This window comes from Lonchura striata, chromosome 5 (assembly GCF_046129695.1).
Source record: "Lonchura striata isolate bLonStr1 chromosome 5, bLonStr1.mat, whole genome shotgun sequence".
NCBI classification, from domain to species: domain Eukaryota; kingdom Metazoa; phylum Chordata; class Aves; order Passeriformes; family Estrildidae; genus Lonchura; species Lonchura striata.
Window position 1 is genome coordinate 31692045 of NC_134607.1, and position 121896 is coordinate 31813940.

At 38.9% G+C, this 121896-nt stretch overlaps 2 protein-coding genes, 1 long non-coding RNA gene and 1 pseudogene across 4 annotated transcripts; 1 reads left to right on the plus strand and 3 right to left on the minus strand.

Annotated features, from left to right (window-relative positions):
- Positions 1 to 6493: 6493 nt before the first annotated feature.
- On the minus strand, positions 6494 to 8336 carry LOC110483514 (hyaluronidase-4-like; annotated as a pseudogene).
- Positions 8337 to 20482: 12146 nt separating this feature from the next.
- Positions 20483 to 28146, minus strand: LOC110483505 (hyaluronidase-1). Its single transcript, XM_021553470.2, has 3 exons — positions 27229 to 28146; positions 22065 to 22154; positions 20483 to 20911 (listed from the first exon to the last, which is right to left on the minus strand). The coding sequence occupies exons 1-3, from the start codon at positions 28144 to 28146 to the stop codon at positions 20483 to 20485; spliced, it is 1437 nt and encodes a 478-aa protein (XP_021409145.2).
- Positions 28147 to 56249: 28103 nt separating this feature from the next.
- LOC110483500 (uncharacterized) lies at positions 56250 to 59736 on the minus strand. The gene is made up of 2 exons (XR_002467584.3): positions 59651 to 59736; positions 56250 to 59394 (listed from the first exon to the last, which is right to left on the minus strand). It is a non-coding gene; the product is annotated as an uncharacterized LOC110483500 (long non-coding RNA).
- Positions 59737 to 60093: 357 nt separating this feature from the next.
- On the plus strand, positions 60094 to 109855 carry WASL (WASP like actin nucleation promoting factor). Of its 2 annotated transcripts, XM_021553500.2 has the most exons (12): positions 60094 to 60285; positions 85435 to 85569; positions 86645 to 86731; positions 87231 to 87327; positions 92135 to 92158; positions 96996 to 97164; positions 100374 to 100416; positions 100797 to 100950; positions 101731 to 101748; positions 103951 to 104471; positions 105558 to 105666; positions 107080 to 109855. In XM_021553500.2, the coding sequence occupies exons 1-12, from the start codon at positions 60172 to 60174 to the stop codon at positions 107139 to 107141; spliced, it is 1533 nt and encodes a 510-aa protein (XP_021409175.1). In that variant the 5' UTR covers positions 60094 to 60171; the 3' UTR covers positions 107142 to 109855. The 2 variants fall into 2 exon arrangements, with proteins under 2 accessions (XP_021409175.1, XP_021409176.1); XM_021553501.2 differs by lacking the exon at positions 101731 to 101748 and having other exon boundaries at positions 60096 to 60285.
- Positions 109856 to 121896: the final 12041 nt, after the last annotated feature.

Consider the following 121896-nt stretch of genomic DNA (forward strand, 5'->3'; position numbering starts at 1 on the left):
CAGTGCCAGAGAATTACTAAAAATGAATGTTCCAAATAACCTGAAATTCAGAATTAGTATCATATTTCTCATTTCAGAGTGACTCATAGAAAAGCGTGGAAGGGTGATCAGCAGGTAATTATGTCAGAGCAGCTTTCCTTCTCATTGCCATCTACAAAATCATTTCAATAACCTTGGTTGCCTCGGCCAAAAGATTCATTGTGCTGAAAAGTGTACATGGTTTTAATTATTAGTGAGATACTAGCATATTTGTATCTGTTTGTTAGGTTTTTTTGGGAGGCACCCCAGCTTGATTCTGGGCCTACTGAAACCAAGGGAGCTTACTATTGACTTCCTATAGCTTTGGGTCAGAGCATCAAAAGCACTAAGAGGGCCCTGTGCTTATCACCTGCCCTCTATTATTTTAATTTAATTATTTTCATGCATTATTTCCACATGATATTGCTAAGAATTGCTAAGTCTCACAAACATGAAAGAAAGAATCACAGTTTATACTATAATAGGAAAAAGTATATTTACTATATTTAAGAGCACCCATTCTTGTGGATGTAGAGAGATTGCTTAATTTTATCACGACCACTCAGTAGGTATAATAGCACAAATTTAACTTCAATCCACTGTAGGAAAAAAGTGTACATCTAGAATAATTTTTTTCCACTGTCAATTTTATTACAACACATTGTAATAAAAATGTGGGATTTTCCACATCCCACATTGCAACAGTTTTAACCATGCAGCTGCTGAGAGCTCAGGTGCAGATTTTCAGGCCTGCTTAGGTATCTACCTCGTACTATAAAATAATTTAGTCACTGTAATGGTAATGTTTTTGTATGTCTAAATCTTAAAGACATAGGCACCAAGAGAAACTCATGATGTGAAGTTTAATGAACCTAATTCTTCACAGGATGCTCCATGATGGTTAGATCCCAGGAGAGAAATGTGCAAATGACAGAACATTGGTTAAAGACAGCAAAATGTAGCCAACAGGAAACACAAAGAGAGGAAAGCAGAAGTCCAAAAATTGTAAAATTAGAAATCAGAAGTGCTGTTCACAGGAGAACAGAAGTGAGAGGATTTGATTTTAGAAGTGCAGCTGGCACAAATGTATGCAAACATATCTCCCATAGCCTGTGCTGGGCCTCAAAAGGAGAAGGCTGCTAGCAGAGGAGTCAGAAGGACACCTGGGTCAGCTTTGCCCATGAGAACAGACCATGTCTGTGGGGTTTGGGCAGCATCTCTTCACTGTGCCATCCTGCCCATCCTCTCACACTATAAATCCCAGCTACCTGAGCCTCACAAAATCATCTGCCCTGCCAAGACTGCTGGGATATAAACCAGCTAAAGCCCACTGGTACCTAAAAGTTGCACTTCTAGTTTAGTTGACCCACTTCAGTGGATATATTCAGTGGGGGAAATCTGGGATTGCATACCTGGATAGACATTTATACAAGATGCACCAATGTATTAGAGACAATTGCAAATTTAACATATTCACAGAAGATTTTACAAAATTCTGTGTCACTACGCTGTTGTTCAGTTACTGTGTGACTATCTTTCTGTAAGATGTGACCTTAATGAAGACAGCAAGAAGAGTCAATCTAACATCTAATTCAATGCCACTCAGAAAACATTGAAACATTTTGTTTCCTACTAACATGTTCTTCAGTCCTACAGCAAAAGCAAAATGTCAAATGAATCATTTTTACACCCTTCCTTTGAAAAATCCACCACAATCATACTCAGATTTTTTTAAAATTTCATTTCTCTGAGAAAGCCATTCCATAAAAAAATAAAAAAAAAGTGTCTAGTTTTCTTCACTATAAAGATATGCTTCAGAGAAATTTTGGCAGATATCCTTAATTTATTTTTTGAAAATAAATAGCCTGAATTAAGTTTAAATTGTTTTCTTTTAAAGAATGATCATTGTAAAGTTGATTAATTTCTTATTGGCTATAATTTTGTCACAGTCTAAATGGAATCTAAAATATTTCTTTCAACAATGGAATCCCGTTAAAAAAAATAATGGAGGTTCTTCTCACTTGCCTTCAAGAGCTCTATTAACATAATGTTTGTTCAATGCAAAATTGCTTTTCTAACATAGTTATTACGGCAATAACTCACTGAGGATATATGAGGATAATAGCCTATGTTTAAAGAAGGCAAAGCTGCTAAGAGGTGCAAATTCACAAAGGTCAAAACCTGATGGGATCTTTAAGGTTCTGAAATAAAAATAAATAATAGGAGCAGGTGGGAGTTGGATTTTATGTTGCAAATGTTTGCCTGGATCAAACAGAAGAAAAAGCAGGGACCTCAGCACAAGTATCACTGATCCCTGTTTTTCCTATATCTATTTGTGTATTTTTTATCCAGCTACACATATTATAATACAAAGTCATATATAATACTCCTGCTTCTGGCACTACTTAATAATTTTATTTTAAATAGTCATGGCTTAAAAAAAACACAGTGAGGCAATTTGTTTTGACTAGGATATTTGTATACTTCTCTCAGTATATATACTAATACATTTTCTTCTCAGCTCCTGACTGTTTAATTCCTCTTTATCTTGTGGAAGGCTCAAAGCATGAACACCTTTATCACATTGACCATGAAAGAGGAAAACATGAACTTGAATTCACTCAAATGGAAAAGAAACTAGGAATGTCCCTTCATCATTCATTTTCTGGGAGGATGGTCTATCCAGTATGACCTCCAGTATGATATGGGTAGACTCTTCCTTTCTTTACAAAGGAGAAAAGTGACCTTATGCTGTTTTATTCAGAAGCAGCAATTTTCTTCTGCCCTGGTGGTACCTGTCAGCTGAGCAGAAACCAGGCTTCTAGACTGCTAAACAGCCTAATCTCAGAAAACAGGATCGAGGGCCAGACATGTTCTTGAGATCTGTGCATTTTTGACTCAGTCTCCAATGGGCTCCACTCTCTCTCTTTGCTTTATGGGCATTAAATCTCAGGGCACAGCTGCAGGGTTTGGATTTTGTGTGGAACAATGACACATTCAGCCCCCAGCTGCAGAGCCTGTGAAACTAAGCAGTACTTAGAGAAGATAACTGCAAATCTGGGGAAGACAAAATCTGCAGAGCTCCCTGGATGGTCCTCAACAACTTTAACTTCATCACAGACAGTTCCTTCATAGCCCTGGCCACAGTGGCAGACAAGGTCTCTGCCCTTATTTCCAGATCTTCATTTGATGTTTCTCCTCTCACAAGAAATCCTTGGTTCTCCAAGAAGAAGGAAGGTCTTAAAGGAAGATCTTAAAATTTAGGTGTAGATATGTTGAGGCTCTCCAGGTTCTTTGCACACATGATATATTGTCCTGACAAGGATGCCTCCTTCACACCTCAGCTACTGCTGTGACATTGATAATGCAGGGCTCAAATTCAGAATCAATGATTTTTTGCACTTCTCTGCAGTTGCTCTGTAAATGGTAGAAATTCTAGCTAATATCAGACTACCTATTTAATTTTTTCCTTTTGCATTCTTAAATATATCCAATATGTAAGGAGCCTGCATTAATTAATTCATCCAAATAACATAAATTTCACTAATTTATAGGATTATTCTGAATGTTTATACAGGAAATATAATCCTATTGAGGAGCAAATTACTTCAGCAACTTGCATTCTCCAGGAAACACCAATGTGTAGATCTTTCAAGAAGCCATGATATATACTAGAAAAGCAGGTGATGTCAGCATGGCTGTGTGGCAAAACTGTATGTGTCTGGAGCTGATGGAGAAGCTCCAGAAGGTTGCCTTTGTCACTTGACTAGGGTGGAAGGAAATTCACTCTCCTATTCATATTGATTCTGACCGAGACCACATCCAAATGTTTAAAAAATTGGCTGAAGTAATTGAATTTGCTGAGGCCAACCAAACACTTATTTTCAGCCATTCATTCTCATGCTGACTGGGTTTTCTATACTATCTGCCAGGAGAAAAACAGCCCAGAACACCCATTTCACATAGCTTTAAGGAAAAAGTCTTTTTTCACGACAAAGCTTTCTGAAAACTCCAGGACATGGCAGAGTCTCAAAAATCAATCTTTGATTTTATGTAGCTAGGTCTGATATGTATACAAAACCTCTCCATCTGATTTTAACAGCCTGCTTTATTTTTCTTGCCCACAGACAAGGGCAGTTCTCATAACCTGACAAATTGCTGAGCACCACCACTAGACCTTGTCTGGTGTACTAATCATGCTCTAGATAATGTCCTAGTGTTTTATCCAGCTGGAAGGGGATTTGACAAGGATGATAACTACTGAGGAACAGTCTTCCAGAATACCTGGTATTAGCCATTGGCTTCCTACTACTGGTTGCCTATGAGCCTAACAAGAGGCTTGTTAGGCCAGGAAGAGCTGACCACATTCCATGTTGTCCTGACTGGAGATCAGCAAAGGCTGGTTAAGCACTCAACTCTGCTGGTGCCAAGTACTCAGGACTGGTGCAGTCAGATACTCCTATAAACAGGGTAAAATGAGCATCTTACACAATGCATTTAAGTCAGGCTAAGGTTTACCTCTAAAGAAGTTAAATCCATATCTCACCAAATAACACCTGTAGCTCCCAGGGTATTCTCTCCAACAGTGTTAAAAAGATCTTGCTACAGTGAAAAGAGTAAAGGTGCCATTGTCAGGTTAATTCAGCATCTCACAGCCATTCTAAAGTAATCCTGTAGTATGTTATGAAGATGTCTCCCAGGCTAAGGCTTCATTCTGGTCCCTATGAGCTATATTTTATTCTGGCTAAAGGTTTGCTGTCTAGACTACAATGAGTATTAAACTGAAGTTGGAAACTCAGGTAATACCGGATATGTTGGTAATAAGGAAGTGAATAAATTGGGAGGGAAAAAAAGGCATTTTAATCCACTTTGATGCAAAAAATTATTCACAGTTATTTGACAACTCATCAATTACTAGAAGCAACTTAAATCCTTTCATTGATGTGAGATTTTTTGTACAAGAATTTCTCAAAACATTTTCTCAGTTCTCTTTTTGTTTATAAAGGGGAAGGAGAGAGCCATTTTGCCATGTCAATCAGTTGTTTTCCAGTCCCTCTCCAATGTGAAAGCTGTGATTTCAAAGGCATGCATTTTTCTTGCTGCTTTCTCTGGGAGCTCACTCAAATTCTTATAAAAACCTAGAAAAAGCAACTGTAAATAGGCCCACACTATAGGAGGGAAATAGCAGCATTGTGCTACCTTAAATAAAAGAGAAAATGCAACACTTGGCACATTTTAAGAATTTGAGTTACAATATTCTTTCAAGTTTGCATTCTTTCTCATTTTGTTGCTAGGATATGTCTTGCACTGTCCTGCTCATAGAGCAGGCTGTAAGAAGAAGGTATTTCATGCTTGGATATTTATCCTTAATTTGAAACATGACTAAGGATCAGCAAGTGAATTACCATGCCATAAGCACAGAATTTGAAAGACTGTTGATAAGCGAGTACCTAGACAACATCACTGATTTAGAGAAGTTTGAGGGCCACAGTACATCAAGAAATGACTTGATGTGAATGTTGCCTGAAGGAAAAAAGAAGCAGGAATTGAACATAAAATGGCAAAGAGGGTGCAGCAGTTATTGATGTCTGTCTATCCTCTCCTTGCAAAGATAAGGAAGGGTAAAACCACCAAGGCAGGCGTCTCCATCTCCTTTAATGTCTTCAAGACCAAGAGAAGTGAAGCCCCTTGCTGGGAAGTGCAGTGGGTGAGCAATGGCAGTGATACAGGAGTAGTGAGATCTAACAGAAGAGGGAGTTAATGCTCCTTCTCAGACAGGGTGCCAACTTCAGATTCAGTACCTGGGATGAAAATTCAAACATAGCCTTCAAAAGCAAATACAACTCATGTGCTAAACTCTGAAACAGAGGAACTGGGGTCTGCTGGTAGTGCAGTCACTCTTTACAGGTGAGAACAGAATCAAAGCAGTGACAGATAAATCATTCTGCTTTTTCACAGGAATTCTACTGCCCTCATCCAGGTTCTGGGAGGATGTCCAGAATCACATTAGAAAAGGATAATGGACTTTTCTCAAAAATACTGTAATGTGTACATTTCAGCTGATGTGAGCAGTACTCCTCTGTTCTGGGGACTGGACCAACATAGGTATTATGGGACTTAATTATATGGCTTTGAGGTGAAGACATGCAGAAAGACTGTTGGTTCCAATTTTCCATTCTTATGTGCACAGAACAAGTTGCTAACATCTCTGTCTCAGTTTCCCTTCTAAAAAAAAGGCAGGTGTCTGGGGATTAGTGATTGCATAGTTGAACAGAAGAAAGTACATGAGGGAGGATTAATGTATTAACAGCCTCCTAAGTACAACATCAAATTTCTGAACTCCTTTTAATCCATTCAAATGATTGAGTACAGCCTTGCTTGAGTACAGCCTAGTTAGGAATTAAAGAAAAAAAAAAAAAAAAAAAAAAAAAAAATATATTCAAGGCTGTGTTTTTTCTTCAGAACATTGTGCTCTTTAAAGCATGTGGATAATTAGCATGAACCAGTAGAGCTGGCCCAAGTAGGAGGTTTTCCATCCTGATGCACCATCTGCAAGAATGGTTAAAGGACAAATGCAGCCTACATTGTTCCAGCAAAAACTTCCAAAAGAGAGAACTAATACAGGCTCCTCTCGACAGCCTAGTCAGGTATACACAAATACTGGCAAAGCATAGTCTTGGGATGCCATGGAGGAAGTCCCTATGGATTCATTCAACCTAAACTGAGAGAAGTACAAAATATTTTTGACTGTTTCCAAGGGGTCTCTATATGTCAGTGGAAAGATACAGGGCTGCAAAGCTATCTCAGAGACAGGAAAATTCATTGTTCCTCAAAACTTCACTCTTTGGGCAAGAACCAGTATAATTCTAATAATGGAAACTGTAATTATGGCAATCAGGGTATAAGTAGCATTCCCACAGGCCCTTTGGTTTGCTTTCCATTCCTAAAGCAATTGTTTCCTTCATAAAAGGTTTTGCACTTTCTTCAAAAGAAACATATAACATTCAACATCATTTTCTGAAATATGAGTTTCCTGCACTTTCCTCTGTAGATATCTTTTGCACCACACACAGTTGCAGGCCCACTGAGGTCTCCAGTGTGCACAATCTCTGACAGCTACCCTGGTGAAGACCTCAGCTGGGACTTAATAGTTAATTCCATGCCTTTTTTTTTTCTGAATGGGTTTGAAAACTGAAGTCTTAGGGTATGCCACCATTAATATGGATTTCCTGTGATGTGCCTGCCCTCTTGTTTTAGCTAGGGGACTTCAAACCATATAGAACATTTTCAGGTTCAGTACATTGTACCTCAGGAAGCACAGTTCTGTCAGGCATTCCAGGAGTCTTGAAAGACTTTCTCTCCCAAACTGGTGATCAGGCTGATTTCAAATCAAGAGAAGTCCAGATGAGTGGTATGTGCAGCCATGCCAGGGCTGAAAGGTGACCAATGCATTTGGTGTTCCATTTTCAGGAAGTACAACTTAAGAGATGACATTGGGCAGATCTCCCAGTTTTGTCTCTAGAACATAACAAAAGAGTTATTAGTATTTATTCCATATATAAATATATTAATTGGTCAGTTCTAAGGCACCTACCATGAACACCTAACACTGAAGAAACAAGGTGAGTACAATCTAACCCAAAAATAGGGGGAAATTCCCAGCCAAAGTAAATTGGTGCAAGTCCAGAAGACATCCTACTGCAGTTATTTTCTCATCAATTCACCAAGGGTGTTGCCATCACTTCAGTGGGCCCCAGGGTATCTTAGTGGCTGTGGCTGTTGCAGTGGAAAGCCTGATGAAGACATGGCTTCCTTATCATTCATGCTTTCTCAACAACAACCAGAGTAACTCTGAAATCAAACCTTGGCTTTATCACTATCACCACAATTTCATGAGCATCCCTGGCCTGTCTATGCAATGCCAGCCAGAGATACTCCAAATAGCTTTAAACAAGCACACATATTTCATTGTCATTGTGCAGTACCATAAAGGGATCCAAGTTCAAACCCTTGATAGTAATAAAGCAGATATAAGAACACTTGTCCTGAGCTATTTATTAGCCTGCCTACACTATCACATGCAGCTAGTGGCTTCCAGACCATGCCTGATATCTCTGCACAGCACTGCAGTGTACAATGTGGACTTTGTAGCTAAGGTCTGTGCCACTACTATGGGCAACATCATTAATCACAAGGTCCCTACAGCAAAATCAATATATTTATATGTAAGAGAGAGAGAGTGGTATCATTTTCCAGCTTCAAGATCTCCCCTGCATTCAAAACTCTGGGAAAATCCCACACACCTGTAAAATCAACATCATGGATTTGTATTTGAGCTCTATTGTTCTTCTTTCTTAGTCCTAGCCTACTTTTTTATCTCTCCTGGGATTGTGACCTACTGGAGGTGAGGATCATGGGTGTCATATGTGCAGCCAGGCTGTTACATATATGCTGCTGGGAATACTGTAGTTATGCTATCCTTCCTTTCTATCAAAACAGAAAAACAGTGAGGAATATCTATGCACCTGAGGTACTTTTATGGGCCTCCCCAGTCCCGCATTTTTCTGTTATTTTAGGGTAAGCCTAGCATAACTTAATTTCATCAAAATCATCATCATCCAAGGTAACCAACCTAGGTATTTTTAATAAGCCTTTGATGCATTTAAGATATAATCTTCTGACAGTCTGAGGCACCAGATTGTTTTGCAGCACACAAGTGTGCCTGTTCCTCCTGCTGACCAGGCAGGCCATACACAGGACCAATGCAAAATGGAGCAGATGCTGCAGAACTCAACATTTTGTCAGAGGTGTACTAGTACTCACAGTTGGCAAAGCCACTAAGGGCTTGTCAGCATTAGGGAGGCCAAACTGAATTTCTCACCACAAGGCTGCACAGTCAAAACTGGAAGATTATGAGTTTGGTCTTTTGAGGAGACAGCCAACAAAAAGACCACCTTTAGAAAATCAGGCTGAGAGATGGAGAAAAGGGACAGTGACCTCCTGCCAGCCCAGCACCCTCCTCCTTACACCAGACCATGCTTGGGATTATCATGTACTTCTGGCTTTCCAGGAGGGTTCCATGGAGGCTGCAGCACTGCTGATGAGCAGCTTTGGCAAAAAAAAAAAAAAAAAAAAAAAAAAAAAAAAAAAAAAGCAGATAATGCAGACCTTGCTGTGCTGGGGCTCTATTGCTGAGCACTGCTCTTGCAGTTCACAGAAAATCTGAGCTGTAAAAAAATTCTGCCAGAGGGCAGCAAATCCCTACAATTGCTTGCTTTTCCACACTGTGATTCTAAACTGCAGCGAGTTTCCCTGCAATACCACCCTCTGCTTCCACATTTGTTACAGACTGTGCTGAGCACATCCTCAGGTGAGTGACATGTGGTTCCAGGGAGCACCTCTGTCACTTGGCACAAGCACACCAGTGGTGTGCACTGGCAGCACCCGTGCCCAGGCCACCTCATGGCATCTCACCAAAATCTATGAGGCTCACCAGAGGCTGCATTTCCTGGGATCTGCCTACCAGTGGGAAGCAGGGAGGCTCAGCTCTCCCACACTGTGGGTCCACACATCTCCCCTCGGGCAGGACTGGAGTGCAATTAGCCCTAGGCTCTATTTCCTGCTGAATATACTGATTTGCTGCTCCAAAGTTCTCTGAGCTGGCACATGGCAAAGTATCAGCACACTGAAGAAAATAATAATAATAAAAATAACAGCAGCAGCAGCAACAACATAACAACCACAATATCATTATAGGTTACTGAAGACTGCAAAGTGGCAGACCACCTTGACCCCTGAGGGAAACCTTTTCTGGGTAGCTTAGCACAGAAAGATATTTGCAGGAGCTCTATTGTTAAGGAGGAAATGGTTGCTCTTTTTAATTCAGTGTCATGGCAAATCTTTGACTTCTGACTTCCAATTTTATGCCATTTGATACACTTAGCCACAACACACACACGCACCATCTAAGAACAGTCTTGTTTGCAACGTGCAGAAAGGATGTGCCCAAGCTCTGCTCAATATTTTTCCCTTTCCCTTGTCTGTTCAAAGTTTCATCCAGTTGTGCAGGATTGCTAAAAATTATCCTTCTCTTTTTGCTTGGTATTTCTTTCACTTCTATCATCATAGTGGATATACCCATCCTGCTAACTAGATTCTCCTTTGGCAAAGGGAACACAGTGGCAGCCCATCTTGGCATCCAGCTGACAGTGTAAATGAAGAATGGACAGCAATTTCCAATGCAGAAAAAGTAGAAAATGTGTGTCTTTACCAAGTAACAAACAGCTCTAGCTAAGACTAAGCAAAATCGGCTTTAAAAAGGCAGTTCTGAAATGCAGACACATAGAGAGAAGTACATGAACCAAAACAAAAGATACTGCTGAAAAAATATAGCTGGCAAAATGATAAGAAAATTACTAATCATTCAGCAGTTGATATAAACCCAGCAGTTGATATAAACTCTCTCCCTAAATTAATCTAGAACATAACAATTCATTTTCAAGTTTTTTCATCTATCTTGTAACAGAAAACCTACTCCAGTGATGTTACACTATTCATATCCAGCGATTAGAAAAGTTAAGAATAAAGACGATGATATGTTCTCCTTTCTACAACAATATGGCATTGAAACAGCACAACCTTGATGGGCTTAAACCAGGCTGCCTCAACAGGCAAGCCAGTTGCCAAATACTCATCAAAGACAGGAATGTTTTTTGAAAGAAGAATTTTCACACCCACAGAGATCCAATAAAATCCCTGGACTCTTACAAAATAATCCTTTTGTTGACTTTTTATCAGCAAAGCTAAAGCTGATACACTCAAAAGTATGATAATGGAATGAGTTTTTTTCCAGTGGAAGTCATGCTGTCAGCAGTGAATTTTTCTGTTGGTGCTGGACCCAGATTTGATGGCAATGTGCCTGGGGGTGGTGGCAAAGGAAATGACCTCAAGAGCCATCGAGCCTGCAGCAGCCTCAGGCAGGGGGATGGCAGGATGCTTTGCTGCTGTCTCTACCTTTCCTCCTATGGATGGGGGCTTATTAGAGAATTTGCCTCACTGATATTCTGCAGAGTATCTCTGACACGTTAGTAAATGCAGGGGATGGAATATGTAGCAAAATGGATAATGAACATTGAGAAAATAAGAAGAAGAAGAAGAATGGACCTCATCACACAATTATCTGCCTGGGCCCGTGACACTGGTGGCTGATTATAGCCAAGACTCAAACTCTTTTAGTACAGTCCTTTACTGATCCTGATAAAGCTGCTAGAAAACCTGAGCAGCATTAACTGCTGAGGGACATTTCAAAATTAGGGTATGGCCTCCTCAAAATGCTATAAATTAAAGTATGAATCTGATACAATAGAGCTATTTTCCTAGTATTGTAAGGAATTAGTTGAAAAATTAATCAAAAGTTAAAATGCTGAATTATTGGAAAGCAATTTTGTAGAGAGAGAGATATCACATTTTAGCAGACAAGCTACAACTGTGTGTTGGGCTCATCAGGACAATCATTTGGCCTCTATCATCTCAGCTCCTTTTGCTACTATAGTGATTTTTATTATTATTTGCATGAGAATACATGCATTCTGGTGGCCTCATAGATATCTGGACTTCTGAATCTAAAAATGTCCCCCAGTTCTTGCTGCATAAATGTCTCTCATCTGCAGACAATTACACCTGACAGTGGTCCAGCCTGGGAGATTAGATTCATGCTTAGTCCTAGCAAAAGGCAGATGGTTTGATGGATTGATTTAATGGCCCACTGAAACATAAAAGCAGTCCTTCTGCTTAGCTTGTACTTTCCTCATGCTCTTGATGCCAGTGACTGGGTCATTTTCTGGCATATACTGACATACTCACAAAGCCTCTTTGGCCCATGTCCAGCCTGACAGGATTCTCAGTAGTCAACACCACAATTTTACACCTGTCAAGCCCAAAGGTTTTCCAGAACCTGCCTTTTTCAAAGATGGTAGCCTTTATATTTGGGGCTATATTTTGCATGCTTACACTATAGAGTCAGCACAGTGGCCTGAGTTCTAAAACAGCCTGAGTGGGCTGCATTGCTACTCAATTGTCCTCAGGAGGTATAGCATATTCAAAATTTTATGGATTATATCATGTGCACAGCAAGAAGTTTCACATTCTTTGAGAGTATATCAGCCTCAAGACATAAAAACCGTGCTCAGGAGTGGGCTTCAGCTGGCTGCCAGGATGCCCGGGTTTCCTGCCACACTGCTCATTCACCTGTAGTTCAAAATACCCACACTGCAAAGAGTGGGAGATGGGGCATGTGCTCAGAGGAGCACAGTGCAGCATAGCCAGCCACCTGGCTCCAGGCTGCATTAGGAAAAATGTAAAAGCCCATTTAAAAGCATCAGAACTGCTTGGGCTTTCCCTCTGCCTCTCTTACAGCTCACAGCATTTTTAATTGTGCTGAATTGGTTCTTTTGAGAAGCAGCTTTCCTCTCTGCCCACTTTCCTGATGCAATTGTAAGGAAAATCCTAAATGAAAACTAAACCAGTGCTGCTTAATGTTTCAAGCATGTTGTTCTCATAGAAATTAAACAGAAGGTTAGCCCTGTGCAACAGAAAGGAGCTGACTCTCCTCCCACCACCCTTCCTGGGTCCAGCAGAGTTACTGTGCATTTGAAGCAGGGTAAGATCAGCCCCCAAACTGAGGAGAACAAGCACCCACACGCACAGTGGAGTGATTATAGCTTGCACCCAGCACCAGCAGATATGGATGACATTCCTCTCTTCCTACTCCCTCAGCATAGCTGTAACACAAATAACAACAAAAAGTTTGATTTTTTCATCTCCACCAGCTGAGCATCAGATTAGAGCTAAACATTAGTGTCGCAGAAAATGCAAAAATTCAGTTTTGTCAGTATAAGGGATTATTGCAATTATTTTAAGCCAGGGTTTGTGTCAATCTGGGTAAACCTCAGGTATGGATGGAGATTTTGAACAAACTTAGTGACTGTCTCTCAGTAGCCTTGTCCCTGTAGTGCCTTTTCATCTAGCTCTCATCAGCTGTCACAGGACCTGCTGCCTCACTGCAAGGAGCACAGAGGGGATTTTTCAAAGAACTGCTACTTGCAGTCCTTATAGCAGCTGGTGAGTGCTGGGAACTAATGGACTAACACCTGTCTAAAAGGGAAATTCCAAGGGTGAACAAAGCAAACACGACTATTTCATGCCTGCTTTTCAGCTACTCCAAATTTATGAGGATAAACCGTCTTACAGCAGATGAGGTTATGCCCCTTTAAGGGTGGAGAAAACAAAACAAAATTAAAATAGAAGGTTGTTTTCTGGTGAGGTTAATGTGAAAAGTGAAGTAGCTCTACCACCAAATTAGCATCTTCAGTGAAATCAGGTTGGCTTATTATTGATTTTTAATCCAAGTATGCTCTGACCTGTGAATGGCTGCTGAGATATGAATACAATAGTGGTGCTTACACATCATTACCCCTTCTAAATCAAAGTGTATTGGTACCTGAATTACTATGGAGGCCCAGGGAGAATTTGTCTCATGCCTCCCTAGTTCTAGATTTAAAAAAGTGCCCAAATTCCACACTATGGAGTTTGATGGTGACACTTAAGAAAAGAATACTTGTGCAAGGAGCAGTCCAAAGCTTCCTAAGGATTTCAGTGCATGCTTGCATTAATTAATCCCATGCAAAGAGCATCACTGTCCATTGTAGGTACTCGAGGTCTCTGGGATCTTTGAGCCTGACTCAGTTTTACGCAGCTCAAGGAAACGCCTTTGATAGAACAGCGAGCAGCCTGCACGGGCCCTGCCTCTGTCTGTCCCTACCAAAGCCAACTTGCATCTTGCCTGGTAAAAGTGTTCCCTCATCCCTGGGTCCCACTGCAGGAAGATCAGAATCATCACCAGGGCCTGTGGTCTCCCTGTAGGGAAATCCTGTATCAAACTGCCCTGCCAGTGCTTTGGGTGTCTTAGCTCAGTGCCTCGGAGCTAGGACAGCCCAGCAAGGGAGAGGCAATACCTGGAATGAGTCTTTTTACCACCCCCATGAGGAATCACGTGCAGAAATGGAGAGGCAAATTCCCTGGGCATTAAAATGCTCACTTCTCCTCATGATGGGGACAGGCAAGTACAGCCACACATGGAGGGCAAGGATAGCAATACAAGGTGAATGCAAGTGTCAGCTAAAATATCCAGCTGTCCTCTGTGTACACGAGCCACTGACCAGATTCTGTCCAGGAGGGAGGTGTCAGCCCTGCAGGGTTTCCACAGTGCACAGGTCAAATGGACACAAAGCCAAGGTAAGGAGCACCTTCAGCAGAGGGAAAAACTAGATGCTTTTACTTCTACCATGCAAACTCAGCATTGGAAGGAGCAATGTAATAAATGCTCTTAATAATCTGCTGTCTAATTGACTGAGAAGGTTATTACTACCGTGAAAACAAACATAATTTTTCCAAAAATTGCCCACAAATGTGAGACTTCTTGACTGTTTGAGGAAAAAAAGCAGGACTGATGCTCTAGGCTGCTTTGTTTTTATAGACATTGGAGAGAACCTTAAATAAAAGCCAGGGAAGTTCTTACTGTAATGGGAAAATGACAAAGGAACTCTGATTTTCTCTGAGAAAACAGGCTGCCAGTGTGTTAAAATATCACACTAGTCAAAAATTCAATAAAATTTTTGAAGAGGCCAAATTTAATGTTGAAACAGAAGCAGCCACATAAGTGAAGTTTAAAATACTGTTGCTTGAAATTATAGAAGTCTGCTTATTTTTAGCTTGTTAGATGCTGTTAGTTTCCTGTGTAAAGGGGGTTACATAATAGACATAATAGACATAATCCGTGCAGCAGCGCAGGCCATGCATGCCAGGGTATAAGGTTATGCAACTGCTCCAAGCTCGCTCCTGCTGGGCAGAAAAGAGTCTCACACCCCTCAGAACTGTTCTGCTGCTTCTCAGTCAAACTCACAGACACATGTAGTACAGGATGCATAGTCTCATTTACATGTGCATGTGGATATATATGGATATGAACACATATATTCACATTTCCCCTTGTTTTCTTATTACAGCTTAAACAAGGTATTCCTCGAATCAGAAAAATGCCTCCATGGATTTACTCTGTTGAAATTCAACAGGGGATAATCTGATATGTGATAGCTATTAAAAGCAGAAAAGTTAACTCTCAAAGTTAAATCAAACTTAATTTGGAAATCCATCGATGGAATTCTCCCCTTTTTCCTAATGGGACCTCTAGCTGCCCCTTACTGCCTCATGCTATGGTATTTGGAAGGCACTAGGTGCTTTGGCTGAGTGAGAACATCTCAGGGGCTTTAAATTCATTAAGCAATATGCCACAGCATTGTTTTTCCTTAGGCTTTTAGAAGAATAGAACTTTTGTATCTGAGAAGCTGCACTGCTGCACTGTTCCCAGTAGTATGGTTCTTCAAAGTGTATAATTTCCAAATTTTTTTAGAGTAATCCATGTTTGTACACACCCCCACCTTCTGAGTCTATCACAGATTGACAGGAAATTTATTTTCCTGAAAGGTAAAGAAAAAAGAAGTTGTGTCTTCCACAGCATTTTAAGCATCACATTTTCTTTGGCAAAAAAACTTTCATATGGACCCTTATTGTGCATGATATGCAAATTTAATTCACTATCTACAACAAATGGTTTCAGTACAAAACTGATATAATTTTTAATTTAAACAACATCTTTTTAATCTTAGCAAGGAATTTTAAAAGAAGATTTGTATACAAAAAAGTATTTACATGCAGCATTACAAATCCCAACAGGTCTGAGATTTCATTCTGTTGGTTTTGTTGGTGAGGGCTGTTAGCTCCTTCTGAACAATCCTATCATTCTCATTTTTACAAAGGCACTGACCCTAGCCAAGAGCACTGCATTTGGAAAAAGTTGATGAGACACAAAAAAAAGCTACATTATTATGTTCAGCCAGGAAGCCTTTGTCACCTTTTTTCAACCTTAAGACTCAGTGGCTAAAGGGTACTTCAGAAAACACATTAAGTATCCATGTTCCTGAGCTGGGCCATGCCAGGAGAGTTTTACTTATCCTGACTTTGGCATCCTGTGAGGCACCAAGGTCTGGGCTGATCACTGCAAGGAGCCCTGAGTTTTGGGGGAGTCCAGCAGTGCCCTGACACAGCAGTGTCCCCATCCTTGGACAGATGTGCTGCCTGCTGTCCCCACGGAGGCAGGGAGGAGGGCAGAGGCTGCCAGGCACACACAGCTGCAGCTGAGCTGCGGAGCTGTGACCGATGCTGCCAGCTGCACACCACGGCTGCTTACTCACACTTTATTGTCTTGGGTGACAATACTCAGCTTCTGGCCTTGTTACCACTTCCTTGTGGGCTTTGTCCGCTTCCTCAGCCCTGGCTCAACATTATGGGCAGAACTATGTGAGTCAGAGGAATTCATGTGACTTTCAGGAAAAAAAAAAGTATTGCGGGAAAGCACCTGTATTTTAACAAGGGAACATTTGACCTGGAGTGTTTCTCAATCCAGATCAGGTCAAGGGTCCCTGAGCAGCTGTGCCATCACAAGCAGGGAACAGCACACCATCATGCATGGATGGACAGACGGACGGACGGACGGACAGATGGATGGATGGATGGATGGATGGATGGATGGATGGATGGATGGATGGATGGATGGATGGATGGGAGAGGAAAGTTTGTGAGTGGAAAGAAGATGCTAGTGGCACCTAAAACTGGTCAAGTTGAAACCACAATCCCACACATTTACCAGTCAGACGGAAGTGGAAGAAAATTAGTCCAATGCTTTCTATTTTTTATGAGTTACTCAAAATATAAATTTTATTAAGGGCAACACCCAGCTGTGGTGAGAGAGAAATAGAAAATGAGCATGTTTCCCCAGATTTCAAAGTTTTTGCTAAGATTGCTAAATCAGAAAACTTGATAAAAGCTGAAATCCTGTCAGTGTGTTGGTATTGCTTATCCTCAGCTAATTAGAGGAGTCTACAGCTCAGCATTTGGGAAGAACTGGGGTCTGAGTCTATTATCATCTTGAAGCAGAAGTGGTTCAGATAAATCAAATTCCTATTTCTGTTGGCTCTGGAAATCAATATCTATTTCTCAGGATCCACTATGGTTTAAGAACTGGTTCCAGCTAAGAACATCATGGTGAGTGTTCTCTGCTGCTTCAAACTCTCCCTTCTCCAATAGTTGTACTACAGATACAAGCTGGATCATGTCTCTCCAAAGACTGAGCCATACAACCTGTATTAAATGAACCAATTAGCTCATAATTTAATTGTAAGAGTAGTATTAATTTATGGGTAACTGAGGGGAAAAAAAATTACTTGTTACCAAGGTTTTGACTATATTTGATGTTTCTCTATATGGTGCATGGTCTGTGGTCCTGCCTAGCATCAGTCTCCAGCCAACCTGGCATGAGCACACCCTTGATTCTCCCTGGTAAAGGGCACTAATGCAGCATCACAGAGTGACCCTGTCCTGGAAGGTGACCCATTTGTGGAGCTAAGGAATCAAATTCAAATACATGCAAACTTTGGTACTGGCTGGTGTAGTTGGTGGTCCACATGGGAGCAGTCAAGACATGAGATACCTTACACTCAGATGTGCAACTTCTACCTGTCCTCAGTTCAGCAGCAGAACTACTTCCAACTCCACCTCTTCCAGGGACGTTGTATGGAAAAAGTTTTTTCTTCACAAAAGAAAGAGCTCTAACTAGGTGAAATATAAAAGAAATAGTAAAATTACATTCACTTACATACTTGATTCCTTTAATAATTATTAAGAAGCCTAGACAAAATTCTGATTTTGGTCTTCTACCTAAGACAACCACGTGATGCAGATGCAGAACTAGGCTCACAGTTATTTACAGAAATATATGACCTAAATTCAAAAGCCTTTGTATCCAGATAAATGTACTACCACAGACACTCACACAGGGTGAAATTGTTCCCTAGGCTAAAGAAGAACCACTGGGCAAATGCAGACCTGACATAAACTGACAGAGCCTTATGTACTTGTACAGGTCTCAACCAGCACTTCCTCATACAGGATATACACCACAGACAGAATCATGAACATGGACATTTTACCCACAGCATTTGCTTAGTTTGCATAAATTTCCCACAAATTACCAGAACTTTAGCTGATGAAGACTTTATATCAGTTTAATTGAATTTATGCTACCCAAATAAATTGTCTATTTAAGTCGGAACATCATTTATTCTTATAAGCATAAAGAAATAATGAAAACACATTATGAAGTGACACAGAACATTTTATAAAGACATTTCACTGACACGGTGCATAAGCATTACAACATTTTCACTTCAGCTCTACAGGACAGCATTAGATAAACCAGGAGCATCCAGTTTAATACAGACCTGGTGACAGGTATTTAGCAAAACTAGCTAACAGTTTCTATGCTTTCAAGATACTAAAGTAGGTGTAAGTTTCCTTGAAGTTTAACAAAATCTGAACTGAATAAAGACGCTAAAGCAGAATATATCTATAAATATAGATATAAATAATTTATAAGGTAAACACAATAACTTCAATTTAAAGGCTTAGCTCTTAATAGCTGCTAGTTTTTCTAAACTTCAATTTTAATCCTTCCTCTCCACCACTAAAACAATGAAGTTTTTTACCTTACTTTTGCTGTCATCCATTGCTGTTACACATTACAAAGCAAAAGGTCTATGGCAAAGCTCTGCTGGAGCTTCTCAGCACATGACATTACAATGACTCACTAGAGGCCCCAAATCACTCAGTCTCAACCGAAGTCTGTTCAATTCCAGTGTCTAGGTTTAAAGGCAGCCTTAACATCCACGACAGGTCTGTAGTGAGCTGGATCCTTGGTTCAAGTGAATCTGAACATCACCTTTCACACCAGCTGTGAATCAGGTCTGGGCAAAGCAAAGACAGATTTTGCTATGTAGGGTTACCATGAAGAAATGTTCAGAGATAAGGAGATTACAGAGAACACAGCAGACAATTCATAGAGACATGATTCAGACTTCCATAGACAGCTGAGTATCTTCTCCATATAGCCTTGCTGATTTTAATCAAACTGCTACAGGAATAGGGTACTGTATAATGTGAGCAATGTAGTCAGGCCACAGATGATCAATACAGACACTTGTAAGGGCAAAAAAGAAGTCTTAGACCCACATACGGGTTTCTTATTAATGGTTTTGTCCATGATCTGGAACAATAGTCCATCCAACACATCATACAAAAATCTAAAATTAAATTATTTTAGTAAGTCAGAGTGGTGTAGGAAATTTCTTGGTCTTGTCTTCAATTCAGTGAAGGTATCCACTGTTTTTTACATTGAAAGGCTACATGGAAGACAGATAGGTCTTTGATGGAATACGTTTGTTCACACATGAACATGAATCAATGAATAACTGTAAATGGAATAGCACAGCCCATCAGAACAGCGTGTTATGGATGCTAAATTAACCAGTAGTCAGTAGTTCATTAAGCTATACCACCTTCAGAGAGGTTCCCATCTGAAGCCAAAGGCTGCTAGCCAAAATATTTTAATGAATAGAGTTCTTAATTTTCTCTTGACCTGCATACTGACAGTAGGATCTGTCAGCCTGTTCTCACTTCCCACTCACTGACCAGCCAGCAGAAAGCAAAGACCTGCAGCAGCTCCGAAGGCAGCAAGGGGTTGGGGTGAAAACACAAAGAAGTGCTTCCCTACTTCCTGCCCAGGCAGAAACACTGCTGGGTGCCAGCTGCCAGCGCTGCTCTCAGAGCTCAGAATCCCCTCACCTAAAAGTAATTGCAGAGATGTTCAGTCAGACAGTATCTTTGAAACTGATGACAGAACACTAGTACTGGAAATACCAATATCTCTGGAAGTAACATTAATCAAATTAGGCCTCAGAATACAGAAGTATAAATTTTTAAAAATGTGTGCTGATGTCTAACTCTATACTCTTCACATTGCTTATACAGAATGATATAGTAGGATCAATGGATTTGGCTCTGGGCATAGTGCAGGTGCTCACACAATGTACCACTTGATTTCAGCAAGAGCTGCAGAGAACAGTTCCTAATCCCTGATACACAACACTCTCCTCTTCACTATGTTAAATCACCCACTCCCAAAACAAAGAGGTTCTGTGTTATTCTTTTTGAATTTCTACATGATTGAATCATTCTATAACTTCATTCAATCTTTTTCCTCAGGTAAAACTTCCACTGCAACAACAGAATCTTTATGTGTTGAACACATGAGTGAAACACAGAGTAGGAGTAAAGGAGCTGGTAAAAAAGTGCTTTCAAAATTTTTAATGTCTTAGAAAGTTCCAGGAGTGGAAAATTACTAAAATAGAATAAAATAATGTAATCAAGAATGCCTTTTCCCTCTACAATATATTTTTTTAAGAAACATAACTCTTAGAGGCACCATTTTTATTCCCCTGCACTGCCTTAGAAGACCTTAATGTGTAGAACAAAGCAGAAGAAGCTGCATGGCTCCTAGGAGGAAGATAAAAAGGCTTTGTTTTCTTGATCTACTAAACACTACATGAACCCAGTGTTCCAATAGCTTTTGGTCAGGCAATTCACAAAATATTCCTGTCCAGCCCTGGTAACACTGACAAATAAACCTTTGCTTCATGGCTTCAATACTCTCCAGGCTGGGTTTACCAGTCACCTGGAACCTGGGGCCCCTCTCTGAGTGACTGTCGTGGATCTTAAAATCACTGGGGGACAAGTGGAGATAAGCAGAAGAGTCGCTGTTTTTGCGGATGCATCTTCCATTCTTCTTGCACAGGACTTTGCTGCAGAGCTTTGCTGCTGAGGTCACGTTAATGACATAGTGTCCCAAAGGCCCATCGACGTACTGCTTCACTGTTAAGCAGCTCTCCTGCGAAAATTAAAATACCACAACACATTTCTCAGTATCTAGCATTATGTTCAAGTTTGTTATGTCTAAAAAGATGCTATTACTAAATTGTTCTTGCCCAAAGTAATCCATTGAGATAAATCTTGTTTGCTTACATACTTGAGGGATCTATTTAGTTTGGTTTAAATGAGTTTATTTCCATGTGTAAGATTAGAAAAGTATTGACATCTGCTATAGTTTCTATTTGAATGCCTGGTAGGAACACATAGTGTGAGACTAGGAAGGATTCCCAGGAAGAAAAAAGAGGGTTAATATGGTTCATATCTGGGACTAAGTGGTCCCTTAAGTAGAGATTTCTGGTAACTGCTGACTAGGAGAAATGTATGGGACTAACAGGTTTTAAAGCACAAATCAAGTCACCACTCTGGCCCTGATCACTCCAATACTTTCAGTTTACCAGGAGCCACATAATATTCATAAACCAGCACAGGAGTTGCTGCAATTGCAACTCGAAAGTTCCAGTTCAGATTTCCTGGTTCCTCTGACCAAGTCAGTGATGCTTTGCCAGAGACTTCAGGAGTTGGACAGCAGACTGCATGAAAAGCAGAGGGGGCACCAAAGCCCAGGTTTAGGAATGGGGGCTATCCTGCTGTGCCTCCTGAGGAACTCCAGTTCTACCTCCCACCTCCTCAAGAAGGTTTATTTCTGAAAGTCTGAAGAACCCAGGAGAAATAACTAGGGCTTGTCTTGTGACATTATTTTCCATGTAACATTTCAACATTAGCAACTGGAGAAAATACCTCGCCTCCAGGATCCATTCCCTCCCAGTCGATCTGGACAACTGCAGTAGTTACAAAGCAGAACACTGTATAACTAGTTGTGCTTATATTTGCATGGCATTGTTTTGAAATATGTCTTTCTCCTCACCTGGACATTATTCCACTGAGCTACAAATGACATGCCCAAAGCAATGTGCTCTGGAGCACCAGGACTTTTCAGCCTAACAGAATTAATGACACCTGAAATTATTACTGAACCACCATCCTCAGTCGTTGGCTGATCTGATAGATCTGATGTTGGCACTGATAAAGATAGATAGGTGCTATGGAGGGTGTGGTGCCAGACAAGAGATATTGAGGTGATTCCTAAGAACTGGCAAACTGATCTGACCAACCTTTGAGCTGGCGTACTGCATACTGCCCCAGAGAACAACTCCAGCTGCTCCCAAAGCTGCGCTTTCCCCAATGGTATTGACCAGATCTCTCTGAAAAAGAAAGCCAAATCCACACATGAGAAAAACAAATAAAAGTAAAAGTAAAAAAAGACAAAAGTAAAAGTAAAAAAAGCAGTGGGATATGGGCATCACTTCTTTTTAAAGGATAGTGGTGTGGACTGAATGTGTTATTTTCAAGAGGGTTGAGGAGGATTAGGGTATTTCCAATGGGACTTAATTAATTAATTGGTTTAAAAAAAAAGGAGTTTGTTAATTAAAGATCAAAATATCAAATGTTAAAAGAATGTGAAATTCAGTGTCATGTGTTAGTAATGAGGATTCCCAAGTCTTTGTCATCTGCAAAACATTTTATGGTTTACCCAGATGCAAAGACTGGATGTGATTCTACATTACTCACATAACGGTTGAATGATTTTGCACTAACACATTTCAGATCTCATTAAAAATGAATTAAAACTTATCAGACCTCCAGAATAAATAATCAATAAATATTGAGGATTGCTGGATGAACTAGGACCTGAGAAAACCCTGAAATACATTTTTTGTAAGTAATATGCTTTGGGAATTACACTGCTTGACCAGAAGTCAGTAAATCTAGTTTTTACAACCCCATATTCCACATCTTTCTTCTGTTAGTTTTATCAGATCCACAAAAATATTACAGCACTTCATATCCAATTAATATGGATATAAAACTGACAAAACAAATCCTTAAAGTTCATCCAGGCCTCTAGATGTGTGAAGTCCGATGGCACTGATAATTTCACACCTAAGTCCCTGAGGCACCCACTCTTCCACTTTCCTGCAGTCTAGTATTACCACCTTCACAACGCTGAAAAATTCAGCATTTATCTTTGGCTAAGGCCAAAATTTGGCATTTTTTTGGAAGGTATGTTCTCACATGGATTCTTAAAGGACTCTTAAATACCTGCACATGTGCTAGATTCTGGTGAAAACAGCAGTTCACCACAAAAATATTGTATAGGACTTCATTTAAATGCTTTCATTACACCTTATATTTCCTGGTTTTGATTTTTTTGGAACAAATATCAAGTGCTAAGAGTCCTTCCCAGAAGGAGGGAAATAGTAAGAGCTGGTCAGATATATAATATCCAGATAATCATTCAGAGAGGGTCACCTTCATCGTGAGGTTTCAGATAACATCTCTGTCTGATGCCATTTTGCTTTCTACCAACTCAATGAACATTCAAAGGAGAGAAAGAGAAATAAGTGGGAACCCAACTACAGCTTATAATAAATTTGCATTAATAATTAGGTAGCCTGCCCACAAGGAAAGACATAAGGTTTCTGATGTCAATTCTAGGCATAGTTATGTCTTTTACTGAATCAATGTGTCAGGTTCAGTACCTCAAAACCCATCAGTACAGAAGAGTTCTTCCTCAAATGACCTATGGAGGAGGTTGCACCCTCCAGGGTGCTGGATTCATCCTGAGCAGGTTGGGAAGACAACAGAACCAAGAGGTTTTGCACCAGAGGCAGGGACTCTGACCACTGGATGGTCATGCAAATAAGGAGGCACCACCCCCTACTTCCTCCTCTTCTGCCACAGACAGGGTTAGAAAATAAAGGTTTCACTCTTCATTTGGGTATTTTGAGAAAGGGAAAGATACGTGCTACTCCTAATAGCCGAGAATGACAAATTTGGGCCAGAGATAAATAGAACCCTCCATGAAGAACTGAGTGAGGCATATGAACTCCACCAGCAGCCTCTGATGGAGTTCATGACACAGCAGTCCTGATTTTGGGACTGAACCATGTGCCCCTTCTCACACAGCACAGCTTGGCATTGGTGGGGGCTCACTGGAATGGCTCTTCTTTGAGAGTGTAACAAAAGCCTCATATGGAAGAAAGCATGCAATTTTCAAAAAATAGATATTTTAAATATTAATATCTTATAATTTGTCTAGCTGGGAATCCTAATTTGTTTCTTGTATCAGACTTTGGCAAATGGTGTTTGTTCAAATGATTAGCGAGTCAACAAGCCTCTTCCCTCGTGATGCTCATTTTTGTTCAAGCTTTTGGGGGCAACATGCAACTACCTAAGGTCCTCAAGACTAGGCTGGGCTCTCCCCAAATAGACACCTGATTTAGCAGGGAGGAGGAGGCTTTATTGTCTGTCAATGCTTCTTTGTATTTTGATCACTCAAGTCACTGCACTGGACCTTAAAAGAATAGAAGGTGAACTAAACCATTAGTTGTGGAGCTCAAAATGAAACAAGACAGTCAGTTCTAGTTACATGTTGAGGAAAGAAAAATATGCATATCTGTAATCTTGAAGAGCCTTAAGTTACAGACAAGAGTTTTCTGTATTCAGCAATAGTCATTCAAGCCTGGCATGGTTGCAGGGGTTGTTGTCTATACACATGCACACCTGGTCATGAGAGAAGATTATCTGTAGGGAAACAACAGGATTACTATCCATTATTAATCATTTGCCAGTTGCCATCCTGCTTTATTAATTATTTCAGCCATTTAGTCAGGAAGAACAGATGCTACTGTGCAACTTCCCTTCCCCACATACTTAGTAGTGAATTGTCTAATCAGAAAGTTTCTAAATACTCTACAGATGGCAAACTGCTTATACACATTTCTAGCAAATACAAAAGCCTTTCATAATGATTTGGATCCCAATCCAGAATTTATAAATTTCTTCCAGGATAAAAAGCAGGATTAATTTCTCAGACATCTTATGCACAACTCACCTTACTTCCAGATGCAGTTGGGGTGAAAGGTACAGCATACACAGCTACAGCATCTGTCTGGGATCTAGGCCTTTCAACTTTCTGAAGGTTTGATAGACCTGTGTCTCTCCCTCAGTGACTGACTCACAACCATTTTTTCTGACTGTACTGTGCAATTTCACAGAAGCCCTTTGTACAGAAGAGCTTGCACACAATCTTGGATATCAATACTGTTTCTGTTGGAACAGAAAGCACAGCTCTTGCACAGCTCAATGGAGCAAGGCTGTAGTTTTCCTGGCCCAGTCCCTGCCAGAATTCAGGAAACTATCCCATCTGCCCACTGCCCTGATTTTTCTGTGGCTATTTAGCCTGGATGTCATTGTCCTGGGACCTTTCCTCGTCACCTTCATCACATTGTTTCTGGAGCTCAGAGGTTTCATGCCTTGTTTGAAATTTTGTGAGCATCACTTAGGGGCTTGGCATGCGTCAAATGAGAAGCTCCAACCTGGTCTCCTAGTCTAAAATCTGAACATACAAAACCTCATTTAAATTATCCCAGTGGCTCCAGGGCTATGAAAAAAACAAGACCATTATTTTCTGGATAATTTCTATGTTTTTAAATACAACCCTGTAAGTTTCTGTCAGACCCCAAGCTGTTCCCACAGATGATGTGTGTAGTCTGTCCAGGTTAAGCCTCTCCCATGTTGAGTACCCTGTCCATGCTGTTCTTATTAGAAAATACATAGTGGAGCATAATGGAAATATGTTTTGCTGACTATGTAAAGATCTTTGTAAAGTTGTAAAGCAGTTTTTCAAGCATCCAGTAGTAAATGGCTATATGCAACAGGGAAACAGGTGGGTGAGTTAAAGAATGCAATGTCAGAGAAGCACCACTCCAAATTACTACTGTAACTGTTCAGAAAATATCTTAAGGTGAAATGATAACTGTGTACCACCACAGATTTTGAACTGGTAGCAGCATGCTAGTTTTCATAGCTTTCAGTAACATGATATTTTTATACTGATCAAAGAACTAATTAATTTTATAAAAATGTATTATTACAGACTACACTTCAAGAATTCTTATGTATTTCCTAGCCTGAGTTCTTCAGTGAAGGTGTTCTGGGTGACATCCTGCCTTTACTCACTTCAGTGACTCCTTGCCTTCAGGACTAGACTGGCCTATCTGCCCATAATTTCCACAGAGAAAACAGCTCCAGAGTGTTCCTGGTTGCTAAAAATGAACCAGACTAAATTCCAAATTACTTCTATGTACAATTTGCTTCTCAAGGGCAGCCTGAATGTATCATTTGCTTCTTGGGGTCAGCTTGACACATTTCTCAGATGCTCTCTGCTGCACCTCCTCAGCTCCAGCTGAAGGCTGAAGCCTCACACAGCTTGTGATTTACTGGACTGAACTTTGCCTTTTCCCTTGCCACTTCTTGCCCTTTTTCTGTTCTGGTTTGAGTCAGGAACTTGTCTCTGGCAGCATTAGAAGGAATCTCCCAAGCAGCTCTCCATCAAATAAATGGAGGCAGAACCCCCAGATACCTTTGTTATCAAGGGGTAATTTCCATGAGTCCCCGTCCCAGATTTTCTCCTTTCTCATGGAATTGATAGAAACCAAAGAAAAGTTTTTGGCACTTCAAGTAACTATTAGAGAAATGAATAAGTGACTGTGAGTCTCTATTATGGGCATAAACAATCATCATTACCTATCCAGAAAGTCTGAGATTTTCACATCTATAATTTACCATCAGTGTTGTGGCCACTACATATTTATTACACTTGATCACTGCTTGATGGGACATTGCATGACTCAAAAACTGGGTTTCTTTGATAAAAAGACTCCACAATTTAGCACTAAATGTTAGACATGAAGATGTGATACTTCTGAAAATTGAGATATATGGCCAATGCTCATCATGCAGGAGTTAGAAACTCCAGGGCAGACTACTTTACTTGACTAGTTTATTTCTATATTGAATTAATTTACTTTTGCATAAAGAAACAACAAAGTCCTGAGGATATTTTCTCATGGAAGTTTATCTATGCATTGCACTAATTAATTTTAAGCTTCACAATATCTGCCCAGCTCATTTCACAAGCTGCCCTGAAAAATAAAAATATCACAATGAATTACTTCCTTAAGGAATATAATTCTTCGTACTTTCTTGCTAAATTACCTTCATTAAAAATATACAATGTTATCTCACAGAGGTAGAAAAAACCACTGCAATATTAACTCTTGAAAGGCATAGAGTCTTGTACTGTGACTACAGTACTACCTCTCAGGGGGCTGCCTTAAATATGAAAAACAAATGTGTAAGTGCTTTTAGAACATATTTTTTCTAAGAGGCTATTTCTAATTTCTACATTTTGAAAGAAGTCTCTCTGCTTACCTCTGTTAAAACATGAAAAGTATAGGCATAAAATGGTCTGGAGTAAACAAATACAGGCAAAATGTAGTCTTTTCTAGCAATTGAGGCAACACGTATTGCCTCTTTAACCCGATAGTGAACAAATTTTAGTGCATTTGGACTTGACTTCAGTATATAATCCAGGTATATGGAAGGGTAGAGAGCAGTGCTTTCCTTCCACAACCAAAGCAGGAGGTCATTGCGGAAAGACTCAATGGGTGGGCATTTCCCTGTGTATGTTTGGGGGTGTTCTTTGTAATCATAATTGTAGCAGTCTGGGTAAAGATAGTAACCCCACAAACCATTTGGTCTCATATGCTCAGCCAGAAGGATGGTGTTATTCATGAAACTCCTACCAGCATTTTCAAATTCCTCTTTAGCCACTTTCCTAATTTTGTCCTCTGGCCACCGAGGATGCCGTCTCCTAACAATCTCGAGAGATTTATTTCTATAAATGCTTTTATTGCCCCAGTTCCTATCCCACTGGGGCCTCCAGTTTTCCCAGTCAATGACTGCAAGTCCCTGAAATTTCTTCATGGGTATGCAATAGTCAATGTCAGACTTTGCTTTGCTAAGGTGTTTGATAAGACTTTCGTTCTGGGGCACCCCTCCATTAACGGGATCTCCATTATCTGAGTAGTAGGGATAGTATCCCAAATGGGTGTGATAGAAGATGGTCACATTGGATCCACTCAGAGTCTCATTGATGTTGGATGCAATGTCAAAAACACTGAGGTCCAGGTCCACCTTGTAGCGCAGCCTGCACTGCTCGGTCGGCGCGTTCCAAACAACCATGAAAGGCTTGTGCAGAACCGGAGGGGCCCGTGCCGGCTTCGGCAGCTGAGCATCAGCCAGAGTCAGCAGTGCCACTGCTGCCAGCACTGTGACCCCAACATCCATGGCTTGGGCTTTTTCTGCTATGGTGTGTCCTTGAAAACAAAACCAAGATAAGATGTCAGAAGGGCAGCATGGAGGCAAATTTGATGGTAAGGGAATGTCTTTTGGCTTGATTTGCGTTTGATAACATTAACCTCAAGAGAGAAAAGTGCAAAACTGATCTTGTAAAAGTTGACACTAATTTCAAATGCTCTGAAAAACATTTTGATGGACTACACTGCCTGGAAACTTCACTTTCATTTCACCTAGACTCCTCACACAATTGTTTCAGACCTTTCCATAAAATTTATTTGTTCTCTCATGTCTACAAAACATTTGAAATTTCAGCTTCAAAACAAGCTCTACTATGGTCAGTCTGACTTGCCTAGAAGATCATTACAGCAGGGCTACAGTCTTCACTATCTGTATTTTCAAAGGGTCACAATAGGAAAGATAATTTCAACAAAAGGCAGACACTTCTACCTCAGATTAATGAAGACGACTCAGAAACTGCAATTTTCAGGATAGGATAAAATATGTTAATTGGATCTGAACTAGCTGAAAGAACATGCTGTATCTTTGAAAATGGAGCTAGATTTTAGAAATTCATCTTAATTTTTCCTTTCAGGGTCTGATGTTTTCTCTGATAGTCACACTGGCTTGGGGCTGCAGTACTCTGGGAACTGCCAGAGCTGCAAGGCTGCTGGTACCCCAGACACACTCCTGCTTTGTACCCCATGTCCACAAGTCCCCATGTCCCCCAGAATCTGCCTCTACTCCAAGACCTGTCTCTGCTCCAGTCTCATCACAAACAATACAACTCAGGTCTGTCTTGGGTTTGTTTTTCAGGTTTCTTTGCTGATCTTTTTATGCTACAGAGATCATTAAAGAGGTTTTTCTATGAATATATATAATACAACATAGTTTATCTTCTCAGCTGTTATTTTATCTCATTCACCATTTTAGATACATGTTAAATCACTGCAATCACTGTGTACATTGCAGGTTCAATACATGCACCAGATGTGAATTTTAAATGTCCTAAAAGTGGATGTTTTCCTATTTTTGCATCCATTTTAATGATTTATTTCCTTGCCGCTAAAGTCTAGCTTTCCTTGTCCTTGGTACTTCCTCAGTTAACATCAGTTAATCATTGACTTCATTGACTAGAAGAGCTTTCTCCTGTTTGAAAATATGTTTGCTATAATAAGTTATATAATCCAGGATTTCTTTCTCTGTCATTTGTCCTTCCATGTCATTCTTCCATCCTCTGGGTTTGATGGATCTTTTCCTGTCTGACACTGCTCTCCTACTTTTCTGCCTTTCCCTTAAATTCCATTTTATCCTTATGCCTCCTACAGCACAGCCCTTCTCTATCCTCAGCTTTGTGTTTTTCCATCCTCAGTCCCAGAAAAGCATTGAGTTCCCTCACCTGTGGTCTGATATGAGGGCACCTTTCCAAGATGAGAAGGAAGCAATTTGCATGGAACTGTGGCTGGGATAGGGAGTGAAGGACAGGACTGCAAGAAGCCAAAAGGCAGGATTTCCCAGCAGCAAGCCCTCACTACCAAGCTAAAGAGTTATGCTCTGTTGTTCCCTCACCCATTCTCTGAATGCTTGTTCTGTAGACCTAAATATAGATTTAGCACCCAGGTTTTAAAATGTTGTTCATAATCCCCTAGATCCTATGAAGGACAACATCCTTTAGTGAAATGGGCCATTGCCACCAAGACACTACTTAAAAGCTCTGCCTGCTCCAAAAGGACAGAAGGTTATTTTCACTGAACTGATTTGTTGGAAGGAAGTTTTAAGTTTGCAACTGGCATATTTTTCTCCATTTCCCTGCAGTCTTGCATAATCATCTAAGTAATGCCATGGCCTGAGAAAAACAAACAAACAAACAAACAAACAAAAAAGCCACAAAAACCGCCTTTCCCTTCCTGTTTTATACAAACTGAGGAACACACCACAGTACTCTGCAATTCTTCTTTGATGTAGCAAATGATCTTACTACATTGGTAAGTGATTTTTCATTATTTGGACTGGATTGCTTTGCAGTACATGTGAATAAATCTATAAGATAAACACCAATTTTCTTTAAAAGTGATAGCTCAGATAAAATGGGAAGAGCATCAGGAAAAAGGAAAAGACCTTTAGTGAATTTATGTGTAAGAAAAGATCTGGGAAAACATCCCAGCTTCCTGTTCCCACAATCCAAACACTGGATGGTTCAGCCTTGTGTTATTGTGTACATATAATTAGATCAGTTTTTTAGATATTCATGGCTAACACAGTACAGTTCTTGTCTAGATCTGAGAGGCCTAGACATTAGAATATTGCAGATAATAAATCATAACAGGGTTAGGTCATGAGATAATATTGCAGGGTATTTTTAGTATGTATTTTTAATTATTGGGCAATCCCTGTTGCCTGACAAGATTTTAAAGCCCCTGACAATACTTTAAGTAACAGAATAGTTGAAGCTGGAAGGGATCTCTGGATGTCACCTGGCTCACCCAGGTCACTCAGGACAAAACATCACAAGTGACAAAATTAAAACATGTATCTCAGTAAATGTCAAATAATTCTCAAGATTTGGATTGACGAAATCTTTGAAATTGTGAAGGCTGGACATGTTGCTCAACTCTAGACATGCAGATTTCTACACCTACAAGCTGAATCCCACCAAAAAAAAAAAAAAAAAAAAAAAAAAAAAAAAAATTGGAAATCTGTCTAATCCTGCTCAAGCTGTTTAGAAGTTAGGATCTGATCAAGGGCAGTCATTCAGGATCCTCTAGTGAATACTTGATACCTCAGAAAGTTGCTGTAAATTCCTTCTTTAAAGCTACATGGAATTAGCTACTCAGCAATCTCTATTAATCTAAATAAGATGGTAAGTGCATAGATAACATGCCTACCTTTTAGATGCCTAAAGAATCTCACTGCAATTAAAGCACTGCATTTCATTGCAAAACATCTCACTTTTCATGCTACTTTTTATTCCACACAGGAGACATTACCATATACACAGTTCCTTAAAGGGGAGATAATTAGAAGAAAAAAAAATCATAATTTGAAAAAGTTCCAATATAGTTGCAATAGTTGCATTAATCTGCAATTAATTCTGATGTTATTTGCAGATGGGAATTTAATTACAGATATTTTTTTCTTTAAAAATTCTCCTGAAGGCAAGGGAAACAAGTTTTCAAAGAAGCAGACAAGCCTACAGTTCTGAATGATGAGAAAATAAATTACCTGTTGTTTCACAAATGCATGAAGGAAAAAAGAACAAAACATCTTTTATTACAATTTCCATTGCTCTGTTTTTGGACTTCATTCTTTTTACTCTCATGCATGGCCACTAATTGGACTGCTTTAATCCCTGTTTTTAATGAGCAGAGACACTAACAATTCCACTCTGAAGCTCATTATCAACTTTGGGTCATTTTTTTTTTTTTATTCAATGACACATTATCACGGTCAGTTTAACTTCTCAAACATGCAGATAGCTTTCTGTGGCACTATAGCGTTTTCAGAGCAGAATATGCACTCAGAGTTTCTGCTCTATATTCTAAAAACAAAAATGAGTTTATAAGTGAATGAAATGGGGTCTGATCACAAATCTCACAAAGCTGATGAGATTTTTTTTATTGTATTCAGGAAATTCTGAATCATGTTTTCACTGCAAAAAAAAATGTAGTTTTCTATTTGTCTCAGTTTCTGTTATGCAGTCTAGGATGAAGCAGGTTATGGCTGGACTTCAATATATCATTTAGTAAGTTTGAATTTTGCCATTTCTTGAATTTCTTGAAAGATCAGCTCATTTCTGCATATTCCTTTCATAATTTTTATAAATATTGCAAACCTTTACTTTTCTCAAGCAACTGCTTAGTCCAACCTGTATTCAACTGTGTTTATTAGTCAGAATTCCACTGTATTTTGATTTCTAAGTAGTTGAAAACAACTGAACTAGATATCTTAATTGCACACTTTGATTCCAAAATATACCACTTAAAATTCATAAAAATATAGACTCTCATGCTATTTGCACACTGTGTGTTCCAATACACATCAATGGTGTTCTCTAGATGGACAGTTCTTCTCTAATGGTTTTTATTGATTATCCCAGCATTTTTTGTACTGCAACACATGACATTACAGCTGCTGCTTATTATGATTTTTATGTTGGTCATATAACCAGACAACACAACTTCGTAACAGCCACCAGTCATCCTCTCATTTTATACTCATTTATGTGCTGACTTGAAGTATAGTCCATGCAATTAGCTATAACACAATTGGTTTAATCTGTGAAGTATGCATTATACTGCACATCTGTCATTGAACTCAATAATTACTCCAAAATTCAGATACAAACGTAAAAAAAAAAAAAAAAAAAACACTGTAGTTCCTATGGTAACAGCCACTTATGATTCCCTCATAAGCAGTATCTGATTAACATAATTTAAAATCCAGAATAGGAAAGAATACAGTTAACTCAGAGAGGAAAAATGACTTTTCCAACAAAAGAGTCATGTTTTGTGATCTAAACCAGATTTACAACATTTCTCTCATATGTGCTACTGACTCCTGTCTTGCAAATGCTGAGCGTGCTTCACACTTTGTTTAGTGGCAAGCATATTCATTTTAACTAGTGTTTCTCATATTCATAGGAAATTATTTTTCTAGGAAATGAAGTAAAATCTGCTGACAAAAAGGGAGAAAATGAAACTGAATTGTTTGAATTCCTCTGAGGAATGTATAAAATTGGCAGCTAGAAGTAGCCTTTTTTTGAATGTAGGCTGACCTCATTTGGTGTAGAAGTTATTAGTATGGCTAAGAAATACAGACATTTCTACTGTATTTTAGGGGTTTTTTTTTTGCCACACAATGACATTTCAAAATTGCTTGCAAATAATTTAAAAAATCTTGTGCATTAATACATGATTCCCTATGAGGTATAATTTATATGCACATCATATATATTTACAATGTGTTTATCTACACATTTGTATATTTCTCTGTCTTCTTAGGAAATACAGGAATTACCAAATCTGTCCAGTCTGCCTCTGTCTTAGTCTTACCCTGTAGTTTTTCTTCAGTTTGAAAATTATGCAAAAATTCTTGTTTTTCCTGTTTTTATTGCATAATGGCTTTCATGAGTAAGCTGGAAAAATGGACAGAGAATATTGTCTTAACAGAGTATTCTATCTTGAAACATTCTGGTGTCCAAAATGTAAAACTGCATTAGAGACAGATTAAGTATTCACTGTACCCTCACAATTACCAGTTTTCAGTCTCTCAACTCACATATCTTTGTCATTCTCCAGTTATATTTCTCATATTAGATCCTAAGTTAAAAATGGACAGAAGGACAACAACATCCTGAGGAGAAGGACTTGGGGTGTTTGTTGATGAGAAGGTCAACATGACCGAGCATCCTGTGTTTGCAGGCCAGAAAGTCAACCACACCCAGGGCTGCATGAAGAGAATAATGACCAGCACTCTGCATCTCTACTCTGCCCCGTGAGAACCCACCTGGAATGCTGCACCCAGCTCCAGGATCTCCAGTATAAGAAGGACATGGATTTGTTCCAGTGTATCCAGAAGGGGTTATGAAGATGCTCAGATGCTCAGAGTGCCTCTCCCATAAAGACAAGCTGAGAGAGTTGGGGTTGATCAGCCTGGAGAACAGAAGGCTCTGGGGAGACCTGAGAGCAGCCTTCTGGTACCTAATGGGGCCTACAAGAGAGATGGAGAAGGACTCTTTGCAAGGGCATGTAGTGAAAGGACAAGGGGGAATGGCTTCAAACTGAAAGAGGGTAAGTTTAGATTAGATGCAGGGAACAAATTCTTCAATATGAGGGTAGTGAGGTTGCCAAGCATGGAGTAGCATCTCTTTATTTTCATGCAAAATATACAAAAAGAAATTCAAAGACCAAGGAGATGGGGATTCAGGCATATGATATCATTGCTGATGTTTTTGTGAACTGTGGATTATTCATGTAAAAGCAAATGGAAAATGCCAGAGGACATTCTTTGGTGCGTATCAAAGATTTACAGTAAATAATTTCTGGGGCAGAGGTTTGCTGAGGCAACTCCTGTTTAGCTTTATTTCTGTTATGTGCAGCTTGTGTCATGCCTTAAACTGAGAGAAAAGCAAGGAAACATGGAAATGAAAGGGAAAAAAGCTGGTATTGACAAGACATTGTTCCCATGGAGCCTGAAATTATTCTATTAAAAATAACCATTGTAGTTACAAAAAAAACCTTCCTATGTCCTGGTCTATCCTCCTCTACCTGTAGTACCTTTGTCTCTAGTTATTAGAGGCCAGACTGATACATGTTCACACACATTGTTTCTTATGCCAAGTCATTTCACTAGCACCAGCAAGATTGAGGGCTACTCAGCACAATGACAGGGAAAATAAAGACACAGATCATGAGTCCCAGTATTACACTAGTTAAAAGATTGTACTGTCATTTTAAATCACTGGAGATTATTGATGACATTTTGAATACCAGGGGAAGATAAAGTAATATGGTTTAAATCTGTCTGTGCAGTAGAGGGAGATTGAATATATATGTGCCACAAACAATTTTTCAATTACTGAAGGATTGAGCAAAAGAAGTATTTTGTGTGTGGAAGAAACATCTGGAGTATTATACCATTTTAGATATCAAATACATTAATTTAGCTTGCATCTAATAATTAATCACTAATGTAATCTTTCATGCAAAAGCCTGATGCATTGTTATTTTCAATTCCAGTCCATCTGCTCTATTGCATTATAAACTGAAGACAAAGGTATTCTAGGAAAAAATATTCCAACATTTAAAGATGCAAAATTTATGTCAAAAGTTCAGACTTTTATATATATTTCTTCTCTATATGCAAAGACTAAAGGAGAGAAATAAATTGGTAGGTTATACCTTTCAGCTCTTAAAGCCTTAATTCCCTGAATAATTAAGACTAATATCTTCAGCATTGTTCAGTACCCTCTTCTGGCTCTGACCTTCAATGGGTAAAAATTAAAGTGCCAACCACCAGCATTCCATCAAGTTTTCACTTTTTTATAGATTTTCCTTCTAATTTTATCACTAAATATTCCTAACTGAAGACCATGAACATTAATTGACACTAATAGAATACATCCTACCTTCTGGCATGGAATTTTAATAGCTTATATGAATGTATGAATTGGTAATACTGTACAATAAATAATACATGAGTTTACATTGTTGCAAAGCATTTAAAATAGTTTAGCTTCTTTCACACCATCTGCTAAATTCACACATTCATTTTCTGAAAGGTTTTTTGTTATTGGAGACACTTATAAAAGAGAAAATTAAGTCAAATTGATAACAGAGAGAATGCCTACAATCAGGCCTTGGTTTATTCCTGAGAAAATGCTCTAAGCTAAATTAACTTTAGCTCACACAAAGATAAATTATGCTTTCAGATAGTGTAATTCAAGAAAATTCAATTGAAATTAATTGAGGGGTATAAATCTGGAAATATTCCAGCTGAATTCATGGAGGTATTAAGCATTTTTGATTTTGTGAGAGGAAAAATATATCCTTTAGTCAACTAAAAAATCCTAATATGTTGGCAAACTCTTAAAACATTTGTGTATATTTCCACTGTAATTCTGTGCTTGCAGTAAATAATTACTATTCTTTGGATAGTACAAAAAGGAATATCACACTTTGACATCAGAAACTCAAAACAAATTGGAAAATACATGTAAAGCATTTGAGGTGAAATTAATGTTACATTTTATTTGCATGCCAATACACAGCTTAGTTTGTTGTCTACATTGTTTCAAATAAATGAATTTAAAATACCTCTAGTTCTACAAAAACCCAGCACAGTACATTGACACCAATCATTAATGAATGGAACTCATTTTCAAACAATGAACTGCATCTTCTTTTGGGCTTCTCTTGAGATTGTTTTAAAATGCACTGTTTGTAGGTGCAACTGCTATTTGGAAAAATAATCCCCTGAATATTCTGCTTCTAATGAAAGAAGTATTTTTTATTATTAATATGGGATTAAATACCCAAATAGCATGCAATTAGCTGCCTTCTGGGTGAGCAGCATTGATTGCACAGCCCAGTGTGTTTAAATACTAAATTAATAAATCAAATTCTGAAATAACCTTTAAGTCAAAACATTACTCTTCTATTTGAAATGTGAATTTTATTCACAAACAGCATGTCAGTATCAATTTTCTAAACTAAAATTGCTGTTACATGTTGGAGTGTTATGTACCAAATAGATATTTGACAGAAAAAAATACAAACCAAGAAATAAAATATAGTCCAGAATTGACACGGTACAGAAAACAACAGAGAAATCCTTCGTAACTGCTAGACTACAAGCAGAAGTGAAAACTTTGTCTTTATGATTGTTAACTGAGTAAATAACATGGCACTTACCTCGATAAAATCAATGAATGGCAGAAAACTTTGCTGAAACTATTTACAACAGCTAATGTGTTTGTCCCCGGAATGTGCTCCTCCTAATGAGTGGGCTTTTAACTAATGAGAAACTGAGGGCATTTGAAGATGAGAGCAGAATTTCACCTAAACACTCATCATGTCATTGTAAAATAAGTAGGTGAATTAATTTAAAGGTAGATGTATTACTTGTAAGCATCTCGGCTCTTTCTGTAATCATTTTGTATCGCCTGCTTTATGACCTGATATGGGATCAACCAGACTGGTGTTTGAGGGGAATTGTGTTTTGAGAGTTACACACTCTGGACTCAGCAGTGACAGGCATTAGCAGGAGGGACATCTAGGTCATTGCAGCACGAGGAGAAGCAGGGATGCTGGCAAAACCAAGCTTACAAAGTAGTTCAGGAAGAGTTATTTTAAAAGTTGGCTAGGTGGCTGAGTCCAAAGATTTGTGGTGAATGGACTCAAATCTAGTTGTGTACTGGCAGCTAGTGACTACTGGTGTTCCCAGGGATGATCCTTTCCAGACTCATTCCATGATTCTATCATTTGCTCATAATCCTCCCTAAAACTAAATATTAAGTGCTCAGTCTTTGCTATTCCTTGAACATGACACATGGAAGTGGACCCCAGGGACCACCACCAACTGATTCAGTGTCTTCATGTCATGGGTTGTGACAGTGACCAAAGAAGGGCAGAAGGGAACAGAAATGTCACAGTTCCATAAAGAGGCTTTTAAAGTGTGTCAGCATGACACCTTCAACAGCTACATGGCACCTCCATGACCAGTCAAAACCCCATCAGACATATAGGGATGGATAGAAAGAGTCCCTGTGTACAGAGCTATGATGATCAAGGGCATTTGTGTATCCTAACAATGCAGACTAACAGGTCCAAAATGTCCATATCCCCATGAGGGAATTGTGAAGTGTAAAAGAAGGAGACCTTGGGTTTCCTCATCCAGTCAAGCATGACTGTTGCCATTTAAGTATTAAATTTGAAACAAATGCAGGAAACAAGTACAAAGAATTATTGGAACAACTACAGACATTTTTGTTATTGTTCTTGCCACATTTGTCTCCGAAGCTGCAAAGCTTGCATAGGAAACAAGTAGCTCCCTGAACCTTGGAAATAATAAAGGCAAGTTTCCTATGGTCCTATGTCTCATCCTTGACTGTGCTCCAAACTAAGGTTTCCCAAGGCTGAGGCATGTACAGAAGATCTCTCTGGCACTGGTTCTCCAGATTGCAGCATGACTCCCTTTTTTTGCCTTTTACTCAGCAGGTTGTTTCCACCAATGAGTTGGTTTCTGAGATGGTATCTGATACCTGAGCCTCTCCAGTGTCTGGCTGATACTTGCTGTCAGGGAGGGACATGCACTTACATGGACAAACACATAGGTGTTTGCTCATATCTGTAGGGTCAGAGAGGGCTTGAAGATCACTCCTACAATGGGAAATGCTGAAATAACTTCTGATTACTGACTGTTACCCAACACCACCAGTAGTTCTGCTGGAAGGTGTGTTTAGCAGCTGTCCCAGGCATGCCCCAGTGCAGCCCTGCAGCGCTGCTGAGGGAGGTGCCCCGGCCGTGCTCAGGGTCCCGCAAAGAGCACAGCCAGCAGCGTCAGCCAGCAGGCACTGCTCTTCCTGAGCACCTGCCAGACCTCAGCAGCACCTCATCCAAAACAATATTTGCCTAAAATAGATTATAAGACAAAGGGTGAAATGAAACAGACAGCTATTCATGTTTGGCCTTACATCCATCTCTTTTTTAAGCCAGATTATCTCAGCCTGTAGGCTCAGGAATGGAGGCCAATCTGACACGTTTGAAATGTCTCTCCATGTGTTTCTAGATTAATTTCTCCTTTGGAAGGGGGCTGCTATTGTAGGTACTGCCCACCTCCTCCTGGATACACAATTACCCTTTTTACAAGGGTTAGCATCCACTTGGCCCATAAGCTCTGTGCAGCTCAGCCTTGACAGATCTGCAGTCATATACCCTCTCCTTCACTTTTATTCTTCTTCTAGGTCTCATTTCATGTCACTTAAACATTTCTTTTTTTCTTATCTGCACTCAGAATATGAAGCAAACATATTCTTTTTGCTCAAAAGAATATGAGCAACTTTGTGAGGAATTTTTTCCCATTAATCTCTTTGTTCTCTCTGTTCAAAAATACCATGCAAAGAGTAACTTCCCAATTAAATATTAATAAAATATGACTATGTAAGAGTAAAATATGCACACACTGTTCACATGTATTTGGGTTATATACATTTGTAGGTAAAATCTTTGCTGTGGTCAAAAAATAGATCTGAACACATTAAAATAAAGTGGAAAAGTGGAAGAAACAACATAGATAAACCTGCAGAAAACACTGCATTTCCCCAACTAAAGTGATAAAGAACAATAAATTTGAAATATTGTAGTTTCACTTGATATTTGGGAAATGGAGATCATGGGAGAGATGCAACAATTGCCATGAGTCAGCAGCTATTGATTCCCACCATTTGACAAAGGATGTCTGTGTGTATATATATAATTCTGACGGAGAGGAGAATGACACCAGGATTTGCAGTCTAGCTCCTGCCAACCTCCTCCTGTGCTATACAAAACTTCTGCTAAAAATAAAAGCCCAGAGCAGCCTTGCTCTGTCACCCTGAACTCAGTGTGGGTGTCTACATCAGGTGTCTTCCCAGGTCCTGCTCCTTCTTGGCAGCGGTGCAGAAAATGTTCTGGAGGACAGAAGGAATGATGGGCTGAATCAGACGAGGGGGAACTATAAGGAGACACATTTGGACACATAATTCAGAGGGACACTTATGCTTTGGTTTTATTTGAATTAGAAATTAAACCAAGTTCTTTGTAGTGGAAGGAATTTGAGAGAGAGTGCTATATTTTATGTAAAGCAGCATTTGTTTAGAGGTGGAGAGAAAGCTCAGTTGTCTCCAGCTTTTTTTATGTGTCTAAGAATAATAGTTTTATTTAAAATTTTATTCCTGATAAATGTAATTCAGCTTTCAATGCATCAAGAAAGAAATGCCTCAGGAAATCCCAGTATGTATGTGGGTTGCCACTTGAATAAAATATCATATGTTTTCAAATACAGAACTGATCTGATTTGGTTTCTTTTTTTTTCAAACTACTGACAAAACAATTAGAATACATATTTTCTAATTAATTATCAAGCAGTTATTAACACTGGTGTTTAAATACTTAAAAAAAAAGACCAAGGTCTTTGTGCCATGTCACAAATGAATTTGGAAGAATAAAGCCTTCTAAAAAACTCACATGTAATTTAACATCTGGTGTAGCATAAAAACCCAGAATATGCATTTAATAGCAAAATTACTTTAAAGAGTTTTAGAAAAAACAATTCAACACTGTTTACAGAAAAACATCTTTTGCTTCATAGCTAAGAAAAAAGGGTGAGAAGGAGTATGGCAATAATTTAGTATCAGTCTGATTTTAATAACCATTTTAAAAATATATGTTTTCAGGTCAATTAGACCAATGGACTGTGGGTTTCATTTCAAACTCATACATGTATCTAGAACTGAATTTTGCTCCTAAATCCACTTTAGTTAACGTTCATGTGAAGTAAGAGGGCTTATCAGATTTCCAAGTCAAATCATTGCCTAAAAATGTGAACAGCACTCACTGATGCTGTTAAAAGCATTTGAACTGATTGGGCCTCATAGGACTAAGGGTCTGTATCTGTAAAAATATTCAAATATTTAATTCTTATTTACTGGAAATTTCAGTGCAGTGAGACATCTAGTTATCATTGGGCATAATGGCACTGAACCAGGTTAGCTACTTTGGAAAGTATTAGATAGTTAACTGCACTTTAAGCCCTCATGTACTTCTATAAATCTATCCCTTCAAGGGTTAAAGGATTAGGTCCCTCTCTTGCCTTTCTGAACACAATCATAAATAATAGAAGTTTGATTTAATGGTTCAACAAACTACGACTAAAACACACCCTGAACCTATCTAGCTAACCATGAGACAGAATAAACTCCCTCTCCCAGTTTTCTGTTTGGACAGGGACAAGTTTGGGTGCTGGTACCAATTCTTAGCCACCTTTTTGTCAACACTTATCACCAACACCTTGTTGGGGAACCTGTTGTGACAGGCTTTTGGTGAAGTCTGGCTGAAGCTAAGGATGCTCAGGTCACCTCTGCCAGAAAAGTTCTTGGTCCCTATTGCCAGTACCCAGCCTCATATCCAGAGTCATATCCACCTCCCTCAACCTGTAGAACCAAATCCAACACACCCCACGTATTTTGTTTGGAGGCAACTGTCAACACAACCCCCAGATGCCAAAGCACACATGCATACAAATATATATATATATATATGTGTGTGTATATATACACACACACACAAACTCTTTCACATAGGAGTGTCTCTGAAAAACATATGTACAACCTACTTGTGATTGACACTTCTGCTACACAGGAAAGGACAGTGGGCGTGCACACCTTTAGAGTGAAAAAAGGTCAGACCTGTGTATACCAGGGATTTTCAAATCAGTCAACACCAGTGTGAAGTTTGGGCTAGCAATCCAACTTCATCAGGAGAAAGATAAGGGGTTTAATAGTGTTACATGGAAATTTTGCTATATGGTTAGAGGTTCTGCCCAAGGAACATCTGATGCTTACTCTTAGTCAAACACTAATCATGAGAAATTCAAGACAACCCCCCTTCACTATCCTTATGTTTTCTAAAGAACCAAAAAATTAATTTAAGACTGAACCTCTTATATCAATGCCTCTGCATTTCCACAAATGTTTAATTCTATAGGTAAATGTAAAAAGCCTACCCTTCAGTAACATTCTCTGGATCTACCCAGTGGTTTGGCCAATCTTCGTTTTTAGGTATTCTTGCAAGGAGCTCCTGAGAACATATGTGGCATGATGGGCCTTTGCACTCAGGAATCTTATTCTGTTGATGGTCATTTACAATAAAAAGATAGATGTGTTTAAACTTAAAAACCTGCAAATACTTATAAGCTTATCGCTCTCAGAACACAGTTTTTGAGAAATTAATGCATTATTAACAACTCTCACAAAATCAGATGTATGGTGTCCCTGCTCTTTGGACATCTCTCAAACAGAAATGTGAGGTCTGAAGGTAAAAGTTACCAGGTCTGAGACACTGATGTCTGAAGAGACACTTTACTCAAAGAACTTCTCCTATTTTTTTTTTTTCTGTGATATTGACATTATTTGGGCACTGGTTTAGAAAAAGATGCATAGCTTCACTTTTTTTATGAATGCAGATTAATTCTCCTTGTCACACCAAAGGGAATTGGTAACCCAATCGCACAGGAAGAGAATAAATAACAGACCTCACCCCAGCAGAACAGAGGAACGAAGCTATATTTAAAGTGTAAGGAGGAAGAAATGGAATTTATTGTTCAGCTTCATGCAGAGAGGTGGCTGACTCATAGGCCTGTGCAACTGACGATACTTTCAGGCAACAGCAGGAGATAAATTAATAAGGAGAAAAAAAAGTCAATTTCTATTGACTAAAGAGGAAGCTAAAGAACAGCCATGACTCCCCACATACTTCTGCATGGCAGCTTTCTTCTGTTTCTATTGTATAGCCAGAACACAGAAGCTGAGGCCTGTGGCTAAGTCACATCTCATCAATTTTCATGTATTTTCTCACATGACAAGGAAGCAAGTAGGATCATTTATAAAACCTCAAGAGATCAAGTTATTTCTTCATATTGAAATAGAAGATTTTTATCTGCAACAATAAGTGTTTTTGAACGCTAATAGAAAATAATAAGCCAGCAGTTGAGAAAAACAGTTTTGTGAAGAATAATTTTGCTTGTGTGTGTGTGTGTGTTTGTGTGTGTGTTTGTGTGACAGTCAGAAATGCACTGTGCACAAAACACACCTCACACTTCCAACTCATTTTCTAAAGTCTGTGCTTTTAACCAAAACTTGAGTAAGTAGGGAGGGAAACAGTAAGCTACTGATAAAATCGAGAATTTTGGGTTTTTGAAACTATTCCATCCTTTATTGAACATTCGTGTTCATGAAATCTTGTCCGAAACTTGTTTGTCAGCTAGTAGAAATACCTTAAATATAGATATTTGCAGAAGTGTTCACTTTGGTCTTGCCCCCTGACCTTTCAAAAGCTTCTGGGTAGGAGAACTGAAAGAGGAAGGATTCTAGAAAGTGCTGAAGATGAAACAGGGATGGAGGAGCAGAGAACCAGCGCCCAGGCCCCACTGGCACTGCACACCTTCGTTCCACCACCCTATAACAGGGAGCACACAGGTGATGCTCCTGGCAGCTTGGGTTGCTGTCTGTGCAGGGTGCAGGGCTCTGCAGCCCTTTGCTCCAAAGAGGCAGCAGCAATCTGTGGTGGGGGCAATGCCACTTCAAGCCTCTGACACAAGCCTTTCTAATAACCATCCTTCTAATGTATGAACTTCCTTTCCAGCTTCTTTTCCTTCTTTGCAGTATTTTTTTCCGATCCTTTCTGCTTTCTGTCTGACTGAAATTACATCTTCACCAAGTAGATCACCTTAACCCTGCTACCTTTAGCTTAGTGAAGCAAGATAAAAACTTGTCCCAAATAATCAGATCTAGATTACAGAGGGAAAAAAAAACAAGTTTTCCATGAACTTTAGAGAGGAAAGCAAGAGTAAAAATACAAATGTGTTTCCTGGTTTGAAGATCACAGTTTGGATCATGTGCTCTTAAAGCTATCCAGATACAGAAGCTATATTTTCTTGACTTTGCTATGCCTTCCTCCTTTCCCTTCCTAACAGAGGGGTTTATTTTGATTTATAAGGAAGTATGATTCAATTTTAACTGTGAAATACAAAAGAAAATGTCTCAAACTAATATACTTTTTTTCACAGAAGAAGCATAAATTATGACATTAAATAATACCAAGAGAAGTTATTTCCTCTGAAATATGGTATTATATTAAAATATGAGATTAAAAAATTGAACTATTTAGAAATATGGTGTACTGAGGTTTTTAATAAGCTTTAACTCAAATTAAACTCAATTAAATTTCCCTTTAAAAAATCTTGATTTCAAAGCTTTTTCTGTTTTCTTTCTCCCTTTCCTCTATTTACCTTCCCTTTGTTGCCACTTTAGTAAAAAGGAATTACCAGCTTACTTCTTACATAACTAGTAAAATCCAAAGGTCTTGCAACATAAGATCAACTCCAGATTTCAAGGAAGTAGTACAGTCATTTTCCATAAAATGTCATGTCTCATCTCTAATATAATGTTTGGTTTTCAAGCATAGGCAGCATATGTGTGTGGGGAACTCCCCTAAGGAACAGGAGAAACAACCTGCATGACACAGGCTGGAGCCCATCCTTGGGCTCGCAGCTTGCCTCAACACACGAGGTATGGAGTCATCAGCTGCCGTGAGTCACGCAGAATCCCACACATGCAATTTGAATTGCAGGAGCTCTTCTGACACCCACCGGGATGGTGACATGGCCCAGGTGGTGCGTGACTCGCGAGAAGGTGGGGTTACCACAGGGTGACACTGCGCCGCCCGAGCTGGGCGAGAGCGCGGAACCGCCTTGGGACAATGACTCGCTTCCTGGCTCCGAGGTGGCTTCATGCTTTATCACCAGGCTGCCTGCTCTAGGGTTTCTACATTTCAGGAGAGTTTGTTGGGCAGTAAAAATGCTTGAAAGCATTTCAGCTATTCACACTGCTTTTCCTATCCGTCTGAAAGGAAGCAGTTTTGGTTTACACTCTCAAATAAGCCTCACCAGTCTGCCTGAGGGATGTAGGAGGCTACATGTTTTGACTTTCAGTAGGAATCACTCACACAATTCATTTGAATGAAAGGTTGATTTTTCCACCTTAAACACAGACTAGGATTTCCATGATAAAATACGTTACACCTCTATTCTTAGTAAAGTAAAACATAGTCTCATGAGTTGTACTAGTAATGATGCGCATGGTCAAGTTTGTCCGACATTTTTGCATCATTACACCCTATTTTTGGGGTACTTGAGCCCCAAGTAAAAGCAGGGAGACACTCCATGCTCTTTTGCTCTCCTGTACTTTTTTGGGGTGACCACAGAGAAAGCAGCTACCAAATGAGTGTGAGGGGAAGCAGGCACAGCAAACACCCAGCGAAGCAGGGAGGAGCTTCCTGGAGAAGGTCGGGGCAAAGGCCAGGGCCTCCAGAGGGACCAGGGCGATGAGCAAAGTGGAGCCAAGCATGGGGACAGAGAGCTGCCAAGGGACTGCCTCTTTTGCCATCTCCTACTCTTTCACTATCTGACTTCAAGATAATTTTATAGTGCTGCACAAACCACAGGTTTTTTGTTTTTTCTTGCTCTTTCGGGTTTTCACCCACATAAGCTGAAAAGAATAATAGATCATGGCTAGAATTCCAAAAGATCTTCTGAAATGGCTCTAAAAATAATATTGTAAATGTGTCAGATGGGTTTTCAGCCACACACTGGCAACACCACTCTTCTTAAATTTCAATTGTGTCTGTGCAGGTCACCAATCTTCTGTACACTTCCTCAGATATAAAGCTTTAAAATTTGCTAAATAATTGTTTTTGTGGTAGATAGCAAGAAACAGAAATCCCCTCAGATAGAATACCATGATTTGCTGAAGAGTTGGAAGTGACCATATGCACTAAAAGGCTATTTCTGTCACACAAATTAGCAAATATGTCCCTGAATTCAGGCAGGATGTATCCTTGTCTTCTGCAGACAGCCAGCACAAGAACCATATGTCATTTAAATGCCATTTAAATGCTATTTTAAAGGCACTAATAGAAGTCCTCTGCTCCTTCACTCTTTCCATGGGGATTAATTTGGTAAATGTCATTTTTACACCGATTTCAAAGGCATATTGTACTTTAAATTGAGGAAGCGGCACCATCTTGTGGCTAAAAACGAAAGTGTATTTTCTTTAGGAAATTAAGCTGGTTTTCACTTTTCTTTCATTTCCCCCCTCTTTTTTTTTTTTTTTTTTAGGTTTTCATAATTCTACAGAACAGCCCTTTGAGTCTAAAAACTATTCATTGTTTCAGAAGACTTTTGCATAAAGCTGAGATCTATTATGCAAAAAATGCACAAAATTATGAATACCTACCCCTACCTTGCCACACAGATTTCTGACACATTGGCTAATGTCATAGAAAGATTTTTGAAAAATTCTTTTGAGGTCAGCTTCATAAAATTAGAAAAAAGGTTACTAAAATATGTTCATGAAGAAAAGGATGCCTGCAGTGGCAACGTCATACTCCAAGAAGCGAGTCAAAATTCTCCAAGTCCAAATGCAAAAGATTTGTTTATAAATTTAAGCATATAAATTAAGCCTCAGTTAAATTATCCTAACTAGATTTAAGCATAATGTGTGGTTTTGCCTTTACTCATGAGTTTTCAGGACCATTAGTAAAGTTCCTGCAAGTTTAAAGCTAATGATATAGCTATGTAGCAATTTACTTAAAACTGATACCCCTGCCTTCACTCTTAGAACTTACAAGTTGTAGATTTTTTTTTTAATACTTGAATTTCTTCTCTTAAAGGACTAGTCAGAATTTTCACCAATCAACTGTAAAGACAGAAAAAAAGAGGATATTGTGGAAGCTGAGAACTACTAAATTTCTTAATATGCAAACAGCTGTAGAGCTAAGAGTAAATGTGTAGAACTCAAGCTTGTTCAAAGGCCTGCTCATAATTGCTGGCAGGCACTTCAGCGAGATTCACCTCTCTTAGATATTACCAATAAAAATGTCTATACCAGAACTGGTCACCAAAGCTTGTTTTGAAGTCTCTAGGGAGTAAGAACTGCTTTTCAGGAGCAGTTCATCTCATCCTATACCAGATATCAGATCAGCTGACTCATTTCTGTTCTTTGGTTATAAAAGGAAAATTATGTGATTAGCATAGGTGCAGATCACTCCTGCAGTGATCTGCACACAGTCAAAAGAATCCTACCCCTTGTGCCTCATAGAAATAACATTATCAAGATTTTTTTGAGCCCTGTTGATGACATTTAATTCAGAACTCCAAGTGACTTTAAACAGAGAATCTTAAATACATATTTCAAGAACAACCTCTAAAAATAAAAACAAACTAAGAGCCATTAAAATACCTTAATATATGACTACACTTGCTGTGTCAGGAGGTTGGCATTATCCTTTGTGGTGAACCTACAAGGGGAACTATATATTATAGCAGCAGTTGCTTTACATTTAGAGGCATTTTCTGTTCATTTAGCCATTGCTAAATATGTAGAAAGTGGCATTGACAAAGATTAATGTGTGAAGTAACAATAAATGCTCTTTTTAATCACTGAAATACAATGGCACCACTTAAAAATTAGGTAGGAAAAGAATATAAAGACACATACATATAGATATACAGACATAAATATATATATATGTGTATCAAGTTGTGAAGGCAAATCATAAGAAAATACTTCCACAAAAACTTATTTAGCAGGACCATAATTACCTAGAAAGTAGGTAACACAGATTAAAAGTACATATTGCAAACCAGCCCAATTATTCGACCGATGAGAAAAGATACCAGAACTGTACAATAAACATAATTTGGGAAGCTAAACTGTGTAATCACATGTTCAATGTTTAAGGCAATGACAATTCCTAGCCCAGCACAAAGCCCTCTAAGAATTAAGAAATTTGCCTAGGCTCCCTCACTCCACATTTGTATGGAAGCAATTGCACAGACCAAAAGCATTATGGAAATACTGCCTTAGGCAAGGCAAGAATCTGGTTGACCCTTTGGCCAATTATTGAACTGAAACTCTTTTGATGTTAGAAGCAGTCTGGCTTAGCTAAATGCCAGCCACTCCACCCACCTTTTTTATCTCCTGCTGTGCTTCTTCAGTAGAAAATGTCACCAAGATTAGAAACTGTTCCTGCACTATCCTGGGCCAGACAGCGTGATGCCTTTCCTCAAATCTCTGCTCCTGCCAGTGGTATCCCATCCTCACAGAATTAAGACAAGAGCGTAAGCTCAGTGAAAAATTCTCTGAACATTAAACTTCGCCTCATCAATTTGAACGGAATTTTGAGAAAGCCTGAGAGAACCCGGAGCCAGGTTTGTAACTGCAAAAAGCATTGGTATACTGTAACAGCAAAAAACAATTGGTATACTGACTGCCATGCTAATTGTCATGTTCTTTGCACTCCCTTGATGTGCCTGTACTAGAATGAGCAACACTTATTATAGTTTCTCTTTTTCAGTATTTTTGGTGGGGTAAAGTGAGAGATCACTAGAAACAGTGGAAACAAACATATTATTGTGAAAAACAAGCCATCAGAATATTTATCCAGATTTATCTTTATCAATATTTATCAATTGAGAAAGATTTTGTTAACATTCTGAAAAAAATATGGCACAAACAAAGCAGAATAATTTGAAATTTCTTCATTTAATAATCACATATTTAAAAAAAATCTTAATACCGATAATCAAGTCTCTGTACATTGTCTGTATTTAAATTTGAGAGGCATATGTCTTCTTTCTAACAAACTAAAAATATATTTCATAGACTAATTTGGAATCAGCAGTGGCTGAAAAGAGAATACAAAAGAGTTGCATACTGAGCTATGGCTGTTTTCAGGTCTGGAAAAATTCCCACACCTTTTCTTAGTAAAAATATCATCTACCTCACTTCAGGTAGGACTACACACTGGAGAACCAGTCATGTTTGCAATGCCTTTGAAGTCTGATATATCTATTGAACTCAACATGCACCCCACTACAGATCTCTTTGATTCATTGTAAATGTTTACCATAGGAAGAGATTTACATTTATAGGGCAACTGCTTACAAAACTCACAAATATATCAGGATTTTGAGAGTGAGAGGTTTTCCACATGACTTTGGATCCAAATTATCATGCATGACCAGCAGTGATTTCAAAATATATGTGAAGAAGCAAAGCTATTCAAAGCTTCCTAATAAAATGCATCTTGGAAATTCTGCCTGTCCTGAGGGCCCAGGCTATAAAACCTCATCCAAACAGGAAAGTCACATTAAAAGTCCAGTTACAGGCTTTGCTGCTGCAGAAGTTCCAGTATAAAATGCATTGGAAAGGCCAAAGACAAGTGATGCTCTACAAGATTGTTGAAAGTAGAGGGTTCCTCTCTCATCAGAGTTGACCTTTACCCAAGTGGACAGGATGCATCCTTGTTGGAATAGAAGTGCAGGACAAAAAAACCCTCTGTGATTACATATGTACAAATAATACATACATAGATACATAAAATATATACATACATACACGAATGCTCCCATCTCTGCAATACAAGGCAGTTTTAATGAAACCGGCTGTAACTGGCTGTGCTGCTCTTGGGATTGTGGGCTGGCATGAGCCATGGAGTGATACAGACCTGTAAAGTGACTGTTTTGCTGGAGGGAGAGAGGTTATGGCTGGTGGGAAATTACTGCCAATCTTAGGGAGTATATTATGGCTGACTAATTTTATGGACTACATTGGTTAATGGATTGTTTTGTTTCCAAATACTTTAAATCTCTGATTACTGGCTCAGAAGAATGTGTAGAAACACAACTCACTTGTGTTGATTCTTTCATTTGCTTGTTCAAACGCTTGGCATAACTTTAGCTATTCTGTTTTACCAAGAGAAAAACATATGTACAGCAAAACACAAACTTTGATGTTTTATTAGTAGCTGGGAAGAAAAAATTAGAGCAGCTGATCACTAGCAGTAAACAATAATTTGCTTTAAGAAACAAGAAGTATCATGTAGAAGTGTATGTTGACAAAAATTATTGCTACAAGACAGAAAATGTTAATAGTAGCACTCTTGAACAGTGGCAGGGCCTCACTGCATTTCTCTTTTGGCACTCCTGCACCCTGAGAAGCACAGTCCCGAGCTGCATGGGGTTTGTGTCAACTTTGTAATCACCTTGCAATGCCCTTTCCCAGGAAGCTACTACCAGTGCAGATCTTAAGCAGTCTAGAGGTGGTGATAGCAGAAGGGTGAAAACAAGAAATAACCTGCACAGCACCATGTGCCTGACCTGATGTCAGAAGGGATTATATTAGGAGTGGTGGTTTTTAAGCTCAGGTAGCTGTGTAGACTTTGAGAACTGCTCTGAGAATTGCCACCACTAAGAAGCATCTATGTCCAAAAACTTCACCCTGACCCCAGCCCAGCAACCAGGGACAGCTTCACAAAATTGTGGCCACACGCTGGCATTTATGAGTGTTCAGATTTAATCAGAACAGGGTTGTTACACATTCCCAAAATAGCTGCTGGTGGTGCTTTCTCTGTTGTTCCAGAAAGCTGTCCAACATCTTCACATATCCTCTTTGCAGCATTCTTCCTGTACATCATTACAATATCATCTGGGATCTCTCCAAATTTCTTCTTCATGCATATGCTCAGCATCCAAAGTGGGTTGACTGGCATTACATTTGCCAATTGTTTTAAATATGGGAAACTGTAATTTCCCCTCTGCTTTTTTTTTTTTTTTTTTTTTTTTTTTTGGTGACAGGAGTGGTATTTGAAATTTTTTCATAATTTTGCACACATTTACATTTTTCATTTATAGGTAACCCACAGTTTACAGGGGAAAACTCAAAATTAAGCCAAACTGATAGTTATGGGAGACAAAGTTGATGAAAACACAAAATAAGTTTAGAGGACATATTTTTTTCCTAGATTTTGTACATTCAAAACACAGGCCAGGAAGCATTGTGATAGTTATTTTCATTTTAGTTGTTTCAAGTGATATTTGCAAGAGCAATATCCAGTTCTAATGTGATATTTAACAAAATCTAACAATTTTTTATTTATGTGGCTGTTGCTTTATTCCTGTGGGCAAGCACCATTTAGATACTTGCTGCTGGCTGATGGGCTCTGTACCATTAGATATCCCGTCCTCCTGATAGTTATTCCAGCCAGGCAGATCCCAACCCTATGGCTTCTCATAGCTACATAAACTCTCTGCAGGTCATTCTCTCAAATACTGCATCTTAGTGCCTCTGCTCCCAGTGAAAGGAATTTATCCCTCAGCTTTCATAGAAGTGTATTGTTTAATAGGGTTGCATTTAAATTTCTATAAAGGTTGTCAATCCAATGTTTATGACTCACAATGGAAAATTCCTCCCAGAGAGACTTTATTTAACCACTGACTTCTAGATTCAGAGAATGAGCAGTATACTGCAAAGAGAGGTAATAAACTTTCCTTTCCTTTAAATTAACCAGCAATCAGTTATGGCTTCAGAAGTTTTATTACTTTTTATTAAATGCAGTGGAGATTTTATGTTATTGGAAAATGTGAAATAGAATAAAAAAAGCTTTTTGACAAGACCCATTACACATATTTTATCATGTATTTTCTATTCAAAGCAATTTCACTGCTGTAGACTAAACAGAGACTTAAATTAATATTTGACAGATTTGTTTGGAAGCTACTGTTCTTCAAAAGACACTGAAATCATTATTAGTTTTAGACAACTTCAGAGAGAAGGATTTTAAATTCCTTCCATAGCAGTGACTGGGTTTATTATTACTCTTTAGATAGCAAGATACCTAAAAGACAAAGATAAATAGAAAAACTAAAGGGATTTTCTGAATTGAGTCCTGTCCTTTGTTGTTAAGAGCAACACTGTATAGAATCACTTTAGCTAGAGCTCCAGCTTTAAAGCAGTAAAATCTTTTTGTCCCCACTTAATTATGTTGGAAGCACATTACAGACTGTCCTGAGAATTAGGAATATGTACATATTCCTCTAGAAATGTATCTGTTATTAATTTCTAAACAGTTTTTGGGAACTAACATCATATTTTCTTTTAAAAAATATATATTTCCTCCCTGTTGCTCATGAAGTCCCTCACCACCTGAAAAATGACACTGTTGATTGTTAAGAAATTACATGTAGGAACAGAAATTGTATCAAGTCAACAGAAATTATACCTATTAATTGATAAGGAAGTATATATATGTATTATATATTTTCTTTGATCTTCTGTCATTTTCTTTTGCCATGATACCTTATCTCCTCTTTCCTATTTTCCCAGACATGCTATCTGTCCTCTGAACCTGTTCCAATGTAAATTCACTTCTGGAAAATGGACAGAGAGAATCATACACATTATTCCTGATAAGGTACTTAGGGCCTTGCACAATGGCACTAATGCCTCCCTGGCTTTAGTGGGAATGTCTTACCAGAAGCCCCAGGGACCTGCATTCATCTTTCTAAGGCCACATTGCCAGGGCAACTCCCAACCACACCTGGATCTCCCCTTCAGTCATTCTCAATCCAGGCACTTAAGCACTGCTTTTTACTACTCAGTTTCATCTCATTTCTACAACTCATGCGCAAAGCCACTGTGCTATTTCTGTCTAATAGTCTGATCCTCCTCTTATGTGAGCACAATAAATAATGGATAAAGACAGCTCATACTGCAAAACTAAGCAGAATGCAGGTTACAGGTTGCATCATATTTGAAATAAACCACACATGGTTATAGACTTTGGCAAATATCCTGTATATTCAAGAACAATATTAAGAACTGAGTGAGTTATTATTTCATTTTTTAAAAAAAACCAACAGTATAAATATTGATTTTTGTCTTTTCTTTTGAACATGTAGAGTTGGTGCATTTATTTCAGTCCATCTGCTTTTTACCATTCCTTAGGCAAACACTGGGTTACCTCAGTGTGAAGGAAGTCTCTGCATGACACAGGCCTGGGGAATATTCTCTTTTCAGCTTTGACCTTGCCCATGGAGACAGCCAGAGAAAAGAGAAGCACAGATTCAGTGTAGCAGTGGAATACCCTTAAACCTGCTTTGGAGATTGAAACTATGATTAAGTTATACTTGAACAGAGATTCTAGGTTACAGAACACCATAAAACTTAGAAGACCATTCATATTCCCACAGACTTACATAACAACTGACAGAACAAGAGGACACAGGCTTAAGCTGTGCCAAGGGAACTACAGGTTGGATATTAGGAAGACGTTTTTTACAGAAAGGGTGATAAAGTGCTAGAATAGTCTGCCCAGGGAGATGGTGGAGTCACCATCCCTGGATGTGTTTAAAAAAAGACCAGATGTGGCACTGGATGCCATGGTCTAGTTGAGGTGTTAGGGTTGGGTTGGACTCAATGATCTTGAAGGTCTCTTCCAACCTTATGATTCTGTGATTTATAACAATAAGCAGCCTAGAAATGCAAGGTAATTTATTTCCTATTACATGTTTTCAATCTAGATGACATTCAGAAGCAGGAGAACATAATAACCAAAGGCTACCTCTTCTGTCACTAAATGTTTCTCATGTTTTCTTGTTCTGATCACTCTAACTAGTAGAAATAAAACCACCTATCAAAAATAACTGTCATAATGTGTCTTCATGGGAATAACCTTATATTGCCTATACATTAAGTATACCTCAGCCTACTGCAATGTGTAGGCAGAGTAAAATAGCATAAAAATCTTATGGAACCTTATTCCACTTGAATTGAACAAATTACTTTCTACCACAGTTAAAAATGGCTTAGCTTTTAGGAAGTTTAGTGAAAAATTAAACCCCCCCACCTTAAGCAAACACTGCAGGCTATGCTTATGGAAAATTATCCTCATGTTAATCAGCTGTACATGCTGACAAACTTGTTCTTTTCTGGTTGCCTAGCTGTCTACCAACCTCCTCTGGCTCCCCGCCACGACCTCTGTGAAAGAGCTGCTATAGCAGTAGCAAGTGTGTTCTCAGAAACCCTTATTAGCTGTGCTGTAGGTTTCTAGTTATTGAACAGCAACTCGTTGTACTTTTATTATTGTGACAGTACATTAAATAAAAATGCTGGGTTTCATTTTTTAAATAGACACAAGAAAATTCAAGGTCAAGAAAGCTAACCTGACAAAACAGGTCAGCATTACATGTTATGCTGTTGCAGCAAACACTACAAAACAAAATCTACATTTCAAAATGGTAGGTCTAAAGCTATCATACATACATACATACATACATACATATATATATATATATATATATATATAATTTTAACCCTTCTAATGATAGGCTTGAAGAACTATAAAATCTACACATAAAGAAGTTACACATCTTCCAAAATTTGTCACAAAGTATAGAAACTGAACTAAATTTCATTACTTCAGTCTGTAGTGTACAGAATCAGTATTTATTAAAGGCTGGTTCATTTTAGGAGGGGGACTGATGTGAATGTTCTCCAAGTTTGTTTCTCCCCAGATCAGCCACTGGGTTCTCATATGTGCTTAAAAGGCAGTTGGGCACCAAAAATATACAGGGTTTCAAGCAATGCTATGCTACACATATACCAGCATTTTAGTTATAAAGTCAGGTAGGTATGTTCTTAATGGACAACTCCTCCTTCAGGTAGAGTTGGTGAGCATGAGCAAAGTAGATATCCATATAAAGCACTGACATAATTTGTATATGCCATCCTAACATACCATGGGAAGAGTCCTTAATTGAAAATCATAATAGAGTAGCCAGGAATGTACCAATTAAAATAACTTGTCTGTCTGTGCTAAATTCCAGATATTCCTAAGGTCTTAAGGAAATTTAACTATTTTTATTTACTAGAATACAATCAAAAACAAAGAAGTACTTTTAGACTTAGTTATCTCAGAGGTGAGGCAACTGCACAGACTAAAGATTTTCTTATTTATGGGTCATATGCACTAAGCAACATAATTGTTTTGAAAAAAAAATTTAAATTAACACTTTTCATCCATCTTCTCAAGTCAATTTGAAGCATGTTCAATTTTGTTTTGTTTATATATGTTAAAACTCCTACAGCATATATTTGTTAAGCTTTTAGATTTATAAACTATATTCTCTTTTGCTTATAGAAACAGTATCATTCACTGTACCAGTTGCTCTAGTTGGCCTGCAGCTTTTATATAAGTGACCTCCCCAAACACAAAAATCAGGCTGAGCAAGATATGCATGATTTCAATCTTGCTTTATGAGGTGGAGCCATACACCTGCAAGAACACTGGTGCATAAAGACTGCTCAGTCTTTTCCTCCTCCCTCCTAAATATTTGCATCAGCTGGCAAAACCCATACAGAAGGAAAACAGTTAAAGAAGTGATGCAACAGAGAAGCCCCAGGTCTGGACCCCAATCTACCCTTTGACAGGGTCTCAGTCTTTGGCCTCCTGGAGAGCAGCAGCAGAGCTGGACTGCCAGGACATGGCCAGCCCTGACACCACAGGGCTGCAATAAAGGTCTGCTGGTGTGAGACCAGCACAGCCTCAATGAAGAATAAAGGTGTAGCTCATGCCAATCTGTTAAGGTTAATTTGTGCCAGATAGAGAATTAAAGAAAAAAAAATTAAAAAAAAAAAAAAGAAATAAACACTATGTAAAAGTTATTAATTCATCCATCAAAAGGATCCAAAAGGCAATTGTTGCTAATTTGCATTACATATTTGCCAGTTGCTCATTGACCTGTTGGGAGGAAACTATGGACCTCAAGGCAGATTTTAGAGGGCAAGTATGTACTTTGTTCTTAGCACTTACTGTAAAAAGGGTGTATTTTGAATGCACTTGACTGTGCTTCCCTCCTCTCAGTAAAGATGAGGCTTCCTGGTCAGAACCATGCTGATCAGGGTGGGAGGTCAGTCACGCTGCAAATAAGAACTGACGTTTCAAAGCCAGAGCAAGATTTTTGTTGTTAAGGAAATGTGCTCTAACAACAGATTTGCAGATCACAGTAAGGAAAGAACATGTTTCTCTTTTGCTTCTTTTAACTGGTGAAGTTCTTGAGCTCCATGGTGGCTGACTAATGGCTGAAGGGGGATTTTATTCATTGAATTCAAAAATTGTCAGGAAGCTTACAGGAAGGAATAAATATTCCCTTTAATACCTGCAAATAAAACAAGAGTAACTTATTTACTCCACTCATGGTTATTGCTGAGTGTAAAATTCAAGAAGTCATACCTTTACTGAGTTATAAACCAAGAAAAGAGAATAAAGAGTGTTTTAAAAAACTGTGCCATACAGTTTTGAAGATGAGCTCTAATGCAAGGTTAGATGCTACCTGAGCTGGGGAAAAAAAATGTTTTCCTCTAATTTGCAGAGCAGCTATAGAAGTGTTGCATAGTTGCTGCAGGCAATGATCAATAAGTAAGAGGAGAGGGAGACATCTCAAATTCCAGTATGTTTTTGGTCCATCTTCCTCACAGTTTTGAAAAAGAGAGCAATATAATCTGATGTTTCAGGCCACAAAGGAATTGCTGAGGAGCTCCTGAAAAGAGCTAGATATCCTCATAATTCGAAAGTACAATTCTATGTCCAAAGCAAAACCAATCTTATCCTTTATTGAGTAAACTGGAAGGGCACAAATTACTTTTATTTAAGTAAGTAGTCTGATGTCAAAAATGAGGGCAAGAAAAAAAACAAATGACATACACAATGGGCACTACAGGAAAAGTTCTAGCTGGCACCTAAGGCAGAATTCGTGCAAGAAATGAAAGAACTTATTGTACCACAGCACTGGTTCTCAGGCTGCAGCCTGCTCACTCTTGCGGCAAGGACACTCTGCTGCACAGCCTGCCCACCAAGGGGGAAGCTGCTTCCTACTGACACACTTCCACATCCACATGGAATCAGCAGAGGCTTTACTGACCAATTAATAAAACTTAACCATCATCTTTGGCAACTTTTATTGCTAAATTGTCGTTCTGTTATTGACATCTACAGCATACAAATTCAATATAGAGAAAATAAAACACCATAGGAGTTCCAGACTATTCCTCATCTGAAACAGATAATGCAAAATTTTTGAGAAAGGAAATACAGTGACTGAATTTGAAATGAACCCTAACTTAATAGATGATTCAGTTACCTGTAGGGGGTACTTCCCAGGGCTGCAATTCCTCAACTTCAAAGGCTCAGAACACAAAGAGCAGAAATGAATGAGGCCATTATCAGTAAAATAACTAATATGTTATTTGACATTTATTTAACAACAGTGCAAACCCAATCCTCTTCAATGGGGTCTACGTTAAGAAAAATATTATTTACCCGAAGAAGAGAACTCGTGTCTTCACAGCTGCAAACGCACTTCCAATCACAAAGACAGTTCCTCATTTTCAGTTACCAGAAGCTGTTTTGCAGTGAGGAGACTGGTGTTTTCTACAGGCCCAACCAAAAAGGGTATTGAGGGAAAGGCAGCTTGCTTCACTTTTGTCCATTCCCAGGCTACCCTATTGACATACCCCTCCTGCATGGTCACAGTAATCCTATGTTCTCACTCCTGATCTCCCCCAGCCCTGCTCTTGTGGTTGCTGCAGCAAGGTTTGCACTTTTCCCAGACCATCCTACTTGTCACTGCAAATAACATGAGATGGAAGAGATGGCAGGAATTTTTTTTTTTTTCCCATGGAAAGGCATATTCTCTGTTACCCTTGCTTGTTCTTTGGTGTAATTAACTGTCTCTTTATTTTATGGAAAACCAGAAAACCAAACCATGACCTAAAACCATTACTGTGACAAGATCAAGACTTGGGAAATGCAGTGATTCTACTAAAAAATAAATACTTGGAAAACAATTTTTTTTTCACTTATATAGTTCAGTCATTAATAAAATCTTCAATGTATGATTCATAGTACTAGAAAAATTAACTTTAGGTAGCAAGTTTTCCTCACATTCTTACTCCATCTTAAATTGTAGAATGTTACTTCTGAAATCGTGTGAATATTTAAACTGTGAAACTCAAAGTATGAACTATTACAGTAGAGGTTCACATTTAAAGACAAAATTCAATTTTCTGTCAAAGGTAACTCTGACAAGGATAATAAAATCTATTTATTAAATAACATATTTATAATACAGATCTTTGAAATCAAGACACTTATATTGACACACATTATGCAATTTCAAATGGATTTCAGTACCTTGGTGCTATGAACTGGTATCCTGAAATGAAAAAATATGAAAGAAGAGAAGCTTCCCAAGAAGCTCATAGACATCAGCAATAGGTAACACAATTTGGACCCTAAGTAGCACAGTGAAAAATCCAGAGGATAGCCTCCAATAAACAGCAATTGCCCTAAGTCAGCACGAGCACTCCTACATCTTCAAAACACAGACAGGTAACCCTATTCGGTGGCTTTCTTTGAGAGAACTTTGCTTCAAATTGGATATTTTATGCAGAAATAGCAGTTTTTTGCTGTAATTACTGCAAACATATATATTAAAGGTAAAAATCTATTTTTCAGTGAATCCTATGGATGTATCGACAGATATTGGTATTTCCCCTTCCCTTCAGGACTCGCTGCTTAGCTATGATATGAAAACAGAAACAGCTTTTGAATAATTAATGAAACACAGGGACTGAAAATAGACCTATTTTCTTCCCTTTCCTGCCTCCCCTTATTAAAAAAACAAACAAAATCCTAACAATAAAGCCTGAAGGTTAAAAGGCCCTTAAGAATAACTACCAGCCAGCTGGTCTCAAAAGAACAGTATGAAGCAAAATGCATCAGTTGTAACACCCAGGCAGTATGGCAAGATCTACACAGGAACATCCAAAGTTTTTAGAGAGAAAAAAATAATCAAGGAATACAAGTGATTAGAAGATAAGGACAATACCAGCATATACCCATTGACAGTGTACTATATTTGTTATTTACACCACAAGCAAGGAAGGCATGTAAATTTCCCAAAAATGGCTTCAGCTAGACAATAATTATTTAGTTTATGAAATAAAAGAAACAAACAAAAAAACCTCAGAAAAATAAAACCCACAAAAAAACCCACAAAACACTGTCTTGTAAAATGCTTTCAAGTGTTTTACCTTTTTACATACATTTGCAATGAAAGAAACACTGCCAATATTTTATAGCTTAAGCATTTCCCACTAAAATACATACAGACTTACACAGAAAGTGTGTACTTTACAGAAAGTATGTAAAACTGAAGAATCTAGGATTGCTGATAAATGCTTTAGAAGCACTTGGTTCCTACTGGTCTTCCTTTACAGTAAGACTAGAGTCACTTTTGAGAGGCCTGCAGATTGAGGAGTCCTGTATATGCACACATTTCAAACTATTTTATGGTGTAAAATCAGGATTTTCTTCCATATTCTCCCTTCCTTACACTTTTAGACACAGTTACAAGCTCTTAAGTACAGACAAAAGGGCCTGTAAGTAGAGCAGAAGGGGCTGCCATCTTCTCCCTGCCTGATCTTTAGGAAGATACGAAGTCACCACAGCATCATATAAAAACTTGTGTTCCCAGCTTTTTCTCCTCTCTTCCCTGGTTTGTTTCCTCTTGTACTTCTTCAGTTCTTCTGTACAATGTATAGCAATTACAGTGGGGGACCTTCCCCCTTTCACCTAGCACCTCCCACACAATTAATTGATCAGAGAATGAGACACACTCTTCACCTAAAACCACAGAAAACTAGCAAGGTGCTGCTCACTTTGATATCTGTTTTCCACCTTTGCACATGAGAAACGAGAACATTACTTTTGTTCAGCTGAAAGCTGAGTATAAGCAGCACTGCTTTGGGTCTTTGGGTTTTGAAATGTCTTCAACCTTCACCGCAGCTGGTTACCGCTGCCACATGGAGAGAAGCAGGGGGAAGAGAAACGTGGCTGACAAAGGCTGTTGATTGTAGACATGATTTCTCCTCACGGCTGGCCCCTGGAGAGCGCGAAGTGCCTACTGTTCGCCCCAGCCTGCGGCGGGCAGCTTGGCCGGCGGGGTGACAGCCGCGCCCGCCTCCCCAATGGCTGCGCACAGCCACACCCGGCCGGGCAACCTGCGCGGGCAGCAGCGTCCTTTCTGCCAAAAAACCAGAAAAGACTTTGGGTTACAAATTACACCAGGCTCCACTAACAGCTGAAGGGCTTCCAGCACACGCCGGTTCCCGCATCCCCGCGGGCAGGAGATATTGTGGGGCCCCTTCAGCTCGGGGCGATTCTCCCATGGACCCGAGCTCCCCACGAGCCCAGCCCGGAGCCCCGAGCGGCACTGCCCTCCACGGCGCCCCGGCGGTTCCCACGGCCCCGGGACAGCGACCGCGCCTCCTTTCCGTCACCTTCTCGTCGTTCTTTCTCCCGGCTCCCATCACGCCTCTCCTCCCGCCCCCGCCGGCACCGCCCGCCCGGCAGGTACCGAGGGGGCGGGCGCGGAAGGCGACGCCTTCCCCCCCCCCCTCCCCCCGCACGGCGCATGGTCGCGGCGGCCGCGCGCCGGGCTCCCCCTTGGCTGCCGCGCGCCGTGGTCTCGCCCGCCCCCGCTGCCATGTTGGATCGCGCGGCCGCCGGGGCCGGGCCGGAGTTGGAAGTTTAGGGGCGGGAGCGATCGGGAGCGGCCCCGGCGCGGAGCGGCTCCGGCGCGGCGCTACCGCCGCCCGGCACCCCTTTCCCGACCGCCCCCCTCCCCGCACCCTCCCCGCCGCCCCTCTTCTCCTCCCTCCTTCCCCGGCCCCGCGAGGGAGGCTCCGCGATGCGGCTGCTGTGAGGCCCCGGCGGCGGCGGCGGAGGAGGAAGGGGAGGAAGGGGCCGCGGGCGCCATCGGTCGCAGGGCGGCGAGGGCAGCGCCGGGCCGGCCCCGGCCATGAGCGGCGCCCCGCAGCAGCAGCCCCAGCGGCGGGTCACTAACGTGGGCTCGCTGCTGCTCACCCCGCAGGAGAACGAGAGCCTCTTCGGCTTCCTCGGCAAGAAATGCGTGGTAAGTCCGGCCGGGGGGAGAGGGGACTGGGGCACCCTCGGCCGCCCCACCGGGGCGCGGCGGGCCGGGGCCCGGGGCGGGCGGGGGCGTGTGAGGACAGCCCGGCCGGGCGCTGGGAAGTTGCGGCTGCGGAAGTTTGATCCTGCTCCCCTGCTCCGTCCCGGCGTCGGGAGGGGGGCGGCCCTCGCAGGCCTGGCTGCCCGCTCGGCTGGCCCGCAGCGCCGGGCGGGGAGCGATGAACGGCGGCGGCCCCTCGGCCGGCCCGCTCCGGCGGGGCTGCCGGCCCTGAGCGCCGGGCCCGGCCTCCCTTCCAAGGCAGGCGGCTCCGAGACCGCCTCGGGCGGCGGTGTGAGCGCGTCCTTCCGCGCCTCGCTGTCCACCGGCGAATGGAGCTGCCGGGGCCGGCGGGACTCCCGCTGCCCTGCAGCCGACCCAGCGCTGCAGGGGAAGCCCGCCGCAAAGGAACGGCCGCCGGGTCGGGGGCGTAAAAGTTCCATTGCTCGACGAGGCTGGGACGGACCTCAGGTGCTCCACCGGTGCAACAAAGCAGTGTTGGACGAAGTTGTAGGAAGACTCGTATCGGTGCTAGGCCTACTTTGGATTTAGTCTGTACTTTTCTTAGCCTAAACAAGAAGTCCGTGTACTCAAATCCCGCATATTTTCCCATTTCTCTATCAGTAAGTTTTGCTTTAGAATACCTTCTTGCATGTAGTGTAAAACTGTACTAAAACTACTTTTCTGTATTAAAGAGCTATTTGAAAACTTCAAAAGATAACTACTTTCACTGGAAAAGAAGCTCCTTTTTTAAAAAAATCGTATTTTTCAAAGCAATTACTATTCTGGTGCATTTTGTCCAGTATTTAAAATACTGTTGGGCACTTGCTGTAAAGCTATGGTGGGTGTTTAATGAACTTAAAACTGACTTAAAGCAGGATATCCGTGCAGTCGTACTGATTCCACGTAACTCTGGACTTTGAAATAGTATTGTTGATCATACTGCTGCGAGGAAAACATAAGATGCAGCAACGGAACAGGAAGTAGAGAATATTTACATTGGGGTGGGTTAGATAAGATGCTGTCACAGTAATTTGAGTTATGTGTCAGAAGGTATGACCGTAAAGTATATGTTTTGAAAAGTAGAGAATTGTGGAAATGTCTCAGTTAATTTCAGGAAACATTCCATATCTTCAGCTTGTTTGCTAAGAAAGAAAAAAAAACAGTATCAACTTCTCTCTAAATATAAAAAAAATAGTGCATTAATTTGTGTGTAAATTGATTTTCAGTTTGCTTTGCTATAACTTGATTTTTTTCTTGTCAGGTGAACACTGACAAGTGTTATACTCAGCTGTAAAACTCACCTAGTTAAGCTCCCAACTTTTCTGCATAAATAGTATGTTGAAAGCAGGCTAGAGGTAAATATCTTCACAGGATCTGGGTGTCATGGGATTTACAGCTTGCTTGAAGTTACACATTCTTCTGATCTACACTGAATATTGGATGACTTTCCAGTTGAGGTTCTTAAAATTGTGGTCTGTTGTTTCCTCTTGTCCCCAGCCCATTGTGCTCTCTGAGTTAATAATAGGCTTATTTTAGTACAGTTGAGGTTCTCCGCTCAATCTTGAGGACTTGAGCATTTAAGATCTAAAGGTATTTAACCAGGCTTTTTTGGCTTACTGTGTGGCATGAGCCAGAAATTCAGAAACAAGTGAACAGATTGAATATGCTGCCCCTTGGAGGGCATTGTCTTAAGCAAAGCAGGAATGAGAACCTGGAGATGGTAACAGCCTCGGCTGTCTAACTTGAAACCACAGTATCTCTTGGAGCCCAAGAGGACTCATGGTATTCTTGACCTTCCAGCTTGACTCAACATGCTGTGCTGATAAATGCCTTTTTGCTGTAATGTTCATGATATTTGATCTCATAACACCCATGTTTGAATTACTAATTAGTAAAGTGTCAGACTGTAAGTGCTGTTTTTTAAGAAAGGAAAATTTAAGTTCTGTAGAATGCTAAATGCTTGCTCTTGCAATCACCCTAAATATCTGGGCTGCCTTGATGCTGCAGATGGAGTTTCTGTCACTGTGGGGCATAGAGAATCTACTGGATGTAATGTGTATCAGCCACGTTGACATAATTTTAGGTTTTGTTTGATTAAACCTCTCGTTTAGATTACTACTGCAATGAACACTAGCGAAAGTTGAGGCATGAAATTCTGCTTTTAAGATACTCTTTGTAGTAATAATTTATAGAGCTCTTAATGAGCACCATAGTGCTGCTATCAGGCCTGAAGGGCTTAGTTAAGAAAGCATGTGGTGCTCTGAATCTGATTTATTTCAGTCTTTCCTTTGTTTCTGACTGGTAACAAGGCAGCTATTTTGAAATAACATTGAGGATTCAACTATATGATTTTTGTTCTATGGAAGAGCAAAGGAATTTATCAAGTAGTATAACTTCAATTGAGTACTCACAGTCTGCGAACTTGGAAATGGACATAGTTCCAATGGCATCTTAAGTAATGATACCTGATAGAAAAATTTCCTGTGAGTGGGGGAAATGGTGAAGAGCTGTCGCTCTGTGTTGCTGAGGTTGATACCATTCTGCAGACTACTGCTGGTACTTTGAGAAACTCACTAGTAGGCAAGTGTACATACAGAGGGTAATTGATTTTTTTTCTCTACTCTTTTGTTTTTCCCTCCACTTGCTGAGCTGTAAAATGTTTATCTGAATCTATAAGCAATTAAAATACCTTTGCCCATGACAGATCAGGATTTCAAAACCAAGCCACTGGCTAATAGTCAAAACTGTAGCTATAGTTAATTTGGCTGAAGTATGAATCCAGATATAGAACTATTTACAGAATGTATCTACCATAAAGCCCTTTAGGACTCCCATTTTTTAGGCATGTAACTAATTTTCGTTCAGGTGTGTGACCTTTGTTATCTAGGTAAAGTGTAAAATTTGCCACCTGTAAAAAGTTTTCAATAACTTTTTAATAATAATGTGGAAATAAAATTTTATGTATACTTATACTAAGTGGAGCTATGAGATTAGTTCTGTGCATATTAATGATTTTTGTGGTCATGCCCAACTTAAAAGTTTTGCAGAAGTTCTGGTTAGTTACTAATCATTACTTTAAATAATTATGTGTTTTGTAAGAAAAAGTAAATGCTAGGTGTCCATTTTATAATCTGTAGTAAAGAAGTAACTTTTATAATTTGCATGATTAATATTGGTCAGAGATGTCAATAATGAAAAACTAGTTTATTCTGTAGAAATAATTTTTGAGAGGCCTTAGGAAACAAAGTGTGAGAAGCATGTACTTGGTAGCATTAGAAGCAGGTCAAATGGAGTATGGATATTTTATGCTGCTTAGAAGTGCGACTCAACGCTTGGATAAGGTGTAATGAATAAGGCTAGAAATATGTTGTTTTTTGTAAGATCTTGCCGTAGTTCATATGGTAAACAGGAACTGGTAAAGGATGCAGAAAGAGAAGAGACACAGCAGTAAGCTAAAAAGACAGTTTTGGCTGCTTTTAAAAGTGCATGTGACTAGAATAAATTTGTATATCAGAGCCAAAGAACAAATTGCAGTAATAGTTGAGATAAAACAAAAGCTTGAATGGCAGTTATAGCTCTTAATTGATAAGAATTAAATGTTTTATCAGGAAAGGACTTGTAAGATTACTTGTGCTTATGAAAACAGCAAGAGCTAGGACTTGAAGGTAGACTACAGGTCTAAGTAATGGGCAACTTCATGTGTCTGTGAAGTGTTGGGACTCCTCAGTTTGAGTTTAGGCTGCAGTCTGTACATCCAAAAACCATTGATCTTGCAGTTTTAAAAAGACTTATCCTCTGTACAAGTAGGGAGAACTTAGTCATTAATTCAGTGGTGATTATCTCATCTTTCCATTTGTTTTTAAATGAGATGTGGAGGGAGAAGATAAAGTGTAAAGAATGAGGTCTTATGGAACAGGAGAGTATTGAGCATTACTCCTGGGTTTCTTTTGAGATTTGCCCTGTTCTACAAGAGGCATGTAGACAGCATCTTTAGACACCTCACTAGTATCCACTGGAGTGAGTTCCCTGAACAGCTTATCAGTGTTAATCTTCCATTCTAGAGAGAATGACAGTAGAGTTTTAACAGTTCCTTTGAAGCAAACCTGTGCCTACAAAACTGATTTTCACAGTAATGGATGATATCAGACTCTGTAGAGCAAGTGGTACAACCATTGTCCTTATCATAGTGTGTTTCTCATGCTCATTTTCCTCACAGCTTGCTAGTTATGTCTTTACAGCACAGTTCATGGCCTTAGCTTATTTACCCATGGATGAGAAATGTTTTGAGGCTGCTTGGGAGCAGTCTGGAAGGCACAGCATCTTGTAGCTGTATGTATTTGGGACAAAGCATCAATTCAGAAAGTGTGGGGTATGGTAAAGGAGAAAAAGACAGACGTTTAGTTGTTAAAATCCCATAATTGTCAATAAACCTCCAAAATCTCTTACTCAACTGACTTTAAGATAGAAACTCAGCTAACAGAAGTTTTTATCTTCATTGCCTGTAGTGGTTATATCTCTCCTGGCTGTTCTTGTACCTCATGTGCTAGACAAATTGTCTTGATAAGAGCAGTGAGTCCTGCTACAAGTTTCAGTCACTATGTGTCTGTTGTGAAGCATTATGTATTGCTGAATGAAGGGTGATCTACTTTGACACACCTGGAACCTGTACCTCACTCTGTTAAGGCTTCAGCATTAAGCTCTTCTGAGCATCTTTGCAGATATATTTTATCTGTATTGGAGGCAGGCAAGTGCCAAAAGTCTCTCAGCATCTCTGTGGTTAATCAGATGGTCAAGTATGCCACTCATGCTCCTGATAAGTGCGCTGGAATCCTATGGTATACATACACAACAGGATGAAAACAATTTGTAGTCACAAGCTGTGGTGTTGTAACTTACTGTTTTTTCACAGCTAAGAATCATATTAAGGAATTTAGAAGAGGGCGAAGTTTTAATGTAGGATTCAGATGAAGAGTCAAATTTTGTCTGCAAGTTTTTCACAAAGATGTCCAGATAGCCCTTGCTTAGGAGAACACCCAAGGAAGAGGTAGGTTCTTGTTAGAAGACAGGGATTGAGTTTGCTATTTCATGAATATTTTTAAATGTAAAGACTACTTTGTTCTTCCTTTAATGGAAAATTGACGTGATTTCTTGGCATTATCAACTTGTAAATACTGCTTTGAAATTTTTATCACTAGAATGTTTTTCTCTGCTTGTTTCTTCTGGGGTTCTGAAAGATTTAGTACTAGCTGAATTTGTCTCAAGTGAAGAGTGCAAGATCCATCTTGTAAGAACATGCAGTTTCGGGCAAAAACATGAAAATGGGGAATCCTCTAGTTTTAGATCTTGAATTTCTTTTTTTAAAAGAGTTCTGGTACTTCTGCCTGAAAAAACTTACCTGTTTTTTCTTTAGAACTTCCTATTACTCTTATTGCCCTACTTTGTGCCAGTATTAAGAACTCACCTACTGCTTTCATTGATAGTGGCTGCAGGTGCCAGCAGTTGCAGCAATTGCCCCTGGCAATTGCTAGCTTAATGCTGGAACGGATGGAGTGAAGGAAACATTGAACATATTTGTATGTGATGAGTGAGTGCCACCTGGGAACTTTGCACTAGTTCATCAACCAACATGAAAAAAGGCCCAATCCCATCACTGACTTTTTATAGGCAGAACTGTCTGTGCATGGAGTTTGTAGAGCTCTAAATGCTCAATTTGCTGTTGGCTTGAAGCTGTGTGGTAAGATTTATAGTGTCCTCTCCTCCAGTGAGTGTGTTTCAAAGGCTTGTCTCTTGAGGAATCTTTGTAGTACAGAAATAAAACTTAGTATACAGGAGACTTACAGTTTCATTACCTAATACCTAGATAATAAAATACAGGAAGTAATGAAAATGTGTCACAGGCACTAGACAGAGCTGTTTATTGGTAGGTTAGGGTACAGTTTCTTAAGGAAAGGCTGACATTGTGTTACTTAGCACAGAGGGATTTTTTTTATTGGCTAGTTTGTTTTCCTTGTAACAGTAAATCTTGCAGAGTGGATTTAGCAGAACTAGAAGTGTACCTTCATGGGTGGTTTTAAACAGCCCACTCTACTGGGATATGACTCAGGTGCTGTACAAGATAGTTTAGTTTCTCAGGGTATTTGCTTGGGTACACTGCCATGCTATTTTTTGTGGTTTCCAGACATGTTGTTGATGCTTGGATATCCAACAAAATGGGAACAGTTGGTGTACAGTTACCTTCAAATTTGAAGATCCTGAAGTGTACTGTGATTATCACATGACAGGAGCAGTGTTCTCAAAGATCCAAATAGAAAAAGAAAAGATGCAGTTCAAACAATCATAGGGACACTTTCTTAGAAAGCTGCTCAGTTGCTTAATTGCTAAAATTTAGTAGTGTTTTCTCAGACACTTTTGACTTAAAGGTAGACGGTTTTGCTGACACCTCTTTGTGCAGTAAATGACACTTTAGATATCACAAATTAGAATGTCTGTGTTAAGAATATATGATTCTGGAATAAGTTCATTAAATGAATTACTCAATTCCTGTAGACATAATGTTCCATGGAGATGATCATTGTTGGCAGAGAAACTGTTGCTGCAGAGCTCCACAACACATTTGCAGATTGCTTCTCACTTCAGGCACTTGCTTTCATACATGCATCCCCACCTTGGTGAGGCTGTTTTCCTTCTACTGTTTATTTAGCTGTCCTTAAAACCCTCACTCTTAAGGCAGCATTTTCTTTTTAGGTTTTTCTGAGAAACAATGTTAATATGTTTTTCAGTTCTCCAGTGTGTCTAGTTTAAAGCTGAAAGATCACACTAAGGTTGTGTTTCCATTTCTGTAAGTTCCATATATCATTTTCCCCTGCAGAACTTTGTGTAATTCAGAATTTCCCTGCATTCGTCTCCTTTACCTTCAATGCAAATGTGTTCTTTTGCCTTTATCTCCCTTTGTTCATTAGCCACTATGCATCAGGGTGGTGTATTTAGTAAGCACAGATATGCTCCCATATAAGCATATTTTGTATATGAAGGTACTGCAATTTGAGAAACACCAACCTAGCAAAAGAAAGTGTGATTTTTGCCTTTTTGAACAGCTTAGAAAATGGTTTTTCATTATTTGAACTCTCAATTATACAAAGATAACTCTTGCCTCTAGGATTGCAAATACTTTAAAAAAATGCATTTACTTCAAGTATTACTGATGATAATGGCTTTCCCAAAAGTTAGCCAACACTTGCTGAGATTAAGTAATGAGCCATAGTACTTGTCTTGCTGTCTAGGCTGAAGAACAAGAATATTTGGAAGTGGAAATTTGGCAGTAAATTTTAAATGTTTTCTCCCCTTTCAAGGTGACAGCCAATTTCCCTGTGTGTGATTTGTGGATAAGAAATTAGTATTAATTTCTTGTATCAATACTTTTCTGTGTTGTGGATAAAGAAAAGTAAGAAATTTTTTTACAACCTCCCTAGTACATTTTGTAACAGAAGCAGTAATTTGTTGACTTTAAAATAATTTTCTATTTTAGGAATTAATTTAACCACTATTTCTTTTGTAAGCCCCATCCTGCTGATGTACCTTTAAGTCCTACATAGTGACCTCTGCCCTCCAAATCTCGTGTCTCTGCTTTCATCATGTTCTCCTTGTCCTCTTAACAGACATGCTCTTTTTATGTTTTTGATAAGTTTTCTGTCCTGTCGCAGTAACAGAGTTTCCTCCTTTCCTGTTTTCCTCTTGCACCTCAAGTGCTTCCAGGATTTTCCTTTTTTCCTTCAGCTCCTGCATCCATAATCTGTGCAAAGATCTCCAGGTGGGACTGACTCTCTTCCCCACCATTCTCCCCTCCACTCCCTTATTCCCCCTCCTCAGTTGCTCGACACCTTTGTTCTTAAGGATGATCAAGGAGGGATCTGATTTGTTTCATCAGATGTATAGTCCTACCCATATGCAGTGCTGGGATACACATAGCATCGTTGTAGTTCAGCAGAGCACTGCACAAGGAAAGTCATGAGCAGGGGAGGCAGTGGCTATGCCAGGCAGCTTTTGCTGCTGCAGACAAGGAGTGCACTTGAGCCTGAGACCTGGCCATTACACATTTCTCACATATATTTGTCTTCATTGGCCAAAACAGTTGTTAATGTTGTTGTAGGGAAGAGAACTTCTAATGTAGATGAGAAGGGTGCACAAAAACAGGAGTATGGTATTCCTCAGACTTTTTGCACTGCTCCACCCTTCACTGCTGGTTCTCCAGGCAGGACCGGACTCTCCAGTTTTTAAGCTGCTAGATTGAGAAGCTGTATACAGCAGCTCTACAGGCTCAGATTTGAAACCACAGAATTGCTTAGTCCTGCTTTAACTGAACTGTAAGTTATTTCCTGCTCCTCTAACCATGTGACAGCCCTCTCTGAGCACAGCTAAGATGTGGTCATTCTTTCTAAGTAGACATTTTTTCCCTTTACTCCCCCTCAGTCAGCCAAAGCAAACAGAAACATCACTTGGCTTACAACACTAAATATACACAAAGGCATCCAAATAAGCTCCTCTCTGTAAAACTGTGCTTGATTTTTGTGGTTAACTGAAAAGAGGAAGAAAACTATGAACATCCTGTAGTGGTGTGTGTTCTGTGCAATGCCACAGGCAAAAGCTTCCCCATGCATTTGCAGAGAAGGAAGCATTAGTTTCTAACAAATTAAATGCAGGGCTATTTTTTTCTTTATTTGCTTTAGGTTTTAGTTAAGAGTCTCAGGTATGAAATTCATTTTCATAACTGGATATGCATTTATTAGCATTTATATTTTTATCAACCTGATAATAGCTTTTAAAAATTCAGGGTTTTGGCTCAATTTTGTGCGATGTTATGTGAACCAATATTTTTTAGCCATACAATAGTGTTGTAATTTTGACCCTTCTTAAACAATGTTGCCCTCCTTGTGTAACACTGTACTGTTAGCACTGTGCTCTGTTTGTGTAGCTGGAACTTTAAAACCTTGTATAGCTTTGAATTTAAAGTGTGATTGCAACAGAAAGTGCTGGTTGTGCTTGATGTCTAGAACTCAGTAGTGATTCAATACATCATTTCTTTGTTTTAAAATATAGTTTTGTCCGTAAGAGATTTGTCCATATCATATTCAGGTGCCAGTATTTCTATACCTGAGACGCTGAAATACAGCTGTTGTCTCTGCTAAGGTCATGACCTTCCTTGTCTTAGTACAAGCATCTGGATGCAATATACCTATAGTTGTGTTACAGTTCTGTTTGCTTAGGATACATGGAGATGGATTTGGTGCTAAATGTTTTGCTGGGATATGTAGATCTTACTTGATGTCATGGTTTTAACTTCCTCTTTTTGTGTCATTTAGAAGGTTTTGCTTTGAATGCTTCAGTTTGTCATTGAGGCTTTTCCTTAACAGCCTCGTTGAACACCTCCAGTCTTTTCTGCCTGTAAATGACAGAAAAAAATCCTGTTTGTTTCTCTGTCCTCTTTTCATATTGCTTATGGAAATTGGTTTATCAAAGAAGTGTTCATGCTGCTGCTCCAGGCTTCACACTGTGTTACCAAGGAGTCCATCTCTCACACTGACCATACCTGGCTGGACCATATCTTTATGTTGCTGATAACATTTAAGCTTGGTGGCAGAAGGATGCATCTTGTCCTTTTTCTCACCTGTGGTCTGTCAGCCAGCCGTGCTAATAAACTTAAGTGGCACAGTAGCATGAACTCAGGCACTGTTCTGTGACCGTCCATGGTGTTCAGTTTGTTGGCACGCTTCCTGGCACAGTTTTGAGTGCTAGCCTAGTAATTGCTCAAATTAGAATGAGTGTATTTTTGAGATTAGAGTGGTGTAAACAGCTCCTGGTACATCATCTGAGGTAGGGCCATCATTACCTAATTTGTGTTGTGTTGGGAAGAGAGTTTGTTTCTCTATGTATATGTACATTCTTCACTATTTCCCATCATATCCAGAAAGCAGCCCAAGTCTTAGTAACTCATATCTGCACAAACAGGGAAATCTGCTAGGAGACAAAAGTAGTTCTGGGGACGAAGAGATGTGAACTGTCTGTTCTAGCATTGTCAGTAGCATGTAGATCACAGAATAAGTGTCAGCTCTGCTGCTGTGCACATAACTGTCTGCTTTGACATGAAGTTCAAGTCAAATCTGTTTTTCCTGCCAGCAACAAAATTCAATATTGTCTTTCTGCTCCTAGAAATTGCTTTTGGAAACCTGAGAAAATGTAGAAGTTTACAGCAGACGAAAGTGTGACTGTACACATAATCACCTGCTCCAGTGGACAAATTATCAAGTCTATTTGATACTGATACTGTGAACACAAGCTCATAAGGTTTCTGATCTCTGATCCCAGGAGGAAAAAAAAAGATTTTGCCTTCTGGCAAGGAGATGTAGCTGACTTGTGCTTGTACAGAAGCAAGGATGACCTTAAAAGATGCTGCATTTCTTTCACTTCTTGTTTGCAGAGCAATGGCCTAAGAAAATTTATCCTGTCTGAAGGTTTCTTTTCTGATGAGTAGTTTGTAAGTAAATTAAGAAAAGTTCTGTGTATCTTCAGAGCCTCCAAAGATGTGCTTAGTTCTCTTAGAATCTTAACTGCATTTTGGAGTGTTGTAGCAGTTTCCCATCAGCTCAGATGCAGTAATTTGTTTCCTGATTGAGCTCCAGAGACTGTTCTAGGGTGTCAAGTAGTGTAATTAGTGATATTTTAATCATCACATACTCTGTTCCAGTGTCTCACCTTAATCATTGGTTCTGTCTGGCGTATAAAGGTGTGAGTTTGGGAAGCTTTTCAGTTTGTTTTGTCTTCTGAGTCCACAAGATCTGCTAGATAGTGTTTGCATGCCTCAGTTCTCTAAACTCTTGTCTCTAGTTTTTATTTTATCATTTTCCCCCCTTGAGTGTCTGGTCATTCCCTATTTTTCCTTCAGGCCGTATTTTTTTTTCCTAATGTCACTTCTATAAGTTAGCACTGGCAGGAACTGATCCCCTGGTGAGGTTTGGTGCTGTACAAGTACTTTTCTCCTACAACAGGTAGCATTCGGTTCAGAGCAGTTGAGTGTTTTTAGGCATATTTTGGGATGGTAGCTTGCATGTCAATTCTGGCTGCGATAATTGTTTTAGCAATGAAATGATGCAGTACCAATATACATTTGACTGGAAATAACTTCTCCAAGGACACCACATACAAAAAATATTGCTATGATGTAAGTCTGAATTAGCAAAGGGTGTTACGTAGTTGGCTTATTCCAGATAAACAAATCAGCCTTAAATACTGATGTCTGCCATGCATCATGAAGGCTGTTTTTCAGTTCAGGTGCTCTGGGCACTTTTAAATGCAGCATAGTGCCTGGTTTGTGAGAGTAACCTAGTCCTGGAATGAGCTGACTGACATGTTACTTCTTGGAGTCTGGAATCTGCAGAGGACTGTTGCATTTGTTGCAGAACCAAAGCTTTTATGTAGGGATTGTCAGATTTAGAGATGTTAGTTCCACATAATATAGTAAAAAACTATCATATTGCACCTGGTGGATGGCAGTGGCATTCTGGAGGATGCACTTTTGAGTAACAGATGTTCAATGGGACACTTACATTGGTGAAGCTGACTAGCTTTCAATTTATTCTGTAAATATGCTCTGTGTGCCCAGGAATGGATACTAGACTATCAGGAAATCAAGATTTTTTTTTTTAATTTACCTCAAACCACTCATCCCTTTGTAAGGCTTTCTCAAGATCCAGGTGTGTTACTGGCACTCTCCATCACCATCTTCTGATAGGAAGTGTTTGTACCACAGTCTTAAAGCTTCTGGCAGTTTATCCTCCTAGGTCTTCTGAGAACCCAGTTATACAGTCTTTAATCTGATACATATTAACCATACTGAACTTCTAGCAATGTATTGCTATTATGTGGGTCCCACACCTGTAATAATTTAATGCAGGAGACTGGGAGATGTATCCTATTTCTATATTCATGTAAAGTCTCTTGAGGAGGGTGTAATTTTTCTTGAATTCTGTCTTAGTGAGGTTACCAACTTGTTTTTTGTCTAAACTGTATACTCATGGGAGTGGTGTTACCTTTCATACACTCAACATCAAGAGTTTTCTGTTTCTCTACTAACAGATTGAGGCTGTTCAGGTGCTCAGAGCAACTGAAGTGGTTAGTTGATCACAAAGGAAGGGAATATCCACATCCAAAGTCTGATTTGACAAGGGGTGACTTCTTTCAGCCATTGGGATTTAAGGTGCATCAGTGCCCTTACAGAGGAATATCTTGTTTCCAGAAGTGTTACGCATCTGAAAAGAGTAATCATTATGTCACAAATAACTTTTATCTGTTCGGTGATTGTAACTAGCATAACATTTATTATGTACATTTTCATGTTAGTATGGTGTAACAATTTACCTGCTGATTTTATACTGTCATAAAAGCACTGTAGTTTATTGCATAGGTGGAGGTTTTCAGAATAGTGACAAACACTTGACCTTACAAGAAAGCAGTTGCCAGTTCTCCCAAGCAGTAGAAACCAGTAATGCTGTGCATGTTACGTATCCTCTTTCAGCTCCAGAACAGACTTGGAGAAAGGTAGTTTAGAAATTGAAGCATGTAATGCTTCAAATCTGATGTTTGATTAGGATAATAATACTGATTAATTGGACTGCAGTGCAATACAGATTGGTAGTGTTACAACTTCACTGTGATCACAAGCAAAGCTATCTTAAGATCTTTTTAATTTAATTTAATATTTGGCTCAACTTGCTGTATTTTATTAATTCAGACAATACTCACCAAAAAGCTTAAAGGTCAGTTTCAGACCAGATGTTTCTTTTAGCTGTTCTTTGAAACAAATGTTTTCTGTCCTAAGAATTGATAAAGAGTTGTCATTACCGTGTCCATGTTAATTATATTGGCGTGACTTTGTGGATTCTAAAATCTTATACTGGTCTAATAAATCTTGATTTTTCTTTATTGTAAGCTTTGTTTCTCACATGAGTGTAGTACTATAGTACTGTTGTAAGTAGAGTGAAATATTTTTTATATGACTTGTAAATTCAGGTGGGTACACGTAACTTTTCATGTAGCATATATGTTACTGCTGTTGAACGATGTTCACAAGTTACGAACAGGAGCACAGCAGTTATGGGGAGTTAATTATCTTCAAATGAAGATGAGGGTGATTTTGTTCTGATCATCCAGACATTAATATTTAAGATTTTAGACTGAGAACAGTATCACTGTATCTGTTCCTCCCTTTGGCTATGTGAACTTGTACTACCAGCTCTGCACTGAAAGAAAAAATAAGTATTGCATGATATTTTAATTTTTTTCTTAAACTGGAAACTGGTGACTGGATATGGACAGTGAAGTGTTAAGTGCAGTGGAAAAATAACATCCTGCTGCCCACTTTCTACAACATTTTACTTTTATAAATAAACACTTTTTCATTAAGTTTTAATAGTGGATTCTTTACAGTTTTTGCTCTTCTAGGTGTGTTCAGTAAAGTAGGCAGCTTCATTATAAGAAATATTCTGGCACCATAAGGAATTACAGTAGAATTTTAGCTTCAGGGAAGGAGCTTTCTGATTCAGCAGCCCTCTGCATTTATTTTCAGATAGTGGGTAGTAAGTTCAGAAAGGAAATTGTCAACTCCATTATTAATATCTGAATTTCAGAATAATTCTGAAGTTTTTATTAAGTCCCAGTTTGGCAGAGGTCAGCTGTATTTATTTTTTCACCCTGGAGGTTGAATATTGCAAAGTCAGCAATTCTTTCCTTAAGGTTTGGTATTTTTTTCCCTTCAATAAACTAAACTAAATTACCTTTGTACTACTCATTTAGACAGTCAAGGGGGAGAGTGTAACAAAAACACAAATTATTTTTTGGTGAGGGCTTTTCTTTAGTAGTAGAAATTGGAGGTTTATAATATCTGACCTGAGAGTTTAAACACGAATCTTGAGCTGCAAAGGCCATGCTACAGTGGAGTTTTCAGTTCCTAGGGGAGTTTAGGGGACCAAGTAGCAATGCCAAAACCTGAAATAAACTCTCCCTAGCATTTTTCAGTGTAGCCTGAATCCTTTGTAAAGGAGCCTAGATATATGGGGATGATGAGATTGCCCTTATTGAAGGGTTGTGTCAGAACTAGACTAGTTTTCAAAACTTTTTTTTTTTGGTGCATTGTCTAATTTTTTTTTCAGTGCCTACATACTGGGACTTCACAGATTATTATTGCTCAGGGGTTTTCATGGAATAGACCACTGAGACATTCCAGGTATAGGGAAGTTCTAAGTCATTTGCTTTGTGGTCTTTAGTCTTCTGTCTTAAGAATCATGAGTTAAATGTACTGTGTGTGATGTATTGTGTAAAAATAAGTGTGATGGTGACTTAGAAAAAGAATTGGTAAATTTGTTACAAAGAATTTGTAGCCATGGTTGGTCTAGAATAGAAATAGGTGATTTAAATTGTAAGCCTGAGGTCTATGTACATTCAGCCATCTAAGACCACCATTCTGTCACTGCTTCCAAACGAAAGTTTGTTTGCTGGCAGGTGAATTTAAGTGGCTTTTGGCCTCTGCAGCATGTTGGTAAATGCAGTGCTGGTACCTGCAAAGAAGGAGCCCCTTTGGGCAGTGATAATTGAAACTGTTAGCTGTAATAAATGTCACTAGACTCAAGGGGCAGCCCCACCATGGTGAAAGAATATCTCCATTTCCTTACCAAAACAGATGTGGAAATTAACCTGTCTTAACCAGACGATCATGTTGACACATATCTCACACCTTCCAAAAATAAAATCCCAATGTCTGTGAGAGCATAATACTTCTTCATCAGTAATTCTCAAAGCACTCTACAGTGATAGAGGTCAGTGTCTCCCTTGCATGTTACAGATGAGGAAACTGAGGCACAGGGAACAAACAAACACTAGCATGCAACTTCTTACTGCCAGAATGAAATTAAAACCAGCAATCTCCTGGACGTTCAGCTTGGGTCTAATGTTTTATCCTGCAGTAAGCTTTGAATATGGCAAAGGATCATAGATCTCGCACATCTTCATGCCTTTTTTTTTCCCCCATAGTATATCAACCTTTTAAAACTTGTCACTGGAAATAACTATTCATAGCAAATTCAGCTAGTATATATTAAAAAAAAAATCTTAACGTGAAGTTATGTTTTCTTGTATCTGACTTGAATTGTCATAACTATTCTGTTTAAATGTGAACTCCTCAAGGACTAATTAATACATGTTGAATTGTGGCATGGTGAAAGTGTGTGTGTGGGGGCTGTATCTCTAAGTACCTTTATGTAAGTGGATTGAGTCTGCTTTACAGGACTGGATCCAAGTTGTATACACAATTGCAAGACCAGTTGCTGGCTATTATTCAAAGAGGTTTTATGTTTAATAGCCTTTTCTCATATTTCTTAATATTTTGAAGGGAGTTCTTTGTTTTATGTTGGCATGTAATTAATGCGCTCTTATAAAAGAATTCTTTTAAAACAATTGAAGTATTTCAATCTTCCCTAAGTATCAAAAGCCAAAGTTCCATATAATTTCCTGTCTTCAAGTGTGAAGAACATAAGTGAAGTTCACCTATACATCATGTCTGCAAAGCAAATACTCATTTTTTTAAATCTGGGCCTGGGAGTACCAAGTGGATGCTGAATAGCATTTTCAAGGGCTCATTAGTGAGTTGGGCTAATTCATGAATTCCTGAGGTTTATGCTTCACATCCTTTCCTTACTCAATTTACTGTTGTTCTGCAGATTTTTACTTGCAAACTTAATGATACCTATATCACTGAGTGGTATCATGTGATACCACCGAGTGCTATCATGTGAATGGTTCATAAGGAGCTGTATAGATCTAACTTTAAAAAATGGGCCTGAATTCTGATGTTTTTTTCTCAAAGCACTCTCATATCTTCAAAGTGCATAGAGGATCTGCTTATAAGAATCTGCATTTAGTATGCAACTAGTATGGAGCATCCACAAAAATATTACTGTGCAGAGAATGGAATGGTTGAAGGCTGAAGGAAGAGGACCTTAGCGCATGAAGGCAGTGAGTAGCTGTAGAAAAGAAGAGAATGTTGAGGGGAAGAGGCTGGGTTTTCTTATAGCTGGATGGGCAGTGGAACAGGACAAAACAGAGCAGAACTCAAATTTTATCCTGTGCATTGCATGAAACTTGTGATTCTTGACTTGAATATGCAATTTCTGTGTATGACCATGAAACATAGTTTTGAAAACTGGTTAATCTATGTATCTGTACAATCTCTTACATGGTTATATAATGTTCATCCTAGTCTTGGGAGTCTTGATAAATTTAAAATTGATCAAAATTGAAAGGTAGACTTCAGCATTTCATCTAAAAATTCACTGAGCTTTGGCAAGAGCAGTCTTACATGCTTTGAATCTGAGTGTTTCTTGAGAGGCTGGAGAGGGAGTGGAACTGCAAGACAAAATGTCTTTTTTAGTGAGAATTTCTGTTCCATGGCAGTAGACAGTGACAAATTTATGGAAAGCCTGTATGCAGCATATTATCTGTTTCTGAAAGTAACTGTATGAATTACTGCAACTCCAGAACACAGGTAACTGTTTTGCTTTGTGTGCTGTTGAGTGGCCAGCCAAGGTTTCAACAGCATTAAGCAGTGAGGCGCAGCTCAGTGAGTGATGCTGTGCAGGTAAACAGGAAGTGACGGTGTTCAATTGGCTCATCAGTGGAAACCCAAGGTTGTGTATGTCAGCTGGTAAACGATCTGCTAGACTGAGATAGCTTGATACATTATAATCTGTAGCATGCTTGTGGTTATGGTTATGTCATATCTCAGGAAGGCTGAAGTTTTCCATGTGCTGTCCTGAATGGAGGTTTTAGGATTTAAAAATAACTTCATGCTGTGTCTGGTAAAAGAATGTCTCTCTTAATCATGTGTTGTTTGATTAGGCTTTATATGGTATGCTGTTTGCCCACACCTTAATTGTTGGTTTCTGTGATCCACCGTTGAGCAATGTTTTGAAAAGTAGTTGGCCAGCTGTAACTGAACTGGGGGGTTGTGGGAGGTACTGGAAGGGCAAATGAATTTTTATCTGAGCTGTCTTTAACTGGCTGACTGAGGATTAGGAGTGAAGGATCTCTTTACTGGACAACAGTAGACTTAAGTTCATACAAGCACTTTCATAGCTTAGATTTGTCAATCAGCGGTCCCTTGTTTCATCCCTTTTTTGTTGTAACACCACTTAATGATCACTGGTACCTTCTTCACATCAATAAAATATCTTCATTGAGGATATTGCAGCTGACTTGTCTGGGCACAGGGCACTTGTCTGTGCACTTACTAGGGCACAGGCAAGACAGGGAATCTGTTCTTAAGTGTTACATTTATGGTCTCTTAATTCCTTAAATGTTTCCACATTACACTATGTGTTGTGTGGAGTTATCTTCTCATGTTTCAGAAGTGATAGCAAATACCTGAAGTGGCTTTGTTGTTTCTGAAAAAAATTTCTCTCTTCCTTCTGCCTTCAAATAAGAAAAAGCAGCATCTCTTACGCAGTAGCTTTATTTCTGATAGCCTAACTTTGTGTATAGGTGGAAAAAAAAATACTATTTTCTTGGCGTCTATATATGTGGCATTTTTAAATCAGTGGGTAATCATGGGAAATTAATTAAAAGCAAACTTTAAGCTTAAAATTGAATGCTTGGCAATTGTAGCAAATAATTTCAGAAGCAGAAGAACTGGTGAGGCCTCGGTGTTTTCAGCTGAGTAATTTCTCAATTTGCACAAAATAAAGTTTTACACATGTGATTGGATATTTACAAAAGGCTTTCTTTTGTCAGTTCTGTCAAATATTGCAAAGGCTTGCTTTAGTGTTCCTGTCTTTGGAGCAATCAGTTGGTCTTTGGAAAACAATGTCCTGTAAATGGCATAAAAATTAGAGTATTGTTTCTAGCTGCTTAACTTGCTGAAATCTGCCAGCAAACTTCTGAAGTTACGTATGTTTTCTTTCTATGAGAAACTAGTTTAAAATCATGTCGGTAACATCTGAAGCTAGCTTTTTTGCAATACACAATTGTCTTTAAAGACGAGATTCTTAGGAAATTGCTAAATATATCTTCAGAAGCTGTAATAGCTTTAAAAATTGAAGTAATCACAGTTTGTCCAAATTTAAAATAAACTGGTAGTCAAACCCCCACTGAATAAATGCTGTCACATTTAAACTCAGTTGTGAAGATTCTGGAGGCAACCTGGTGTGAAAACAAATTATAAGCCAGTTTGAGAGTTGCAAAATCTGACTGAAGAAAATCTCATTTTGTAGTAAAAATATTGTGGAGTCTTTGAAGAATATTTTTAGCGCACGCGTGTGTGTGGATGCTATCAAGACAGTATCATTACACTTCTTGTACAAGAGGCAGTAACCATAAATAGCCTGATACACTGTTTCTAGAGGGGAAAAGCCTAAGACGACAGATGCAGCTATTGTACTTATTCTGTCTGGGGCCCTCATCTTTGCAGTCCTTCAGATAAAGGTGTCAGCAGTAAGTAAGAGTAGTCTGCCCTCAGCATCACCAGTCCTTTCACTCTCCAATTTCTTCCCATCTCAATCATTTCCCATCTCTAACTGAAAAGCAATTACAAGTTGACGATTGTGAATGCTTCCTGAGCTTTTTAAAATTTGGTGATGTTAATTTATGTTCATATTTCTCACTTTTAGGCCTGAATTGCACCTATACCATCATACTAGACACACATGTTTAAGAAGGTTGGCTTACCTACTCTTCAGGGCTTATAAATATTCCAGGATTCTGAACCTAATTAAACTCTTCTAAGTTTCTGTGAAAGTGCTAGGAAGTCTTTTTGTCTACTCTAGCAAATGCCTCTGCTACATGAAATGTTGTATTTGTTAGGGAAGCATACTTGCATGTTTTTCATGTGTCTTAATAACTTAGGGGTCGTTTCAATAGTAGCAGGCTTAGTCAATCTGTTTAAAATTACTACTGGGAGAGGTTGCAGTGCCTGTCTTCTGTAGGAGTGCATGGTGGAGAGAACGTTTCCTCTGGAAGTGGGTTATCAGCCCTTCCTAGCAGGAAGGGAACATACTGTTCCCACATGACAGGAGACTCCACAATGCCAAGGAGAAAAAGCTACATTTTTTTTAAATTGAAACAGGACTACTGTGCAGAAGGAAAATTAAACTGCCAGAAAGAGCAAGTAGAGCTTCCTTGTGTAGGGCACCGAAATCTTCCCTTGAGAAAGGGATGGAAGTTCTGGTGCCTTGTCCCTACAGCAGGTTTTATGTTTCTGTATTGAGTGATGAGATAAAATGCATAGCTGTATTGAGCACTACAGAAACATTTTTGGAAGCTCCGTGTATTTATGACACTGAAGATAAGGCAATTGCAAAACAACAGGGAGTTATTATCATTGTCTAATTACAATTGCATCGAATTACTTAATTAAAGTACCAACATTTAAAAGTGTAATTGCTAAAACCTAAGCTTATTTTAGAACACCACCTAAAATTTCAAGTTCTGTCTCTGCTTGATTAGTCAGTGCTGTATTTTGGTTGTTTTTTTCCTTCAGAGTATTTGTTATCTGAAGAAAAAAATGTCAGTCACTGAATTCTATCCAATTGCCTAATTTTCTGTGACTGAAGGTCAATTTTCTATAGAGCACAGTCTCACTTCTGCTTCTTATCTTTTTCATTCACAAGTCTTAATGATATTGTTTCTGTCTGTTCTTTCTTGACTCAGCTAATGCTAGGCTATTAGAGATTGCTTTGGTACTGAAGCTTTCTGCTGTTCTGGTCAAGATTAAAGTTAGGCCTTACTAAGCATTTCTACAGTGAAATGGTACTTGATAGCAGGTCTGTGTTTCTGAAGCCTGCTCTCTGAACAAAACTTACAGCTGTTGTAGTGTCAAAGAATAGCAGCAGCTCTTTTCGTTAACAGTCACCCTAGAAGCAAGCTGTGGGCTGGTATCAAGCCCTGGTCTTGTATCGAAGAAGAAATGTGTTAGCCAGGAGCGCCCAGCATCATCTGGTCAGGCTGCAACATTTTGGCTTAGCTATAATGAAGATTTGCCCATAGCATGTCTTAAAAATATCTGCCATGGGTAGGTATCTCCCAGCTCTGTTATTGATTAGGACAGCATTTCCAGATATCTGTTTAATGGAAAAGAGAAGAAAAATACTGATTTCTATTCTTACAGGGTTTGGATTGCACACAGCTATTCACCATAGCTTGCTGTTTTCCCCCAGAAATGTAAAAGTAGCTAATTGAGCTGGAAGTCCTTAGACTGACTTGATGAAGAACCTACAGCCATTGTATAAGCATGGATTATTTCAAGAGGTTACTGTGCTTGAAAGCAACTGCTACTACTTGCATTCTTGTTTTACAGGACAAAGTAATATCTTTTGGGGTTTTTTTTTAATAGTTTTTCCTGGTTTTATTTGTAAGACACTTTCAGGAGTTGGGAAAGATAACTTGAGAAAAGCAAGCTTGTCATGTGATTAACTTCTGTGTGTATGCATGGTTCTGCCCCTTTATGGGAAAAAACCCATCACTCTGAAAATTAGGAAAAGGTTGAAAGTTAATGCTAGTGTGTTTTCAGTAGTACTGTCAACATGTAACACATAAGAATGCTGAACCATTAGAGAAATACATGAAACCTAGATGCATTTGTGCATGCACCAAAATGGGAGTTATTAAATACAGAGGTGATTTTGTAACCCTTAAACTTACCTGGACAGAACCATGAGCAAATAAATTCTAGGCTCTTAATTACCCTTTTTGTGAGCAAGAGCTTGGCCTGGAAGACTTAGAGAAGTCGTATCTGGCCAAAGTAATTTTATGAGCCTTCAATCTTTGCATCACAACCTCTTGTCAGCTGTATGTAAACACTGGAAAAAACCATTCGAATGGGTCTTACTTTCTGTTCTGCTGTATACTTAGGTGGCTGAATGTCTTGTAGCTTTAATTTTGCTGCCACTCGTCGTCGTGACTTTTGGCCCACTATGTTTTAATGTCTGTCAGCCATAAGCCGTGTATTGTAATGATTCTTTTTTGTAATGAGATGTGCCACCGTCTGAGTTGGCTTGCTTCACTGTTTTTTGAGAAACAGTTGAATTACAGCAAGTCATTAACTTGACAGGCCACTGCAGCAAATGTTCACACCAGAAGCTGATCAAAGTACACATCTATCTGCTGCCCAGTCAGAAACTGTCAGTGGCTGTTGTGATCACATTCTGCAAATGTGTGATGACTGGTTGTGGCTAAATTTTACAGGCAGAAGTTGTTTTCGTGAGCTTTTTGTTGATACCACATATCCTGCAGTATGGGTCAAAGGTAGGACCAGCTCTTCCTGTGAGACAGCCAGCGTACAGCTGACAACACAGACTTGCTGCTTCTTAGCTCATCAGCTTGACAGGTGTGACAGGTTCCTGGAACCAGTGGTATGTCCTCTGGCTGGAGGTTGGCTGTGGAAAAAATAGAGGGAGCAGGTTTGGTTTTCACCTCCACGGCCCATCAGTTTTTGGTGGACTACCTTTTTTCTTTCCCCTACGCCTCTTTTCTAGATATACAGCTGTATAAAAAGGACAAGGTCCTTGCCAAAGCTCTTAAAAAAAGCAGCAGTGACAACTTCAGAATCCTCCTCTTGAAAATACAGTAGTAACAAAGTAACCTAATACATGTCAGAAAAAATTACAATTATTATGTTGAATCAATGGTCTGACTTTGAAGAAATATTTACATATAAAAGAACCTATACTTTCAAATTCAACATTTTCTTCAAGAATGCTGTGAGAAACTGAAACAATTAACTACATTAATTGGCTTCAAAATGCTCAGTAAATGCAGTGGAAAATTCAAATATGATATTTGTGTAAATGTTCTCAGATGCTGCAATTATGCAATTAAATTTGAACTTTTAAAATTGAATTTATTTTCTCAAGTTTTAAATTTCACCATAGTCTGTGTAAATTTCCAAGTGGTGTGGATCATTACTTTTTCCATCTTTGTTCCAGAAGCTGAATAGCAGAAAGCTTGGCACCACTGCTCTACATAATGTAAATGAACAGGGGATGAAGTAAAAGGAGTTGGATTTGATTGTCCTCTTCCCTGTGTCCCCCAAAATATACTTTGTATTTTTTTCCTTTTTTGCCCTTTTAATAAGAAAATCTGAGTGGTATGACAGCAGAACTTGTAACTTTATATTGTAATATGAAAAAGCTTCATTGCAGCTTGTCAGCACTAGGAATTTGTACAATGCTAATGAGTAAGTTGAAATGCAGTTGAACTCTAAACTTGGTAGCCCTCAAAACAAAACCTACTTCAGTGAAATTGTTTTCTATCTTCTAAATCAAGCTCTACTCACAGGGTAACCAAGTATATATTAAATATACTATTATTATTATTATGCAGAATAAGGACACACTCTGTGTAATAATCTTCTTTGTACTCATGAGGTAGGTGTTGGTTCAAGGTTTTACAAGCAGTTGTCAAGTTACGACAGTTACTGGTTTACCCAGATACTCCACTTGGTGCTTTTGCTGTTAGATATGATATTAAGCAATGCTTAGGGAGCCATGTCTTGACACTGGTCACTGTCTCCTGTGCCTTGAATTTAAGCTGTATAATTCATGCCAAGACCACCCATTTCTGTGAGAAGTCCTGTTGGGTAGAGGTCAGTGAAAATGGACTTGTCTTGGAGTATTGAGAAGATTTCTTGCAGGGGTGGAGAGATAGTTGCTGAGCTTAAATGTGAACTGTATAATGGCCCGGTTTGCTCCAGTGTGTAGTCTTGTGTCTATAAGGTTATCGGTTTAACAGGTAGAGAATATTGGAGAAATGAGTGGGAGAGACTGTTAGAGAAGCAAAGGTTTTGAACAAAATCTGCCTGGCTGTGTCCAAAATCAGGTCATTGCCTGTTTGCAACATAGAGGGATAAATAGCATCTCTTAGATGACATTAAGTTGCAGATATAACTGTTTTGTTGTGGTAGTATGGGTAATTCTTAGGTTCCTTTTTACTTACCTGACAAATGCAGTTAGGGTTAAATTACTCATATTGTTCTGTGGATTATAGGGAGAGTTTTACACTTAGTTGTAGAGCATTGGAGGAAGCAACTACAAAGCACTCTTTTCATCAGACAATCATGCTTTAACTTCTTCAGTAGGTTACCAGCAAGATTGGTAGTCAGTCTGACAACTCCTGACGACGTAGCTGCAAAGAGAAACAGAAATGTATCTTGGCTTGTGAAAGCATCACAGTGCTTGGGCAAAGGTTATATAGCTTCCCTAAGGTGTAGCTGTCAGTCTGACTATATTATGTTGACTCTATTTTAACAAAACTTAAGTTTTTTGATAAAAAAAAGTCCAGTGAAATTTAGGCTATTCTTTTGAGCTTTTAAACCATTTGAAAAGTATGGCCATGGTGACAGTGATATTTAGTAGATAATCTTAAAATGCAAGAAGATGTGCCTACAGTCTAGATGTCTGCTGTTTCAGCAGGTAGTCAGTGTTGATGAAGGCAAACTTGTGGAGCAGGTGGGGAAAACCTAATACGGAGCCCATTACTCAGATTAGGTATAAGTAATTCAGAAAGGTCTTGGAACTATAACAGATCTAAAATAACATGTCCCTAATATTTCATAGCAATAAAAGAAATGCAGCTTTTTGACTGATCGTGAAATAAGTAGAGAACACAGCAGAAAACTATTCTTGCAACTCTATGTTCAAAGGGCTAACAAACTGGATTCATACAGCATAAGTCTTATCCCTCTGCAAAGAATGACATAGTTGGACTAGTTAATATCCAGGTAAACATGACAAGGATAATGTGTAGTATGTTTTTTTTTTATTGGTACAAGAATGACATAAAACTAGTGTAGCTCCCTGAACTTCCTAAAGAGAGCGTATAGGCTAGTGAAGCAAATATCTATAAAAGGATGTGCAGCATAAAGGAACAATTATGAAGGCATCAACGCCATCTCTTAGCATAAGAGTAAGGAGGGACAATCAACTAAAACTAGCAGGTGGCTAGATAAAAGAAGCTAATTATTCATGCAGTGCATAAGAAAACTGTGAAACACAATCCTGTCCACTGTTATCATGTTCTGCATTTCACACAGGTCTGAAGAGGGAATAGACAAATTCACCAAGGAAAAATGCAGTATGTGCTGCTGGTTTGGGGAGTTTTGAGTTCCAACCTGGCAGTTCCTGGGGATATGCTTCCATAGTTGTAATGGTATATTCTTGTATTCTTACCTTCTTTTGGCATCTGGTGCTGCTGAAGCATAGATCTTATTCTAGATAGTCTCGGGTCTGGCCCATTACAGATCATTTAAGCTTTATGCCCTTATGACTTGGCTGCTAAATAAATATTCTTTGAGGGCTTCCATTTTCCTTTCCTTATGGGACTCTTAAGGTGAGACATATATATACTTAGAAAATATGCTCAGTAATGTTCTAGTGACTGAAGCACACTGGTGTGGAATAATCCTAATCTCTTACTAAAATCCCTCAGTTTGAAAACAGAACAATTTCTGTTTGCCAGCTGGGAATGAGCCTAACTCATGTGAATTCTCAAGCCATGCCCAGGAATTTTTGGAGTTCAGTAGTTGGCATAGGTTAAAATTGTGCCAGAGACCACTTAAACAATTAAGCAACGTCTTCCAGTTGCATTCCAGTACCCAGGAGTGTGTCTAGGCACTGTGCAATTTACAGTTTCATCTTGAGTATTGTGTTTGTATTCAGTTTGAAGTACTAAACAGACATTTCCTTGCACAGTAGGACTACTCTGTGTGACCACCACGGTTACTGATTTGCTTCTTACAGGCAAAATTTCTTTACTGTTTTTCATGAAAAACAATGAAAAGTTCATTTGGGTTCTTAAGGTGTCTAAATCTTGCATTGAAGTGAAAATCTAAAGCACAGGAGGGATTTGGGGTAATTTGAACCTTATGGTGTTAACTACCTAGGAAATCGGCAACATTGCTGCCTAGAACAAGGAACAAAACTAAGAGATGCTTTGGGAAAGGATCAATTACAGAATTTATCGTATTTTTTTTCCTTAACAGTAATAGCTATCTTTTCTTTTTAGACGATGTCTTCAGCAGTTGTTCAGATATATGCAGCAGATCGCAATGCCATGTGGTCAAAGAAGTGCTGTGGTGTAGCTTGCCTTGTAAAGGACAATCCACAGAGGTCATATTTTATCAGAATATTTGACATTAAGGTAAGCATCTTTTTTGTTTTTCAGAGCCTTTAAGTTTGGTTGTATTCATTCTCCATTTTGAATTCAATGAGTATAGGTTGTAGTTGTGCATTCATAGAAATTCTCGGAGTTGTGTTTTAAGCTGTTCAGTTGCAGTTGTTATCAATAGGTAATTATAACCTTTTCAGGTACTCCAAATTTAAACAATTTCATACATGTCATCTTTAATTGATGAAATAAATATCAATTATTTTTACAGCTCTCAGAAGCTGTCCTCTACAGATCTGATTAGTCACATTATTGGAAATTATTAGTGTCACTGATATGGATAGCTATCAAAATTCTAGCAGGTGTCACTACTTTGGATGGTTTAAAGAAATATATGCTGTCTTATGTATGGGTGGAAACAATCATGTGAAAACTGCAGGGTAAACAAGTTGTGTGTTCTGACTTTCTGGGGGGGTGGGATGGGTGGCTTTTTCTTTCATGCCCCCTCCACAAAAAATAGACTTATACTGAAGATCTTTGTCCTCTTATAATATTGGAATCAAGTGAGTGGGAAACAAGAGACAAAGTGTCCAAGATGTGTTTTCATAACAAAAATGATGGTGAGAAACCTAAGTCCTACTGACTGTGCTGAGACTTTGGAAAGTTTCCCATTATCTCTGCAGCCAGGAAACAGTTCCTTATCTGTCAGCATTCAGTGCTTCAAGTCTCTCAGATTTGTTTAGGATTGCCAGTTGGCACTTGAATTTGACTTTGTGATTTGGTCACTTGATTGTTAAGACTCTGTCAGAAACTTCTTCCTTGGGTGCTGAACTATAATGTCATTTAAATATATGATACTTTCTAAAAAGATGAGATTTATGTTCTCTTTAGTTAACTGTTTTCAAGTCAAGCCTGAGATAAGAACAGGAGACTGGAAGTACTGGTGTACTTTGATTTTGATTGAGCTTATCCATTGGGTTAATAGCAAGGCAGATGTTTAATGCTATTCTGTGTCCAATTCTTAATAGATTCTATTGTAAAAAGTTAAATTCTGCCATTTCATCTGAAGTTTTATAGTCTTCTTTTTTTTTTGTTTTCTTCTTTTCAGGATGGGAAATTATTGTGGGAGCAGGAGCTGTACAATAACTTTGTATATAATAGTCCTAGAGGATATTTTCATACCTTTGCTGGAGATGTGAGTCCCAATCTCTTTGAATACCTGTTTTAAAATGCCTTTGGTTTGAACAGTATTTTCTTTTAATGTAACTGAGGTTATTAATTAATTCTATGCATTATTGTAAAAGCTTATTTATTAAAGGAATTTTTGTGGTATTATATAGTACAGAAGCATAAAATGTGGTTCTTTATTTTAAACTTTCTTTAATGAAATTACATTTTGACTTGCAGTTTCATTAAAATGTATGACATATCATGTATTCTTAAAGCACAAATTTTCCTTTCCCCTCCCCTCTTTGATTTGAAGCTACAATATTTTGCTTATATCTGTAAGCCATGATCTTTAGACACTTGATTAGTAGACAGACATTCCTAAGATACAGTGTTTCACCAAGACTTGGTTCCTAATTTGCAGTGATCTTTTTCTTTTTACACCTTTAGAAAGGTGTAAGACAATATTTAAGAAAGTCTTTAAAACATTTTCTTAGTCATGGAGGGGAAATATTAATGTTTTTCAGACATGTCAAGTTGGTCTTAATTTTGCTAATGAAGAAGAAGCTAAACTATTCCGCAAAACAGTAACAGATTTACTTGGACGACGGCAGAGAAGATCTGGTAAATATTCAAATTAATCTTAAATTCAGGCTTGTTTATGTTATTCTGGGGGGGAGGCAGGAAATTACTGCTCTGTCTGAAAGCCACTGGAGGCATTGCTACCATATTTATATTTTTAAATAATTGTGCTTCTTTCTCTAGTGTGCAGAACTTAGTACTTTCCTGAAACAACTCACCTTGGTGTCCTGTTCTGTGAGTGTAAGCTGAGACCCCAAGGTTGTGGTTTGAAAATACAGGTTAAGGGAAACAAAAATTGTAAGCTGACATTAGGAAAACTAGAAATCTTCTAAGTTATTTTCATATTTGAATAAACCCTCTTTTAGCCCTGGGCTGTTTATAACTGATTTGTTAAATTCTGCTCAAGTGGGTTGTAACAAAAATTTTGCCATCTGGTATGTTCAGTAGTTCATGAATTTTTGGCATTGATCCAGCAGTTAATAGAGAAATATCTTTTATTCAGAACTAGTGATCTTAGCTCAGGCCAAGAACAGAAGACATAATGTGCCTATACTATCCTTAGGAGCACAGGACAGCCAGTGAAGCACAGCATGCTTTTTACCAGCTGCAGGATGCCTTGGGAATGTGGTTAGTGCTTTAAAAGCAGCTCAGGCTTCCTGCAGATCTCGTCTTGGTCAATTTCCAGGGAGCCCATAAAAAACTTCCCTGTCTTGACAGCCATATGTCCGTGAAGGATAAAGTGATACAGAATACAGGCTTGGAACAAGTAGATGTGTTCAGGCTTGCTGTAAGATGTAGGGTGGACTTGTGTGTGAGCTACAGGATGCGTTTTTGTAGTCCGTTCTGGAATCGCACTAGCAGTGCAGTGTAGGCTTCTGTAGAAGGAGGAAGCCTTCATCCTGGAGAGCTGCCCTTGCAAGTGCTCTTGCAAATGTGCATTATTATCTGTATGTATTCACTTGGATTTCACCAAGGCATGGTGGCTCAGAAGCAGAACACTTATTCTGGGAGCTTAAATTACTTTTATAAGATTCCCTCAGCTCAGAATAAGTTCATAAGGTTTCATGAGAAGTGTAATCATTAAGAAGTGGCAATTGTAAAGTTTCTCATGCTCACATTGCAAAAATAATTTTGCATTTACTGTTCCTGAAGTTTTCTCTGTTACATCTGAAGCGCAATGCTACAATGTACAATGATGTGGGGAGAAGCATTATTGGCCATAGCAAACTTTGAAAATAGTGGTTCAGTCAAACCTTTTGTTCACAGAGTTTTGCTTCCACATAGTGATTTTTTTTTTCCATAGGACCAGATTGTTTTTCCTGTTTACTCTCTGAACTAATACCTTTGTTTTTGTGCTAAAGCTCATGTTACTTTGTATATTGTTTTAACAAACAACTCCACCTCCCCAAACACTTGCAACTTCAAGACAGATCTTATTTAAAAAAGAAAATTAAATGAAAAACAAAAAATAACCCTCAAAACAAAACACTTCAGGTTTTTACTTAAGAGCTGCAAACCAAGAATTTAAAACAGTAACTAGATTCCTTAGTCAAGCCACCAGATGGAGTTCTGTGTTTGTCCTTGTGACTATTTAATCGTGCTTCTAAAATAACAAGCTTTGCACTGTTCAGATCAAAACTGATTTTCTGTTGGTGTTTGTTTTTATTTATTTATAAATGTTTATATGAAACATATTAATCTACATATATATTTTTATATATACACACAAATGATATGAGTTGTATATAATCTATAATATTTATACATCTTAATTTCTCGATCACAGAGGTAATAGTCTGGTAATTTTAATGCTTTTCTATTTTAACGTGATTTTTACTTTCATACCTTCCAAACTATGTTTCATTTCATAGCAGTGCCACTTGACATGCTTTAAGCTCAACTAAATACTCCATGTGATCATTTAGGTGCCTGTTATGCCATTCAGGGCTTGCTAGACTTCTCCAGGAGTCTTATGGAAAACTAATGCTGTTGAAAGGTAGCACTAACAGTAGTTGTAGCTCACAATGCTATGGCTTGGTGCTGAGGTTAGTACACAAAACACTGTCTGACAGCTAAGAGAAGACACAACAGTGTTCTGCTTTTCCTCACTCAGCATGAAATGCACTCCAATATACAGACAACCCCTGAGTAAGTGCATCTGGAGTTCCAGAGAGGTGAAAGCTTGACTCCAAACAGAATGTACAAAAACTTGCAAATGTACAAAATATCAAGTAGAGAATAGAATGAGGGACAAAAGTAGAGAAAGAGTTCTTGATCTGTTGTCTTAATCTTTGTAATAGTGCAGGGTTTCATCTAACTAAACTGTTTTGGGTTGGCCTTTTTGCTTTGGGGGTTTCGGATTTTGGTTTTGGGTTGTTTGTTTTTTAGTCAATTAAATTCTTAACCTTAGATTATAAAGAAATTGCCATAATTCATTAATTTGTCTGTAGATTTACTTAAATAATCTCTTCATTTAATTCTTAAACCAATCCAAATAGTTCCCCCAGTAAACAGGGTGAACACTGTGTCTCTTCGCAGTGCTTGTCACTGTAGTACACTCACTTCGGGCACATAGGTGCTATTAATTTTTTATTTTTATTATCTTGCCTCACAAATGTTAATGTGTGGCATTACACACAAGTGCCTTCTCCACATGCTGAGCACTCATCCCTAAAAGGGAAACAGACACTTGTTCTTAGCTGCAAGTGCTTCTTTCTGAAGTAGAAGGCTTCTTGACTAATTTTTATGTACTTCTTGTAGCTCATGGGTGGGAGTTCTGTTAACCTTCCATGAAAGTGCTTTTTTCCTTCACAAGCTTTTACCTCCTTAGCACCTTCGTAATGGACTTCATAAGTTTCAAGGTAGATACATCATATAGAGAAGGATTCTTTAATTTGCTTTGGTTTTTTTTCTTTCATCTGTGGTCACAGCTTTTGTTTTTGCTGCCTGGGTGACAAGGGCATCTCTAACCTGCTCGCTTGCCCTGGATTCAAGTCTTGGCAGAGATTTTCATTTCCAGGAATACTCATTGAAGGGAGATGTATTTTTTGTACATATGCAGCTGCTGATACTCATCTGTTTTAGATCAGCAGACATGTTCATCTTCAAAAACTGGAAAATCTGCCACTCTCGTCAGATCATCTGTACTTCAAGAGCAAAAGTTCATACTTTCTTGTCAGCAGTGGTAACTACAGAAAAACAGAGCTAGTCTCTATGGGCCACAAATTAATCTAGCCAGTAAAAATTACAGGTTTGGGTTGTTTCCCACTATTTTTTCCTCTTGAACTATTTATTATAATGAAATTTGTAGAGGACTCTCATGATTTGACTCAAGGCCACCTAACGCTTCCTATGAATGCTTCTTGCTTTTGCCATCTTCCCATCCTGTGGCAGATGACTTGCAGCAGTCCTGCAATCTCCCTTGCTGTCTCTGAGTTGATGGCTAGAACTGTGATTATGGTCCAAAGATTGAGTCGAGGGTTGATTTTTATTTTTTCTAAATTTATTTCTAGGGGACAGTACAAGATGTGGTTTCTTAAGCTGAATCTTGTAGGAAGAGAAAGCACGGTACTTAGTCAAAGAGCCATTTTTCTCACCTCAGACCTGGTACCTTATGCTGATGCACCCTTGCAGAGGTTCTCCACCTCTGTGCCTAAAACTAACTTGCTATGACCTAAAAATCAATTGTCTTTGAATGATTGTAGATGAAAAGGTGACTCTCAATGGGCTTTGGTCACCTTCCAATGTAGGTTTGATGATCTTGACATATTCCTTTATTCCTACCTGAAAATCAGCAGCCTTGCATACTTAGGATTGTATGTTTTGGGGGTTTTAAGTATCCGTATGATAAGGTCAACTCCATCTGTGGAGGTACCTTCTCCCTTCTTATCTTTCTGAGTCTGGAAAAATACAAGTTACCAGTTTTTCTGGGGCTTGCTGGAAAGTAAAATGCCTAATACAAATTCTTATTATACAACTCTTGGGAGTCCCTGTTAGACTACAGATACTCCAGATCCTTACAGAGCTGTGGCTTTTGTTGTAGTGAGATGATAAACCGTTTGCCTTTATGGGTACTGCTAAATCCAAATTTCTTAAGAGTGTGTGTATAGATACATAAATAGTGTAAATATGAACTGGGGGGTGGATAGGAATTAATACTAAGTGAGGGAAATCGCCTTTAAAGGGGAACTTATTATTACAGGCTGAGAATATTGAGATGTAAAACTTTACATTTTAAATCATCAAGCTTGATTCTTCATAGTCTCTGAAACACTTTGCTGCTGTGAATAGAATATCATATTAGTATCAAGGAGATTCTAGTTCTTTCCATATTGTTCTGTTACCTGTTGGATAAGACAGGTGAAGTGTCTTACCCTTGTGTGTCCTATTATATAGGCATAAAGCAAAAATTATTTAAATTTTAGGTTCTGTGAGGGAACAATACTCTATAAAAATGCTAATTACATTTCAGATAAAAATGAAAGAAGAGTTTCATTCAGTGGACATCAGAAAGCATAATTTTTAAAAAATCTTACTTAGGTTGTATTTAAAACAGATACTTTTTGAAAATTTCACTCCACTTTATAGTTGAAATGCCTGAAACCAAGTCAGTAGCTATTGCCTTATGCTCCTGCTCAGTTTGTACACTTGAAATCAGTGCTTATTATCTAAGATTGGAGGTTTTTTGTTCTGTAATAGTTTTTTTCAACTGAACAAGTAGACTTTAAGGATATTAATAGATTCCTAAGTTTAAGGTCAAGGTCATTGAAAACTTCATTAGACACTAAAATTTAGAATTAATTTTTCCTGTGATACCTATGATTAAATGGCTCTTTTTCTTTTTCAACAGAAAAAAGACGAGACCCACCAAATGGTAAGCTTTTTGCGTGAATCACTGCGTTTTATTTTTTCCTTCTGCTGTCATTTACTGTTTATGTATAGCTTTGTTTCAGATTTCTTCAGGATAGTCATGTAGTGACAACCAGTACACTGGAGGTTACAGTATTCTTTTTGTTTCTATTCTTTGGTATTTGTTGTGGCTTGAAAACTTTGTGCCTTAGCTGGCATTTGCAAAGAATGTTTCTGGAGCAGCATGTTTTGTTGCAAATAGGAGAGAGGGCCCTTCAGCTTAAACTGAGCAAACTTTGTAGTATGCACTTGTTGCTTGATCTTCAGAATATGCATGTATAGGATCACAGTACAAAGTTAGTCCATTTGTCTTAATGACAGGCATAATATTGATGGATTTAATAGAATATAATATTTTTATTTTGGTGTATCTGGCTAACGATGTAACATAGTCTTTTGTGTTTATGTCATATGTTTGTCGATATTAAACTCCTTTTGAATGAAGAATTATTTGTATCTCCTTGCCTCTCAGGAACATGTCTCACTAGCATGAAGGTACAGGTTCCTCAGGAGACCTTCATATTAAATTGATGGAAAGACTCAAACTATGTATCAGTCTGATACAGAACTTTTTTACCATCCATTCTAACATCATGAAAAAGCCACATCAATGAATATCAAGTTTGGTGGTTTTGATTTCTGAATTCACATTGAAGTTAAAAGGGGATTTCTCCTGTCGTATTTCTGTCAGTGATCCAGATCATATAGGTACATAGCATGTATCTGTGATTTTGATGCTTAAGCAAGGGTAGAGTCAATTGCTCTTCTGAAATCTGCTCATGGTTTGTGGTGGTAGCCTTAAAATTTGTTCTAGCCAAGTCATTCAAGCATTTCTCTGTAGGTCACCAAAATAGTTTATTCGTAACTAAGCCTGAATCATGGGAACAAATGATTCTTTTTATATACCCAGATAAAACCTCCCTCATATGGAATACTTCTCAAAAAATTGTATTTTTTCATGAACTTTAAGTTTTGAGGAAGTTCAGGCAATTACCAGTTTAGGTCAGGCATTTTTAGTATAGTTTAAACTTTGACTGGGCTGTTAAGTTTTGAAACACTCACAGTAATACCATGTGTCTTGCCAGCTTTTCTGAGCTTTCAAAAGGTTTTAACTGCTCTGCTTACCTAAACAGCACATCCCTGATAGCAATGCCTGCAGAGCAGATGGGAATTACAGCAGCAGTAGTGATCATGTAGTAACACTTCCCACAAAAAAAAATTAGCCTTTGTCTCTGTGATAACACAAACAATGTATTGGTCTAGTTTACTATCCTTGAATAGAGTAAGATTTAAGAAAACTAAGCCTGTGAAAACTTTTGTGCTTAAAATACTCTCCATAACTCATGCTGTAAGACCTTGGGAACAATATTTTTCTGAGAAAAATTCTCTCATGCTAAACTTGCAGTCACTATCCCTATGCTGAATTTATCTTGAGTGTTCTGTGGAAGACATAGCATTTATGCTCAGTGTTTCAGAGTTACAATCACTTCAGGTTATATAGAGGTTTCAGCATCTGTTGTTTAATAAACTGTTTCCTTGGGACACCCACATACTATTTCAAAACCTGTCAAAACCTTTTCTTTTCCTGATTTTATCAAATACTGTAATGCCTAGCTTCTCTGCTGGTGAGAAGTTTTCTGGCCATGTTCTCAGTAGTCACAGATAAAATGTGGTCAAGGCATGGATTATAGCCTCAGGGTGTTATACCCTACACAGACTTCACATTTCAGTATTTGGAATTAAGACTAGAACAGATACATACTATCAGCATGTAACTGGATGAAAAAAAAAAAAACATACCTATTGTAATAACTACTAGTTTTTATTTTACTCTTTATATACAGTTTCGTTTCAGAAATTCTGTTGGGGAGAAAAGATGAAACACCTGCTTTTTTTGTGCTTGGTATTAATGCATTATTAGCTCTAAAACCGAAAAATGAGAACAGTCACATTTCTGTACTCACATGACCCATAGCTGAAATACTGAGAGGAATTTTGTTTTACTGGGGCCTGTTAGTCTGGATTTTGTGCATACATTGAAGCTGCATGGAAAAAGCACTTGGTATTTTGTATGACATTTTCAATGATAGGGATTTAAGGTATTTTCTTTTTTAGAATTGCAGGATTAAACTCAAATTGGCATTTACAGTTATGTAAAATGTATTAGTCTGTAATTTCCTGGGATTTGTGTTCTGCTCATTTGTAATTGCTAGGTCTCTTTATGCAAATAAAGAAGAGTTATTGTGGTTGAACTGACCTCGCAGTTAAGTACTGGACGAAATGAGGATTTGTCAGAGCATTAGATTTTGCGGGGATCTTGAGGAACCATGTGGCAGAATTTTGTTTCGGCTGTTAGCTAGAACAGTTTGCATTTCTTGTAGGGCTGTCTGTAGTCTGGGACAGGTACCTAGAGAGGCTCTAAATAAAATACAGACTGGAATTAACATTTCAAAATGTTCTGTACAACTTTTTCTGGAGCCCCTTCTGAAGATGTCACAGATATTGATAACAGTGGATGTTTGAGGCCACTGTACTGTCAAGTGCTTCCTAACGATGAGCTCTATATGCCACTCTCATCTTCATTTATTGAGCTGTCTACACCTGCTGGGGAAAGTGCATGTGTAATGATGGGAAAAATTTTACTGGATATAAATATGGCAGTTCTAGAAGAGTACAATTCTTTCCAAGGTTCTTTTATCCCTCGTGGACATCTAAGGTCTAAACTAGACGGTAAGAAAAATTTTCATCCTTAATTAATTTTACTCTGACCTCTTGTATGAATATTATTGTCAAGGAATCAGGATATCAGTCGTTGATTTTAGCTCAGCTGAATTAAACTTCCGTTTGCAAATTGCTGCTGCTTTACATGCAACTGACCATGTTTGGTTAGTTCAGGATTTTATATACAGAAAGATGAACTTCAAAGACTACTAGAAATTGAGAGAAGAGTATCACCAACTCACTAGCATTGTAGAGGTAGCTGTTTCTTTTTTGAATGTCAATACAGCTATTGAAAAATATCAATATAATAGGTGAAAAACAGGCAGAATATAACAAAAAATGTAATAGGTCATTAAAGTGAAGATTAACTCATAGTGTTTTTTGTTTTGTACCAAGGAAATTATGACTAATTTTCAATTCATTCTGAGGATTTCACTGAACTTACTGTTAAGTTTAGAGTTGATAATATTTGATGATTAGTCAATTCAGTGCTAGTTTTAAGTTAAATTCTTTAACAATGCAAATTGTTTTGTGTAGTCTTAAGTGGTCAGTTTATGTTTTGTATTCTCAATGGACAGATGTCTAGGTCAAAACATTTCTAGATAAAAGCATTTCTGCTTAGCAGAAAACATTTCAGAATTTTTTTCATGCAATTTCACTGCAGTTTTTAATCTAAAAGACTCCTACAGGAGTGTTGGAGTTGCCGTATGTTTTAGATGAGTTTTGTCTAGCCCTGTGTCACATTTCTGGTTTTGTTTTTTGTCCTGGGCAGTACTAGCTGCCTCCCACTGAAGTGTTTAAATGCAAGCGTCAGCTATGTTACCTGTTGTATTGTCTACTTGTCCTCTCTGATTTTTAAATTGCACTGTGAACATAAGGCTTGTTGGTTCTTTCTGAATGCAGTTATGAAAAAATAGTGTCAAAACAAGGTTCAAATTTATCAAAGTCTAATTATACTTTTTTTATCATCTGCCCAGTAAGACTGTATCTTACTTCAGTTCATTTGTTAACTACTGGGTCCTAATTCACAGGGAAATAGGGAATGTTTTCAAACTATTTCTGGCCAAATTGCTTTTAAATGACCTGCTTAATCTCATTCTTCCAGAACTGAAATTACTTACCCTTTTTGTAGGTTACTTTAAAAATACACCTGTGTATATATGTATGTATACATAAGTACGTATATGATAAATGTATAAATTGCCTCCTAGTATTTAAGTACTGCTATCACTTGCTTATGTCAGGAATTATCTTTTGTCAAAGCTAAAAAACCTGTCTGGAATATGTGCTAAGTATGTTAGTTTGCTAGTATTACACAAGTCACATAATACTCAAATGTTTAAATATGCAGGAGTATAATTCAGATTCATTTTAAATGACTAACAATTCAGAATGATTTATAATTAAGAGCAAAGTTTGAGAATGTAAATGAAACACAAAAATTACAAATTGTATTTCTAGTGCTCTTTTTGCTGTCTCTGCAAGCTGTCTCTTATCTGGGACTTCACTGTTTTGAAAACCTGTCAAAGAGTAAGACATAAGAAATCCTGAATAGTTCCACAGATACTGTCCTATATTTGAAGACGCTAGTGTGTCCAGAGCAGCCTTCTGAAGCCATTGCGATGTTTAGGTTGTGTGTGTGATGGCAGAAAGCATTCCTACTTGGGGTTTATTAAATGACAGTTCTATCTCCTGAAAGATCAGTTTAGTAGGCTGCCCAGGTAATGGCCTCCTGGCTCTTTGGGTCTAACTATTTATGAAAGTCACATTTTTGATCTTACCTAGGGTTGTAGTTCTGTTGTATATTAATGTGTCTCATCATTCCATGTGTTCTGTGCCTATTGCAAAAAACAAGTTGTAGTTCAGAGAATATTCCTGTTTGCTCTGCTCTAGCAACTTTTCTTTTTTTTAATCAAATATCTAAGTTTATGCATCTGACATCCAGAACCCATCTGGATGCATGTGGAGCTACAGCTAGAGTTACGACTATTCTACAGGTCAAAAACAACTCCCAAAATTTGTGGATTGAATGTGGCATTGGTGAAACACAGTAGTAAAAATCCTGTATTTTACTTTCACAGGCCCAAATCTACCAATGGCAACTGTTGATATCAAAAACCCAGAAATTACAACTAACAGATTTTATACTCCACAAGTCAACAATATTCCATATACCAAAGAAAAGAAGAAAGGAAAACCTAAAAAGAGAAGATTGACAAAGGCAGACATTGGGACTCCATCTAATTTCCAGTAAGTATGTTCTTGAGTTTGGTTTTGGATGTGGTTGGGGTGGTGGGGAGGGATGTTGGCATTTTTGCTTTTCTGATTTATTTTTTTTTTGTGTCAGTTACACTTGAAAATGGCCAACTCTTGAATCTGTGTACCTGAACTAAGCAAATGCTAGCTGGAATCCTGTGGGGTTTAAAAGAAGGTTAGCTTATACACAGATGAGGATTTTCCTGTAGCTGTAAACAAAAAAAAAACTTGTTATTGAAAATCAGCTTAGAAAAACTTTAGCTGCATAGAGATGCCTTATTGAAGTTGTTAGCTCAGTGAAGACTCCTATTCAGCCTCAGTGGTCAACTCTTTAACACTGTGATTCCTATACCTGCATGTATTTTGCTGTGTGTTGTCATGAAATATACGTTTGGGTCCTGACTTGTCATAACTGTAGAAATTACTTGCCATGATTTCATCTTTGGCTTTCTTTCTGTTCACAAACTTCTGTTGTGTAGGCTAAGACCTGTATCTTGTGATGAAAGTACAGCATGCATCCTTCAGAAATTTTTCCTATTGTCATTTCTTATGTATCTTTAATCTTTTGGAGTAGTCATGATGTACCACTTTGAGCTTCACTTTCATGAAACTTGGTTTTGGTCACTTTACTCAATTAAGTGTTGCTTTCCTGAACATTAATTGTTGTAATAAACTTCTCTCTTTTAAAGTAAATGTACTTTATTTGCTGAAGCAACAGGAACTTAGATCTTGAGTTAGTTACAGGAGAGATCAGTTTCTGTGAAGCATGAGAAAATCAGTGTGATGTTTACATGCCAAATGAATATCTTATTCTTTTGAAGTGGTATGTTGCATCATTACACTGATGTATTTTCCCAGAATATAATTCCATTAAAGTAATGTTGCCATTACTAGATACAGTAACATTACCGCACAGTGTTTTGGGACAGTCCTCTGTGTAACGGATTGTGGATAGAACATAGATGATGTGGGCTAAAACGCTTCCCTAAACAGAGTCTGCTTAGAAAATTCAGGCTTCAACCCTGTTCTTATTGATCTGAGTATTAGTTAAGTGCTGCATCTGTTAGTGTCACTTGAACAGAAAAATACAGAAAAGAAGGAAGAGGAAAACAACAATGAAGAGCGCTTAGTAGCTGGTCACTGTTGTGACATACTGATAAAGACTTGAGCATATACGGACAAAATTTGCATTACCCTGTCAGACCTCTCTGTTTGGAACTTGTGGAAGAGGATGTGCACCAGCATAGATACAAAATTGCTCTGAGACTTTGTTTATGATGTCTATCATTGTCACTTAAAGAAGCTGAGAGTAAGGTGATAAAATATTTAATGGCATTCAAACAAAAGATATGTTCCAGTATCATATAATGTAACATCAAATTGTAAATGGTGAACCTTTACAAGAGAAGTCTGTTGAAAGTCCTTTTGGCTTGAGGTCTTTTTACGTTTCCTGTAGAGTGCAACAGCTATATGTCATCTTACTATGTACTGCTGATGTCATCATACTTTAACTGATGATTTTGTACAAACATATGGAAACTGGCATTTGGTATTGTTAGGCAAATAAGCCAGTAGGATAACTTGTATCACTTGTGCTATGATAATTGTAAAGATCAACAGGGTCACTGTTTAAGCCCGATCAAAGTTGCAATCAGTAGATAAAATTTTGAATGTCTTCTGTTAGACAGATTTGGAGTTTCAGTGTTTTGAGGGAAAAAAAGCAACAATCTGTACTCAAAAGGAATGTAACTTATTACTGTATGCATTCTTCTAAGTAGCATAAGACTTGGTGTTACCTGATAAGTATGTATTTGCATTGAAAAGATCTGAAAAATGTGTTATAGTCAGTGTGTACAAGTAATTTATCTTACTTTGAAGGGTGAAAAATAAAAAATAATGCTAAAACTATGTCATATAAAACTTCAGTGTCAATTAAGTGCACTAAATTAAGTTGTATTCTCACAGCCTCTTAAAAGAGCATCCCAAGTCTCACAGATGTGCACAAATATGTGGGTAAGATTATATTAGAGGCAAACTAATGTCGATTTGCATATGCCAGGTTAATACATTGTGGTCATCTGTGAGCTGTTAGGAAATGCATGTCTAATTTATGTGAAGCAAGCTGTATCTTAGTTTTCAGAATTCTGTAAACAAATCATCACATATTTTGGTAGTTAGTTAAAGGCATTTAAATAATTAGGGAAAACAGGGACTTCATTGGTTTTCTTTTTTTTTATGGCATAATTTCACTTTAAACCAAATTTTTTACTTTTCTTGCTTCTTAAAATAAGTAGCTAACTAGTCATAGTTATACCAAAACCAAAACTGATCATTGTACTTCAGTATTTTAATGAAGAAAACTTGTGCTGCTGATAAAAACAGACCCAAGAAAGACTACAAGATCCTTTGTGCAAGGCACTGTTTAACAGCAGCCAAACAATCTTAGTAATTTATCAAGTTTAGCCTGGACTGCATTGGCTACAAACAGCTGACCTGGTATTTTTTGTAACTCTGAGTTAAACTTCCTGAAAACTGTATCTGATTGCTTCTAGAAGTCATCGTATGTGAAAAGAATCACAAAACATGGAGTCCATGTCATAAAACATGGTGACATGATGGTTCTCTTTTCCATATCCAATAGCAGTATTTTGAAGTAGCTTGGAGGGGCACAAAACTCATTTGTGTTCTAACTGGCTCTATAGCATCACATAAAATAATATTTCAGCAGCCACATGAAATGGCTGCTAAAAGCTTAGGAAGATGACAGCTGAAAACAGTCCTGACTTTTCTTTGCCAGATGTGAATGGGAAAGGGTTGATACACACGATGGTGACTGGGAGGAAGAGGTTTTCCAGCTGCATGGCACTGAAAAATTTGGCAATAGCTCAAGGTCCAGTGGCTACGTAAAGGCTAAATTTTTCTGATCTCTGTGCAGTCCTTCCATCATTATCCATATGCACCACAGTGTGGCGTGAAGCCTTCATATCTTGCCACAGATTGTAACCTAAGGAAAGAAATTCTCCACTTGGTCTTCTGGGCCTGAGACAAAAAGTGGAAGTAAAGATGTTTTACTATTCCATTCTCTGGTGGAGCACTGAGGAATAAATTACTTAGAAGCTGATATCTGTTTATCTTGGTGTCCTCTTATTTTACTTAACAAGATCCTTTTTATGCTGATTAAATTGACTTTTCTGCTTTTTTAGACACATTGGACATGTTGGTTGGGATCCAAACACAGGTTTTGATGTAAGTAATTTAATAAGTTGCTGAAGACAATAATTTAATCTTTAGAGACTTTTTGCATGAAAGATTTGCATTAAAGAACAAGTTAACTGTATGATTAAATAGTTATAAATTGGGATTTTATGATGTGATGCAAACAGTTGGAGTAGAAGGAAAGCAGGGGAGACTGAGGGGCTGGGGGGGGAATGTTCAAAACCATCAATTTTTCATGCAGGGTACTTACTTCTCCTAAAGTTATACTTTCCGACTCTGAGGCATGTATGTCACCTTGCTGTTCATTTTAACTATATGATTTGTGGATATTTTTTTCCCCTAATACAAATGATGTTTTAAAAATATCTCCACATTCCAAGCTACTTAAAACTAATGTATCTGACTTGCAGGTGAACAACTTAGACCCAGAACTGAAAAATCTATTTGACCTATGTGGAATTTCAGAGGCTCAACTAAAAGACAAAGAAACTTCAAAGGTCATATATGATTTCATTGAAAAAACAGGAGGCGTGGAAGCTGTTAAAAATGAACTGCGCAGACAAGGTGGGATTCCTTTTATTTCCATGTAAAAATTAGCAGGGTATTTTTTGCCTTAGGGATTAGAGTAGAAACTGTTGGTGGTGAGCAGTTTTTTATTCTCTTTTCTGGGCTTCATGTCACTGCAGTTGCACAGGATCATGTTTCCATACACTTATGTAAAAATGTTCAGGCATGACCCATGAGAGTACTTGTCCCTGAGGAATAAGGATATTTATGCCAATTAAGTAATTTCCAGTAGCACTTAGTCTGAATGCAAAACTGCACAGTTTGATACAGTCTTTTCAGACTCTGTACGTTAATATTTATTTATAATCTTAATTTTCTAAATAAATGAAAATATTGGAAGACATAATGCTGAAGTGGTAGTAGATGGCTAGCAGGTGTATATGCTGCCTGCTTACACTAGCAACACTCTGTTGGGAGCCTTGGAACAGCTACACACCTGCAATGTTTATATTTTTTAAAGTTAGGGTTTTTTCTAATTTGAAATTAAAAATAGTAATTTTATGCATGCTTCTGCTGGGAAAAAGTTGCTGGGAAATAAGCTGCTGCCTGTGTAACCTTTAAATGTGACCTCAGCTGATGCATTATCTAGTGGAAGATAGCAAGCCAGTTTAAAATTACACTGTCAGTGTCAAACTTTAAAAAATTTACTTAGAGCTCTTCTCAAGAGAAAAATTATCTAAGGTGAAATTATAGTGGTTTGAAAGCAGTTAATGAGTTGTTCAGCTACTGAAGAGATACAAAATCAGGGTACAGTGACTTGTTACATTTATTTCTTAGGTCCCCCTCCATGGAGCGGTATGTACTTGAGCTGGCATCTAAGCATATGCTTCAAAGTATTCATGCTGTTGTGTGATTTCTTTCCTAGATGGTACCACCTGTTTGAATGCAATATTTAAAATTATGTTTGAACTTCTTAGTTAAATTGCAAACAAAATTCCCAATTATGAATTGTTTTCTCAGTAAGAAATCTGTCCGCTTCTCTATAGAATCTTAATTCTGTTTAAATGTTTACAAGGTTGTTGATCCCATATTGCTAACTTTAAAACTAGATTGAGGAGACTTGCCTTGGAGTCTTATGACTAGCCTAAAATATTGTAAAAATGCCTATTTTTCTATTTTGTATGTGTTAACTTCACATTATGGCCATTTGCATGTATGCAATTAAAAGAAAAACTGCCTCATCTCTAATATGCATGATGATAATCTACCTCTGTGCCTTTCTGTAGAGGTAGATAAAATATTTCAGTGTGTTTATCCACAATTGCGTTATTTGATGTATGGGCTTGACTGATGTTTGAAGTGTTCTTTTTCAACTGAAATACATTTTTCTGTGTTTATTGCAAGAATTTCTGTGCTTACGTATTCACCCTGCTATCATGCTGACTCTAGAGAGTTGCAGAAAAGCCATTCTGCTGAGATGGAAATTATTTTCCTATTTTCCCTGCTCTTTCCCTAGTTTTGGTACAGGTGGTTATTTTTTCAGTGACAGTACCATCTATAGATTATTATACTAATTTTATTGTTAATATCAGTCTACAGATTAGTGTACATTTACTAAAAAACATAAGATTTTGTTGCTTTGCTTGTACCATCTGTTTGAGGGGGAAGGAAGAGAGGATAAGTTAATAGCACTCTCTCCTTGCTGTTCCTCTGTCAATTCACTACAGCTGAGTGCAGACAGGCAGAATGCTGTTCCCACAGATTGGCTGTGGCATATCTCTCTAGTTACAGTGCGAATAAACCGTTTCCCCAGAGGAAACGCTAAGCCTGTTGTTGGAAATGCAGAGTGCGCGCAGACTCCGGGCCGTGGGTGCGCCATTGCCCCTCGGGAGCGCAGGCACCGTCTGTAGCGCCTGGTGCGTTGTTACCCTGCGTAACAGCGCCCTCCAGCGGCCCTGCGCGGAACTACAGCCAGACCGTGTCTCCTGCAAAATACTTGGCATTTCAGATGCAGTTCTCTCTGTGTAGTTCTTGTGAAGGGGTAGGAAAAAAACAGCAGCTCGTGGAACTTAAGAACATAATACATGCTTTTAAGAATTTTATCTTTTTCTAAAGATGAGCAGGGAAGGAGGCATTGAGGTACTAGTGACTCCTGCTTCCCCAAAATCCCATTTTTGAGGATGTTCCCTTCTTTATGCCAGTGCAGCCAGTCTGCTTTCTTTGCCAGTAACATGAAGGAGATAATAAAGAAGTATCTTCTTAAGTCTAATACCCTTTTTATTATAAAGGCATGTGAAATCAACCATGAATTTTCTTAGTTATATGATGGCACCAGGATTATTAAATAGTTATGTGTAGCAACCACACAACCTAAAGTACCGTGAGCCATTAGATGCTTAATGGAAAAGGAAATGAAACAGTGCTACTTAAAATGCCATTAGTAGATCAAGTGCATTTCAAGGCCACTTCACAGATAAATGATCCTATGTGTAGCCCTAAAGTTGGTTCCTTTAGACAGACCCTTCCATAAAAATACTGTTAGAAGTAATTTTCAGTAAGAGAGACTAAGGGTCAGTTTATGCTGCATTATAATGCATTGGGGGGGGGGGGTGTGTTACTAGAGGATACTGCTTTAAAAAATGCTTGTTTCTGTAATTACTTAATGAAATAATGGGATAGATTAGAAAGCGGAAATTTTGTATTTCACTTCAAGTGTATTTTCTGAAGAGTTTTTCTCTTTTGTTCTGTCCTAGCTCAACAAAATTGTACAGGATTCTTCTGAACTTTAATCAGTCATTCTGAGTCCTGCACCTGCTTCCTGTGGTGGTTGACTCTTTTACAAAATACAGAACTGACATGGGCTATGTTTAGCTTGGTTTGCCCTATAGGCATAGCTTATATCCAGCTGTATCCATTTTAATCCAGAATTGGCGAAATTTGCACAGGCACAGAGATCCTTGCAAAAGGCAAGGCACAGCCTGCGTTCTTTTTCTGGTCTCTGAAGGATTTAGGGTTATTGAGTAGCACGTAATTGAAAGTTGTTTTGTTTCATTTCAGCTCCACCTCCGCCACCACCGTGCAGAGGAGGACCCCCTCCCCCTCCACCTCCCCCTCCCCATAGCTCGGGCCCTCCTCCTCCCCCTGCTCGGGGCCGAGGGGCACCACCTCCACCTCCTTCCAGGGCTCCCACAGCAGCACCTCCACCCCCACCTCCCTCCAGACCTGGTGCAGCTGTGCCCCCGCCTCCTCCCAACCGGATGTATCCTCCCCCACCACCAGTGCATTCCTCATCTGCACCATCCGGCCCTCCTCCGCCCCCGCCGCCACCAGCCACTTGCTCATCTGTTCCTCCGCCCCCTCCACCTCCTCCGCCCCCTCCTGGTCCTCCTCCACCGCCAGGCCTTCCTTCAGAGGTTGATCACCAGCCTCCGGTTCCTGCGGGAAACAAAGCAGCGCTCTTGGATCAAATCAGAGAAGGAGCTCAGTTAAAGAAGGTAGAACAGAACAGTCGACCAGTGTCCTGCTCAGGAAGAGATGCACTGCTAGACCAGATACGACAGGGTATACAGTTGAAATCTGTGAGTAAAAGCTGCTTCTCATCCGGGTCCCCTTGGGACTTGCAAATGCAGTGTGAGCAGTAAAATGTGGCTCTGCTTTGGGGGCTGGAGTGTAAGTTTTAGAGTTTCTGAAGCAATGACTAAAAAGTAGTAGCACTAAGGAAATGCAAAGAACACATATTTGCTACAGATGAGTTTTGTTGCATGAAATTACCCTTTCAAACTCATTTCTCACTTTTGAGTAAAATCTATAAATCCTACAATGAAGATGCCATAGTATCTGGCTGTACAGAATTTTTGCAAGGATTATGAAAGATTGCTGCTTTTTTGACTATTCAGTTAAATAATCTAAACTGCAGGGTATCAGTTTAAGAGTAATGGTAGTGGAAGGCAAACACTACATTTATTTGTTTATTTTCATCTTAAAATGGACCTGTGTTCTGCAAATATTGAGGCAAGGCCTGTAAGAAGGTGGCTGCCTGTGTTTTGACGAGTGCTGCCCACAAGAGATGCCATAGCTGTCCCTGCTGCTGAACAGGCTATTGCTGTTTCTTACTGATGCCACTGATTATCTTAAAAATAATTTCTTAAAAACTACTTTGCCTGTTGATACTTATTTTTTGCCAATCCTCTGCACTTGAGGCTTCTGCTGTAAAAAGTGTAAGGGTGTGTTCATATTATTTGCCATTAGAGGTAGGCGTTATCAAAGTTAATTATTTCAGAAGGGATTACCAGCCCAAAGCAGATTGAGTTTACAAACCCAAACAATGAAAAATATTTTGTGATGTATTCCAAAGATAAATAATGATTATAAAGCCACACAAGTCATGCCTGTACAGTCATATTAAGAAGCTTTCTTTTAGTTGAGTGCTCACTTCATCAGAGCTGAAATATTTAAACTTGTGTATGGCTAACTACAGTTCTTTTATATGGTTAAAAAGTTGACTTCTTTTACTAAAGATTTTGCAGTTTGAGTTAAAGGACCAAGCTGTTCCATACTTTCTTCTGGTGGAAAATAAACTCATTAATTGTACAAGGAAGTTTGTCTCAAAATACAGAGGTTCTGTTTTGCTAATTGCATCTCTCTATTGTAACCCTTTTTCCAAGGTATCTGATGGTCAGGAGAGTGCACCACCTACACCTGCACCCACCTCAGGGATTGTGGGTGCTTTAATGGAAGTTATGCAGAAAAGGAGCAAAGCCATTCATTCTTCAGGTGTGTCTGATGAAATTTTTCTGACCTCACAGTGTCAGGTTTTCAAAAGTTAACACTTCAGTTTATCATAAAATGTGCTGGAGAAAAGCCTAGATTCCAGCAAATAGTGCAGGGCAGACTGCTCTCGCAGCAGTGCCCTGGTGATGGGGTGAATGGTTCCTTCATGCTCCTTTGAATTACTGGTGTCTAGCAATTCGCAGTAATCTCAGCCAAGTTACTAAGCAAGGTTCATATCCTTAGAAAAGCTTTTTTGTTGTTGTTGTTGCAACTGACTTATTTTTGTTTACTAGCTGTCTAGTTAAATAAGTGGTAAAAATATTTTGGAAGAAAGTTTTCAAGGCTTTCTGTTTGTTCATGCTAAATCTCTTGTCATTATTCAGCTCCTGCACTGTCAGTTCTGGTGGGCTTTGGCTGCCACCTCCTGGATAAGGAGCAGTGTTACTTGACTAGATGTCTACCATGACTGCTTCAACTTTTCATGCTTAAGTGCTGGGAAAAATTAGGGCTGCAAGAGGATTTACATTTCTCAAATGCCAGCTTGTAATAAATGTAGTTCAGTAGCTGCAGTGCAGCTGTTTGGGTACATCTGCTCTACTTAGGTTTGATACATTTCCAGAACTTGCCTTGATATCCGAACTGGATATGCAGTCTACAGAGCATCTGACGAAGTGCAGTACGGTTTGTTGATATGCTGCCCTATGTGGTAATTGCCAATTTTGGTACTTAAATTAAATACCTGAAGGGAGCTAAATGCTCCCTTACAGTTTTATCCTATGGGAAGGAAATGCTCTTGTCCAACAGATAAGTAGTTTAATTTTATCAGGGTACATTTTTAATGTATGATGCATATAAAAAAACCGGAAGGCTGAATAAAGTCAACAAGCATTGAGTTTGAAGTTGATGTTCATTACACAGCTTTGAATATTCCAGTATCCACAATGGTCTTTAGCTCACCAGACCTTTTTTGGAGAGCTGTTTTTTTACTGCTTGTAAAGTAAGCAAATTCTATTATGTAACAAACCTGGGGAAGCAGTTCTTACATTTCAGAAATTAATCTGTTCCTGAAGTTTAACATCCAGTCCAGATGGCAAGCTGGCAACTTGCACATTCTTTAAGAAACAGTAATAAATAGTAATTGTTAAATGAGAAATTCTGATTCTTTTTCTCTAGAACAAAACACATTTTTCCTTTGAGAAGAAAAGAGTAAAGAAACAAATTAGATTTAACTTCCAGCTAGTAACTATCTGAACTGGATGTCATGTTTAGCAGTCTTAAAATAGAATATTACTGAATGTATTGTCATGACGACCTTGAACTGATTGTTCTCTTTTCAGAAAATTGTGATAGAAATTAGTAATACTTTTATCATGTTAATTCTGTGCATGCAAGTGACTTGCTTTTCCTATCTTACAGATGAAGATGAGGATGAAGATGATGAAGAAGACTTTGAGGATGATGATGAATGGGATGATTGATCATATATTATTATATATATATTTTTTAAGGTGAATGATATACTAAACACTGCTTTCTGTCTATGGATTCTGTAAAATTATCATGTAAATGTTCTACCAATTTGCTGTATATTTTTGTTGCCTTTTGCTTTTTTATTAATCTGTGCAATACCTCATTTAATCTGTAAAGGTTTGTCATAATCCTCTACGAAGCTACTCCCTGTTAATGTGTGCAAGTTTACACCTGGATGATCATGTACATGTGAATACTTTCCATTCCATCAATAAGGGAGCTTAAATATAATATGTGAGACTGACAAAAACCTTAATGTAATTTAGTTATAATGCAAGAAGGAAAACACTATTTTCATACCCTACTTTTTCTGTATCTAAATTTTCTTATTAAAGCCTAGTATAGCACTATGTTCTTTAAGTGATGCAGCTCTTAGTTTATTTAGCCCCTTGATTTCAAATGAAATGTTATATGAATGTTGAGGCTGGTCTGTACTATTGCATGGTTTCAAATACATCAAAACATTGCAGTTCAAATCTTAGCAATATGCTTTACATAACACAAAAGCACTGCAGAAATGCACAGCTAGTTGTGAAAATTACCTTGCCCTGACTATAGTACTGACTGCTATTGAACAGCAGTAGTAATTAAATTCTTCACTGGGGGACCCCTATCTGAAGTTAAACAGAATTGTCATAGTCTGAATTGTCATAGTGGTAGAGGCAACTTTGATGCAAACAAGTTCAACTTTGGTTGGTTGGTTTTGGTTTGGGGTTTTGGGGAGGATTTATGGGAGATTTTTGGGGGGTTGGGTTTTGTCAGTTGGGATTTTTTTTTTCTTCCCTGCTCTTACTTTCAAAATGAAGATGTCTAAATTACTGGGGGCTGTACTGGAGGCTGGCAATTGCTACAATTTGATCTATTTTTTAAATCGGGTTTTTGTGGTTTTTAAGCTGAAGGGCTGCATTTAAGGCTTGCTTCAATAGCATTTAATTACTTTTTTAAATTTGTAGGACATTGGTGTACTAATAAATACAAGTGGTATTACTTTGCAGTCTTTGCTTTATGGTACACAGCAGATGCTGAAACACCAATCCTACATCCTGTAGGTTGGAAAGTCATTAACTCAGAATTATACACTATGGATAAGTACTGAACTTTATGGCAGTATTTTGTCTTCATATGTTGGCTTTAAGACCAAGGGTTGTGATGAAGATCAAGAACCTGATTCACAAGAATAGTATTTGAATAAGTGGACAGAAAGCGGGGTTTTCATTTCACAGCTTGCACATTTATGTACATTGTACTTTGTAGTGCAGTAAACATTGGCACATCTGCCTATTATGAAATCCTAATCTATGCTAAGTGGGTATTTAATATCTGCAGCATTAATTACTGTACTTACTGTAATTTTCAGGTAGAAAATATTTTTTAAAACCACATTATCTGACACAGAATGTTTAGTTAAGTCAGTTACATTTGAAGCGTACTTAATACATAGTGTCCTGGGTCTTTGACTGTAGTCAGGGTAACAAACAAAATTAAGTTATCAGAAAAGTATTGACTGAAACCCAGTGTTGACCTGATCTTGACAGGCTGGACCTGCATGATACGGCTTGGATTTCTAACCCGGTTGTAACCTAGTCTTTAGCAAATTAATTTAGTCGTAGGAGGAGAAAAGAAAGTTGCTGACAAGTAGTGGGAGAGGTAAGGTTGTAGTTAAATTATTCAGAGGATGCTAACTTCCTTCCAAGAATAATTTAAGCACATAACTTGAGGAAGAAAAATTGCCAAGTGGTCTCACTTTCTTGCAGTAACTTTCTCATTGGCCTCTACTGCTGGAAACACTTCCTGCTAGCTTTGCTGCTGTAATGGCTTGAGCTTTGGATCAAGTGCAAATGCAGCCTGGTGTAGCTAATGGCAGTGGAGTTAGCAACTTGTGTATAAGGAGAATATTTGTATGGCTTTCATATAACTTCAGCACTGCACTCTTACTTTTATTGCATATAGGGCATACTAGAATTAAGCAGATGAGGCCTAGAGGTTTTCCTAACATGCTACTTATTGGATATGTTTAGCTGTTATGTTCCCAGAATTGGAATTTCTGTAATATAGTTAATAATTAAGCATCACAGTTCATTAATCAAATTTCTACTCTGGATTTTGGGAGCTACGAAGTTGCATTATTGAATAAAACTTTGATTTGTAGATACTGGCCAAAGAAAGTTTTTGGGTTTTCTATTTCTTCATATAAAAAGTATACACACACCTGTGGTGTCCAGGTTAATATATTTACTTTGAAGTAGTGTTCGTTCATGATAAATTTCAGGCATACAGACTGTGATGGCAGTTAAATTAGTCATAGCTGCATGCTTCAGCACTCTGCCACTTGCACTCCAAGCAGAAGACAGCATTTCATGATACTGGTGCATTGTTGCTAAACATTGTAATGAAGGCCTCTTATATATTCTGGTTAATTGACTGTCCAGATAGCCTTAGCAATTAACAAACTAGCATGAGGCTCTTGTATCTCAACACTCTATGTGCATAGACAATATCAGCTAGCCACTTGTACGTATGGAATCCGTAAGAACTTCTCAATCATTCAGTTTTCCATTATCAAACTGAAATTTTTAGTATGTGAATTTTGAAATGTACAGTGAATAGGATGTTGCACTGGTGGCAATTCATCATGAAGCATAATAAAATTAATTTGACCCAACTAGCGTAAAACTGTGTGGTTTTTAAGTGCTGATTGCGGCACAGGTTTAAAAATATATCTCTAAAGTGTGATTACACACTTTAAAAGTGACTTTGGCCACCTGGCCAAGTTCACAAAGCAGTAAATATCCACTGTCAAATCGCAGTAGTTTCATGTCTCTGGAAAGTTGGATTGTGCTGTTGAGTAAACACAATGAGTAAGAATGTGACACCTTGTCCTCCTGGCAGATCTCACTGCTGCTAAGCAGCCTCCTTGGAAACAGCTACCGCTGCAGGCAAGTGCAATAAACCAGCAACATTTCAAGGTCAAACAAACATGGGATCATTAATAAACATTCTATAACAAGTTCTAAATAATTAATTCTTGTCAGTGAATGCTCTGTGTTAACCTGGATTTTGCAAATGTAAATCTTTGTCCTGCAAAGAGGAGTTCAGGATACTTCAGAAGTTTGCTTCTCTCTCCTAAAGCATCTGAAGAGTCCAGCATTTCAAACTGTTACCTGGTGTACGCTTTGTTTTGGGGTTTACTGTTTATCTGATTTCTCAGCCTTAAGGCCGGGGCAAAGTTGGAATTGTTAGTTGCAAGGTGAGCTGAGGTATATAATCCTTTCCACTTCATAAGCAAGAAGGTTAAAATATGCTTTTGGAAGGAGGCTTTTTTTATTTGGTTACCTTCCCAGTTAAGACTCTTGTAAGGAGGAAAAGGGAGGAAGGATCCTATTGCTTTTAAGACTGTTAGCAGTCCACTGCAACAGCCTTTATCTAATCATTGGAGGAATTCTTGGTCTAATTAAAGTTCCTGAAGCTTAAGTACAGTGATAAGCAGCTTTATTTATAGAAAAGTGAAAATGGTTTAGGGAAGCTTAGATGATACTCAGCCTTTGTCTCTCAAAAGGACCAGTGTTATCCTCTAGCACTACAGTGAGGACTCTTGTTGCTATGTATTTGTTTTCTGCCTGGAATTTTCTTGTGAGTGAGAAGATGGAAAGGATGGGGTAGTAAGAACTCGAATGTGAGCTGGGGAGGTTTAATTCTGTGTTTTAAGTACCTTGTCAGTGACTCTAGCCTGACAAGTCTAAGAGTCTTTTAAAGTTTGAGGATGTTTATCCAGTTGTGAAGGGAGCCTTTTTGGTTTGGGTTTTTTTTTTAATTGCCAAATTGCTATGGCTTGTCTGCTATATTGTGCTTGGAAAAAAATAAAACATTGGTTGTTTGAAATCACAGGTTTGAAAACAATTCAGATACATGTTGAGGAATAGAATGTTGCCCAAATAAAAATAGTGGGCTGTTTTTCTGACAAATTTTATTTTATGCTGAATTTTACAGTATTTGCAGGTGTAACCTGCTAAAAGAAACTAGTAATTTATCAGTTACTCAAATTTTCTCTAACATACTTTTAAGTAATAACTGCAGGACTTACCCACCTATAAACAGTGCCTGATATTAGGAAGTTTGATATGTTACATTTATTGCGGGGTTGTTTTTTTTTTTAATCTATTAGTATCAACAAATACACTTTAAGGCCTTTTTCCTTGTGCTCTAAAGGGGTTTTGGAGTTTCTCTGGAGTGAAATTCTTGAGCTATTACTTCATGTGTGTGCTTTTTCCTCCCTTAAGTTTAATCATCTTGAGTTTGGTTACTTGTGCAGTATGAATTCTAAATTTATTACTTAAGGAATAGATGAGGGACTGCAAGTTTTTCTTGAAAAACAGCCATTACCAGCTTGTTTTTTTGCTTAAAAACCAGCCATTACCAGCTATTATATTTTTGTATGTACCACTTTGGGAACACAATGAAATCTGATGTTTAAAGCTTAAGAAATAGGGTAATGGTTGTATCATACATCAGACAAAAAGTATTTGCTTAAATGACATTGGCAGGAACACAGAATTGGGAATTGGCTCTTCTAGATGTTGATGCCAAAAACCAGGGAACTGCTGGAGCATCTGAGCTGGATTTGGAGCACTTTGTTGGTAGATGGGTCGTTCCCAGATGCTCAGGATACAAAAAGCACGGACTGACAAACTGTTGAGAAGCTTGCACATTTTCTGTTCTCTTTCTTTTCTGGCTAATACAAAGGAGTAGTAGTCCTTTGGACCAATACAGTGCTTATTTAATAATCAACAGAAGTAATTCTCAGAATATTGTCACTCAGAATTGTGCCTCTCCAACTGTCAGCAGAGAATCTGGCTTTTTTTTTAATTCAAAATTAAATGGAAAAATCAGACTACACCAAATTAACATAAAATATGTTTTCTGTGGTTCATCTCCTAGGTATGAATGTGAAAGGCCTATGGTTAAAGCAGAAATCTGCTAGTTAGTAGTAGTCTTTTTCACCTGTAGTAGCTACTAGTATCTAATCCCTAGAGAATATGTTACTGAAACTCACCTGCTGTGTCTCGTAAGTGTAAGAGTTTTCGGAAAGCAAAGCTCTCTGCTCTCAGTTGTGTTCACAGTGCTCAGGCCTGCAGTTGTTAGAGGAAAAATAGTATGAGATCATTCTGTAATGTTAAATGCTGTCTTTTGTACTGTAGTATCTTCTATGCTTGCCTTACAGGAGCTGGGATACTCTTCTGACTCTTACTGCACTAATGTCCTGGATAACTTAGATGTCATCACATCTCAGCCCTTACTACTTTACTTGACCATTCTTGTCTTCACTAATAATGCCCCTAAACCTCCTGGTAGAAATACAAGTTAGCACAATACAGTTAGCACAAATACCTTCAGCAGCTTACAGCACACAGCTATTAGCACATTTCAAGGGAACAGAAATTGTACTGATGTGGATTCCTCTTTGAGAAAATAATGGTCTTACCTATGTATCAAGGTGAAGAACAACAGAGATCCTCAGTGACCAGTTGGGAAAACACCATGCTGGTTGCTCTCAAAAGCACTGTGAGAGATGGGTGGTTGATTAAAGGATAGGTGTAATCCAAGAAGCATTCTTCAAGGAATCAACCCAGCATAGATTACTGCTGGCAAAAAAATACTAGTCTTTCTTCGGTAGTGGGCACATTGCCTGGTACATTGTGTGTCCTCACTCTCCTGGCTATGAGCATTAGGAAGCCATGCACACCTTGGACAGCAACCAGTCAGGCTGATCGTCATCATTCTGGTGTTTTATATATAGGATATGCATCCTCAGTCAAGCTGCCTGTCCAGTCTAGAGATGATACCTGGATTGGGAATGAGCTCAGAGCAGATTCCTTGTACTTTGTGCCATGGATGATAAGTTTTACCTGAGTTACTTTCAGCTATGCTGCAGTGGGGGGAGGATTTGGTGAGATCTGTGTATTCTGCCAAGCAGAAGTGAATCGTCATAGTGTTACTTGTAGACACAAAGTATCTTTGTTTTCTGAAAGTCTGTAATTTCAACCTGCTGACTGAAATCAAATGCTGTGGTAGATCAAGTTGTTAGTTCCATCCCTTGTGTGTTCAGTCAAAACAGCTTTTCTGTTGGACCTAAAATGCTCCAGAAGAGTGATGCAGTATGAAATAATTACACTATGAAATGGTTACACCTCTTTGTAGTTCCTGCCTTTCACCAAAACTAGGTTATATGCTTTCTTCTGTCCTTCCCCAAGACATTTTCAGCACTTAGCTTTTGGCCCATTCTTCAGATACTCCTCCTCTGCCTAGATAGAGCTAGTGCCTTCTGAAAGACAGAACAAAGTCAGACTATCTGTACATTTGCTGCTTGTCCATATTCTTTGCCATAAAACAAATTCATAATGTTAGCAGGAGGACAGAGCCCTGAATGAAACTGCTGCTGGGTGTGACAGAAGCATTTTGTCTAACCTCAAGCAGGCTTTCTGTTGGTGCTGCTTTGAAGGTGACTTCAAAGAGCCACCAGGCCAAGACTGTCTGTCAGCAGTGTGTACAGAAAGTAGAACAGCACAGGGGTCATGTCCCATACACCAGGCCCGTGGCCCAGCCTTCAGGAGAGGTAGCTGTGCTCTCTCAGAAATTTGTGATGTGTAGCTGAGCAATCAGGGATGCAGCACAAAGTGGAATCCTGCATTTGTCCAACTCAGTCACCCTTCTGACCCTTGCTCATCTCCACCCCCTGTAACAAGCGTGTAGACACTGAGCAGTTGCCATCTTGCACTTCAGTCACTTAGATGCAGGTGTTTTAACTGAAACCAAATCTTCTTGCCCTGTGCCTCAGTTGCTCATTTGTCTAATAGTGTTAATAGCACAATGCATATAAATACATCTAGTCCAGACATGTACTGCAATCCAGACAGGTGACACTTAAAATATTTTTAAATGCAGTTTTCCTTGTTCAAATTTAGTTATCTCAGTTCTCAGAACAAGAACATTAGGTAAGACTTCTTCCTTTCTACAAGGTCTAGTTTTCAGAATCAGTAGCCATTTTTAAGCTTTCAAAGTGAAAACCAAAACAACATTAATCATGTTTGTAGAGCAGTTAATCTGATCAGTTTGATTACTTCTGTGTGCAAATATTGGGTCATGCTCTAGTGTTGCATCAAACTGGTTTTTGATTTAATATTTTGGAAACCCAGCCACAGCATGCAGTTCCCATTGGATTTAGTTTTAATAAACTAAAAATGTTTTCATACACTCTGTGGAAGACATGAGGTTTGGGACCTATAGTCTAGTTGCTACTCCCCTGGCTTACAGGCCAGGTTTGCAGCACAGCTCCCATCAGGAGCACGTCCCTGTGAGTGACGGTGTCAGAAGCTTAGCTGCTCCCGAACAGGGAGTCCTGCAGCAGCGTGTGGGCAGCCCTATCGTATGGCTGTGCCGGGCTGCACCAGGCTGCCTCCCCAGCTGCCCACCGACGGCCACACAGCCCTCCCCAAACATGTGAAAAGTGATCGTTTCATGAGCATGAGTCATTTCAAAATCACCAGAATCGGTGCTTCTCTGACTGCCTATAGGTCTGCAAGGTCAGAGGTGCTGCTGTGCTTTCACAAAGTGCAGCGCCCTTGAAGGATTTGAAGTGCAGGAGGCATTCTGTTAATGCCTTAGATTTACTGCAGCTCTGCGTGTGCTGGCTGCTGCTGGTTTCATCTTACTGCCTCGTCTGTCATCTCAGTTTGAAAGGGGCCATCCTGTTTTCATCAGGGTGCACATTAGAGCTCTGACTCTGTTAGAGGAAAGGCAGCCAGTAGCTTTGAAGCATGTGATAATATTTTTGCTACTGGTTGATAGCCACACTATATTCCCCAACCTCTTGGATCATCATGGAACATTAGGAGAAATTGTGACAGGATGTGGCTGAAGTCAGATTGATTTACTTTCCTCTATTTTTTTTTTTTTTTTTTTTTTTACAATTTGCACTTGATTACTACAGCCATAAGGTAAAAATGTGTCAGCTATTGCATCTGAACATGATCCATGCTTACTTCAAAAACTTTTGGACTTGCCATACGTTTTTAGATTACAGATAAGATTTTATTAACCTTTCTGTATAATTTTCAATGAACAGCTGCACTGTCAACATGGAGACAGAAAAGGCTTCTAAGAAACACAAGGGCAAGTACAGCTCTTAAAATCTGACCTCCTGATTTACTACTATGAAGACAAGTGCTTATTTAGCACCATCTATATTGTTGCATTAAAGAAGGAAAAAAGAAACAAAACTTTTGTCCTTTATGTTGCTAATTTGAGTAAAAGTGGCAAAATGTTTCCGCCCTACACAATTTCTTAAGATTTTGCTGAGCAGAAGCGTATAGAGGAACTTACACCAAATTTTTTTCACTTAGTTTAAATATTGGTTGTCCTGTGCATGCATGTGGATGTTTTTGGGATGTCCTGGAAACAGCCATGATGGGAGCTCTGCAGCAGCACATGCAAAGGTACAGCTGTGCTTCCCTAGCAATAGTCCCGGTCCCAGAGAATAATATGTGTTTAATTGGTGTGGTACTTCAACCACAGGAATAAATATTAGTCTGCAGAGAGAGAGAGTCCCTGTAGGATTTGTTTACATAATGACCACTGAGCAGCTCTTCTGTGCCATAGCTACCTGCTGGGGACTTGTGCCATGAGGTTGTCTCCGAGTTTCATCACTGTTTCTCCTCTAGTGCATGCTAGCCCAGAGAAGCACATAGCTGATACCCAAGACACAAGCTGGTGCTGCAGATGGGAGCATCGGAAGCAACCTGTACAAAGCCGCCTTCTCTCTGCCGTGCCACGCGAGGGTATGGCAGAATGCACAGGCGAAACAAAGGCTGGAGTTACAGAGTTCAGAAGGGATTTGCTAGGCTATCTCAAGCAGTGCCCCATCACACAGAAGGGTATCAGTGTCTACAAGGTTATATCAAGAGTTCCACAAGTTCCTGCTACAGTTGTGGTGGTTCTCACAAACTGGCAAAACGTGGCATTAGTAACAGAGGTCACTGTTAGGCTGACCAGAGATTGCAGCTATATAAAGGACATACCTCTGTGGTACTGGAGAAGGCATCTTAACAAAAGGCTGATTCTGCATGCTACACTGTATAAAATTCTACTGATAGACAGTTTTTATTACCAGAACCAGCCTATTTTGTCCTCCAAAATACAATTGCATATTTTTTATGTGGTGCAGGTGATTACATAACTGCTTTCCAATAAAATCTGTAAAAAAGATTTTTAGAATACAGAACAGAAGCAAATCTATATTAAAAATACTTTGTGAATTTTTTGCATTTGAGAAATTAATGCTGAAGAACGTTTGTTTAGATTCACAGTGGAAGTGTCAGTTTTATCTTTATATACCAAGGAAGTCTCATTTATGTCTATTGCTTTTCCAGCTGTTGTCCCAAACACAGGCTTGGGCTTGTTATCAGGTGCACAGCACCAATTCACAGCAAAATGACATATTTCTATTTTTTATTCTAAAATTCTATTCTATTATTTTGTGCGAAATAGGAAGCTGGGACATAACTCATAAAAAGCTGGCTCCTTAATCATCAAAGCATTATGCTATTTACACATTTTAACAAAGGCATCAGCATTCATTGGTTACAGATTACATAACATTTTCATTAATTAGTATAACAACTATTATTTCAAAGTTTTATCTCTCATTCTCATGCTAATTAGTCTGCATGCTCAGTTCTTCCCTCCATCTGAGTTGGGTTCATTTTGAGTAGGTGGTCAGTGGGTTGGTGGCCAGGATCTCCCACTGCTGGAATTACCTTTCCCCCAGTTACTGCTCAGTTCTGCTGACTTCACTCCTGGTGGCTCTTGTCCAAATAGCCCATTCCGCTTGGGACTGTCTTCCCTTTCCCTTAAAAGATTGATTAGTCAAGCACACAATGTTCACAATGCAATTGCATAATCATAACTGTCCAGCTCTAGCTACTGATTATCAACAACAAAAAAGAATTTAATTTTTTTTCAAATTTTGGGGTCTCAGATATTGAGGAGCTTGGTATCGCAATCACAAGGATACGACTTTACCTGAAACACAGTGAGGGATGTAAATTGAGGGATTGTGTGATAGGAGAGAATATTCTTCATCACTAGTGAGACATAAGATGGAAAGATGTCTTAGTCTTTGTTTTGGTTCACAACCAAACGAAGGAAGGAAGGAAAAAGCAGCTTGATGAAGCTTTGATTCAGACTGTCTTCATAGGTTTGGCCTGGCTTTTCCTTACCTCAGGTATTTTCATCTCCAATTACTTGAGCAATGCCAGATGAGGATTAAAGAGAGGGAAAAAAAGGTTGTAGGTGTCTTTTGACATAAAAATGTAGACTTCAGCAGACAGACATGTGAGTAAAGGATTGATACTGATGACAGCCCCTGAGCCCAACTGATAACATTTGAATCACACTGCTTTTGTCTCTGAGAGAGTTATTAAACAGACAAATGTCCCAGAGCAAATGTGGAATAAATCAAACCTCTTCTGTGCAAAACACTGCAGTGAAGGGAAGGGTCAGCAGACGAAAATGGAAGGGATGGAGCATATTCCTCCATATTTTGAAAGTATTAACCGGAAGAATGGCAGGAGAGATGGAAAGAAAAAAGAAAAACTGACCACAGTCAACCTTTTCTTGGTGCTATGCAGCATGGAGGCCAAGCTGGTGAGAAAGCCCTTCAAGTGAAAAATCAGATGACTGGCAGGATGGTGCTCACCTCTCCCCCACAGCAAGGTGATCCTTCACACACCACTTGGGGGAAAGGCAAATAAAACCATGGAGTCATAGAGCCTGAACTGGAAGGGACCTTAAAGATCTTTTAGTTCCAGCCCCTGCCATGGACAGGGACACTTTGCACTGGACCAGGTTTCTCAGAGCTCCGTCCAACCTGGCCTTAAAGATTTCTAGGGATGGGGCATCTACAAATTCTCTAAGCAACCTGTTCAGTGTTTCACCACCCTCACAGTAAAGAATCTCTTCCTAATATCTAACCTAAACCTGCTGTCTTTCAGTTTGAAGTCATTCTCCTTGTTCTGCCACTACCTGATCTACAGAAGTTCCCTCCAACTTTATTGTAAGCTCCATTCAGGAACTGGAAGGCTGCAATTAGGTCACCCCGAGTCACCTTTTTTCCAGGCTATACAATCCCATTTCTCTTAGCCTTTTCACAGAGAAAAGGTGCTACATCCCTCTAATCAACTTGATGGCCTCCTCTGGACTCACTTCAAGGTAGATGTCCTTACTGTGCTGGGGTGTAGCATCCTTTCTTCCTCTTATATTTGAATGCAGCCTTCCCTCTGCAGCACAGTGTGGGCCCCACTCAAAAGCAGCTGTACAGATACTGTGAAGGAAATTCTGCCAGCACTGGTTAGCTCAGTGTTTGCATTGTGAAGGATTATAATATAACTGGTGTAAGAGGCAGGAGATCAGAGTAGAGCAAGAGCTTCAACAGAGTTTCCAGACTAAATCCCTAATTTCACTTAGAAGCTAAGTGTAATTATGCAACTCCTGATTTGCCTTCAGGTCATCCCCACTTGGTTTCAACTAAACCAGATGTTCTGCTTGTAAAGTATGGTATTCTGTGTTAGAAATAACTACTCAAGCCCACTGCTTGCTTTTAAATGCTAGGAAGGGTCCTTGTAACCTCCCATGACCACAGCTCAGCAGGCTGCATCTTTTGCTGACAAATACTGGAACAAGGTGAACACATTTGAATCTTCCTTTCATGGATCATTGCAGCTCCCCCACACCCAGCAAGAAGACTGAATGGCCCTGCAGTTTTCCACCTCATGGCTTGTTGAAGAACTGAGCAGTTTTACCAGAAGTAATGAACTCTCCCGACTTCTTAATTAAATATCAAATGTGAGACCCTGAGTCTATCCAAGAGATGCATTAACTTTGATTTTCAAAGAAGAAAATATCCTATAAACAAAGCTATAGTCAAATTGAAAATCTTTTGAGACCACTGCTCCATTTGGAGGAGGGGCTAAATATTTATCATCTTGAAAAGAAGTTGATTTGGAAAGCAGGTGTTTAAACATTCATTGAAACATGACAGAGTGAAGTTCAAGTCTTTGTTTTGAGCCATCTCAGGCATGTGAGCCATCTCAACACAACAGCAGAACTGAAGACCCAGAAATTCCACCCTTGAAGAGATTAATTGACCCATCTCTGATGAAAGAACCTCTGCATCTATCAATCACCCCATTGCCACTTTATCCCAGGTGGCACTGCTGATGTCAATACATTGATGAGACAGGATCAGACAATCAACAGGCAGAGCTGGTGATGGGAGAGCGGTCTTGGGTGATGCAGATCCCCAAATGGGATAAGGACCCCACATTCCCAGCTACTCAGCACCACATCTCCTGGTGAGGAATAAAGCTGAGGAGAAATGCACTGCAGGGAGACAGCTGATGGATCTGTAGGGGGGATCACAGACTGGGCAGGGAGCTGAGGGCCCTGAGGGTGGCTGTCTGAGGACCCAGTGCCCTCTGCATTGAGCAGCCTGCTCACCCTGCATTTAATTAGGCATTAGACTGAGACACAGCAAGTGGTAGTACTGACGTGCTGTGCAGTGACTACAGATCAGGCCATTCATTGCCACTCTGAGGTAGTCAAATAACAGCAATCCAGGGTGAATGGGCGTCCATGTCCAGCGTGGTTGATATTAATGACTTTACTTTTCACCTAAGAAGATGACAAAGTACTAAATAAGACTTCCCAATGGACATTGTTTAGAAAGACTAGGAGCTCCATCTACTATGTATTTTTAAGAGCCAGTTTAATTATGTTTGATGTTTTCTTGGAGCAAAAGCCAGTCTGGAGGAGTTTTTATGCTCTACAGACAGGAAGCTGACAGAACATGTTCAGTGCCCTTGAGGTAACACCATGTCTGGTAACAGGGAGCTGTCAGAGCAGGATTAGGGCTCAGGATTGTCTGACACCCAGCTGTGAGCTCAGTTCTCCTTGTGACCTGTGGGATTCTTTGCAGTGGGAATTTGAGATTGGGAGCCAGTGGCACAGTGGGGTCATTCAGGCTGCTCAGCTGTGCTGGGCTATCAACTATCAACATCTGTGCCTCTGTAGTTACAAAGAGCTTAGGGTACTGATCCAGAAAAATTAAACCCAAGGTAAATCCATGCTGCCCAATACTGCCTTCCCTCTGTTCTTAGCTAGGGGTTCCCAGCATCTCCTTTGCACCAGCAACACAGCTCTGAAACTGCAGTGAGAAGTTTGGGGAAGCAAAGTGGAACAGTCTTCCTTTTTGTTGGTTGATTTTTTTTTATGCAGTGCACATCCAGAGCTGCTGGAGCTGCACCAGCTGGTGTTGCACCTAAAATCCAAGTACTGGGATGTTTGGAGTGATTTGATCTCAAACTGATTTTTGTCACTTTAAACTCTAGCAGCAACTGAAAAGTTTAGCTCATGAGTGGCTAGCCAGAAGATAATCCTGGCAAGGGATGACATAAATCTTCTAACAAGGGTTTATAACACAGGCAAACCCATGCTAAACTGGGATGAAAGGCAGGAGTATTTGCCCTGGAGTATTAGTCTGGGTGCTGCCTGTGCAGTCACAAACCTTCTGGGCTGGTGCCTGTCTCACCACTTGCAATAAGGGCAGAGTTCGCTTGTACCTGCCCACCCTCCACAGCTGAGACTGACTTGCCACAGTCTGGGCACACTGGGGGAAGAGGAAAACAAAGGGCTGGAATTTGGCAGAAGTGATTAAGAGCACATGAAACCTGAGCACTGTTGCCTTCCAACTTGTTTGTGAAACACAGCAACACATGCATAGGTCGCAGATTTAGAGAGCAGTAAGCTGAGACCAAGCAACCGGGGTGACCCCACACTGTGTACACATAAACACTTCCTTCAGGTGCCTGCAAAATTCTCTGCTTTAACTGTAGCTCATTGACAGCCCTCAAGAACATCCATGAGTGTGATAATTTAAAAATACAGCTATACATACACGCAAGAAAAATAGCCTTCATACATGGAGGCTGTACTTGGCTAGGCTGGTGAAACATCTTCTAGGCCACTCCTGGGAATCATCCCAAATTTATCCTCCTCAGAATGCATAGGCATTTCTGACTATCAGTTCCTTAGATGCTTGTTTCTTAAGTGAGGAAATGGCAGAAATGGCATGTCTTCCTTTTCACAAGCATTCTTTCACAGCCAGGTCAGCTGTGAGACTCCCGTCCTCATGGCTTGCCTCATCTGCATTCCCAAAATTTCCTTCAATGGATCATGGGTTGTGCTTCTCTCACCATTTAGAAATGCACCATTTAGAAGTATTAACTTGTATTCCACTAGTTACAGTATTCCTGTTAGCAAAAATTAAAACAAAATAATTATAGTAATAATGAATCAAACAGCACTTGATGCCTGAGGATCTTGGAGCACACTTCAATCTATGTGAACATAACCTTGCAGTACTGTGAGATGGATCAATACTGATCTCTCCCAGGCAATGTAGAGGCATAACAAGTTAAAAAATATACCCCAGAGTACACAAACAGCCCAGGACATAACCCTCAGTCTTGGCTTTGAGATACATGTCTGGGCTTTCACCATACACTCAGTAAGAATTTTTACTGTGACTGTATTTTAATAAAAGAAAAACATCTTTCCCTGTGTTATAGAAAATAACTCAATTTTTTTTGCCAT

Excerpts from the sequence above, each read along its gene's own strand:
- LOC110483505 (XM_021553470.2), bottom strand. The coding sequence starts at position 28,146 with ATGGATGTTGGGGTCACAGTGCTGGCAGCAGTGGCACTGCTGACTCTG. Across the intron at positions 22,155-27,228 it reads CTTTTCATGTTTTAACAGAG|AGAGATCTGGTCAATACCAT; the intron begins GTAAGCAGAGAG and ends TTTCTTTTTCAG. Across the intron at positions 20,912-22,064 it reads TGCAGTACGCCAGCTCAAAG|GAGAGCTGCTTAACAGTGAA; the intron begins GTTGGTCAGATC and ends TAATTTTCGCAG.
- WASL (XM_021553500.2), top strand. The coding sequence starts at position 60,172 with ATGAGCGGCGCCCCGCAGCAGCAGCCCCAGCGGCGGGTCACTAACGTG. Across the intron at positions 60,286-85,434 it reads TCCTCGGCAAGAAATGCGTG|ACGATGTCTTCAGCAGTTGT; the intron begins GTAAGTCCGGCC and ends TTTTCTTTTTAG. Across the intron at positions 105,667-107,079 it reads CAAAGCCATTCATTCTTCAG|ATGAAGATGAGGATGAAGAT; the intron begins GTGTGTCTGATG and ends CCTATCTTACAG.